Source organism: Myotis lucifugus, unplaced genomic scaffold (genome assembly GCF_000147115.1).
Source record: "Myotis lucifugus unplaced genomic scaffold, Myoluc2.0 scaffold_112, whole genome shotgun sequence".
In the NCBI taxonomy this organism is placed as follows: Eukaryota; Metazoa; Chordata; class Mammalia; order Chiroptera; family Vespertilionidae; genus Myotis; species Myotis lucifugus.
The window spans coordinates 810,873-955,051 of NW_005871160.1; the positions used below are offsets into that span (position 1 = coordinate 810,873).

At 43.3% G+C, this 144,179-nt stretch overlaps 1 pseudogene; it reads right to left on the reverse strand.

Moving 5' to 3' along the window:
* Positions 1-39,633: 39,633 nt before the first annotated feature.
* Positions 39,634-40,142, reverse strand: LOC102441527 (annotated as a pseudogene).
* Positions 40,143-144,179: the final 104,037 nt, after the last annotated feature.

The following is a 144,179-nucleotide window of genomic DNA, read 5'->3' on the forward strand; positions in this document are numbered from 1 at the left end:
TAGTGAGGGACTCCAGAGTCGATGGCAATCATGACCCTTGGAGCCATTACTACATATGTATTAAATATGGGAACAGTACTTATCTTTGGCACCAAATCATGCCCTTGCCTTTCTCTTTCATTCTATTCTCTCTTTTCAAACTGTGGAAGGAACCAGGCTGTAATATGTATTTGCTAAAATGTCAAGACAGAGAGATCTTGGAGCAGATGCTGAAAAATGACTGTGAGGGTTTTACCAGCACTGGCGTAGACACTGCTGTTTCTATACTGGGGATGGGCAGCACGCAGTGGCATAGGGATAATAAATGTTTATAGTTTAAATGGCTAAGTTGGGGGGTAATTTTTTACTAAGCCATAGTAAACTGAAAGAAGGGGGCAGGTGCTATCCATTCCAGCTCACTAGGGCCTGGGTGCCACCGTGGCAGTGGTGGGCGTGTGGAGGTTTAGGACGCTTGTCTGGGGATGGGGCTGCTACACAGAAATGCCTTCCAGAGTCTGGACACTGAGATACACGTTTGAAGGAGCATTTAAGCTTAACTTGTTCTGGGGATAGAGCTTTCCCATCCCAAGCAAAAGAGGGGAAAATAGAGTTGACATGGACCAGATAAGATGCTTTGAGTTACTCTCAACTTGGTAATGTCAGTTTCTAAACAAACAATTGTTAGTTGCAAAGCCAACATGTATTTCCTCTAAGTATGAAGTCCAGGGCTGAAGAATCTTAATTACAGAAGGGGTTAAACTACCTCTAAAAATCCAATAACACACCTGTTAAGGAAAGGCATTATAGCTTGTTCTGATGAATGAGTGTAAGGTCAGTAATCTTGTATTTTGTAGCTTTTTTTTCTTTTCACTCCTTGTTTCTCACTTTTGGATTTAGTAGGTAGCATTACATATAACAATAAAATAAATATGATTTAAAAAAACTTCTGAGTTTGAGAGGTGCTCTCAATAATCATTATCATATTTAATCTTGTAATTTAGATATATTGATTAATTTGAATCTTATGACAAAATGGGGACTGGAGGATTAGGTGACCTGTCCAACATCCTTTACCTCTAACTTAAACTTCTGGGTGCCAAACCAGAAAAATCACTGTGTTGAAAGCTTATTCAAATGTGTTCAGTAGGAAAAAAAAGAAAACCAGTAGCTTATGACCCTTTTTGCTTTAGAAAATTTTATGACATAGCTTTAATTTAAAAATAAGAGTCTAGGTCTCTCCATGTTATCTCAAAGGGTAAGAGTATTATGCTAAGCGGAATAAGCCAGTCAGAGAAAGACAAATATCACATGATCTCACTTATATGTGGAATCTAATGAACAAAAGGAACTGACAAACAAAATAGGTCTAGAGATATGGAAGCATGCAACAGACTGACAATTCTCAGAGGGAAGGGGGCAGGGGCTGGGAAGAGATTAGCCAAATAACTTATATGCATATATGCATAATCCATGGGCACAGACAATAGTGCTCTAAGGCTTGGAGAGGAGGCAGGAGTGGGGAAGAGGAGGTCAATGGGGGGGAAAAAAGGGGACATCTGTAATACTTTCAATAATAAAGATAAACTTTTGAAAAAAGAGCCTACACTTATAAAAAACAAAGGGACAGTATTTTCCTGAACACAACTAAATATGTCCTTCTATTATAATATTTTAAAATTTTGTAATTTATTGATTGATTTCTAGAGGGGTGGAGGGAGAGAGAGAGAGAGAGATTGAATTGTTGTTCCACTTATTTCTGCATTCATTGGTTGATTATTGCATGTGCCTTGACCTGGGACAGAACTTGCATCCCTGGCAGATTGAGATAATGCTCCCACCAACTGAGCCACCTGGCCAGGACTCTATTATAATATTAAACTATTATGAAATAGATCAAGCTCATTTTTTTAGGTCATACTTTAAATTTCTTAAGTGTTTATTTGAATTGAATATGAAATATATCACTAAACTCTCTTGCATCAGTTTATTTTTCCCCCTCAGATGATTTTCTATGTTCTCATATTTAATACTAAACTGGAAATTAACATTCAAGTGCCATCTCATCATAGTGTGAGAATTTTAAATGGTGTTGGCAATTTATCCCAGAAGAAATAAATGCACCAGACATGGTCATGTTCATTTGTTTCTCTTGGTGACCTGATCCTACTGGTCATAGCAAAATTCCCTTTTAGATGATTCATAGGCAAAATTTACATTAGCAAAAAGAAAAGGAGGATTAAGGATGAAGGCAATTATTTACAACTCGAAGAATCCCTTGAGGATTGCATAAAACTATGATGGTCTCCCTAGATAAACTCACATAGAGTTTGCATGAAAATTTGTGGTGGGAGGTCCTTCTTGATCTAGATAATTTGGAAAGGATGAAGCCCTTTCTTTGAAAGGACTGTACAACTCAGATAGAAAGGGGGAATTAAATTAGAACAAAAGAGTTTTAAGAAATAACTTCACAAGACCAAGACAAAGAGCTATTAAATTAGCATAATTCTTCTGCCCAGACATCAAGAAATTAGAACTCTTTGTTTACATGTAGCCAGTTGAAGATAGGGGATAAGCATATTGAATAATTCCATCTTTTTGATTTGCCTATTCTGAAGATAAATACACATTTTCTTATATTTTGTTTTCATTGGCTGCTAAAAGCAACCCACAGAATATAAATCTTTCTCAAACACTAAATATTTTAAAATTATAATAAACAAGTCAGAGAGAATTTTAAGATGATGTAGGAGAGTGGTTTCAAGCTTTTTCCCCTAAGCAATGGGACTCTCAACACTACCGTAAAATACAACAGATTAAAATGGCATCTTTAGCATAAATTGTTTTGTATATGTTAAAATTAAAACAGCTCCTTATTATAATGTCATTCCAAGGGGCTGTTTTTGTTTAATACAAACATTTAGAAATGTGACCTAATGGAAAATACTGATGGCCTCATCATCTAATAGGTTTTGTATTTAGTTTTGGTTACTCGGTAAATATTAAGAAAATATCGATTTGGGTATAAATGTAGTTGCATATGGTAACAATTTTTAAAAAGTCACCCTTCGATCTCAGGATACTGTTTAAATACATAGAAATGGGAGGAAATGTTTTATTCAAAATCTACATATAAACAGGATAGCATGTGGGAAGTGTCTAATTAGTGATGTACTAAAAATTAATATAAAACTCTTTAAGCAGTCTGTACATCTGCTTGAAATTATTTTACTGTGATAAAATATACCTAACATAAAAGTTACCATTTTAATCATTAAGTGTATAATTCAGTGGCATTAAGTACATTCACAAGTTTGTACAACCATTACCAGCATCCACTTCCAGAACTTTTCCATTATCCCAAAGCATTTGCTTTTTTTTTTTTTTAAGAAAGGTTTTCCAGCCCGATTATTAAATTATTTCATTGCCCTCCTTTAGGAAGATTCACAGGAGAAAGGCAGGAGAATCATCAGTGCCTAATCCACAGCATGAATGAGAAATAGCTGTTCGCAGAGTATTGGAAAAGCATCACATGGTTTTTCATCCCGCCCCTGCCAGCCCCTTCCGTGTATGACAGCTCATCCGGAGCAGGACTCCCCAGGAGGACTCTACCCTGAATGGGGGGACCACACTCATTCTGCTCTCTGCTAACTAGAGAGAGAATGAAGCAGTGAGTGGGGCCTCTGAAAAATGCCATGTCTGGCATCAATCAACCCATTTGCTTTTAATAACCAATTTTTAAACAGTAAGAAAATAAAATATGAATCAAATGTTTGCAAAGCTCCTAAAGCACCTCATAGAACAGTTTAAAAAGTATGGTCTGCTCGGTTATCTGAGGCAGAGAGAATGAACTGACCTGGACAAATGCCACTCTCTATGATTAGACTAGGGAAGAAACGGGACTTTCCTGGCCACCAGACAGCTTTCTTCTTTTCGACCCAGACATCTGGGGTACCAACGTCTCTTCATGGTTCTAATCCTTAAAGACAATTTCAACTTCACTCACAAAAACCCTTCCACCTCTCTCTATCTGAAAATGAGACGTTCGAATGCGGCATGCAAAAACCTGCTACCTTCTTGGGAGGTTCTACTGAAATTCATCATCGCTTGTCTAGTCTGGTCTTAGATTCATCCTAAATTAAAAGCAAGTCTAAGCAACTACAGGAATTGGTGTAAACATTTCAATATCATTTGTAGAACAGCTTATCTTCTTCTGTAAGTGGTCCCGCCATGTTTATGCGAAGGCATGACTCACCATCCCCTTTCACCTTAGCCTCACTTCTGTCGAATCGGGTGTAATTTAGTGATAGTTATGAAGAACTGCCAGGTATGACAGACATTTACACAAATAAATAGCTAAGATTCACTGAGTACCTACTATGTGCCAGGCAATTTCACATCTATGTATTAGTAAATTCTTTCAGCATTCCACATTGCCTACATATATATTTGTTCTTCACATTGTCCTTTGAACTGCTTTTAACATCTTTTTGTTTCCCTCATGAATGAATGAGTTAAAGTCTTGAGCATGTGGTTATGTTATATTTGTTCAAGGGTCAAGACTTTACCTTTTTGAAAATTATATTTTAAAACCTTGTCTTTAGATGAAAAATTGAAGATGAACATGAAGTATCTGTGATAAAGTAACTAGAAAGCAAAGGCAGCAGAGAGAGGGGATGGGGGCAGAATTATTGAAGAACTCCTAATTAGGATGTCAATGCCTGGGCATTCCCAATCACAATACCATACACAGTGCTTAGCACATAATAAGATACTCAATAAATATTCATCATAGGAGCTAGTAGCTGGGAAAACAAGAGATAGATAGATAGATAGATAGATAGATAGATAGATAAAATAACCAGCAACTAGGAAAAAGAATATGAAGATACAATGCACAAATAACTTGCAAAGATGCTGAATCCAATTTTTTAAAAGCGTGATGGAAACCTATGGGGAAAAGTAATACATTCAAAAACACTAAGTGTGCCAGCAAAACCCTGCCTCTGGGCTTTTGGGGCTAAAGAAGGTCATGAGGGCATTTCTCTCAGTGAAAAATACGAGCCCCTAAGTACAGACCCTCTCTCCCTTCTGCTAACACTTGCCATCTTTTCCTCCATCCCTGCTGCCGTCCAAGATAGTTTTATCTCTCACCAAAGAGATGGACAGCCCCCCTCCACCCCTGTAGGGCTGTGTGTCTTCCACACCTTCTTCCACACAAATCTGACTTTCCATGGGGCTGCCCCAACTTTCTTGCTCGGCCAGGTTGGCCCCCAGAGGCCATGCATTGGAGAACCCAGACTCCATGGCCCTCAGTCTTACAACCTAGTCCCCAACCCGAGAGGAGAGAAGCTCTTGTTGAGTGGTGCAGGGGGTGGAGCGGAGACTCCTAAACATACACTAAGGAATTCCATTAATGTTGGGTTTTCCATGAGTGTTAGTTTTACAGAGAGGGATCAGAGTCCAAGCTTGGCTTTTTCACTTCTAGAAAACTATGTGGCCTGATGATTCCGTGCCAGCGAAGATAAAAAATACTATCTCACCAAAAGGGGGGAAAATTCACAGCTGACTTTATATGCTAAAGAAGGAGGATGTTATTTCTTTCTGTTGTTGCTGCAAGGAAAACACAGAGAAGGATTTTCTTTTGCTAAAATAACATTTCTCTGAAGATACAGGGACATAAACCTAACTTTAAGTTTGCTTAGTTAAAGATATTTCTTAACACCGTATGTGCATCAAACACTCAAAGCCACTACTGAGGGTCTGATGTCCTGATGAAGCAAAGACTTGCCTTTCTCTCATGAATTTAACTGATTCTAAGTGTTTCACATACAGCATTTAGCCAGCAAACCAATAAACAGACAAGTGACCATCAGAGACAGCATTCCAATGTGTAACAACAGAGCAAGGACAAGCCTAGAGCCCAAGGCGACTGTAGACTTTCTGTAGATTGTACTTTAATAGACTTCTGTGGATTGCGTCATTCCAGGAACCCAATGTCACCAGAACATGCAGCATTAACCCTCACGTCCAGCCAGCCTGGCCCAAGCAGAACCCTTAGCCCCCAGAGCTCATCCAGCATGCCACAAATTCTAAGGCTTTGCATTAGTCACCTTCCAGAACGTGTTTTAAATCAGAGACTTTAAAAATAGACACTTTACATTACTAACAGCTCAAAGTTAGCATGCTATCTTAATATCTCCTCTGAGCCATAAAAACGATGTGGTTTGGAGAAGAGGTGACAATTGTGATATGTTGAAACACCTCCTGCCCGGGTGGTTTTTCTCCGGACCACTGACTTGACATGTTGCTTAACCACACGTGAGTCATGTAGACTTTCTGGGTTTTAATTTCTTCTTCCGGAGTTTTTGATACTTCATTCCTTTCCTACCTCACCCGGCCTTTGGGAGGAGTAAGTAGAAGCATAGATTGCTAGGTCCTACCTTTTCATTTTCTTCAGAGGGAAACAGGTCCCCACAGGGATTCAGAGTCTGGCCTGGAGTCACAGCCAACGAGTGGCAGAGCTGGGATCTGAATCCAGGTCTGTGCATTCTAACTGAACCAGTTTAGGATGCCAGGTTGCCAGGCTTTGTCCCAAACTGAAGTTAGGGAAGCCGCAACAGCACAGTGGAAAGAACACAGCTGAAGAGTCAGACATCCTGAGGCTGTCTGCCACTTTCTCTCTGTGTAACCTTGGGTCTGACCTTGTGTTAGCATGTGAACTTTCCATGACTCTTCTTCTTCATTTAGGAAATATCAACAATGATACTTAACTCACTGGTTTACTGTAAACGTTGAATGACAAAGTGGCCAGCCTCCCATCACTTCAATGTTCTCTTCCTCTATGCATTCTAATCTCCCACCTCCAGCCCTGGCTCTTTAGACAGATTCTCCTTGATCAAAAACTATACCTTCCCATATCTATTTTCTGGTTTCAGAAATTTCTCAAATTCATTCATCATGCAACAAATACTTATTGAGCATCTAGTATGTCCCAGGCACTGTTCCGGATGTTAGGGGTGCAGCCGTGGACAAACCAGCTCAGATTCCTAAGCCTTAAATTTTCTATCCTGTCGGCCGAGGGTGTGCATGGGGTGGGGTTGGTTGCAGAAGATAAAGAAGAAAGCACAGAAGTACTGGTACATTGTAAGGCATGTACAAAGCATGTTGGGAGGTGACAAGGGTTATGGAGGAAAATAAAGCAGAGAAGAGGGTAGGATTGGATTCCTCAGGGCAGGGACATCTGTGGCCTGAAAAGTCCTCTCTGTCCAGAGAAGGTAACATCGGAGCAAAGACCTATAGGCGGCAGGGGTGTGGATCAATATTCTCTTTCTCCACCAACCAGAGGTGATGCAGACATTGCCCTGAGAGCCAGCAAGGACCTGAAGAGACTCCCAGGAAGGTGCCCATGGAGCTGGCCGCGTCTCGGCCGTGTGCAGCTTTCAAGAGGGGAAGGCGGTTGGAGAGGCAAACTCCGGGGGTGTCTGCAAGGGGCCCCGGGAAAGGCTGTGGTCACCCTGATGAAAACTGCTGCCCACTTCCCCACTTCCCCCTGAAAGCGGACGGGGACAGAAGTGGCTGTGTGAACTGCTCCTGAGCCAGTTCCTCTGGGCTCTTCTGAAGGTGGGTGGACATCCCTGGGTAAAAACCACCCGCAGAGAGTTCGTCCCTGGGCTTGTAATATATGCCCTCCTTCTCCGAGATTGCAGAACGGCCTTGGGAATTGACGTTCTCTCTGCGGCTGGCCGTTTTCCAGCGGGTTAGAGCTGGACCAGCCCTCATCCCGCAGCCTGCCAAGGCCAGGCGGCGTGCTGGGCGGCAGCCGGCCCTGGAGGTCAGCAGCCAGCCCGCTTTGGAAAACAGGGAGCTTGGAAAAAAAAGTCACTTGAGTTTTATAAAGTGGTAACTACTGTGGGGCTCTATGTAATTAAACCTAAATGCCATTTTCCTCCTAAAGCTCTCGGGTGAGGTAACAGTTGCTTTAATGTCAACTCAGGAAGTTTTACTCAAGAAAAAGGAGGTTGGGGGTGGGGGGCTGTTTGCCAAATCAGGAAATGTGAATTAACTGACTGGGAGCTGCAAAAAGAGACTGAGGCAACCCAGAAGGGAAGTGGGAGAGAGCAAACGTCGTCCCACAAATGACTAAACTTGGGCAACACACGCCAATTTTCATTGCAAGTCAGTTCTGCTGCCTGAGCCTTCCTTTTCATCGTGGGTTGCCTTGGAAAACTTGGAGGCACAGAAAATCCCAAACTTAAGGCTGTCTTCGTGGAAGGGAACACGAAGGTATCACCAGGGGCTCCGGCCTCTGCAATGTAAACACTTGACCTTGGCCATGGAAACGCTTGCTCTCCGAGTTTACCTGAGTTCCCTGTTCACACCACAAACTTAACCACAGCTTTCTGTGCAACGTATAGTTTCAAACAATGACTACATTATGTAGATCAAATAGGACTCTCCTCCACCCCACCACCCCTGCCCTGGTATTAGGCCTACCTCATGGTTTCTAACACGCTTGGCTCACCCTGAGGACACAGAGAGAAGAAAGCCCTGTTTAAAAGCAGGTGTTCAGCAACCAAGAATGAATCACTTTGGAAAAAATGAAGGCAAAATGCAAGTTCATCTGTCACCGAGTCTGGATATATTTCTTTTTTTTGAAAATAGAAGTAACCTTTCATTTTCTCTTTTCTGCAAATATCTCTTGGTTTGATCTAGGAACAGACGTCAAATGTCTGAAATACAAGGAATTTTGTCCAAAGAGTTTTTGCCCTAAACTGCTCCCCCTCCCCTGCTTTGAATTTCTATATTCAGTCCGGATTAGGGCTGCCCTAGTCAGGAGGCATTTTAAGGGACAAGGCAAGTGATTCAAGGCACTGGCACTGCAGGAATCTGCAATCCACAGCAAGTATGTGTGCACCTGTGTGTACATGTGTGCATGCCTGTACGTGTGTGTATGTAAGTACACACATGTGGATATGGAATGACACTGTGTAGAATGAATGAAAGGAATAGTTTATGTGTTGGAATATCATGGGTCTTTCCAAATCGACAAACCTGGTTTCACATAGAAGGCTTGGTCTTCGAGGTAGAATCTTGCATGCTAACTGCTAACTGGACTTGGGGGGATGAAGGTGGATGAAGTGCACTCAGGAAACACTACATCCCATGCTTGGCAAACTCTAGTCCCTGAGGTGCTTGTTGAAAAATCTCTGAGCGCCCATTTCCAAAGACTCTGAGTCTTAGTCCACCATGCCAGTCATTCCACATGCTGAGGAGCACCAGGTGACTTTCTGAGCCAGAATCTTTCTCTTTCCATGCAATCTTTCCATTCGCTCTTTAGCAAGTTTGTCGCTTCCTTCCGAGAGCCTGGATCTTTCTTACAAATAAATGTTAGTTGCCTGAGAGTAAGTTGGGATGCCCATTGAACGAGGCTCTTCTTTTCTTCCCACAGGGATTCACATCCCCTTTCTCCTCCTTCATTTCCCTCCCTTGAGTTCTCCCTCTGCCTCCTTACCTGTTCCTCCATTTCCTGAGTTTAGTTCAAAAAGCCATTTCATGAATTTCACTCAACTTTACGCTGCTGGGATTATAAAAATGACTTAAGACATAGCCCCTGCCTTTAAGAAGCTGACGTCTGTTTGAGAAGACAGACTGATTAAACATCATTTCGACAGGGAGAGCCACCTGTTAAAATAGCTGGAAGTGTGGGCCTCCCAGCAGCCTCAGTGAGGGGCGCTCAGAGGACAGGGCATTCAAGAAAGGGGGTTGAACAGCCCACCTGCTCTGGTTTTCCAGTTAGCTGAAGTGGGGAGACGGTGGCACATCCTGGCCCCAGCATCCCAGCCACCCCCACCCCCACTACCAAACTCAGGCACGGGTATCTGTCAATTGCCAATTTACCAAGAGAACAAACAGCCCAGGATGCCAAGTATCAGGGAAAGAGAGCAAGGTTGATTCAAAATTATAATGATAAAATGATATGGTGTCCAAATGTCCAGGAATTGAACACACACTTATCAAGGTCATATATGAAATCTGCTCTAAACCGATCTTCTAAATTTAGATTTGTGCTTGCCTCATTTGCATAGAAAGGGCATTGTGGTGGGGAGGGAGCAGAAGAATTGGGAGACAGATATTTACCACCCCTTTCCCCACCAGCATCCCCAGCCCTCCTCTACTGCTGCTCCCTCTCCTTTCAGTCCTTCTTGACCTTGGACAAGACACTTTCTACTTTTGGGTTCCAACTGGTAACGTAGGCATTAAAAATCCCTTTGCTTCTAGCTGCTAGACAATGAAGCCCAGATTTATGCAGGAATTCTGGCAAAATCACCTGAACTGGCTGAAGGAGCAAATGGTGTGTGTGCCTTTAGTGAGGAGAAGGGAGAAGACCCACATGTTAGCTCACTGTACTCCTTGCTGGCTGATTAGAAAACAGATTCATTAAGGCTCAGGCCCAAAGCGTCAAAGAGACCAAAGAGAATTACATCATTTCCTCTGCATCTTCCCTACGGGCAGCCTGGTATTGGAGAGAATGACTCAGGCCACAGAAATGAAGCAAAAACAGCTCAACTTCCAATACTGATTATTTTGGATCAGAACCTTACAGAAGAGGATGCTGCTTTAGAAAAATAAAGGAGTGAGGCAAGCAGAGAGGTTGATTTTCTGACGGGGCTGACAAAAAGATAGAGAGGGAAATTGAAGCTAAATCATGGCAGGTCCTACGCTCCTTCCTCCATATCAGAGTCAAAACAGCATACAAACTTCACTCAACCAAGTTTTAGGAAATTCAGTCAAGTTCTTGGAATAGAAGCATTGGTTTAGAAGCTTACACTTAAAAAAATTCTTTTATTATTCTAAGAATGTTAGTTGTAATTGAGTAGAAAAATTAAGTTGGGAGATCTTTGTATTCTGACTACTGCAAGTAGCTGCTACTCTTATATTGAAATTGTAAAGTTTCCTGACATGAAAATGCCTAATTAAGTTCATTCCTTTGCCTCTAGCAATAACATGCACTTAGAAATCTATTGTTCTTGCTCAGGTGATGATAGAATATGGACATTTACATACGAATACAAGTTGCTTCTCTCTCTCTCTCTCTCTCTCTCTCTCTCTCTCTCTCTCTCTCTCTCTCTTTTCAGTTAGTCCAGTGCACTCAGAGGAGCCCAAGAATGATCCTTGGGCAGCGTCCATGGCAAATTCCTAAGCGGGGAGTCTGTTATTCTGGCTGCTGAATTGCATTTACTCTGGGAGGCTGGACCCAGGACAAGGCTTGTCCCGTCTCCAAGCCCCACCCCCTTTGGACTCCCAGACTCTGGAACACACACAAGCAAATAGGACTTGGGGAAAATCAGGCCCTCTTATATTTTACAGCCCGGATGTAGAGATCTAGTCAAGCTCCATGAGCCCCAGTAAAAACGAGTAAATGGGTTCCTGTGTAACCCCTTCTCCTGCTCTACCTTGAAATCAAGAGAAGAGACAAGTTATTAACTATTTGCTTCATCAGAAAGTGCAAGTTTAAGGATTTCTGGTTTTAAAAATTAATGATATAGAAGAGAAGTAAAGCACCTCTTTGGAACTTTTGCAATGAAGTGATGATTAAGAGGTTCAGATTATGAAAAGAAATTTGGAACATTTTTTGATAATAGGCACTTCTAAGTTTAGCACAATTTTATCTGGGAATTGGGGTGTTTCTGCCACTGAAGCTTTCTCATCTGATGTCACCAAGCTTTCTCAACTGATGTCACCAGTGATACCTGAGCTTTTGGATATTGAATCCTTCCTTCCTTCCTTCCTTCCTTCCTTCCTTCCTTCCTTCCTTCCTTCCTTCCTTCTTTCCTTCCTTCCTTCTTTCCTTCCTATAGGATGTGTACTATATGCTAAGCAATGTGGTAAGTGCTGGGAACACTACAGGGAATGAGCTGTGGCAGGACAGTCTGCTGGGGGAGAAGGACTTGCTAACTTCAGGCAAACCATAAAATACCTGACACAGTAGGTAGAGGGCCACAGGGGCACAGGGGGAAGGCACCAACATCATCTTGGGGGTTAAGGGACATCCTTAATAAAGTGATAAACTGAGTTGAGATTCAAAGGCAATGGACAGTTAACCAGGAGAAGGGCATGGTGCTTTGGGGGGAATGTCTGTTTCAGTGTGGCTAGACAGGAGAGGGAGAAAGTGAGTGTGTATTTGTGCGAGAGAGGGAGCGTGTGTAGTGGGAGGGAATGTGGAAAGAGAATAGTGATGAGAGCAAGGCTGGAAAGATGAACAGGAAGGGAACTGCATGGCAAGATAATGAGTTCTGAGAGCAATGCAGGGCTATTGAAGAATTTTAAAATAGAGGAAATGGCAGGATCAAATGTATCACTAAGGAAGATCACTTTGAAGGAGCTACACTAGGGAGGGACAAAGAGGAGAGGCCAGTTAAGAGGCTGTTGCGGTGCTCCAGGCTAGATATGCTAGAGATTTAAATTAGCAATAATTTATTTATTAACTCAACATATATTTATTGAGGCTCATTGGGACCAGATTGTGAACAAAACACATCTCCATTTACAGAGTTTAAAATCTGGTGGAGGAAACAGACAGTAATAATTCAATTGTACAAATAAATGGAAAATGGCAATTGTGATAACTGTTATTGTGGGAAAGACTGCTTTCTCCCCAAATATGTTTGTGTCTTTGTCCAGGCAGACAGGTGAACTACATTTCCCAGCCTCCCTTGCAGTGAGGTCATGTGACTGAAGTCTAGCCAATGATATCTAAGTAGAAGTGATGGGGCTTGGCAGAGAAATAAACCAAGAGGAGCTTGGGCCCCTAAATGTGTGGAGAAAGTTGCATTGCCAATCTGAATGCCAACCCAGAAATGTGATGTGAGCAGGAGATAGCTGAATAATTACATATTTGGGTCTGTTTGCTACATCAGCTTAGTCTACGATAAACCAATATATTTGCAAATGAGAGGCACAGAGTAAAGAGAAAGAATAACTCTGGGGGAATCTGACATACCTGGGGAAGGAAAGTCAGGGAGATTTCCTTGAGGAGCTCTGAGGATGAATAGAAATTGATTGACATGGATAGATGTGGACAATTCAAGAAATATATAACAGGTAGACTTTGTGGAATCAGATAACTGGGTGTGTAGCTGAAGGAGAAATTAAAGGTAATACCTAGGATTGTGCTTCTGGAAACTTGATGGATGATAATGCTGGCATAAGAGCATCCAGGAAGAAGAACAAGTTTGGGAGAGGGATAGGAGGTGGGTGGGTGGGTAGGGAGATAAGATCAGTTTTGGACATGTGAAGTTTGTGGTGCCTGAGGATCACACTAGAGATGTCCAGACTGTTGGAATTATGGTTCGGAAGCTCTGAAGGGGTTAGAAGGCAGATAGAGTGTGGGAAGTCATTTGCCTATGAATAATAATTGAAATAAGGGAACTAGAGCAGGTGACCAATGAGACAGTGTAATGTCAGAAAAGCAGAGAGTCAAAGATGGACTTCTGAGAAATGCCAACACAGGCAAGAATCTAGGAAGAGTCTTCAAACAAAACACAATAGAAAACCTCTCAAGAATAGCAGTCAGAGTGCTAAGAGGAAATTGAATGAGAAAAGGATCCTAAAGCTAAGGGAAACAATGTCACACGTCTATCTTTTGATTCCAATTTAAATAAGAACTAATTTTTCTCTGATAATTTTGCATTATAGGAATCAATTTAGGATGGTCATAAGACATTGCTAATTAGACAGTCTTGTTTAAATGTTCTTGTTTAAAATGGTTGAAAAGTTCTTACTTGCTGACGGAGGGTTTAAACTGATGGTTTATAAGTTCTGCCTACAATTATCTAAACTGCACAAGATTTCTTTCGAAGGGTCACCGACCTGGTCACATTCCTGGTCCCTACAGAACATCAGATATTTCGGGGTGCTGTTTGGGTCCACATTATCATTAGAACAGAGCAGAAGGTGGAAGTAACTTCAAAGTATAGTCATATATTCCATTGTAATAAGAAAAGTACAATCTGGCCTCTTCAGTTCCTTTCACTGCGGTTTTCTTTTTTTCCTTTGATTTTGCAAAGTTGTCAAAAACTGATTTTGTTTGGAATAACTTTAATAACCAAAAAAGGACCAACCACTTCCCTCTCTTCTTCCCCTTTATCTTCTATTTACTTTTCTCAGTTCTCTTACCTTTGACCAAGGGATTTAGCCTTCCTCATTTCTTTTCTACTTCCCAAAGCCCAGATTAGCTCTTCTGGTTGACATAAAGCATTTTTCTTCAAAAGATTAGAAAAATGCTTTTCTGGTTTTTTCTTTTGCCTTTATTTCCTACCTCCCCCCTCTTGAAAAAACAAACAAAAAAACAATGGACAAACAGACAAACAAAAAATCCCCTCCTCTTTCCTGCTTATCCATCATCTCAGCCCTCAGTCGATGTATCCCTCTCTCCCTTTCCTGTCTCTTCTCATTATTTTCCTGCTCATTTTACTCTTTGCCGATCTCCTCTCCTCCTATTTTTAAATAGTTACTTCCTATTTAAACTAAGTTGATATTCAAGGGCAGTGAACAGTTTAGGGCCATCATGAGTCAATGCAACATTTCCCTCAATTCCCAAATAGTGTGTTTTAATGTCCTCATCTACACAGTGGGCACAAGCATGCCTTTTCGCATGCACCCCCCTACTATATTTTTATACCTTTTATATGCAAGATACTGTTTTAAGTGGATTAAGGAATAAGACATTGGTCATTTTCTCTGTCCATGAGGAATTTGCCACAAATAAGTAAAAATGTATGTTTTCCTAAAAGTAATTATAGCAAGAGGTGTCTTGCATTACAGCATAGGCAATGAGTGGGTGGTGAGTTCAGAGAAAACAGGGATTGAGGTGGAGTCAGGAAACCAAGATAGCAGATGGAAAAGGAGAGGGCCTTGAGGGGGGCCGTGGAGGATTTGCATGTCATGGTTAGGCAGAGTCAGGGCCCCCGGAAGTACAAAGGAGTAAGACATTTCAACAAGGAGCACTTCAAAATTAAAAAATAATTGTGAGGCACTATTATTTCCATCCTCTTGTAAGTCAACACGATTAATAAAACAACTTCACTGTTTGGCCATTTAAAAATGTCAGATTTATCAGAGCTCCTGCGTTGTAAAGGACCCCACAGGTAACAGCTGCTTCTTTCTATCCTGTGTCAACTAAACATTTTGTCTACAGATTCAAGAGGTAAGAGAGTTTAGGGCAAAGAGAATTGCAATGTTTATAATGTCACAGCTAAAATGGAACTCTAGCCAAAGTCTATAATGAGAGAACAGTCAGCAATGACCCTTTATTTTTTTGGTTCTACCCTTAAGTTTAGTTTTCTTTTTATCCAAGCACTTTTGTCCTGATTAGCACCATTAGTACATGAAAGATTTGTATGGTACCAGACTAGTCATACAAAATACCTGCCATGCTCAAAGTTCCTTTCTAAACATACAGGTGCATGTTTTGCTCAACACAACTCTGCCACCTTGTCTGTAGCTAATGGACCCAGACACATTTCCCTTGGGGTTGGGTGAAGCAGCCATTCATAGACTTTAAGATGCCTTATGTGAGTACTCTGCCCAATGGGAGCATAGATCTACCCACACACCCAATCAGATCCTCTCGTTCTCATGGAATTGGATGGGAGCCCTACAGAAATAATAAAAAAAAAACATAGGTGAGGAGGCAGAAGAAGAGAGACCCAAAGCAGAGGCAGAAGAGAGCGAGCGGTAGGAGAGGAGAACAGAGAAATGGCAATTAGTAGTGAGCAGGTTGGGAGAGACAGGAGATCAGAGGAGAAGCTAAGCCATGACTATGGTGCACAACTAGAACTGCTGAATGACTAGAGCTAATATTGCAAGAAAAATGAATGATGCTCCACGAAGCCCGGCTGAGCGGCCATTGAGATCATTTCCTGTGCTTCGTCACTTCTCTGTGTATTCTGAAAACAAATTCCCCAATGACTGACGTAACACGAGCTTGTCTCTGTTCCTTCTTGCAGAAAGAATCTAGCTCACAGTGTAATTTATAGAGTATGTTTTCACCCAGGTCACCATATGCAGAAAACATATTTTCCTAGGCCATAGTCATAACCTGTTGAAGTTTAAGCATTGATGATATGATAAAATCCTGGATTGTCCAAATTACTCAGATGGCAAATGGCCTTCTCTTCTTTTTGGTTCCTCTATCTTTAAATGTCTATAAAATCCTGGATTGTCCAAATTACTCAGATGGCAAATGGCCTTCTCTTCTTTTTGGTTCCTCTATCTTTAAATGTCTCTACCACCAGCTAATATTGAGAAGATAGTATGTGGTATAGCATAGAGAAGCAGCATATAACTTGGTTTATGGGTATGTACTTGAGTTTGGACTTGAGCATGACTCAACCTCTTTATGACTCAGTTTCTTCAACTGTAAAATAGGAGTAATTAATAATACTATTTAATAGGATCATTTTGAGGATTAAATGGCTTATTAGATATAAAAGGCTTACATGTGATGTGTTAGTGATGATGATTATCATTATTACCTACCTTTTAGGGCTAATTAAGGATTAAGTAGGATAATACATGTAGCATACATAGTGGAGTACCTGATACATAAACTAAACAAATACTAGCAAGTACTACAACAACAACACAACAACTAATACTATAATTCCTCGAGTAGTTTCTCAGTTAACAGACTGATCATTTACATTCTAATCTACTGGGTTGGCACGTATGTTTGAAAGTTGCAAGTAACTACAGGGTCTCAGAAAGATAGCTTCATGTGGTGAGAAAGTCACCAACTGGGAGACCAGAAGTTTAGTTCCAGCTTCAGCACTAATGGGCTCTGTGACCTTGGCCTAGTCATTTGATCTGAGTTTCCATGTTCTCATTTGTTAATGAAGGTTATAGTTCCCCCAGCTCATAAATGCTGTGATTCTAAGTCTTCATGTGGTTTTAAAACTTGGATTGTAGATATTCATTTACAAGCAAATCAGAATCTGTCCTTGCAGATTATTTCAGTTACTTTAGACCTGCACGAAATTTCCTGTTTCATTTTCTGAGACCATTTTTCACAGGATCTGAAATAAGGACCAGTGTAAGTTCTAGTATGTAATGTTGCTATCTAATCGTCACTATATTTTTAATGTATATTTCTGGCATATTATAAACTAAATAGCTGAAAGTTAAGCATATACAAGGTATGGACAAGAAAAAATAATTTCTAAAGTGTCTCTGGCAGTATCTAAAATTTCATATCACTGTCTCCTATTAGCTTCATGGACTCATATTAAGAAATTTTATGAAGTTGTTATCAATCCTCTCCGTTACTCCCTGATTTCTTCAGAAACATTATCCTAGTTAAAATTTGTGCATTTTTTTTTTCAGAAACCTTCTGTTCCATTTTTATTTCCAAAGGCAGGGTGGGGTTGTGGCTTGGCAGTGAAGGGTGTGGTTTGGATGGGGTTGGCTGGGCAAGGGAATAAACACTACAACATGTGGTTGGGAGGACAATTCAGTGTCTAGAGATCACACATCCTTGAGAGTCTGTGTTTATGCATAAACTATCTCCAACTGGTTTAGAACTATTCATGGATTTAAGGAAGTGCTGGAGAGAGAGAGAGAGAGAGAGAGAGAGAGAGAGAGAGAGAGGAAGGGAGGAGGAGAAAGGGAGAAGAGGGAGAAGGAGGAAAAGGACAAGGGGACTAAGAGGAGAAGAAGTGGAGGAAAAGAGTGAAATAATACTTGAATATGAAGCATGAAAATATAAGAGGAGAGCTCTTAACAAACATCTAGTCCAGTTACTAATTATTCATAGGGAATCTGAGGCCTAAAGAGGCTCAGTGTTTGCCAGAGATGACTTCAGCACATGGTAGCCAACCAGGAATAGAATTTAGGTGATGGCTGAAGTATATATCCATTCGTCCATGTGTTTAAGTGGCCCTATTGAAAGACTTCTATGTGAAGGTATCATATTGCACAGAATGACAAGACACTCCTGCAGCTTATGTTCAAGGGGGAGAGAGGCTATAGCATAAGCTAGTGACTCAATAAATGGGAAAGATGAAATCAGAGTATTGAGTGATTGAAAGAAAATAAAACTGGATGTTGGACATAGAGGGATGTCACAAGTGGGGAGGGATGGCTTCTCTGAGGAGTTAGAGAAGCCTTGACACGAAGGAAGCAACCAGGCGAAGGCTGTGGAGCAGAGCACCCCAGGCAGAGGGCGTGGCAAGCGCTAAGACCCTGAGATTTGAAAAAGAAAGTCCGGGAAGCTGCAGCGCTGAGAGCAGGGGGGACAGTGGTGTAAGTGGAGGTGGGAGAGGGAGGCATGGGCAGGTTAGGTAGAGTGGTAAGCACCACAATCAAGGACTGGACTTTATGCTCATGCAATAGGAACCCCTGGAGAGTCTTAAGCAGACAGTGGCATGAATTGGTTTACGGGTAAGAAAGCCAGTCTGACATATTGTCTGGAGGATGGATTGGAAGGGGCTAGAGTGGAAGCAAGGATCCAGCTAGGATGCCATTGTACCTACCTGTCTAATTGCAGGATTATGTGGATCAGAATGATACAGTGCAGGTGGGGGAAAGTGGACTGACCGGAGCTCAGAGAAGACACAATCAGGCATGTCCCCCTCCTTGTAACTCAATGTTTTTTATTACTGATAGGGGGAGAGATGGAATTTATAAATAAAGTAAAATTACAAAACCTTTAAACATGATTATCATTATTTTGCACCGAAGTAGTTTTAGGCCATCTAACTATTTAATGACATGATTACTATTTGTGAACTCAGAGGGACAAGAATCTCCACCCTCATTACCCTTGAACTTTAGAATTAAAGAAAAAAAAATCATTCACAAGAAAGAAAGCAGATGCCAGGATTTTCATAAAATACACAAATAAGCTTCCAGTTTATAATCTGAAGTGAATGTAGATTTTACTCAATTTCATATACACTTTGGACATTTCCACTCACAGAGACATTCATGCTTCAATGATTTTAGTCATGACCAGGAATGCTGAGGCAAATCCATAAACTGTTTAAAGGTAGACTGGCGGACTTCAGAAATATTTGTAACATAGAAGGCTGAAATATATGCTTTAAAAAATTTATGCTTTTAAAAATATGTGCTTTAAAAATTTAACTAACCAGGAGTAGCTGACAAATTCAATTATTAGAATCTGATGTAAGAGTTTTGTTTTATTTTGTTTGTATTTTTTGCATTCTCTAATAGCTTTGGCAAATACCACTTTGACTATATGTGTAATATTGGGTTACCCAGTTTAGACTATTTTCTCAAGTGTGGAAAAGGCTCAAACATGACATAAAGCTCGTGGAACATGGCCCAAACCTACAGCTCAAATGTCCCTGTATTATCAGTGGCCATCACCGAATACCCCTAATATTCCCCAGATGTTCTAAATAGGTTCAGTATAATCAATCCTTGTAGCAAACACGTAAGTTTTATTATCAATCCCTAGTTTAGAGAAGAGACAGCCGGGGTTTAGATGTGGCAGAGCCAGGTCAAGAAGCAAAACCAGCCTAGCTCCTAGGCCCCGTCTTCCTGACAGGCCCGTTTTCATGAATTATTCATTCTGACCCTGGACTAGAGAAACATTGATACATAAATTCACATTCATGTTCAAAAACTGACGTCCTCCAGCCAAAGGCCTATTTGGCTGTTTGTGTGGACAGTTTTCCTTTGCAATGGCTCTGATCTAGAAAGTCTGCGTCAAGTGAACCACTAGGTTAGTGTTTCTGACTTGAGCGATGTGTGAAACTCTGGGATAGAAAATAGAACATAAAAATGTGCTATTGATTTGAACTACTTTTCAAAGAATGCATCTGTAAAACCTATGAATAGACAACTTTAGTTATAACCTCTTTATACTTATAGTTTTTACATATGCAATGATAGAACCCAAAGCAAATTTTAAAATTATATTCAAACAGAACTATGAAAACCTATAGATATTCTGTGGTCTACAACATTGCAGCCTTTCCCCTTCATTGTGAAAATAGTGCCGACTACTCCATTGCATTCTTCTATTTTGTTTTTAAATTTAAATTCTGTATTGTTTACAGTATTATATATGTCTCCTTCCCCCACCATTGACCTCTCCCCAGCTGCTCCCACCCCCCAGCACATGCCCTCACCCCCCAACTGTCTGTGTCCATTGGTTATGCCCACTTGCATGCATATAAGTCCTTTGGTTGATCTCTTACCCTGCCCCTCCCCTCCCTCCCACCCACGCCTTCCCTCTGAGGTTTGACAGTCTGTTCAATGCTTCTATGTCTCTGGATCTATTTTTGTTATCAGTTTATATTGTTGCAGATTATTCTCATTTGGCTCCTCAGTACTATGATGTTTCCCTTCCTCCAGCATTTTTCTCTATTCAAACTACTTACAAACCTGCATTCTGCAATTGGAGTGAACTTACTAGGTTTGCCACCATTCTTTTTGTGTTACTCCTTGACTTGGCATCATTGCAATCATAACACAACAGTAGATACGTTGTAGTTGACAATACTTGGTTGGAAGCTGATAATTCCAATGATCTAGGTCAGTGATGGTGAACCTTTTGAGCTCGGCATGTCAGCATTTTGAAAAACCCTAACTTAACTCTGGTGCCGTGTCACATATAGAAATTTTTTGATATTTGCAACCATAGTAAAACAAAGACTTATATTTTTGATATTTATTTTATATATTTAAATGCCATTTAACAAAGAAAAATCAACCCAAAAAAATGAGTTCGCGTGTCACCTCTGACACGCGTGTCATAGGCTCGCCATCACTGGTCTAGGTAATGCTTACAACTATATTTAGATGATCTCAAAAATGAAAGCACACAATTTCATTGTGTAAGGAAATGTGTGACCCTAGAAGAGTAGGTCTGTGAAAACTTAGGTTTCCACAAGCCCCATTTTAAGAAAACTTGTGTTTACATAATACAGTCCCAGGTTCTCTCTTAATTTTCACCACCCAAGGGGGATGGTAATATTTAGTTTCATTTAATGTCATCCACACATCATACCATAGAATACAAAGTAATTGGAGAAAAGAAAGAGGTAAATATCTATCCTGACTTAAAGAGTTGTTCACAATTTATCAAGTGGCAAAAACAATATGTCAGAGTTGAAAAGAGGGACTCAAACAGATGCTTGTATACCAATGTTCATAGCAGTGTTATTCCCAGTAACCAAAAGGTGGAAACAGCCAAGTGGCCATCAACAGATAAATAGGTAAACAAAATGTGGTCTATAAATACAATGTAATATTATTCAGCCAAAAGAAGGCATGAAGTTCTGACATATACTACCCTACTGCATGGATGAACCTTGAAAACATTAGGCTAAGTGAAATAAGCCAGACGGAGAGGATAAGTATTGTATAATTTCACTGCTATGAGGTATCTAGAATAGGCAAATTTATAGGGACAGGAAGTAGAATAGACATTATTAGGGACTGGGAGCAGGGGAGAATGAGGAGTTATTGCTTAATGGACAGAGTTTCTATTTGGAATAATAAAAACGTTTCTAAAATAGATAGTGGCGATGACTGCATAACACTGTGAATGCACTTAACGCCACTGAATTGTACACTTAAAAATAGTTAAAATGATGAATTTGATGTTAAGTATGTTTTACTACAATAACAATTTTTAAAAGAGCAATATGTCCAATAACATGCATTGTATGGTTGTATATTATATATGTTTGTGTGCAAGTCAACACATACATATCACATACATGCATTTGTAAATGCCCAGACATTTTTCTCTACAATACACCCGCAATTGTTAAGAGTGAAGAATGAAGCGGTGTGTTATGGGTTGAGTTATGTCCTCCCAAAAAGATATGTTAAGTTCTAACCCCCGGAACCTCAGAATGTGACCTTATTCGCAAACAGAGCTCATTGACCGGCTGCCTCCTGCACGCTCCCTACTAAGGATCGAACCCGCAACCCTGGCCTGTGCCCTGAACAGGAATCAAACCATGACCTGCTGGTTTATGAGTAGATGCTCAACCACTGAACCACACAGGTGGAGGAATTTCAAAAACACAATGTTGAGCAAAAGAAGTCAGATACGAAAAAAGCTTGTACTGTATGACTTTATACCAAGTTATAAAGTAGCTAAGACGAATCTGTGTCATTTGTTTTTACTTTTATGGGAGTAGTGATTAGGAGGAGGATCAAGGGAAACTTCTAGGGAATTGGTGATGCTCTGATTTTTGTCAGTGGTGGTCAGATGGGGGTGATAATTTATTGGGTGTATGATTTATGTACTTTTCTGCATGCATGCTACAGTTCAGTAAAATCCTTACTTTAAAAAAGACTTTAAAAAGTTTTCTATTTTGGTATTAGATGTTGCCACCTTTCCTTTGGCTTTTGAGATCCCATTGTTTTTTTCCTTGTCTATTAATTCAACAAATTAAAGAAAAAAACGATCAACTGTATGCAAGGCACTATGCTAGGCAAAGAACTCAACCACACCATAGGGAGATCAGACATGTTTGGAAGTTTGACAAACTCTGTTCTGAAAGATGCTTGTCAAGACTTTCTATTAATCTTCAAGATTCTTTACTATCAGAGATTCATATTCCCTCATTGGCTTCTGCATAAAACTATTTTGACATAGTGGTCACCTCCCAGCTGGTGCTTTTGGCTTTCACCCAAGAAAATCCTGCTTTCTGATCTCTGCTCACTTGCTCTCCCCAGCTGTTCCTAATCTTTAAAATTTTAATCTGCTATCTTGAATATATCACATTCTTCCTGGCTCCTCTCTCACACCATTCCTTTAAGAATTTAAAGAATGAAAAATTCCTTCAAGTCACTATTTTTATCCCTAGACTCAAACTTACTCTGCTCTCAGAGCATTGCCCATTATTATATATCTGAAATATAATTGCTGCAATTCCAAAGGGATATAGTTTGCTTTCCCTGTTTTGTATTAAAGTTTGTATTGGCTACAAAATTTTCAAGGGCAAATATTCTTGACTTCAATAACAGGTAAACAGATCTCAACACTACTATATAGCATTATTTGGGAGGTTCTAACTATGTAATAAGACAAGAAAAGCAAATGAGAATTTCAATTTTTTAAAAGGTAAAGTTATTTTTGTTTACATTTAATATACTTTCATGCCTAGAAATCCCAAATGACTCCATAAAAATAATAAACCAATATGAGAATTCATAGAGCAGCTGACTATAAATATTTTAAAAAATCAACAAGTTCTCTTTATATTAGTACTAAGTTATATACAGACATTACAAAATAAATATTTAAAAATGGTGTCATGAACAAATTTAACAAGGGAAGTTAGAGCTTATATGAATAAAGCAGTACGATTTAATTGAAGAAAACAAAGCATGTCTTGAACAAATGGAGACACATACCAAAATCTTGGCTTAGAAAAAATCATGAAAATAAAATCCTTTCCAAATTAATAAAAAAATGTTATTGAACTCAGTCCAAATCCAACTAAACAACCCAGTAATGAAAAGGATCTGAAAAATAAAAATTCAAAAATTGTCAAGAGGATCTTGACTTGATCAAGAGGATTATTAAAGAATAATAAGGGACAACCTGCTCCACCACATATTTTTAAAAAGTTCTAAAAGTGACTGCAATAAAAATAGCATAGTATGTCACAGAGATAATAACACTATCACAGCCCTCGAGAATGGTCTTTTATGAACAGAGTGCTTGCAAATGAGCCACGCCTGACCACAGTAGGTGGCCAGGTCCCTAAGGAAGATAGCATCCCCTTGAGCTCTGCTTCCCTGAGTGGTTCCATTCTTTTCCCTCCTTTCCGTCAGACAGCCAGGCAGCACCCTTATAGCAGGCACCAGCCGGGGTTTTAGAGAGCCATCGGTGCAGAAGACCCTGATACTACTGCTCTCAGAATTTGAAGTCTAGTAAGAGAAACTAGTAGGTACCACACTGAAGGACAGCACATTGGCCTGTGGGGGTCTTGCTTCTCCCCACTTCGATGGGTTACCCAAGCCTACAATCCAACAGGTACGTGCTTATGGTCCCTCAGCCAATGCCAGTGGCATTTTCCCAAAGAGCCAAGCTAATGAAATTCCTAGAAAAGCTCATGTCCTTTAGCAGGCAACTAGAATGCAAATTATATCTCACTTGCAAATGTACACTTTTAAATATTATAGCAATCAGTATACCAAAATCAATTTTAATTCTATATATTAGCAACAAACAACCTGAAAATGAAATTAAGAAAACAATTTTATGTCTGGCCAGTGTGGCTCAGTAGTTGAACATCGACCCATGAACCAGGAGGTCACGGTTCTATTCCTGGTCAGGGCATATGCCTGGGTTGTGGGCTCGATCCCAAATAGGGGGACATGAAGGAGGCAGCTGATCAATGATTCTCTGTCATCATTGATGTTTCTATCCTTCTCTACCTCTCCCTTCTTCTCTCTGAAATCAATACATTTTTTTAAAAAAAGAAAACAATTTTATTTATGATAGCATTAAAAAGAATAAAATACTTAAAAATAAGATTAACAAAAGAAGTGTAAGATTTGTATACTGGAAACTAAAAAGCATCAGTAAAATAAATAAAGACCTAAACAAATGGAAAGATATCCCATGTTCATGAATCGTAAGATTCAAAGCAATTCCTGTCAAAACCACAGCTGGTTTTATTGCAGAAATTGATAACCTAGTCCTAAAATTCATGTGTAAATAGAGAGGGTCCAGAAGAGCCAAATCAATCTTTAAAAAGAAAAACAAAGTTGGAAGACTCAGACTTTCCCATTTCAAAACTTATTACAAAGCCACGGCAATCAAGACTATGTCGTATAGACAGGAAGATAGACATATAGTTTAAGAGAAAAAAATTGAGAGTCTAGAAATAAACCTACACATCTGCAGTCAACTGGAATGTTGTAGTTAAATGAAATATAGGGTATCCAGTTAAATCATATAAACAATAAATAGTATTTTAGTTTATCTTGTACAATGTTCAGAACATACTTATACTAAAAAAATTATTTGTAGTTTACCTGATGTTCAAATGGAACTGGGTGGCCTGTATTTTATTTGCTGAATCTGACAGCCCAAAACAGGGAGACAGGGCAGATAAGCTTTGCCCACATTGTCATCTGCCAGGGCTCCAGGGAAGGTGCTGGGGGTCCCAAGTATTTAGTCATTTCAATTTCTGCTCAAAGGATTCTATTTTCTTTTCTTTTTAAAATCCTCACCCGAGGATATTTTTCCAATAATTTTTAGAGAGAGGGAAAGACAGAGAGAAGCATCGATGGGAGAAAAACATTTTGATTGGTTGCCTCTTGCACTCTCCCTACCCAGGGCCTGCGCTGGGGAGGAGCCTGCAACCAAGGTACATGCCCTGTGGGAATCAAACTAGTGACCCTTCAGTCCGCACGCCAAAGCTCTATCCACTGAGCCTCCCTAAGGTGAAGGAATCTATTTTCTTTATAGTAACACCCTCTACAAGAAAAATACTGCAAAGTGGTAAACTGCATTTAAAAAAAAAATCTCTTGGCTTTGAGCAAAACCATGATGAAAATAGAGAATGAAACAGAATGTAACTAGATTCACCATAATTACTGAAATAATTAAGGAACCATCCCCCATTTCCCCATAAACACAGTTTCTATTAGTCTTGTTTCCCTCTGTCTCTCCGTCTCTCTCCCTGTCCCACCCCACATCCCATGCACTGTGACTGGTCTGGAAAAGTTTCCTGGGATCCTTGGTTGGCACTTGCTTTTAGAACAGCCCGAGGTCACTTTGTGCAAAGCTGACAGTCTTTCCTTGATTACGTTGTGCCGAAAGTGTTAACCCTGCCAGCAGTCACCGCGCAGATTTCCTCAATGAGACGCTTATGCCCCTGCCAATGTTACTATTTATTTGCAAAGTCACTACCATGGACATTTCTGCTGCTCAACTCTAAGCATTGCCAGTGCTTTCTTTATGTCTCTGTTTTTCTTTAGTAACTAAGAAAAGCAAGACAAAGTACAAATAACTGCTTATTCAGAAAGAAATCTCTGATTGTTCCTTAAACCTGCTCCGGGCAGCACATACAGACTTTTGAGTGATCTGGAAAATATGAAAAGCACTTGGCTGGGAGACAAAACCCAAACTGATCTGCAGTGATGGCGAAAGCAGAAATAGGAGCTCAATAATCAAAACAAACTTCTGTGGGACGGATGGCGGCTTCAGGAGGAAGGAGAAGGACTCAGAAGTTAAACTGTTATCTGTGCAGCCACTGCTGAAGGGAGGTGGCAGGGAGGGAGGGAAATTGGGCTTTGCTTCAGGGCCGGCCCCTCAATTGTTGGCTAATTGATTGAAAAAGGCAAATGGGGCCGCTGTCTGCCAGCGAGGGTTTTATTCTGCCTCCGCCCTCCCTGGGTGCCTCTCTGTGGCCCTCACCTGCTGCTTTGTTCCAACAAAGCTGGCGTCCTGCAGCCGCTGCCACTCACTCTTCCAAGCCGTTGTCCGGCTGTCCTGAGCGTGTAAACCCTGCCACCCCCATCTGCCCAGCCACCTGCCTCCTTGTCTTTAAATACCTCCTGCAACCCTACCACTTCTGGGAAGCTCTCCGGAATTGTCACCACCCACTTGTCTCCAACTGCCCAGAGTCACTGGGAAAATGATCACATCTCATTTCTGTTGCTTGAAAGTCACATAGAGGGAAAAGCACTTGTGCTGTGAGGCAGGTGGGCCAGGGTTCAGTCGTTGACTTTGTCACCTACCAGCTTTGGGACCTCTGGCCACCACAGTCCTGATGATCTCTGACAAGTCTAGAGCTCTCGTAGTGGGCCACGCATGCATTTCACATGGCACATGCTTCCTTTGATTTCATCCCCATGCTAAAGCTAGAAGGTAGGTGCAATGATGCTCCTAGTTCTACAGATGAGAAAGCTTAAGGAGAGCTAAGAGGACCTGGCCGTGGTCAAACAGCTCCTTCCTGGTGGAGTGGGGATTGGAACCCAAAGGGTCAAGCTCTTCCTGTCAAGTCCAAGCTCTTACGGTGACCCAAATACCAAGTGAGGTGCCTTTATTATGTAATTCTCTCAACAGCCCGATGAAGTGTGTACTACCCACATTGTACTGATGGGCTGGCTATGGTCCCAAAAGCCTTAGTGGCTTATCCATGATCATGCCTCCAGGACGTAGGCAATGCTTCCAAATTGGAGGCTTAGACGTTCAGATAGGAAAAGGAAAAAAAGCAACAACAACAAAAAAAGCGTGTGTTGTGTGCTCTTACAAGTGTGCAACATGCTGGGTCAAGTCTACCTAAACAAGATTGTTTTCCTTCTGGATTGCTTGCTCTGGGGGAAGCCCGCTGCCTTTTTATGCACACACTCAAACAACACTGTGGAGAGGAACCAACCTGCCCGTCATATGAGGGAGCCTTACTGGAAGTGGAACCTTCAGCCCCAGCCAGACTTTCAGATGACTGCAGACCCCAGTTGACATCAGACTGCAAGCTCATGAGAGACCCTGAGCAACTCCCAAATTCTTAACCTGTAGGGATAACTATTGTTGTTTTAAGCAAGTTAAGTTTGGGAGTGATTTATAGCTCTTTGAAATAATTAATACAGATACTATTACTCTCCCTCGTTGTTGTTGTTGTTGTTGTTTTCAATTGAAGGGATGAAAGCTCTAAGAGAGGTTAAGTTACTCAAGGTCACAGGGCTTACGGCCAAGGTCATGGCCACAGTTTACATGGCTGAGGTAGGATGTTGTAAAGAATTCTTCTCCTTATACCCCAAAATATTGCCCCAGAAGCATGCTGCAGAATCCAGGTTTCTCTTTCTAGGCTCATTTACGTAGTGCAGGGATGTGCTAATGCAGAAAAATTTGGCGTCCATTCCTTCCCTCTCATGAACTTCAGTTCCTCAGGGAGTAGTATCATCTACCTGGTTGCGGATGAAACAATTTAATATATTAAAAGTTCAGGCAGATTCTAGGCACTGGATATTTTAAGTTCCTTTCTCTTCCCTTCCAATTCCTTCTTTAGCATCAGGCCGCACTTTGGTGGTGAGGAAAACAGGTTAGCCCAGCCAAGAATCTGTCATTCCCACCCTAGAGGGAATTAGCTCATCAAGATCCAGTCCTCACTGGCAGGAGACTGAGAAGAGCAAAGACAGGAAGACAGAGTTTGTGAGTAAGGGTTACTCTGGAGCAGGCAGACTTGGATGGGTGCCCTGGAGAGTTTTGGAAGAGCTAGAGGGCACCGTGAAGACCCGGAGAAGGCAGGAGTGGGGCCCCGCCTCATTGAGTGGAAAGAAACTTTTCTTCCCAAATTTACCTCAGGCCCGGCATGCCCCAATCACATCACTGAGATAACTGTTGTGTAAAGTATCAGGTTGGTTATCTGCTGCCTCCATTTCAGTGAAGAACTATAAAAGGAAGGCAGCAATTCTCTACAAAGTTTTATTTATTTGTTGTTTTAAACTCATTTGGAGGCAAAAGTCCGTAGCCCCAGGTATAAATAGCTTCAGAGACCCACAGAAACCCAAGTTAAGTGTCTTGGTTTAGGTCACATGGCTAAATAGAGGTAGAGTTTGGTCTAGGACCCAAAACCTATGCTATAATCACTATGATCCAATCAATTTGTTTGGGGTTGAAAAGCACATGTCATTTCTTCCACAAAGCTTTTCCTCATGATCTTTGGCAAAGATCACTTATTTTAAAAAATTTCAAGACAAATATGTAGTCTGACATACACTATTAAAGACTTTATTAATCAAACTTTTGGGAACACTTACTATGCGTCAAGCTAGGGATTCATCAGTAAACAAAATGCAAAAGTCCCCTGCTTTTTCCAAGGTTACATTTAGAAGTGGAGGAGGGGCGGTGTAAGATCAATGATAAACAAAATGTAATAAGCTAAAAGGTGACGAAGAAAAGCAAAAAAGAACAGTGGTTCCCTAGCCAGCATAGCTCAGTGGTTGAGCGTCAACCTATGAACTGGAAGGTCATAGTTCAATTCCTAGTCAGGGCACATGTCCAGGTTGTAGGCTCCATCCCCAGTGGGGGCTGTGCCAGAGGCAGCCCATCAATGACTCTCTCCCATCATTGATTTTTCTGTCCCTCTCTCTCCCTCTCCCTTACCTCTCTGAAACATATATATATATATATATATATATATATATATATATATATATATATATATATTAAAAGAAGGGCTGGGGCCAGAGATAGCTTTTGTGGGATGGTTGGTGCAATTTATATATAGCATACTCAGGAATGTTCTCACTGAAAAGGTGACATTGGAACAAGACTTGAAGGAATCAAGGGAGCAAGCATGTGGTTATCTCCGGGAAGAGCTCACCACTAATGTATATATTCTTGAGTTCTTTCATGCTTACAATTTTATTTTTCCTCTGTCCCTTAGTAAATGCTCGAGAGTGTATATTTCATCTTCTGCTTTCTTTGGGTCTAATATAAGTGCCTCCTGCAGAATGTTATTTGTACCACAAGCTTCTAATAAATGCTTGTTGAATATTTTGGTTAAAGTCATTTTCTCACTATTGCCCATTTTAGGCAAGAAATGAAGGGGAAAATCTACAGTAGTTCAGTACTCTGTCCAATAGTCTAAATTACCGAGAATGTACAAACCAACACTTAGCTGCCCTATCCAACATTCTGGGTTAGTATTTTTTCCTTCCATAAACATTACGTCTAAAAATATTTGCAAGAGTCTTGGCTTCTCCTGAATTCAAAATAGGAAGCCCCTATTCTCTAAGTTGCCTTTATTCACCTCCAAACCTCAAAGTGGAATCCACCATTAATATCTTGTAATTATAATCTTTTTGTACAATGAGCTCTGACACTTCTTGAAAATGGTTTCCTGCCTGAGCTAAAGACATCCTGTTATTCTTAATATTTTATGCCACCTAAATATTAAGGTGTCGTGAATTCATAAGGACAGAACTATTCACAGCCAATAACTTGTTCCTCTTTGATTTCTGCAAAAAGTTACACTTCACAGAAATGCTGCAATTTCCTTTTGAACAAGATTCTCAGTTCCATACCATTGAGACCCTGACCTTGTTTGATTCAGTGCTTTTCATACAGGTATATAAGCTGTGCTTATTTTACTTGCTCTGATATTTGTTTTGAAAAGACAGACTGAAAATTAAAAAGAATTATAGCAGCGGTGAATGTCACAATGACCCCAACGATAATGATGTTGGGGGAAATGGATTAGAAAATCCAAGTCAGAAGACAGAGTCAGCCGTTGAGTAATGACTTAACAAGACACATGAAACGGAGACAAGGCAATGTCTTAGAGAAACTGAAGGGATTGAGGGGTCAGGGGGTGTAATTCTCTAAAGGGTAACTGAACTCAACCCCAAATGGGGAAGAAAAACTTGTAAGAGAAACAGAAGAGCTTGCTGCTTTGATACCTGTGGGCATGTACATGCCTTTGAGAATGAACATTAGGATACCATGGCTGTCATTGTTCATCGTGTTTTTCCTTCTAGTGTTTCCATTTGTAGCTGCATACATTCTCTCATGGTCGGTTCTCAAATGTATTTATGAATGCTTTATTTACCATATGGGAAATAAAAGTTCAAGCACACATCAACTATCCTGAAGCCTAATCATTTCAGGATGTCAGATAGAGAAAAAAGGGATTGTCTTCATTCTTTCTACAGTGCATACGATACTGCTAGAGCAGCTGCTCACCCTGTATGTGAGACCTTCGGCAAATTCTTTACCATGCTGAACTTCACTTCCGTTAACTGTAATATGGGGATAATAATGCAAAACTTAGATGGCGCTTAGGAACATAAAGAAAATAGCCAAGGTATACTAGCTAGGCTCCAGACTCTCTTTTAAACCCTTTATAGGTATAAATTTATTTAATCCTAGTAACAATACTATAACATAGGCGTCATGGTTTACAGATGAGGGACACGAGCAGAAAGAGATCGAAGCCATGTGCTCATAGCCATGCAATAGTGGAACTGGCCACAAAGACCATGTACTCAATTGCCACTCTGAAATATTTCTCTAATGATGCATGTTAAGCACAAAGTCAGTGCTCAGTTGATGTTTGTTATTGCTGCTGTTGTTACAACAAGGAGATACAATATTTCTTACTTCGGCAGATTCAGAAGATTGCTTCCCAGAACTCTCAAACCCAAAAATTGATAAAACAGAGACTAAAAATAATTGGATCAAGTACAACATTTCCTTTTGGATCACAGGTGCTAGATTTATAATTGGACTGAACCAACTGGTCATCTCAATTTTAAAAACAAGTGCTCTGTTAAATGAAATGAGCAGTTCAAGCTTTTTTTTTTCTAAACCAATTGTTTAGTTCCAATGAAAATAATCAGTCTGCCAATTCCATGAGGCCATCTCCTATGGTTTTGTGGTTCTTTTGGGTATAAGACAGAGTAAAATATTGATCTCATCCCTTCAGTCAATAAATGGACTTTGCAAACAGGTCACATCATAGAAGTGGCTGTTTATTCTACCTATGCATTTTTATGTTCAGAATCCATCACTTTTGCTGATGTGTACAAAACCTACTTATGTTTCCTTGTTGGATATTGTCAGAGAACCAGGGGAGGGCTTGATTCCCGCCACAATGTCAGGGGGAGGAGAAGCAGGTGATAGAAGTGACAGTCAAGTGGGGCACTTTACTGAAGGTGTCAAAATAGATCAGTGGAGATATGTTATCATACTTCATTAACAGATACCGGAATGCAAAAGCTATGCTTGTCATTCTGTGGGCCATTTTGATGCTAGGACAGCGTGTGGCACACTAATGACTATTTGAAGAAGAAAAAAAAAGAGAGAAGAGAAATGAACTTGATTTATTTGCAAGAAAATAAGAATAAAGCATAAGTTGAATCAGAAGTAAAGAGGATTAATGAAACAAGAGAGCTTAGACTAATTGTGCATGGGCAGTAGAGCCTAGTGGTTAGAACAGGGCTCATTTGAATGAGTCTTTCAGATGGAAACCCTGGCTCTGCTACTTACTTGCTATACACTACCTAAGTGTTAAATGTTACTATTGTTATTACTAGAGACCCGGTGCATGAAATTAGTGCACTGGGTGGGGTTGTCCTTCAGCCCGGCCTGCACCATCTCCAATCCAGGACCCTTCAGGGGATGTCTGATTGCTCGTTTAGGTCTGATCCTGCAATCCGGGACCGCTGGCTCCTAACTGCTTGCCTTGCGTTCCTACCTGATCGCCTCTTAAGCACCTCTGCCCGCCGGCCTGCTCCCCCTAACTGCTCACCTGCTGGCCTGATCGCCCCTAACCGCCTCTGTCCGCTGACCTGGTTACCCTATTTAAAACTGTTGAACCAGTCTGATGCCCCTAACTGCTCCCCTGCTGGCCTGATTGCCCCTAACTGCCCTCCCCTGCCAGCCTGATGACTCCTAACTGCCCTTCCCTGCTGGCCTGCTTGCCCTAACTGCCCTCCCCTGCTGGCCTAATTGCCCCCTAACTGCCCTCTCCTGCCAGCCTGATCACCCCCTGACTGCTCCCCTGCTGGCCTGATCACCCCTAACTGTTCCTCCCTGCCAGCCTGATCTCACCCTAACTGCTCCCCCCTGCCAGCCTGATCGCTCCCTAACTGCTCCCCCTTGCCGGCCTGATCGCTCCTAACCACTTCTGCCTTGGCCCCTGCCACTGTGGCTTTGTTCGGAAGGATGTCCAGAAGATGTCCGGTCTAATTAGCATATTACCCTTTTATTAGTATAGATTATTGGTACATTTGTATGCGCTATAATAAAAACAGAAGTTTGCTTGAATTATGGTGCCTATTACCATGGGAATGGGAAAGGCAAACATCAGTGACAGGTTGTTCCCACCTTCAGTTACTGTGAATAGTGCTGCAATGAGCATGCGTCAAGATGACCTTTTAGGATCCATTTTATAGGCAGTGGTACATACAACAGCAAGCACATGGTCTTCTTGATCAGACTACCTGGGTTCTGATCCTGGTGTGGTGCTTTCTATTTGTTATCTCATTTTTTCTTACTACTATCCTACTATTCTTACCTTACTATCATTATTCTATAATAAGGCCCACATAGCACTGGCACTATTATTAATCCATGTTTTTTTTTTAAATATATTTTATTGATTTTTTACAGAGAGGAATGGAGAGAGATAGAGAGTTAGAAACATCGATGAGAGAGAAACATCGATCAGCTGCCTCCTGCACATCTCCTACTGGGGATATGCCGGCAACCAAGGTACATGCCCTTGACCGGAATTGAACCTGGGACCCTTCGGTCCGTAGGCCGACGCTCTAGCCACTGAGCCAAACCGGTTCTGGCTATTAATCCATGTTTTATAGATGAGGGAAACTGGAGCTCAGAGGGGTGAGGTTCCTTGCTCAAGGACAGAGAGCTAATAAGTGGCAGGGATAGGATTTGAACCCAGGTCTAGTTACACCTACGTCTGTGCCCTTTGTTATTACTTTATTCTGCCCCAGAATGAAGAGAGAGTTCTAATGCAGTGAAGTGGGATGGAAAAGTGAAAGGGGCAAGTACTGCTGGATAGAAGTCAACCCTGGGGGTGGGTACAGTTTCTCCAAATCGCCAGGTTAAGAGTAGCAGTGGGCAGTGGGTGCCCAGCAGAAGGGAGAAGACACAAACATGGAGGCCAGCTTTGGAAATCTTCACCCTTTTCTTTTTCTTTTAAAAAAATATATATTTTTATTGATTTCAGAGAGGAAGGGAGAGGGAGAGAGAGGTAGAAACATCAATGATGAGAGAGACATCAATGATGATTGGCTGCCTCCTGCACACCCCCTACTGGGGATCGAGCCCACAACCCAGGCATGTGCCCTTGACCAGAATCGAACTGGGGATCCTTCAGTCCGCAGGCCAACACTCTATCCACTGAGCCAAACCGGCTAGAGCTTCACCCTTTTCTTTCTTTTTGTTTGTTTGTTTGTTTGTTTTTTATTGTTTTATTGCTTAAACTATTACAAAGAGTATTACATATGTCTCCTTTTTTCCCGCCCTTGACAATCCCCTGGCTTCACCCTTTTCTTAATTGCACCAGGCTATATCCCTAGAGAGTAAAGCACAGCGACCACAACAGATGCCTCTCATTTCACTCAGCTGCACTGCACCCCAACGCCACTGAGGCAGCGATTTGGCCAACCACACCTCCCCCCCCCGCCCCCCGCTAGAACTTTCCACCACATTCAGGAAAATCTACCCAAAAGGAAAGAGAAGAGAAACAAGTAGTTTCTTAAATTTCTCTTAAGCTCCCTGCCTGATTCTCTCTTCGCTGCCTAACTTGTTTTAATTTCTCCTGAGGAAGCCCATGGGTATATGCTGATTTGCTTGGCTACAGTCACGGGCACTTTTTAGAAAAACAAAGCCAAGAAGAGCTCTAAGACTCCCCCGTGACTCCACCATCAGCCAATCCTTGTTTTATTAAGTGCTGATTCCTCCTGTGGAGCTGAGTTAATGGAGGTGGGGAAAAAAAGTCAGGGCCCAAACAAGGAGCCATTCAGATGTAGTATTCAAAACATCAAGGAACAGAGAGTTTCTGTACCAAGCCCTGTGGGGCCAAGTTCTATATGAATGAAAAGGGTGCGGTGGTTCCACAACCACCCGGTCAAGCTATTCGTGGAGACCCAGCTCGAGGAAAGACCTATTACTCATGGCCCCCACGCCCAGCCGGCTCAAAATCATTCCCTACGGGAGAAGAGTTCCTTGCACTTTGCCCAATTTCCTTTTAAAATCCGAGTCTTACCTAGAATTTTGCTGATTAGTAACACGTTGTGTTCTTGGGTGTTGGTTTTCTTCCCTTGCTTTTCAAAAAAAAGGAGGATTGTAGAAACTTGAAAACAAGATACCAATCAAAAAAAGAGGCTGGGATGAAGAACCTTGCGAAATGTGGAACAAAATACAAGTTGGAAGGGGGAACCGAAAGCGTTGTAAATCATGGCTATCAGAACAAACCATCACTGCTAATGACATACTTGCGGCAAGGAAATTTAGATCTGCGACTCACTAGATTTCTCACCCTGGAGAGACTCCTCATGTGCCTATGGTAGTGAGTGTGTGTGTGTGTGTGTGTGTGTGTGAGTGTGTGTGTGTGTGTGTGTGTGATTGTGTGTTTGAGTGTATGTTTTAAAAGGACTAACCCAAACAGAAAGAGGCAGTCTTCGAAGCACTGGGGGAAATGGCACAATGAGGAGTGATGGATAAAGTAGCCAAACCAAGAGTCTGCTGCTGAAATTACAACCAGATTGCCTCTGAAAAGCAAATAAACTTGAACAAATAAACCCCTGTGGCAGATTAGCTTTCACAAGCCTACCTGCGAGACAATGTCCAGACCCCTTCTTCCAGATGAAAGGCCCAGGCTAAGAGGAGGGAGGGGTGATGCCCAGGCCACGTGCTCAGTAAACTGCAGGGACAGGGAAGCCCTGCGCTGTCCTCCGGAGACCTGCTCATCACCGAGGGGAGGACACGGGTGAGGATTGTCGGCGGGGCCTGGAAACAAGTAGCAGTTCAGGAAACAGAGAAACCGGAGATGTTAAGGCGCATTCTCTGGGGAACCTGGGGAATGAGAATGGAAAAGCCAGCCGGAGCAGGGATAGGCCAGCAGGGAGACGGGGAGCAAATGTGCTGACATCTGACATGTATTAGCGGCACCCAGATGCTCCGTGACTAAAGCGAAGGCTGCTCCGCGTTTATGGATTTCCACATCACAAGCGGCAGATTCCGGGAGAGTGTTCTCGGAATCAGGTGGACATATGGTCGTGAACCCTGGTGCTGCCTCAGAGAGTCTGAGACGGCAGCAACTGCAAATGAAAAAGAATAAATGGATACAAGACCGTACAAGATTCCTCTTCACTCTGGGTGGGGATGGTATTAATTCAACCCTGTAGTTCTTTGGTCCTTTTCATGGATAACATATATCTTAATCAAGATCATCATAATTGCTAATAGTTATTATCGCTGCCTCATGATCTGCCTTTTTCTTTTTCTAATATATTTTTATTGATTTCAGAGAGGAAGAGAGAGATAGAAACATCAATGATGAGGGAGAATCATTGGTCGGCTGCCCCCTGCACGCCCCACACTGGGGATCGAGCCTGCAATCCTGCGCCCTGATTGGGAATCAAACCTTGACCTCCTGGTCCATAGGTTGAGGCTCAACCACTGAGCCACACAGGCCAGGTGCATTTTCTTACAACACCTCACAGCTACCCTATAAGGGAGCCATTGTTACCATCTATCTCCATTGCACACAGATGCTGGGTAACCAGCCAAATTGCCATGACCAGGACCAGGCAGAGTTTGGCTCTAAACAGCAGGCCCTGCTCACTGACAGCAGGTCCTAGTCAGCTAACCACTCTGCTCACAGCACTGAGGTCCTGAACTCAGTTAGTTAAGAGATTACCCAGGTCTTTGTAGTGGCAAAGGATATAGGAACGGATTCAAATCTAATTACGTGGCTGCCAATCATGCAGGATCCAACCATTGGATGACTCAGATGAAAAGGCTTTTTATTTTTCTAACATTGCTGCATAAACACACTCTACTCTGCTTTTTTTTTGAGACAGAGGCACAGGTGAATATCTGGGAGTTATGCAAAGGAGCCACTTCCAGGGCTCTTCCTTGTGGTCAGTGAGAATTCATCCACCTCTCTCACCCCCAGCGTCTCTGCAGTTTGGTTCTGAACAAGGAGAAGTGACATCTGCAATGTCACACGGAGTCCTGGAGTGCCTTCCTCATCACTAAGGACTCACCATTGAATACATTTGAATGATGTTTGGCCTAGTTTTCTCTTTAACCAGTTTTATCGCATGCTTCTGAAAGCTGAGAAAACTGGATGATTATGTATGGTATCCATGGCAACCTTCACTTAAATAGAATATGAAATTAACCAGGCTACTCTGTGCCTCTGACATCCTAGGTAGATGGAGTTAACTGCAGACAGAATCATGTTGGCACTCTTTTCAAGGCAATTTTGGGAATTCTATGCCTCTGGGATCCAAGCAAGGGTCAGTTTAGTGCTGGGGTAACCCTACTTGAGTAGACAACCTCCACAGAGCCATTCTGAGCCCCTGTTGCTCCACTTCAGAATTGCAGAGATTGGTTGGTTAGCTCTTCTCATTGTTCCCCTGCTCCTGATTTTCCTTGAATTGATCCAGATTTTTTATCCCCCTTCCTCCCAGTTAACAGCGTGACCAATTAGGTGAGAATTAGTTGAAAATATCCTATTTCTATTTTACTAGGGTTTGTCCTAGATTTAAATATATATATATATATATACATTTCAGTTTTAGGTTTATAGAAAAATTTAGCAGAAACTCCAGAGTTTCAATTGTGCAATTGTGAGGTACATTTGTTTTAATTGATGAACCTACATTGATACATTATTATTAACTAAAGTCCATAGTTTATGTTAGTGTTAACTATTGGCGCTGTATGTTCCATGAGTTTTGACAAATGCATAAAGATATGTATCCACCATTGCAGTGTCATACAGAATAGTTTCACTGTCATAAAAATCCTCTGTGCTCCACCTAATCACCCCCCTACCCACCCCAAACCCTTGGCAACCACTGATCTTTTTACAGTCTATAGTTTTGTCTTTTCCAGAATGTCATGTAGCTATAATCAGACAGTATGCAGTCTTTTCAGACTGGCTTCCTTCACTTAATTATATGCAATTAAGTTTTCTCCTTGTCTCTTCGTTGCCTTTGATTTTTTTTTAACAAACATGTAGACCTATGTTTCTACCAAAATAAAAACTTAATGTCTATCACCCACCCTGCTTTCCTACCACAAAGCAACACATAGGCTTACTTCTGTTTTCCTTCATATCAGCTACCTCCAACCTAGGTTTTGTTAACATTTGGGTTCCATATAGGTATTACAATTTTGTATATTATATTATGGTTTTCTATTGGAAAACTCTTTTCTTAATATAGGAAGCCTCACCATTCCATTGTCATCAAGGGTTAGTTTTAACTCTATGTGTTACTATTATTTGCCTCCTCACTGTTTCTTAAATGCCACGTCTTCCCTTTAGTAGATTCTTTGACCCAGTTCTAATTTCTAGGGTTCTCTTTGGGGCTGGGTAAGCAGAGGTTGATCAGATGGGACAGGCATTCCCTTGACTGTTGGAGTTCCATTAGAGACGTAGCCAGACCTTTCATTACAGCACTCTGAGGACGGCCCCTGGAAAGTTGGGCTGCCTTGCTTGGCATATTTAGCAAGCATGCATTATGCAACTGCTACATGCGAACTCTGTGCTTCAAGAGAAGCCTCTTTCTGTTCTCACTGGTGTGGATGGAAGTCCAGGGCAGAAGGGGCAGGATGGTGGTAATTGATTTCTGAGACTACTCTCTGAGCCAGAAAACAATAGAGAGCAATTCAAGGTAATTAACCAATACTGTATTAATCATTCACATCTATTGAGAACGGCAGAGACTCTTCAAAACTCTCCATATTGTCTCATTTAATTCTCATAACAACTCTATGAAGTGGGTACTATTATTCTCGTTAGGAAACTAAGGTACAGAAAAGTCAAGTACCTGCCCAAAGGTCAGAGTTAGTATGTTGTAGAGTATGGATTCCAACTTGAACATTAGTCCCAAGAAACAGGCTAAGGTGGGGGCTTAAAGACAGCTTCTCAGTGGTGAATCTCTCCTGGCCCTAGTCTGCCCTCTGATGCCACTCTTGCTATATCCCTGGGAAAAATACTGCTCCTGTCTCTTCTCTTCTGCTGGCAAAAAGTGAAGATTAGGGCAAATCTATTCAGCATTCCAAATGAACAATGCAATCAATAGATGCTCTAGGATTAAGGGCCAAAATATGTGTTTGGGTCCCACATGAATTTCCTTGCAGTGAAGTGCAGTGCAGTCAACACAGGCCTCCAGGCCAGGGGAGTTCAGCTCCTGGCTCTACCCCTTGGTGCTGGGAGGGAGGGCCACCTGGACCAAGAGCCTTAACTCTTTGCACCTCTACTTCCAGATCTCCAGCAATACCTCTCTCAGAGGCTCTCCAGGCTCCAATGACTTCACGGAGGCCTGTCCTTCAGAGCTCAGGGAATGGTTGTTCGATCTGAATCCTTTGCTTCTAAATTCTTTTTTTTTCCTTCCACACATTTGGTCAGATTTATTTATTCTTTAGCAATTGAATCATTAAACAATGAGTTTTTATTCCCAATCTTTAATAACATTGTATTTGTTATATTTGAGATTGTTTAGCTCTCTCATGGGGAAAAAAAAACACCCAAACATAAATCTTTATTCTATCCACCTAGTAGTCCTGCAGCACAATCATATATAAGAAAAGGCTAATATGCAAATTGTCCCCTGGACCTGGAGTTTGACTGGGAGTTCAACCAGCAGGTGGGGCTGGCTGGCCAACCACCCTCGGCCCCTCCTCCCGGCCAGCCCCTGCTCCAGATCGGCCACCCCCACCCCTATCGGTGGTGGGGCCAGCTGGACCCCACCAGGGCACAAATTTGTGCACTGGGCCTCTAGTTTTAATATAAAAGATTTACTGACAATTGGATGATTTATATGATGTGGGCAGAGAAATATTAACAGTGATTACAAAGTGGCCAGTCTTATAAGTCAAAAGTGATGATATTTTTTTACTTTATTTATCTTTATTGTTGAAAGTATTGCAGTTGGCCCCTAAGAGCTCTGATCTTTGATCCATCCCTCAATCCACTTCAATGCCTGGTTGCTATCATCCTCCAGATCTTCTGGTTTATTGCTGGGAAGCTGATACACTATTTCTTCATTGTAGGATGCTAATGCTTCTTCATGAAGAATTTTAAAAACTTCACATTGAACAATATCTCTTAGTTTTTTCTCATTATAACTCCTTGTTTCAAGTCTTTTGTATAATACACTACTATCGATTTTCAGCACAAAAACCAGCGTTCAGGGAAGAAATCACAACTGTGGTAATCAACAATAACTCCATCATCATTCGTTTGGTTTTCTAACTCATCAACTACTCTATCTTCATCTAAAATGGGACACTCATCCTCGTCATCATAGCTGTCACATAACTGCCCTTCTCCAGCTAAATCACTCACATTAATGTATTTCAGTCCTGATCTTGATGCAGGTTCTTTGGCCAGCATGGTTTTTGCAACCTCTTGTGCACCCGTGAGCAGGATGTTCAGAAGCAACATGGTCCTCAATGCGATGGCTCTAGAAAACCTGCTTCTGGATTCTTTAATGTGTGAGATCCAGTGTGAGGCAAGGAATACAGGAACCAGAGCCCAAGCATATAATCTAAACCTACCAGCATATAAACCGCCCGGGCAGAGGTTTGTATCTCTTTTGTTCACTGACGGCCATTTGTGAACCGGGGTCTGCCAGGCCCCAGAGTGCTGGCCCTGCTTCAACCCACAAACACATCCTGGTAGGAGTGCTTATATCATCTGGATTTTCGAATAAAGTGTCCTTGGGGGGGAAAGAGGAGAGGACGTGAGCAAAGCCACGTTTCTATCCTCAGAACCAAATAGGGCCCCTCAAGGGGAATATCCCCAGGCAACACAGTTCTGGGATAGACTTTCACTTCTGTTGCTGGAGTTGCTGCTCGGGCCTCTCTTGGTTACGTCACTGAAAATCTGTAGTTATTTCCTCATCAGAGATTGAGAGCCTGGGTAGGCACAGCCACAGGCCACAGTGGGCAGATGCCCTGGGCCTGGACGGCCATCGTGGGGTCCCCTGACCCGACTCCTCACTTGGTCAAAGATGAAACTGAGGCCCAGACAGGGCCTGGGGCTTGATCAAGGTCATACAACTAGAAAGTCTCTGAGGTGAGCCTTGAGTTTGCTAATTCCCTGGGCAGGGCTTGTGGTAACTCAACATTGCTTCCATCCAGATGATCCCACTGTGTTTGAATAAGGCAGAAGGGCCCTGCTCTGTTTTGTTCTATTCTTCCCTCTCTTCAAAACCTTTCTGCTCATCCACAAGTATTTACTGAGCACATCTATGCGCCCAGCACTAGTGAGGCCTGCAAGAGCTACAGAGATTCAGAGACTCAGGCTCTGTCTCCACCGAAAACTGTGAGGACAGATGAGACCAACTCATGAAACCAGGACAGTCCAACCCCAGGTCTGCCCCAGCCACAGAGTAGGCTGGATCGGGGGCAGGGAGGGGTGCTGGGAGGGGGGGGGGATTAAGAAGTTCTGTGTCATAGTGGAAGGAATTAGGTGAAAATACCAAGTACTTTGGTTCACATTTTTTGTTGTTTTTTTCCAACTGGGCAAATTTTCCATGCACTTCTCGTTTTACATTAAATGAAAGTGACATTGCCAAGAAAGGGAGGATGTGCTTGCTACCTTCACATCAGGAGGCCACTCCACGGTTCTGAGTGGAAGGAGGGTGCACAGCCCTGAATCCTGGGACAGCTGCTTCCCACAACCTTCCAAGTTACTGGGCATTGAGATTCCTCCAGACGATGATAATTAGGCTTCTGGGGTCTACTTGGGTCCTCTTGGCACCGGGATGCTGGCTAAAATAGCTCAGGCCATAAAAATACCAGAATGAAAATACTTGTAACAACCACACATCCACAGATGCCATGCAAAGGCTATTAAAACCTCCAAAGTACACCAGTGTTGCTCTTCAAGGCCACACCACTGCACAGTTGAATGGAAAAGGACGGGATATTTTCAGGGTGAATTCAGCACCAGTCATTCTAGGCATTCATTTCTCATCCTAAAAATGTCTTCTTCAAGCCCTTCAAAATAATTTATAAAGGTTAACTCCCTTTTTAAATGGTTTTACCAGGCCACAGTAAGGCATGGTTTTTACATATTGCCTTTCTCAATGTGACTAATCATATTAGGAGAGACGAGGTCCAGTACAATTTGGTGGTTGTGACCTATCCATTCTACTCTAGAATTTCGCCACCATCCCTCTGGTCCAAACCACCGCCATGCTTTGCCTAGACTTCCAATGAGCATGTTAACTGAATTGTCTACCCTCAGTTTTTTTTCTCACACGCATTTTCCACAAGACACAAGTCTTATTTTTCTCAAATGCACACCTGGCCATGACCTTCCCCCTGCTTAATATACTCGGTGGCTCCCCACGGCCTTCAAGTTTAAACATTTTCCCAACGTTTACCAATCCCACAGTGATTGGACCCTGCCTAATCTCTCTGGCCTCATCTCACACCATTTCCAACTTGGTTCATGTCCTCAGATGCTCTATGCTCCCTCTGCCTGGATGCTTTCCCTCTTTCCTTCACTCTGCTAGTTCACACTCACCTTCAGCGACTATCCTGAGCAAGTCTCTCACTCATTGATTGCAGTCAGTTGAATAGTGTCTCCCATCCCCCAAAGGTACGTCCACCTAATACCTATGGATGTGATCTCATTTGGAAAGAGGGTTTTTGCAGATGTAATTAAGTTAAGGATCTGAAGATGAGATCATCTTGGATTATCTGGGTAGGACTTAAACCCAACAATCTCCCTTCTAAAGAGAAAAGCAGAGGGAGATTGGAGAAATCACCACTCTCACAGAAAAGATCTGCTCCAGTGGAAGGTAAGTTCCTGTGGGGCACAGGTGTCATTCATCTGTTCCCACTGCACTAAGAACAGTGTTGACACAAAGACCCTCAGTAACTCATCCTTATTGGATAGTAGTGATGGTCACACAACTTTGTGAATATACTTTACAACTTATGTACGGAATTTATGGTATGTGAAATAGATTTAAAAAATAAACAGTCCCTTCATGAATGCATATACTAGTATTAACACGTATTTATTAGATAAAAATCTATTTTTTTTTCTGGGACTCAGTTCTTCTCTTGAACTCCCCAGAGGTTTGATGGCATAATATTTTTTTTAGAATCTGAACATTTCTCTCCAGTAAAATGTCAATAGGCACACGCCCCGGTGCCCACGCGGGTACCACAGGACTTTCTAGATCACTTCAGAGAGTTCTTGACACCCTGAGCAAGGCTGTTTCCAGGGACCAAAGTAACCATGTCTAGGTTGGAAGATCTTCCCAAACACTCTTCTAGGTCTGAAAATGACGGGATTCCACACCCCCATGCTCTGCAAAGCACAGGGGATCTAGAGGGGAAGGGAAATACTTTGCTTTTGCTTCCAAGGAGTTACAGTCTACTCAGAGAGAAGGAAATCATCCACTACAAAACCAAGTGGAGAAGTCCAAGCACTTCAGAGAAAGGTTTCAGGCAGGCTCTTAGGTTGAAAGTGCCCATGACTAGGCTTTTCACCGGCATACGGACAAAAGGAAATGGGCAGGGGGAAAAAAAAGGAGAGAAAGAGCACGCAAGCTTGCTTAAGGGTTTGAGAACTAGTATAATCAATAAAAAATGGATTTTGCCGCAATAAATTTAATAAAAAGTGTCATCCATATTTGAAGTAAAAATGTTTATTACTTTATGACTTTCATCACTTTCCTTTCAAATCCTGTTAATGTCATATAGCTTCTTTAAGAAAGGAATACTGCCGAAACCGGTTTGGCTCAGTGGATAGAGGTTTGAAGCAATGCAATTGCTTTCTGCTGCTCTCCCCACCCAGGCAGATCCCATTAGCAAGTTGTGAAGGAGCCACTTTCTACAGGAGCCTTAACCCTCCCTCCCTCAACACCACACTTAGTTAACAAGAGGTTTAATAAAGAGGAGAGGATGATGGTCTCACAGGGGAGGGAGGGAACTGGCAGTTAGAATCTTGATAAATTCAGAGAAGACAATTCCCAGCTGGGGAACCTGTGGAACTGTGGGAACTGTGCTGAGGGTGCTCTTTCCTAATAAAATGATTCTGCTCAGTACGTAGCCCATGAGGAACACTTTAGGAACCCTGAGTACAAAGCTGGAATAGAAGGACTTTCTGGGAAGAGCTGTTTTAAGTTCTCCAGTGGGTTCTCCCATGGGCTCAGGTGGGCAAGATCACTGGCCTCGAAAGTATTTTCTTATCCCACCAACATCACCTTAATTTAAGAGCAAAGTCTACCACTAAACAAAAAAGGTATGAAAGTAAAGGAGGTGAGGCGATGGGAGAAGGAAGGAAGGGAAAAAGGAAGAGAAGGAGCAGAAATGAAGGCAGGAGGTAGAATGTAGCTTGGTTGTCTAATTTTTACGTCCATTAATTTAAGCATAAAACCTCGACCACAACTTGACCGTGGAATGACTAGGTGAGCAATTGGTACATTGCTAAGGTTTGTATTTCAAATGATCATATATAGAAGCTCCAAATCATATATTTCAGCCAACCCTGGATACAATCTCTTGCTAAGAAAGTTTTTGTGAGCCGAAAGTCACCACGTCCAGCAACAATCACATTTTAGGGGCAGAAACTGTAGTGTTTTGTAGCCACTGTACCAGCTTCAAAGAATTGATTGTTAAATTTTCAGGAATTTTGCAAGTCAGTTGACATCATGCTGGTAGCTTGAAATAGTCCATGGTGAGAGGATTTATACCACAGGAAATGCTACAGAACAAGGCTCCCCCCATCTCCAGCCCCTGAAAGAGCTGGTTGTTAGACATTTATCAGCACTCTGTCTTTATATATGAAATTTGCAGTTCTAACTGGAATGATACAAAACAAAACACAACCAAATACCCCCCTAGCCAACCAATATTGAACAAGCACAAAAGCTTCTGAAGAAGCAACTTAAAAAGTCATCTTAAAGACCATTATTCAGGAGAGGGGCTGCAGTCTGAGACCCCCTCTCCCTTGCCTAGAGAAAGGAGAGGCCTCCAGAAACTGCTCAGTCAGGAGCTACCATCCTGATGGGCTTCCTACCTGGTCCTTCCCCAGGACAAAGGCCTGGTGGGGCTGAGCACGGGGCTAGCTTTGGGAATGTGAAGGTGACTTGGGAGCAGAGATCATGAATAGCTCAGGCCAGTGAATGGAGCAGCAGGAGCGGGGCTATGGGTCTGACTTCCGCCAGGATTGCCTTGGCCCCTCCCCCTGGGGGTGGAGCGTGGGGGTCTCAGTTCTATTGTCTTTCACACCAGCGCCAGCCTAGCTTCCCAGGCTGTTCTCCGAGGAGAGCAGGCTTCCTGCATCCTTCCTCCAAGATAGCAAGTCTGGGACAACCTAGGGAGAATAGGGTCACCCCCACTCCCAACCCCTGACAGACTGAGACTAAAGCATCACTTAATAAAAGCCTCACTGAAGCCGCCTCCCCCACCCAAAAAAGACCATTTATTCAAGCTGTCAACAGACATTGATGGAGTACGTAGGTTAGGGCTGAAAGGCCAATGAAGGCATCTGATAGAGATTCCAGTCATTGAGGATCTTATAATTCGCTTGGGGAGACAGGCTGGGCCAACATAGAATAATTATGGGAGAGTACAAAGCAAAGCATAATTACACGTAAGATTGTCTTGTAAAGACTGGGTACAGCAGAGTTCAGAGAACTCGGGGTGGTTAAAGAAAATTGTGCAAATCTTAGTTCTTTGTTAATTCAAAAGAGTCACAGATAAACCAGCTTCATCCTAATGGGTTGTTAGGTTTGCAGCAAAGGGATCTTCAGACAATTTTAAAAATCCTTTGAGTCTCTTTCCCGCTTCCTTAATCTTACTATCACTCATGAAATATATTATTAGCACAGAGATACCATTGTTCCTTGCAATAGATGGTGACATCTCTAGTGTGTGGCTATTCATTTGTTTTCTGGCCACTTGATCAGTGGACTGGCCTTTCCCCCACTGCACTTAAGAGAGTGCACTGCCCTTGGGGCTATAGCTGAAGCTACCATTAGAGGAGGCTGCTTATGTTGGAATGGCCTGAGTTTGAATCCAAGCGCTGAAACTTCTTAGCTATGTGACCTTAGGCAAGTGATTCAATGTCTCTGTGCCTCAACTCTCCCCTCTGTAAGATGAGGAAAATAGTCATATCTATCTCATTGGAAGGCTTTGAGGATTAAAGTGGGTTAATTTATACAAAGCACTTAGAACAGTCCTGAGCAGGTAGCAAGCACCATGTTTATTATTATTGCTGCTATTCTGCTGAGCTTGTGCCCAGACCTGCCATGTGAGTTTTGGGATGGTGTGCAAGTCACTCTTGGTCTCGAAACCCTGGTTTCCTCATCTCTAGGACTGGAATGATCACCCTGCTTACCCTGCGGCACTACCGTGAGGGCTGGAGGAAAGAGTGAAAGCTCTTGGCCAACTGGAAAGTTCTGTACAAACGTGAGCTGTCAGTTCTGGCACAAAATTCCTGTCCTCAAAATTAGCCCCTGGGTTCTTGGTCTCATAGTGTCTCAATGGGTTTGGTGTGTTGCCGCGGTTTCCAGGATTCCATCGCTGTGTCCCAGGGCACAAGGGATGACTTGCTGTGCCTTTCCATTGAGTGCATCCTATAAATGTACTCAAAGCTTCTGCTCAGAGAGTCTAGTTCATTGTTTGTAATCTACCGCTCCCCTCCCATTAGAGGGCAGGCTCCCCAGGGCAGAGAGTGCTTATCTGTTTTATTCATGGCTGGACCCCAAGTGTCTAGACAAGAACCTGGTATGTGATAGGTGCTCAATACACACTGTGGCAGGAAGGACTGCTCGCCATTCTCAGTTCACATTTCCTCCAAATTGGAAAAGTGAACTGAGAGACATCTCCATAGAGATGAATCAGTATACCAATGGCATCCTCAAATGAACCAACACTCAGCACCATGTGTATACAGGCCTCCCTGCCAGTCCTCTGGGGCGGGGGTGGGTGTGTGTGTGTGGGGGGGGAGGCAGGTGTAGACAAGAAGGTATGGCCTCTGTTAACATTATTATTTTTTAATTTAAATTCTTTATTGTTGAAAGTATTACATATGTCTCCTTTTTTCCCCGTTGACTTCTCCACCAGCTGCTCCCACCCCCCAGCATGGCCCTCCCATCCCCACTTCATATGTCCATTGGTTATGCTTATAGCATGCATACAAATCCTTTGGTTGTTCTTTAGCGGCTTGCACCGCAGCTACATTAAGTTTTTTAAAGAAGCTGCCCAACTTGAGATTTCATAAATCATCTCATCCACATCCTAATCCTGACCTGCTTGTCCCTGACACTGGCTCCCAGAAGTGGATGCTCATGTGGACCTCGAAGAACCACAAGGAACCGGCTTCCAAAGAACCATCAGCTCACCATTTATTTGCTAAGGTTTTCCATTTCGGAATCAGGTATGAGCCAAGAAATAACTTTTTGCTGTACTCCAAGGGGCTTAGAAAAGACTCGGTCATTTCCCCACTAAATAAGGGAGAGGCAGGCTTGACTCTAAACCTGGAAAAAGCTGAGTGATTTATGGAATCCTGCAGGTAGGTAGCCCTGAAGTAGAAAAGCAAACCTGAGCCACCTGTGCATCTGACACGCCCTGCTTTGCAAGAGAAGTACAAAGATTTAAGGGGCTTTTACACAGATAATCCTCCTTTAACAAATTATCAGAGTTCAGAGGAAAAAAAGACCCCAAAAAATGTTTTCTTGGCTCTGTTTCTCATAGGGACTGTGAAAACCCATGAAGGAGGAAATGGGCCAGGAATTTTTTTTTTTTTTGAGGTTATGAAAGCCTCTCATTTTTATAGTTTTGGAAATCCTTGGAGTTTAACTTTGAACTTTAACCAAGAAAAATTATATCTTATAAACAATGGCATTTGTTGATTGGATGAAGGACTAGATCAATATTGGTCTTGGCAACCCGTTTTGGCTGCAATTGCCTGCAGAAATATGCTAGTTGTGGTGTGAAAAAATTATGTCAGTTCCTCACCATGTGCCTCTTTTTCTTGGAGTTTTGCCTGAGAATTAGTTTCCAAAGATACTTCCAGAAGTTAACCTAGCGCCTGGCCTCAGCAGCAGAGGAAGTTACACATAAACTCTCGCGTAGCGGCGGCCGCCACGGTGAGCTCCTGGGAGGGAGGAGGAAGCAACCTCGACCTGTGGAGAAAGGGGATAAGGAACAACTTCTAATTCCACAGGGGTGGTCGCATTCCCCCGCACGGCTAAGTTCTTCACTTAGACTCATCCCACTGAGGGAGAAAAAACACACCAAGCCAAACAACACTAAATCAGTGTTGGTAAGTGAAAACCATTGCTTTGAAAGAAAATAATCATGTTGCAGCCGCGATGGAGCTGTCTACAATAAAACGTCTTAAATCCTTCCAGTTGGGCGGGGGAGCCGCGGCGGCTGGAGGGGAGTAGGAAAGCTTGCAGTGTTTTAGAGTATCGTATTATCCATTTATTTTGGGCATAAGACTCCATGCCACATGTTTACTTATGCATATATTTATAAAGAAAATATGCATATATCCTATCGACTTTGCTCAGCTCAGCAGATTGAGTCGGGTTATTTATCCTTCTTTGTAGGTTTGGTCTGGATTTTCACTTGGAGTGTAATAACTTGAGCAATGCCCACTGTGAAAGGCGGGCAAGAAGAGAAGCTAAAAAGGAGTCCCACGGCATCCGTCCTGAGTCTGACTCCAGGACTGAAGCCTTGTTTGCGCTCCGTGGTCTGCACTGGGTTCTTCCACAGTGAGAAGAGCATGGCGCCATGTCCTCCACATGCACAGTTGGCAGTGATAGAAGGCACAGGGCTGGAGCTGCCACCGCGTCCCTTCTCCTTGAGAGAGATGAGTGCACACCTGCCACAGTCCAAGAAAGACTGAGCCACGAGCTATCCTGAGGACCTGTTGGCTGACCTCTCCCTGTGCTCCTGGTGGCCAAGGGCACCCTCACTCCCCTAAGTCCCTCCCCCATGCAACTGCTACTAGAAACATCTCCTTCCAGACACGTGGCCCCTGGTGCCAAGGCCAGGACCTTGGCATGTCCCTTTGGAAAGGTGGCCAATGCTGCACTTGCCAGATTCTCATGGAGTTTTCTGACCTGTGTCTTGAGTGAAATAAGTGCAGGAGGTGAAATAATTCTCTGCCCAACTCAGGGAGGATGTGCCAGGGCGCATACTAACAGTAGTAAAACAAGGCTACGGACAGCACTGAGCATGTACTGCCTACCATGCTTTGTGCTAAGCACTTTGCACGCTTTATTTTACTGAATCCTAGCAACCATTTTTAGGAGAGCAGCACTGTTCTCAAGATGAGAAACTTGAGGCTGGGCATCTCACAGTGAGTGACAGTGCAGGGATTTTTTTTCCCCTGGAAGGTCTCCCTGCAGAGCCATGTCACTTCTCACTTGGACTAACATGCAGGTCACCTCACTGCACTGTGCACCCTTTGCAAGGCCACATCTCTCAGTGTCTCCACCAGTAGTCCCATCCCCGGCGAATTGCCCACGCCCATTAACACAATGGGTGACTACACCGATGGTGGAACTGTACCTACCTGCCCTCAAGGACCAGGCGGGCCACCTTCCTCTGTGAATTGTTTGCAGAACTCATACAGCCTTAGCTGAGCAGTGCACTCAGGACCCTTCCTTAGGTCCTGTCTTCAGAGCGTATCAGCTCTTTCATGGGCATAAGGACAATATCCTCCGCTGGATTCAGTGTTCCTTGAGTACAAGAAATGTGTCCTCTATTTATTTAAAATCACTGGCTCTTAGGCTTGGAAGGAGTCCTTAAACATCACCTTCCCAATTTAGTCATTTTAAAGAGATGGAATGGAGGCCCAATGAGGTCACACAACATGGCTGAGGTCCCATAGCAAGAGAGAGGCAGCTTCAGGCCCAGAATCTCCCTCTCCTGACTGTCAGGAGCCATGAGCTGCACAACTGTTAAATGACCAGGATTTGGACCCCAGAAGTTGACCTCCAGCATCTATTAAGCATTATGCTATGTTGCCTCTCAGGGTTCTCCTTCCCTCCAGGGGAGGAGTAAGCTGTTTCTGTGTGTTTTTGAAAGGTGGTAGTGAAGTTAGTCTGTAAGACAGGAGGCAGAATGGAGGGGCAGAATATGTGAGTGGCAGAGAACTATGCCTTGTGCCAGTGGTGAACCCTTAAGCACAATGTTACGTGAGGATGGCTGTATGGGAAGCTTTGAGGTCTGAGAATGAAGGGCAGTGAGTGTGGGAACCTTGGCAACGGTCAGAGAGGGAGAGGCTGCTGGCAGCCATCACCTTCATGTGGGTTCCTCAGGCAGCACAGTGGCCAATCATTCATTCCCTTAACAGACTGAGCATTTAGTCTACACCAGATCCTGTTTCTGAGTGGAGGATAGGGCAGTGAACCAAACAGACAAGAATCTCTTCTCTCAGTGAGCTTACAGAGGAGGGGACAGACAATACAGAGATAAATTCATTCAGGACAAATCATGCTAAGGGTCATGAAGAAGAATAAAGCCGGTAAGGGGACAGAGGGAGACAGGGGTAGGGGCCACTATCCTATATAATAAAAGCCCAGCGACCATAACAGGGTAATAACCAGAATGACCTCTTGACTAGTCGCTATGAGGTGCATTGACCACCTCTCGGTCCCTCTCCCTCCGTCCCCCCCCCCCCACACTGGCCCGCATGCTCTGATCGCAGGATGGTGAATGGGGAACCATGGGGAACCGGGATGGGTGGTGGCAGGGCGGGACTGGGGACTCGCAAGCAGGTGGAAGATGGCCCTGATCGCAGGCTAGGCCTAGGGATCCTACCTGTGCACGATTTCGTGCTCTAGGCTTCTAGTTATATATAAGGTGGTCAGGGAAGGATCCACTGAGAAGGTTGCATTTGAATACAGACATAAATGTGGTGAGGGAATGAACCATGCAAGTATTTGGGAAAGGGTATTTCAGGCAGACAGAACCATATCATGTGAGTACTTGCAGATCATTATAAAGGTTAAGGATTTTACTGACTGGTGAGAAACTGTTGGGAAGTTTAAGGGTGGAAGTGATACAATCTGACATTTGATTTAAAAAAATTACTTGGCTGATGTGATAATGACAGAAGTGAAGCAGGTAGACTCTTTACTGCAATAATCCAGAAAAGAAGATGTGCTGGTGACTTGGAGTAGGGTAGTAGCAGTGGAGGAGGTGAGACATTTTATTTCTAAGAAGGAGACAATCACATTTGCTGGTAGATTGAATGTGGGATTGAGCGTAAGAGAGAGAGAGCTAGATAGATATGGAGGAGTCAAGAATGGCTCCAATGTGTTTAGCCTGAGCAAACAGTGCAGTGACATTATCTTTACTGAGATAGGAAATAATGAGATTAGAGCTGAATTGGGGAGGAGGGAGGAGCGATCAGGTTTTGGATATGTTAAGTTTGAGATGTCTATTGGCCATCTAAGTGAAGATGTCAAGTAGACAGTCAGGGGTCTAGACTTGAAGGGAGAGTTTGGAGCTGGAGATTACCAATGCAGCAATGAAGCCAGATGAACTCATCTAGACAAAGAGTGAAGGTAGAGATGAGGTCTAAAGATGTAGGCTGAGAGTGCTTCAATTTTTAGGGTTAGAGAAGATGAGAAGGAACCAGCAAAGTCAGAGAGAAGTGTGGTGAAAACAGGGAAAAGAAAGTTTTTTGGAAGAGGAAGAAATCAACCAGGTCAAATGCTGCTGATAGTTTGAGTAAGATTAAGACTGAGAAAATTACCATGGGTAATTAACCAGCAGCTCATGGGTATCAATGAAACAATGGATAAGGGATCGGGGACCATCCCCAAATTTCTGATCTATGTAAGCCCTGAGTTTCTTGTGTAATGCAGGGAGCAACAATAAACTGTGGGAAATTTCTGGGATTTGACAACTCTTTTGTGTGTGTGTGTGTGTGTGTGTGTGTGTGTGTAGATGCAAATAGTATTTTTTTTAAAAAATCCTTATTGTTGAGATTATTAACTATTAATGATGTCCCTCCTTTTTACTCCCATTGCCCCCCTCCACCTGGTTCCTGCCCCACCCCAGGCCTTCATCTGTGTATGCTTAATTTCTGACTGGTCCTTTTCCATTTTTTTTTGGAGGTTTTTAGAAGATTCTTGAGTAAACTTATCACCATGGTTTTGAACTCTATATCCAGTAATTTGCTTTCTTTCATATCTTTCAGTGAACACCAAAGCACAAAGCTGACCTTTGTGGGCTGTGAGCACTGTCTTTGTAGTTGAGACTTGATTGCTGTTGGTGTCACTGGGAGGAATTGACCTCCATGCCAATTGGCTGTGAGGACCAGCTGCGACTGCAGTGGGAGAGCTGCTGTGCAGGAGGTATCCTATGAAGCAGGACTTGCTTCAGTGGGGCTTTGGTGCTCACTGAGTCTTCCCCTTGAGTGTGTGCTTATGGATGTGTAGAGTTGTAATATGGTATGGTCTGATGCTGACCATTGGGTACACTGGCTCTTGGGTCTCCAGGGAGGTGCCACCCAGCAGGAGCTACAGAGAGATCTTCAGATTCCTTCTCTTTGTATCAGATTTGGAAGTGCCCAGACGAGGCCCAGCTGTGAAGCAAGGCAGGCTGGTGTGGTGCCGGGTCTTGGGCCTTTTACTGATAGGTTTGGGACTCCCTGACCCAGCTGCAACCTGTTTGAGAGATTTAGCCTGAGCAAGGACAAGCCATTCATATGAAAAAGCTGCTGCACACAGCTTGGGTAGGGTTGTAAATTGGATGAGGCGGGGTCTTAGAGAATCACCAGGGTGGAGCAAACAGAAATGGCTGCCAGTCAGCCCTGCGACCGGGGAGGTTCCAGCATAGGAACAATGATCTCTGTGAGCACCTCTGTCTGGAGAAAATCTCTCCCGAGTTCCTGCCCTGATGCCAGACAATCCATCATCGTGTCTGCATTCCCCACGGCCTCACCCTGGTGCTGCAGTTCAGAGGAAGCAGGACCTTGTAAGTTCAGTTCATAATGCTGGCCTTTTAAGAGGAATAGCTGGGTCTCCTGCAGCCTCTGTGTCACTGAGCCCCAATCCTTGCTGGTTTTTACAGCCCATAGTTCTTACTGCCTGTAGGGACTTCTTTTCCCAGCTCTGGGACCCTGGGCTGGTGGTCTGGTGTGAGGCTGGGACGCCTTGCTCCTTCAGGCAGCATCTGCAGAGATGATCTCCCTCCTGATTAAAAAAGCAGCACACATGGGTGCTGGACCAGCCTGATCCACGCCTCTGCACCTCCTACCAGTCTCAGTGTGCTTTCTCTACTTCTCTAGTTGTAGGACTTCCATTCAGCCAGCTTTTCAGCAGTTCTGGATGATGGTTGTTCTGTATTTTAGTTGTAATTTTGATGTGATTGTGGGAGGTGGTGAGTACAGGCATTTGCCTACACTGCCATCTTCCATGAATCCCTGGATTTATAAATTCTTGATCATTCTGAGTGCAAGGCATGGTATAGGTTTAATTTCGTTTAGACCATGAAATAAATGTGCCTATTTTTTTTTTTTGTACTCCAGGGTGTCACAGAACAGTCTACACCTATTGCATTGAGATTTACTTCAATGCGCCTTTGTTTCCAGAGAATGTGAATTGTGGGTGATGCATGTTGGGGGTGGAAGTGGGAGGCAGAGGTAAAGGCAAGGGAAGGGTGGAGGCTTTTGCAGTGAAGCCATGAGAATAATCATGGAAAATGAGGGCGAAGCCCACCTGGTTCTTGGAGTCATACTGATGCCCTCTTGGGGAGGGGGCAGCGGCATCTGCGAAGGGAGCTCCATGACATGTTTTTGGCACAAAGCTAGAGCTTTTTAACCTTGATTACCAGAGAGAATTAGGAAATATCTATTCAGCTATGTCATTGTTAAGTAAAAGTTACACCATCCTTTTTCCATTGCCAACATTTCAATTATACCACAAGTTTAGGACCACAATTAAAACCAGGAGGACAGAGCCCAGAGGCAAAAGCCAGTCAACAAGTCTGAGTCACAACATTAGAAAAGCATCAAACATTTGGAAAGAGAACCCGTGGGGGGGGGGGGGGAGGGGAGCTTTATAGTATGCACATTATCTATGACAAAGCTAAATGAATTTCCAAACCTGTTTTTGGAAATTACAGAACAGAAAGATCCTGAAAAATCTCTTGAGAGTAGGGGATAAATAATGGAAATTCACTCATTCGTTCAGTTTTTGTTTGGGGAAACAAACTATATGCCAAGCCCTGAGGACAGATTAGAAAATAAGGTGGATGTGATCCTTGCCCTCACACTGCTTACAATCGGTACAGGTGAGTAAATAGGCAATTATGACCTACTGTGTTCAATAACGCGAGGGGAGGGATATAGCCTTAGAGGTCATAGAGGAGGAGCAGCTAATCAAACTTAAGGGGTCAAGGAGGCTCCTGAGATGAAACAATGCCTAAGCTAAGACCTGACGCTGAGAATAAAGTGATTTCTGGCCCCTACTGCATGTGAGGAGAGAGAGTACAGAGGGCACTGGGTTCCATTGCCTGGTTCAGGTCTGGGCTCTGCCACCAGCTGTGGACGCTGGTGATGTTAATCATCTTTCTAGGCCACAATTTCCTCATAGGATAGTAATGCTACCTGTTTCAAGGTGTTAATACGATGATTAAATCAAGCCAATAAGCATTTCATACAGCATCTAAACCTAGCTAAGTAAAATGTCAGTAATACCTTTTCAAAATTTTGTTTCACAACTTTGAAGATAAAAATAATATTTCTAAGGGCTTTTTACCAACGTCATCCAAAACCCTATTTTTCTTACATCATTTAATTTCCTTGATAGCAAATGTACCTACTGCCAGGTCTACAGGCTCTGCCCTTGAGGTGGGGAAGGGAAAATGAGAACCATCAGAAGAACTTACTGGAGGATGGATGGCACCACCCTCGGTCACTGAAAGTAGGATAAATCACAGGGTACTGACCCAGCCAAAAACATTTACAAAAGAGAAGAGCCAGCAGAGTCACTGGGACTGAATGTACTGGTCAGGATTTGTGTGTGTGTGTTTTAATTAAGAATTCTTTTTATTGAGATATAATTTACATACCATGAAAGCCACCCTTTAAAAGTGTACCATTCAGTGGTTTCTTGTGTATTCACAAGGTTGTGTGATCGTCACCAGTATCTGACCCCAGAACATTTTCATCACCCCAGAAAGAAACTACTTGCCAGGTTTTTTAAAGCTGCAAGTCTGTGCCAGGGTGGCTGATGTAGAAATAAAGGATCTGTGATCAAGAAATTTATAAACATCATCAGATAAGAACCATAAAGCTCATTTCCAGGGATTTTCTGCTTCCCACCTTCTCATCCCCTGTGCGTTCACGCTAGACCTTCAAACTCTACTGACCTAGAAGGAATATGGACTTTATCCTGACAGCAACTGGGAGCCATATAAGGCTATTAAGCTGGAAGGTAGCATAACTGGATTTGTATATCAGAAAATGTGTAGGAAGAAAAGGAAGGAGGGACAGAACTGGAAACAGGGGGCCGGATAGAAATTGATGTTTATCAGGCCAAGGATGAGGGTTCTCTGAACCAGGCATGGCCACTGCAGAGATGCAGATGGCAGACAGGTTCAAGAGCGAATGTGGAGCAGAACGGACAGGGCTGTGTGATTGCAGGGAGATGGGGAGGACAGGAGGCACAAATGATTTCCAGTTTGGATAACTGAAGGGGTAATCCCATTCATTGAGATAGAAGGACCCTGGGAGAAAAGCTGGTTTGGGTGGGAAGTTAACCAGTTCCATTGTGGACAAGTTCAACTGAGGGTCCTGTGAAACATCTACGGGAAGATGTCAATGAGTATGTGGAGAAAGAACTAAAAAGTACTGCTGGTTGATTCTCTCCTCTTCTGTACGTGGGGGTTAGACAGGGTGAGGAAAGGTTGATAAGAGGACAAGTTAACTGCTATATAACAGGCACCCACAATCATAATTATAGCTATATACCTATATATCTATATCTATATCTATATCTATATCTATATCTATATCTATCTATATCTATATATAAAATACACACACATCAGAAAGGAACACAGACCGCGTTCTTTTCCTTCCATATATAAAATACACACACATCAGAAAGGAACACAGACCGCGTTCTTTTCCTTCCATAGCATGGAAGCCCACACTGTTTACTCTTCCATGGTCCCCACATGCTCATCAGCATATCTCTATGGCCTCAGCCGTGCCTGAACATGACGGCTGCTCCTCAGTATTTGATGAGTGAATGAAAGAAGGCAGTTCCCAGGCCCAGACGATCTAGGAAGGAAGCGAGTTCCTTAGTACTAGCCTTCCAGGCTTCCCTTTGAGCTCTCCTTGGATCTCTCCACATACTTTTGTTGACAGCAGCTTGATGTCCTCACCCTCTCTTTGGACTCATGAAAACCTCAAGATCTTTAAAAACCACAAGAATGACTCCCTGATGGCAGAATGTTTGAATTCATGACTGCTAACAGGGGAGCACATGTCAAGGGCAGAAATCCTTCATTGCTCTTCCCAAATCATTCCACACAGCTGACTTCTCACTCCAGGGGCTAACTCTGGCCACATTTCTCCTTGCTAGGAATTTTATAGGAATGAGGAATTCGTGTTTAATGGATACAGAGTTTTAGTTGGGGATATGGAAACGTTTTGGAGATAGATGGTGGTGGTGGTTGCACAACAATGTGAATATACTAATGCTACAGAGCTGTACACTTAAAAATGGATGCAATAGTAAATTTTATGTTATGACTCTTTCACCATAATTTACAAAACTGGTGGTCTGGATTTGAACCCTGGCTCCACAGCTCTCTAGCTAGAGGGAAACTGGGCAAGCCAGTTTTTTTTTTCTCTCTATGCCTCCATTTCATCATCTGGAAAGTGGAGATAGTAGTTTTTACATTATAGAGTTGTTGCTAAAAATAATTGAGTTAATGCATGAAAATATAACAGTGTGTGACACAAGGTTACTGCTATGTATTATGATGATTACTAGAGGCCCAGCGGGCGAAATTGCACGTGGTAGCCCACCGCTGCTTGCAGCCTTGCCCACTGCCCCGCCAGCTTGCAGCCCCACCCACCTGCCCACCCGCCCTCATGGTGACCAGTGGTTTGGTCATCACAGACACTAGCTTTTTATATAGATAGATTATACTCCAGGTGCTTCTTGAGTTACAGTGAGGTTACATCCCAATAAGCCCATCATAAATTGAAAATATCATAAGTCAAAAATTGATTTAATATACTTAACCTACCAAACATCATAGCTTAGCCTAGCCTGCCTTAAACATGCTCAGAACACCTTATTGACTCTGCCCATCAATATAAGAGTGTAGTACTGCATATTACTAACCTGGGAAAAGATCAAAATTCAAAGTACAGTTTCTATTGAATGCATATTGCTTTTGTGCCATCTTAAAGTTAAAAACTTGTAAGTTAAACAATCATTGTAAGCCAGGGACTGTCTGTATCATTATTTATTATTATTATTTGATTGAGTTAATGTATGACAGTACTTAGAACAGCATCTGGTAGAAGATAATTGTTACCTATAATTATCATATATTTTTATGTCCCAGTTGTAGAAACTGGAGATATATTAATAAATAAAATAAAATCTTTGCCCCTCTGGAACTTATTTAGTGAGGAAAAAAGTAAATGTATGTTATGGCAGATAGCATCTAATATCTGCCTTACAGTGTTAGAGTGAAATTGCCCGAGATAATAAATGTAAAGTGGCTGATGGAGTCAGAACCTGGCTCATAATGGGCACTTAATAAATGTTAATTCAACTCTCCTCCCCTCTCCTCCCCTCTCCTCCCCTCTCCTCCCCCCTTTTCTCCTCCCCTCCCCTCTCGATTTCTCTCTCATTCCTCTCTCTCAGAGAGAAACCAGTTAGAGAGCAGGCTGTCACTGGGCCCAGGGGGACCCATGCCCAAACTGATGTGGAGGGAGCAGCTTAGGCCAGGGCCCTGAAAGATTGGCGCAATTTCAGAGGCAGGTAGTTTCTCTCTTGCTGCTTTAGAGGAAATGTGAATCATCTGCTGTTTGGCTTCCATTTCCTGGGAGGCCGCAGGCCCAGGAAATCTGTGGTTTGCGCATCGGTGCGGAGATCAAATGAAATGGCTATTGGCAGTGGGGTGTGTTGCTAGGACCACTGACAATCATCTCTTGAGCCAAATGACTCATCTTGAGCTGGCTCCCCAGCCCCCGATTGCATTCAGTTCCTGAAATGAGTCGAATTTCCGGGCAAAGGGTGATTCTTCCTTAGCTGTGCTGGGCGTAGAGCACATCCGGACCAGGTCGGTGGAGGGCTGACAGGCGTCCGGCCTGCGTCCTGATCTCCATGTTGCAAATGATGGAGAGGAGGCCCTGGCTGCTGACCACTTGTGTGTGTGACAGCCAGTGAGTGGTAGAGGTGAGAAGGCTTCTCCTGATGCTCCCACCCCATGTCATGATGTTTCCCCAAGTGCTGAGGAGACTCCAGCACAACCAAGCCGTACCCTTACTTGACCCAGCTATACTCCAGGTCACTCCAGAATGGATGTCCTGGGCCCACATCTATGTGTCTGTGAAATGTGTTACCTGTTAAATGCTGTTACCTGTGTCTTTGCAGGTGATGCGGGGACAATATCACTGAGCCAGGGAGGAGTGGGCAGAATTAGTCTGATGGCAAAGGGAGTGGATGTCGCCCTGGGTGAAGGAAGCAGATGTGCAGGGTACATTAATGAACAGCTGGGTAGGACTGGAGCAGGGGAGAGTGTGAGAGAGAGAGAGAGAGCAGGTGAGGTTGGGAGGCAATGGTGGGGGGGGGGGGAGGGGGGCAGGCAGAACACACGGCGGCCTGAACATCAGGCGTAGGGGTCTGTGGTTCATTCTGATGTAATTGGGACCAGGGGAGGTATTTGAGGACAGGATGACACTGTCAGATTTCTGGACCAAAAAGCTGCCTCTGGCTGCTGTGTGGAGCGTGAGCTGCAGGTTGACCATCTGACAGCAGAAATAGCGGTTGTGTGAGAGCAGAGAAGCTGCCTACCTCGAACTCAGGGTAGTCGTTACCTGATTTATTATTATACACAAATGCCAATGCTCTGGAGCAAGTTAAATGGCAGAGTCAGGGCTCAAACCCAGTGGAAAATGTTCAGGAAGGGAAAGTTTTGAAGAGTCTGCAAGTAAAAAAATTGACACCGAGACCAAAAAGGGGAAATTTTATAAGCAAAACCACCAATGTTATATAAGTAAAAATGAGAAAGAATCTCCATGGCTAATCTTTCTTTATTCCAAAACTGAGATAAGAGATACCTTCATTTTCAGTACGGAAGCAAGAATCTATTTATTGCCTCTTGGCTGCTCAAATGTATTTCCTTTATTTGGGCAGCAAGCATGTTGCTATGATTAGCTTCTATGACATGGTGTGTGAATGCTCACACTCTCCTCTGCTCGATGCCTTTTATTAGTGTGTTGATGATTGTATTAGTTTCCTGTTGTTGCTGTCATAACTTGCCACAAACTTAGTGGCTTAAAAACAACACAGATTTATTATTTTACAGTTTGGGAGGTCAGAAGTCTGACATGGGTCTAATGCAACTAAAATAAAAATGTTGTCAGGATTGCTCTAGGGGAGAATCTCTTTTCTTGCTGTTTCTAGTTAGAGGCTGCCTGCATTCCTTGGCTCGTTGCCCCTTCCTCCATTTTCAAAGCCAGCCATCACATCACTCTGACTTCTGATTCTGTCGTCACATCTCCTTCTCTGAATCCCCCTCTGCTGTCCCCCATTCCCTTATAAGGTCCTTTGTGATGACGTTGCAGCCACCTGTATTCTCTTCATCTCAAGATGTGTAGCTTAATCACATCTGCAAAGTCCCTCTGCCATGTATTCACATGGAATAATAGTGTATATTATCAGATTAAGTCGTAAAAAATGGACTCATCTGCCAGTGAGATAATGTGTGATAGTTAAACCTGAGCTCTGGGGCCAGGTACCCTGGTTTGCACACTGCCTCCCCCAACTGCCAGTCCTGTGGCCTCTGAGTATACATTTCCTCATCTGGTCATGGGCATGTTAATCAGACCCACCTTGCAAAATTGCTGTAAGGACCAAATAAGTGCTAGTGTATGTCAATAACTTTGAGCAGCGACTGGCACATAGTAAGTGCTCATTAAATATTGACTCTAATTATCTGATAGATGGGCATCTATAATCCTTTTTTCTGTGATTGAATTTGATTCTTATTGGCAACACCTGTGGGGTGTGTGTGTGTGTGTGTGTTGGGGGGTTTGTGTGTTTAATAAAAGTCTGATTCCTCATTCCTAGGATTTGTCATCCTATATAATAAAACCCTAATATTCAAATCGACCAGACAGAGGAATGACTGGTTGCTATGACGTGTACTGACCAACAGGGGGCAGATGCTCAATGCAGGAGCTGCCCCCTGGTGGTCAGTGCGCTTCCACAGGGGGAGCACCGCTCAGCCAGAAGCCAGGCTCACAGCAGGCGAGTGCAGCAGCGGTGGCAGGAGCCCACAGGGAGTAGGCCTAAGCCAGCAGTTGGACATCCCTTAGGAGTCCCAGACTGCAAGAGACCACAGGCCAGGCTGAGGGTCCCCCCTGCTGCCCAGTGCATGAATGTTGTGCACTGGGCCTCTAGACATCTATAAAAGAAAATGCCTGACAACAGTTGAATCGTCCAGGCTAATTAATAATGTTAATTTTAATAGATGTAACTGGAATATTTTCTAGGACTACCAAGGTTTTTGTGATACATTGGATAAAAGCTTCAAAGAGAAATTTTAGGTTGTGTTTTTCAAATATTGCGTGTGCTATTCCATGAGATACTTAGCACTGATTTTATAAAATCATACATTCCCTACCTCTTATGAATAAATACTTAGCTATTTGATACATGCTGGCCTGATTAATTTTAGTAGCATACAGATACATATTGTTTTCCTATTAAATAGAAAAGTTTGAGCAGGAGGGCTAATAAAATTATTTTTTGATTTTTAAAAGTGTCCCCAAAGCCACACATTAGAGTGACATACATTCATACAACTTAAGGAAAGAATATCATACCTTCTATCATATTTCTGGCTCCATCAATAACTAATTTTAGCAAAATAGTATGCCATTTTTATTGCAAATCAAGTAATGAGAAACAGCATTATTATTTTATTTTACACTGACTGTAAAATTAATTATACAAGATCCACATCATTGTAAATTTGGCTGCTATTTAGTAATCTACTTTATGTGATGCATTTCATAATTTATTTCTCAGTGGTTTTCATAATACTCTCCAAAATGAATATCAAGACACTAACTTGAGTTGAAAAATAAAGCCGCACTTTTAATAACAAGAAATGCATTTAACTTAGCTGATTGGTTTGACAGTTAGATCATATTATGAAACAATTTTCATCAGTTGAATAAGTCATATCTGAAACTCCAAGATTTTGAAAAAAAATTATTTAAGGCATGCAACAAGATAAAGCTTTAAAGGAGTTCTGTTCTAAAAGATGGACGAAAATATTCTTATTTGCTCAACTCCTACTGAGACAAATTTAACAAAGTGCTTCTGAGAGAAATGATAACAGGTAAAATAATAGTAACTTACAAGTCTTGGCCCTTTTGGTTTACTTCACACAGTGAGCCATTAATGACTGAATCATCAATCCTTTCTCAAGTTAGATGGTTTCCAATTATTTACTATAAAAAAATTGGAGCACCTAATCAAAGTGATAGATGTTTAAGAATTATATTGTGTTTTGGATATGCAACTCAGAAGGAGTTCAAAGAACTGAATGTCAGGGTTGTAGGAAAACTTCCCTTCCCATTACCATGTTTATGTGAATAAAAGTTCTTAGTGGTCAGATCTATGAAGAAAAAACAAAACAAAAACAGGAATAAAAATGATTCTAAGCCCTGTCACTTTCTAATAATAAGTAATAGCCCTTCTTGAACATAAGAACTAGCTGCAGAAAAATATCCTCACACTTCTCACTGAGATGCATTAAAAATTACTTTAAATATAATTATATATCAAATGTTAAAATATATTAATGATATTTTGGTCAATTTTGTATTAATAATAACTTATGATACTTTAATGTGGAAGATTTTTTTTTAACACTTAGAGCCTAATGGCCAGAGGAAACAATATTTCCGAGTGTGAAAGAAATGCTTGTTTGCGTGTTTTTAAATGGGTGATAGTGGGTGGCAAATTGTTAGGGTATTGCTGGAGTAATTAGGCCTTGCCATTTGTTTAAAGTAGCAATCCTACTGTTTTTCTTTTCCAAAAAACAGCTGGATTGCTACTCTAAACAATTTCTATAATAGATAGGAAATCCTTTGCAACCATTTCATATGAATTTGAAGTGGTAAATTAAAGTTTAGGTAAATTAAATATGTGGGCAGAGGAATGGTTTTCAAATTTCTTTCTTAGGGAGCATGAGAATGACAGATTTTGAAGTCGGCCAACTTAGTGCCCATTAGCAGGTCCGTGAAAGCAAGGGGCCTGGACCAGAGCATCCCTGCCTCCCTCTTGGTCTGCTTTTGAAGGGCGGCTCGGCCGTGACCTCAGTGAGTCCCACTCAGGCTCCCTCTCAGGAAGGAAAGCATCAGATCCACAGGGCATAGTTGTCAGCCACCTTCCCTCTTCAGATTACTCTACTTGATTTGATTAAACATGGCTATTTTCTCCACGTGTATTTGCATTCACCATGTACCAGCACTGTTCTTTTTTTAAAAAAATATACATATTTTATTGATTTCAGAGAGGAAGGGAGAGGGAAAGAGAGAGAAACATCAATGATGAGAGAGAATCATTGATTGGCTGCCTCCTGCACGCCCCCCACTGGGGATCGAGCCCGCAACCCAGGCATGTGCTCTTGGCCAGAATCGAACCTGGGACCCTTCAGTCTCCAGGCCGACGTTATATCAACTGAGTCAAACCAGCCAGGGCACCAGCACTGTTCTAATAATCATTTTACACAAATTAACTCATTGCAGCCTCTTAAAACCCCTGTGAGGCAGGCACTGTTATTATCCCCATTTTACAGGTGAGAAACCTGAGGCACAGAAAGATTAAGTAACTTGCTAACGGTCACACAGCCAAGAAACGGTGGAAGCAGGGCTGGTTATATATTGATATTCCTTTTTTTTTAAAGGAGCAGAAAAAAAAAGATTCTATTTTCTGTGCCTAGGTGGACAACTCCCCGACCCCTTTCCTCCCCAGATGCCTCCTAGGCCATGCTCCTTTTTCTACACCCAACACTTGCTTGGATTACAAGTAGGTTGGATTTGCCTAGGAGGATCCAAAGAATCCAGTTTTGAGATGCAACAGAATTGAATTTGAACAGCCTGTTTATTGACACTGGCGTTCACAGCCATGAATCACGACACAAATGTCTTATTCAGATAGGATGGCTGGGTAATTAGTATTGCAGGTTACTAGTAAAAGGCCTCAAAAGCATCAAGCACTCCAAGAAATATTTTTCCTGGCCTCCTCCACACAACCTCATAATTCCAGTTTCAGAGGTCTGGAGTAGGCACACTGCTCTTACGGTTTCCTTTATAGCAATGAGGAAAATGAATTACCCAGACAGCGGAGTTGAGGGGAGAAGCCATTTCCCTGCCATCCCCTGCCTCTGCTTTCCAGAAGACTTCCACTGGGTTTGCCATTTGACACAGGCAGCGGGTGTCGAAACGACTGCAAGAACTTTTGAGGGTGAAAAATATCTTAGGAAGCCCGTCACCTTGCAAAAGGAGACTGCTTTAAAAATACAAACCCCTCCTGAAAAAAAAAAAATGGCACCCTCCCCCAAACAACATAACTATCTTAAAAAGAGCCCAGCATAGATAGGAAGATTAGTATCTATTACTCCATTTGCTAGCAAGCTGAAATTACATTGGGACAACTCTGGCACATTTCAATGACCTTAATATTCTCCAGGACACTTCAGAGCTCTGAGCCAATCCCCACCCCAACCTGTAACAGGGAGCAAAGCATCCTAGGCTGTGAGACCTGGTCAGATGGATCCGGGGATCAGCCACTTCCTGTCCTGCCCCTAACTAGCCTTAAATCTGTTAGAAAAACTGCCCCAAACCTCATTTTCCCCCCCTCCAAAGATTAAACAAAAGAAAAAATAATTTATAATCCTGCCATCTGCGATATTTACTGTTAACGTTTTGATGTATTATCTTCCGTCTTTTTTCTCTGTGTAAATGCATGGCTTTGAAACAAAAATGCGATCATAGGAAACATATCGCTTGTGTAAAGTGCTTTTTTCCCCCTAAGGGTAGGTATCATCCATATTCAGTTTTAGCTTGCATCCGAGATTCACATTGGTGGCGTGTCCTGATCCAGCCTATATGCATGTTTAGTTGAGTTTACATAGTGTTAAAAAAATTCAGCCAACTTTCAAAAACGATCAGGATGTTTTACAGAAAAACCCCATTCCCCTTTCTTTGGAAAATCTGACACTCTAGCCACACGGGGCCTGTGTTCCAGGAAGCCAGTGATTGGCCAGAACTGAGTGCCTTTACGTTGCATTCCTGGCCCATGCGGATCCCTGGTCTGCCTCGCCATTCATAATGGTCATGTAGCAGTTTCTGCCTCTTAGTGAAGACATCTATTGTCCTCAGCTAGGAGAAGCAATTTGGAGACAGGGCCTGTTGTACTTTATCTTTTAAACCTTAGGCTCTCAGCACCTTCCACCTACTAAACTCTTAATTATGTTACATAAATACTTGAATGAATGGGCTCATTTGTGACCTTTCACACAACCATGTTGCTCTAGGGATGCATGAAGGATCCTGGACTCTTCCGGGGCATCGGGCTTCTTCTGTTCCTTGCAGTGGCTCCCACAGCGGGAGTCAAAGTAGGGCTCCATCCACACTGGCAACTGGCGAACCTGACAGCTCTCTTCCCGGGGGAGCCCTAAGAGCTTCGGAAGGGCAGTGCATACTAACCACCTTACTTCCCACCCGAGTGCAGCCAGCTCTCCCGCGGGAGAAGGCAGCTCTCAGATAACACCATGAAGTCTTTCTCTAATGTTGGAAAAGAGTAAAGAAAAAGAAGTCTGTCATTATCCACCGGCAGTTGTGCGTAATGTTTGCTTCTCTTCATTGTCTTCTAAGCACTTTGCGTGTGTTCTGGGCGCCATGGGGTGCGTGCGTTCTGGGTGGGTGTTGGCGCGCAGATGAGAAGCCCGGCTTTAGGGGCGGCTGGAAGGCCTCTCGCTCCCTGCGGCTGGCTGCACGTGAGGCCCCGCCACAAGATGGGAGGCGGGCCCTGTAATCCTACATCAGAGCCTTGGCTTCCAAAACCTGATCCGCCAAAATTTGGACTTATATAACTTATTTATTTTTAAGCCAGCCCCGTCCAAGTTGAGGACACTTAAGACTCCCTTTTAGAGGAAATTTGGAACCCAACATTATCATTAACTAAATCAGCAAGCAATGGTTCTGCAAAAATACCAAGCGGCATAGTTCTGAGGACTTTTATCGTCATGTTCCCAGCGGAATGATATTGTGTGGTGGTTTCTCTGAAAATTGTTTCTGGGGGTTTATTCATATTCTCTCTCTCTCTCTCTCCTTTCCCCGCCCCTCTCTTTGTAAACCATGGCCTGAGTCTAAGGGGGGCTGGACTTCCTGCTGAGTAGGACCGCCCTTCATTTGACCATGTCCTATAAGCCACCCCAGTGATTCTCCAGCTCATTTACCTGGTGGGGCCCCTGGAAGACACACTGCTCTCTGTAGAGCAGGTGATGCAGGAAGCATGATAGGACACATATCTTGGGTCACATCAGATGCCATTTTATATTAGACTAGAGGCCCAGTGCGCAAAATCGCGCGAGGCCCAGACCCGCTGCGCCATGGGACCCATCAATGCACCTCCTGGTGACTGGTCATTTGGTCATTACGGTGTTACGGTCACTGTTTTTTTATAATATAGATTCTAGACACAAGGTAACAGGGGCCAAGGACCTGATACAAATGTATGTGAAAAAGATACTGCTATGCCATCCTATCAGGGAAAACCTTGGAAACTCTAAATTTTAAGGAAGAGGAGAATAATTAAATAAATGGTGGCCATTTTCAATGCATCCCTTACAGATTCATCCAAGTCAGAGAGATTCTTTGGAGAGTTTTTAATGATGCGAGGCAAGTGTTTAAGATTCATTAAGTTAAAAAAAAAGGTGGAATACGAAGTCACATATGAAGTATGAGGGCAATTATCTTTACAGATCCTGGCTAGATATCATAGCAAGAAAACATGGCAAGAGAACCTGACTAGAACCTGGCAACAGAACTTGACTGGAGATCTGGGCTAGAACCTGGCTGAAGAACCTAGGGACAGAACCTAGAGACAGGACTTGGCTGGAGATCCTACACAGAACCCAGAGACACAGAACCTAGACAGAACATGGAGAACCTGGCAACAGAATCTGGCGGAAGAACCTTGCTATGCTGATCAACTGAACGCTGTCTCCATGTCATTCCTTCTTCACCGACTCCGTCCACACCTTTGGGGACCCCTGGACCTGCTGGGGTTGGACCCCAGCATAGCTTGAACACTCGCCCCTTCTGAGGAAGGTCTCCTTCCCCCATGGCTGCTTCTCGCTTCCCATGTCCAGCCCAGATAGGGACCCAGATAACGAATAGAGACTTGGCCCAGCTCAGATCGGGAACAGAAAGAGACTTGGTCCAGCTGAGATCAGTACCTAGATAAGAGACCTGGCTGACAGCAGCTTCCCTTTCACTGCAACAGGACTTGTTTCCCATTTCTACCTTGGACCACAGGGAAAGGGGCAGCTGAAAGAAAGGGCTGGAGCAGGATGCTGCCTTCTTCCCTTTCTTCTTCCTCTTTTTTCTGAACGCTTCCATGCCTTGTAGTTCTTTTGCTTTCTTTTCTTTTTCTCTCTACTACCCTCCATCCTCCATAACAGCTGACCCAGAGAACACAGCTTGCTCCTCCTTGGACGCCGACGCCACCATCAAGCACGGCCCTGATGGACCCTTTGATGCAGCCCTTCAACTCGCTGACACGTCAGGAAGCCCGTCGCCAGTGATGCCACCCGCTAGCCAGACCAACAAAGACAATCAAACCAACAACTTGAGGACAGCTGAAATCTCTTGACTGAAGAGGCCGGCAACCTCCTAAGGAACGGGGCTCCTTGTGCGCTTCATCCACTATGTTTGTAGCTATGCTTATTGTCATTGCTTGCCAGTCTTCTTCCAAGCCTTAAACAGCCCAATCTGAGAGGTGGCCACTCATTTGCATGCGCTATCATTTAAAAAATAAAAAAGGGGGAATTTGCCGGGAGCCGGTCCATCCTTGCTGCTTGACACAGTCGCTGCAGGAAAGAAACATCTGCACAGCATATGTTTCAAGGGACCTGGCGTATATAGCATATTGTTCTTAATATGTTTGCTCTCTTTAGCGCCATGTGTTTTAACCAAGGTCACCTCTCCGAGAAAGGTTTTTTCCCCAGGTGGGGATTTTTCCCTGAGGTTAGGGAGGGGATACAACCCCTTAATTAAGTGCCAGGCGGGTAGTTAAGCTACATAATCTTTACTCCCTGGAATGGAGATAAGAAACGCCCTAACCTTTGTAATAGAAATTGACAGGATTAAAATCGGCTGGTATAAATACGGATGTAACAAGACAATAAACATCAGATCCTGATCAGTTCCTAACCAGAACTCCGACCAGAACTTTGGCTGGAGATCCTGGCTAGAGGTCCTGACTAGGCTGCTGATCAACTGAAGGCTGTCTTCGTGTCATTCCTTCTTCGCCGACTCCGTCCACACCTTTGGGGACCCCTGGACCCGCTGGGATTGGACCCCAGCAATGGACAGAGATCCTTAGGAAACACATCACAATTTTAGGAGAAGGTCTATCTCTGTGGGATGGGATTATGGGTAGTTTTTATTGTTTCTTTGTACTTTCCAGCATTTTCAAGCTTCTCCACCATGAGCATTTATTGCTTTGATCGTCAGAAAATAGAGTGATGGTAAGGCAGCCAACTTTGCTGGTGCTGGCAGATTCAGGCCCACACTTTCTTTTGACACCATTCTCCTCAGCCCCCAATACTCTCTGTCCTCCTTGGCTTCTGCAGGGAGGATCTGAGGGAAAAGGCTGGGATGTACGATGCTGCCAATGCCCAGAGCTATGGCAATTTCCCTGGGGACCTGGAAGTTTGTGGGCATGTAGGAGCTGCATGTGCTCCATCCAGGTTCCTGGGGGCAGATTCCTAGAGCTCCACACACGGAAGAAGAAAGCCCCACTGAAGGGCAACTTTGCCTCTACTGAGTGATCCCATCTTCGGGCGAGAAACAGAGGCAGCAGGTCACCCCTTCCCTCGTCCTATCCCCGCCTCCCCTGCTCCCCCAAGACAATGTTGACTGAAGAGCAGATAGACATTTTCAAGTTCTGGTGAGGCAGCCTGGTTCAAGCAAGGTGACTAGGCTGCACACGCTGAGCTTTGAAGGTTGTCCAGCCCCGAGGAGACTGGCTTATTCCTCGGGCCAGCTGACTGCTCCAGGCCTGTGGGTTTCCTCCGTGTGTTAAATGGATGTAACATGACTCAAAGCTTCTCTTGGAGCTGTGTGCCGTGACTTCATCCTCCACCGCCCATACACGTGGTTGTGAAGGGCTCTCTCCAGGCGCTGAAGGATAGTGTCGAAGGGGCACTGGAGCTGGGAGGGAGGAACAAGTCTTTTCTAAAAGAATGTTTATAGGAAAGGAGCAGTCTTGTAGCTACCAAGCCGGGCAGGATTCAATTACATCCACCAACTACTTATGGAGTGCTTGTCTACATTTTGAACAAGGCATCCAAGAATCCCCCCCAAACTCCTTAGAGAACACCCCACTTCCTCCAGTAGCATCCTTTTCCTTTAAGGCTTAGATCCCTGTGTGGTGTTGTGGAACCAGTGTTGGTCTTGATATCAGTGGCTCTGGGTTGAAAAATCTTACCTCTACTCTGTCACTCACAAGCATTGTGGCTTCAGGCAAGTTGCTTAATCTCTCTAAGCCTCATGGCCCCACCTTCAAAACAGGAATAATGGAGTTGTTCTTGAGTTGTGTTGTTGGATTCAGCAAGTAAAAATATAGAAGCCCTTCCCCCAGTTAAATTGGAATGTCAGACAAACAAAAATAAGCTTTTAGTATAAGTATGTCCTAAATATTGTAATGGGACATACACTAAAATTTTTATCCTTGTTTAGCTGACATTCCAATTGAACGAGGTGTCCAGCATTGTACCTGCCAATCCTATTCTTTAGGCTGAACTACAGGGATTTACCTGAAAGTCCCTGCCCCTGGCTCAGTGAGTGCTCTTTCCCCTGTACTTCCTCTCCCAGGGTGGGTTCCACCAGGTGGTTAGTTGCTTCCCTCTTCTATGGCAGAGGAGTGAAGACTGTGACTAGACTGGTGGTGTGTGTGTGTATGGAGGGGGCGGGTAGGGGGCTAAGGAGGAGGCTGCGCAGGGCTGGACAGCCCCTAGGACAGTGATGGCAAACTTTTTGAGCTCAGCGTGTCAGCATTTTGAAAAACCCTAACTTAACTCTGGTGCCATGTCTCATATAGAAATTTTTCAATATTTGCAACCATAGTAAAACAAAAATTTATATTTTTGATATTTATTTTATATATTTCAATGCCATTTAACAAAGAAAAATCAACCAAAAAAATGAGTTCGCGTGTCATAGGTTCGCCATCACTGCCCTAGGAGGAGTAGAGAGCCCAAGACACACAGGCTGGTAGGAGCTAAACCTCTGCCTAAGGGGCACTTCAAGAACCCTGGCAAATAGTGTCACTGGTCCTGTGTGCCTTGAACACACTGCTCTAGGGAGCCCGTCAGTGGGGGTGACACCACAGGCCCAGGAGGAACCCAGATGGGGTACCGACCGCAGACAATTCCCATGTAGGTGTCACCATTCCATGGGCTTCCAAGGCCGACTGCTGTGATAGACAGAGGGGCTTTCCTGCTGGTAATGTTTTACAAAGAAGGGATGAAGGTGACTGGTGCCCCAGAGACGGTACTGCAACTTAGGGGAACCCCAGGGTATGTGCTGACACAGGCCTGTCCTGCTCCTCCTGTGTCTGCTCCCCTCTACTCCCCTCTCACGAGTCCCCCGGCGCATGGGGGTGGAGGCGGACAGGTGGCAGGTCCACTCTCTGGCCTTGGTGTGCATCGCAAGCTGCTCGGGTGCCCCAGAACCTCAGCTCAGGGTGTAATTTTCCTTCTCTGATCATCTGAATTCCAGGCGAGGAGCTCAGCTGTCGTTGGCTTCAGGGAGTTTTTTCCACCAGGATTGACACCGGGGCCAAGACAGCGCGGGCATGCAGAAGGCATTCTTTCCTGCCATTCAGCTGTGCTCTGCCTTTAGCTGGGGCTTTAGAAAATGGTGCCTTCATCCAGAGGCATCGATGAAAGTTTTGAACTGCATGACAGTGAGAACGCACATGAAGGGAAACCATCACTTGCTGTGTTTCCTAATTTGTCATGTTTTTCCCCATATCCCCTTCTCCCCCTCTTTAAAATTAATATCTATTGTCATATAGATTTAAAGTTAAGAAAAATAAGACTATTTTAAGCCAGGCCCAGTGGGAAAAAAAAAAAAGAAAGAAAGGAAAAGAAAAATTTAAAGTGACACCTCTGCTATTCTAGTCTCCACTTAAGTCTCACAGTCAACTTGTTACTTTTATTTTGGAAGAGAAGATGTAAACATCTGATTATTATTTACTAAATAATCTTCTCCAAGTAAACTCACTTCTGAAATTTTTTAATTCATCCTAAGGAATAATGTCTTTACAATGTAGGGGTTGACATGCTATATATATTGTCCCCCCTTCCATATGGAAATACATATACGCTATTAGAATTTTAGAATGCTCATCTGTGCGCCACTTACAACTGTCTTTCAGAGATGCAGCTCTGCCTCATGGAGTTCTACCTCAGGGATTCCTAGCTACAGCCAGGTTTGAGTGAGGCGTTTTCTCCATTTGGGGCACTGGACTTTGCACGCATTAGCTCATGAGTCCTCCCAGGAACTCTATGAAGAAGGTATTTTCACTGGCCCCATTTTACAGATAAAGAAACCGAGACTCAGAGAGATCAAGAAAAGGTCATCTTGCTGGTAAATGAAAGTCTGATTCAGATCAGAGCAGTCTTGAGTTCAGAGCCCATGCAATCACCTCTCTCTTTCACCACTTAGAGAAAAGCATAGGCATCGACACCAACCCTTGCCAGGAAAAAAGCAGGCGGCGGTGCTGTGGAAGAATGAGTTCATTCAGTGCTAAGTGCTAAGTGCGGTCTTCCCGTAGCTGCTAATGCAGTGCGAGCCGTTCCCAACTTGCACAGGGGTTGGATTCCAAAAGTTGTTTGAAAGCAGTCTCCCTGTGCTCCAATGCGCTTCGCACACACCTCTCCTCTTACACTCAGCACACTGTCTCTCGCACATCTCCCCCCACGGGGTTCCGGCTGCTCAAGGGCAGGGACTTTGCCATATATTTACTTTGGTATCCCCAGCACCTAGCACAGGGCCCAGTCCATGGAGGCACAAAGTCTGCATTCACGGTATTAAATTACAAGTCATTTGTTTGGAACTCAGCACACATTTCCCCAAAGAAATGCATTACAAATGCAAGTGGAAGGGGAATGTTGCCAACCAGCCCAGAGAAGTTTATTTAAGCTATCTCGTAGTCTACCAATAAGTTATCTGGAGCCGTGGGTGTAGGGTCAGACCTAGATAAACTTTCACATGGGTCAGAGTTCATCTTTGACTCCCTCCAAACTGCCTTTTTTTCTGCATCTTCCACCCATGGGTATCATTGTCTCCAAGCTTCCTACTCAATAGGAAGCCTATCGGAGCTGGGGCTAGGCCTTCCCTGCTCTTATTCCCAAATAACCTATTGGCCCTCCTCATTAGTCAAAATTCTCATTTTCTGAATGCAGCGGAACACAGGTGATCCTCAGCAGGAAAAGAATATGATTGAATTAATTCTTGCTAATGTGTGAATGATTGCCCTAATATCCCTCCACTTTCATCCCCTTTCCACCCCAATGCCAAGCATATGACTGTTTACAGCACAGTAGTCGAGATGCTAGGATTTGGACACAGATCTCAGTTCGAATCCTGGTTCTAACTCTGAGTTATGTGGCTTAGGTGGAGTAACTTCTGTGCCCTGAGTTCTCTCATCTGCGAAATAGGAATAATTGTGGTTATAAAGAGAGCTAATAGTATTATACCACATATTGGGCCCAGTGCTAAGGACTTTTTATTCATTGATTTGCTTTATCTTCACAACAACCCCACGAGACAGGTACTCTTATTATTAATTATTAATTATTATTAAATAATTTTTTATTTATTCCCTGCCTTTCTTAAAAAAAAAAAAAGGCTTTGAGGCAAAGTGCTAGAATGATAACATTTCTGGCAGCGAGGATGGGAGGGGACAGTCACTGTCCGGGGAGGTTTTTCGGACAAAGAGAGCAGAGGCTGCTCCAGATCACCTGGGGCCGAAACGTATCCGCAGAGTCCATTCCCTTACGCCGCTCCTGTCTCCACAGCTTCTTCCTTTCCTCTGCCTCTGAAAGTGCCGAATCTGCCAGCGGTCCAAGTTTTTTTCTATCCCCTTTCTTTCTCTTTTAATTTTTTCACACAGCCCATGGCAGCTGCAAGGTGGTGGGGGCCGGGCGGACGCAGCAGCTGCTTGTATGTATGTATGGTCCTCTGTAGTCTTCCTTTGTGAGTCAGGGGCTGTCTGTATATATCACAGGCTACCACCTGGCAAGACATTTAGTTCCATCTATGTTGTTTAAATGTTTCCGAGATGATATCATATAAATGCATAAGGACGGGAGGACCGTCAAGAAGTCAGCCTCCCGCCCCTCCCGCCCTCCGGCCTTCTGCTGGAACCTTAGCGGGACGTTATCCCCTAGCTTAGCAGTCCTTCCCACTTGCCAGATGCAGGGATTTCAAGGCCAGTGGGGTGTGCATTTCAGCAGAAGTAACAGTGCAGTCATGGAAAACACTGAGCAGAAGCGAGGCCTGGGCAGGTGGCAGGCTGGCCACTCAGGCCCCCAAGTAACTTCACTTCTCTGGGCCTCAGTTTCCCTTTGTATCAAACAAGGGGTTGGGCTAAACTATCTCTGGTCTCCACCCCACCCCTTCCCCGCTCCCCTTCTGAGTGTTAAGGCTCTAATTCTGTGATAAACTACTCAGGACAGATGGCCATTCGTCCTTGCTGATGTCACCCCGGGGAAGGACAGTTCACCATGACCTGACTGAGCCTTTTCAAATGTTTTCTCATCATTAAAATTGCGAAATTGCCCCTTTTGTAACTAAAAATTTCTCGTAATTTGAGGGTTTTTTGTTGTTGTTGTCATTGTTATTAGGACTCTTGAAAAATGTGAGCAGAACTTTACCCTGTCTTCCTATGACAGCGACACTTTTATACACATACAGAGACCCGTCTGTTTTAACCTAGATGATTAGTGTTCAAAGACTTAGTAGCAATGATATTCTATTTGAAATTTATATTTCAGAGCTATTTAACACACCACCATTTCATTTGAGCTTCAAACTAAAAATTAGAAGGGGAATTATACTCAGTTTTACATGTGAAGAGATTCAGGATGAATAAACCTAAATACCTTCAACAAGTATCTTATCCTAGGGTTACAAGGAGAAGAGTCAGGACCCAAACCCAGGTCTTTTGACTCAAAGCCTAGTGCTCAGGCCACAAGAACACATATTAATTTAACACCCCCCCGACCCCACCTCCAACACACCAGCTCCCCCCGCTTGAGTTTCTGCTGTGTCCTGGGCACCTTAGCGGGTACTTTGCATACAACATCTCGAATCCTTGAAACAACGGTGCAAAGAAAATACTATCATTCTTAGTTTCGAGATGGAATAAATCAAAGTTCAGAGGAATTAAGTATTAAGTAGTTGTCTGATGGCTAATGAACGCTGAAGGCAAAATTAAACCCACGACTGTTCTTTGGATAGTATTGCCTTTCACTGAAATATGCATCACCTGAAATGAGATCCAATATAATTTAAGCTTCAGGATTTTTTAGGCCACATGAATTACTCTTCCATGAAAGTACAGTTAACAGAAATTACTGTTTGGGGGAATCCCATTTAGCCAACTCAAACCTCACTCAGTGGCCCTTAAGGTGTCCTGTGTGCTTCATTCTATTTCTTGGACTTTCTTTCCTAAAATTTTACTTTCCAGTCGTTCATAAATATTTTCTGTTGCTTTTTTCCTGGGTCCTGCTAACATATCTATACTTTGATTTTAAAAGATTAGCATTTCAAGTGAGCACGGTATTCTTAGTTAGAATTCAAATGATGGCCAATAGAAGAATGGCATTCTAGCTGACTTCCTCTTTCCCAAATTCCAGATTATGTATCCCAGGATCATTTTATAGTTATTCATAATCCATTTTTCTGACCATTTTTCCCAGTTAACCCTTGTCCATTTAGTATCTGTATAATTCATTGCCTATCCTTTTTTTTAAAAAAAAATATTTTTATTGATTTCAGAGAGGAAGGAAGAGGGAGAGAGAGAAACATCAATGAGAGAGAATGATTGATTGGCTGTCTCCTGCATGCCCTCCCACTGGGGATCAAGCCTGCAACCTGGGAATGTGCCCTGACCGGGAATTGAACTGTGACCTCCTGGTTTATAGGTCGACGCTCAACCACTGAGCCATGCCAGTTGGGCCATTGCCTATTCTCAAGCACACCAACTTTATCTGTGAAATGGGGATAATGATTCCTGTCCTGTCCACACTCATAGTTCTGGGATATATGATATATAGAGAAAGCACTCAGAAAAGAGGAAGAACCATGAACACAGAAGATTACAGTATATTTTGCTTTTGCAAAACCTACACTATAGAAATGAAGCCGAATAATCAGGATTGTTCGGTAAGGCTAAGATTTGGATGTTCTGGGTCTATTTATTGTTTATCATATATGATATATAATAATTCTATAAAATAATCTCATTTGTCATGAAATTATTTTATGACAAATAATTGATGTGTTTTATTTAGAGCAATAGCCTTTTCACACCGTAGCTAAGGCTGGTTAACTACAGTATTGGTGCTTTTCCTCCGGTGTTTTTTCACCTGTGGGCTTCTTGGCTGCTCTCCTACAAAACCCCACCCCTTCTGGTGCTGTCATGGACCCTGCATCAGCCTTTTCTTATAGACATTTTTCAGTATGAGAGTGAATTTTTTTTCTTTTTCTTTTTAAAAAGTATTTAAATTGATTTTGAGAGAGAGAGAAAGAGAGGGAGAGAAACATCAATGTGAGAGGGAAACATCGATGGGCTGCCTGCTGCACACCACCCACTGAAAATGGAGCCACAGCCTGGGCATGTGCCTTGACCAGGAATCGAACCGACAACCCCGCGGTGCACGGAACGACGCCCAACCTACTGAGCCACATCAGCCAGGACAAGAGCACATTTTTTAAATGTTAAATCTTTTGGGGCAGTTCCAAGATGATAATGAACTTCTGCATCCACTGACTGAGAAAATGCTCAATGACAAAAGGACATTACGAACAGTAAAACTTTTAAATATCCTCATATTTAATCAATCACGGCTGCATCCAAATGCTTTGGGAAAATACAGACATGACTGAGACATTATCCCACCAGGCATGTTTATAAACACTCAGTAAATATTTGTCAAATGAAAGCACAAATAAGAAGAGCATGAAAAGTTGCAGGCAATGCTTGTGGTATTTATGGATTTGTGACCCTTTGCCATAACTCCATTCCTCAATCCCTGCCCGGGGCCCAGAGCTCAGAGCTTGGAAACCACTTGTATGGTTTCTCAAATACCCAGTATACAGTAGCCACTCAATAATTGTGCACTGAATGTATGTATGAATGAATGAATGCTACTCTTGTCTCCTAATTAGATTATAGTTTTGAGGATAGCAAATATAATGTAGGCCCTTCTGCATCACCTTCAGAACCCAGCATCGTGCTGAGAAAAAGCAGGCTTCTTTCAGATAAACACCTAATTTAATCAGTATCACCTATGAGCAGATGTATTTCCAGAGGAGCTCATTAAAAAGGAAACATCTAAAATTTAAAATACCTACAGGGCATATAGATGCCGTTTATTCTAGAAAATTCCTGGTGTTTCTCTGTGAGTGAACGAAAGTATGGAGTTAGGAACATGGGGAGATGTGTGAGTTCCTACGGAAAGACAGTGTTGTTGGCCCTCAGGAAGGGAGAGCATCTTCTTCGTGGGACAGGAGCCTCCTCCTTGGAAGTCTGCCTGTCTTCTGCTGGGTAACCTGTGGCCTCAGCAGAGAGGGGCCGTCTGACCAGAAAACCTCAGGCAGAGACTGAAGTGGCAGAGGAGATGGTTAGCTCATTACCCCGTGAAGTGGCAGTGGCCGAAAGCAATTTACTTCTTTATAAATCAGGAACTAAAGCATAGTCCGTATGTCTATGAGCAACGTGACACAGAGAATTTGTTGGAGGGCTCACTCACCTCAACAGCGCTGGGGAGAGCAGGCCGATCATCTTGAAGACAAGCACCTAAGGAGGGCCCTTGGAGGCTCGAGTGTCAGGAAACGCCGTGGGGAGAGTCTCCTGCACGAGCCTGGTGGCCACTTCACCTTGTAGCAAAGGAAGTGAAAGTGTCAAGATGAAGAGGACTTGCAAGCTAACATTCCCTCTAAGGGGGGAAATGCAGACACAGCCCTTTTTTAAAAAAAAAATTGTTGGATGGGGAGGGTTCAGGAGTACTTTGATTGTAGGGGACATCTGTAAAGACTAACAAGAAATATCCTTTCTCATTTCTTGTTTTTTTCTCAGCTTATTCTAAAATCTTAGGCCTGATTTTCATATACGAGCAGCCTGGAAAACAAATTACCAAAGGAAAAAAGGAGAGAAAGGATACTGCAGCTGCTTTTGGTTAATTTGATTTTCTTTCATGTTTCATGGCTGCCTTGATATTCCTGATCTCAGTTATTTCTGTTGAATTGAGATTGCTGAGTGCCTGGATTCCCCTAGTCCTAGACAGGACCTTAACCATAGTGTGGTCTAGATTCCCAGTTCAGTAGCTGTGAAAGCTGAGGTACAGTGACGTCATGCACCCAGTCACAGGCCTTTGTAACCTATGACATCACACTCACCAGGGAACCACCAAATGAATCCCTTAAACAGAAGTTTAACCCAGGTACTACATAGCTGTACCATCTCCCTGTCTGTCCCTCTTCAATGAGCCATCTGTCAGCGAAATGTGATATTTCACCTAGAGTGAGGGGCCTGGTGGGATCTGCTGGCTTTGCAGCGGATGGATTGCAGCCAGGCCAGGCACTATGGGGTGGGTACTACACAGTACAGTGTATGACATGCACTGGAGCCTGACTGCCCAAGACATCCTGGTCCTGCCACTTAACTGTGTAACTTTGGCAAGTTACTTAACTTCCTGTGGCTCATCTGTAAAGTGGGAGTGAATGATAGTGGTATCTTCCCTATGACTGTAGAAAAGATTAACTAGATTAATACATACAAAGTGCTGGATAGATGACAGACACTTGGTAAAGGCTGTTATTGTTATTACTGTATTATTAACGTATATTATGATTACATCTTCACCCATAGAACAATAGCCATGTCACAGGATTGTAAAACTTAAGTGACATGGAATGTGTGACTAACTGAAGTAAAGGAGTGAATGAATTAGCAGTGTGATCCTGGGCCACACTTGATCTCTCTGACCCTTTCTAGCTCCTCTTAAGTAACATGGTGCAGATCAGGGACTAACTCGCCTTGCCATAAGGTTTTGAACTTGTCCTGTGTGTCCCTGGCTTTGTCAGTTTTTTTAATGAAAAGTTCCATATCCTGGAAAACACCTGATGCAGGTAACTGGGACAGTAGTGACCTTGGCCCTCTGTGACCCTTGCTAGGTATTTGAATAATTAGTCACTTGGACCTTGAGGTGCCCTGTCCCCCACCCCACCTTAGCATTGAGGCATGGATTGAGGGGTGTGTATCACAGACACTGTTGATTATTTATGCTAATTCACCTTCCCTCATCACCTTCTTCTTTACTTACTGGCAGATCCTGATTTTATTCTTTTGTTCATTCACTGAGTGGCCATGTGCCCAGAAAAAGTGACGATAACCCCAGTTTACCAAGGTGGGGTGGCTCTTGATTCATCTAAGCCAAGCATACAACGCTAGTCTCCTTACTAGTGACTAAATTCGTCGGGGAAAGTTGTATGCACTGGTATTATATTACTAGTTGTTAAAACATGGACATGCTCTGTAATGGTTAGTCAAGATATGTGGCCCAAGTGCTCTGCCTCCTGCCCCAGGATTCCTGTGCTAAACCTCCCCCATTCAGCTACTAAAGGGTTGATATCAAGCAACACTGGGGGCTTCCTGGGCCCTGGTTCCAGGCCTCCTGCTTTGTTGGCTCAGTGCCCTTGCCTTTGTGTCTGTTATTTATTTTGTAGAATATCTTGCCTGTATGTGACCTAATTCTGAGGACAGGTGGCAGCAATAATAGCTCTATCCAGTTTCCTGAGGACAGTGGTCCCAGTGGCAGCTACCAGGGTCCGGGGTCATGGTGCTGGTATCCATAGCAGCAGGTACAGTGGTTTTGGCCAGGCCGGTTCTGTGATGTGATTCTGGGTAGAGCCTCTAAGCCTCACAGTGCCCTGGCATTTTAGGGGACACACCTTTTAATAAATTTCTTTTCTGCTCAAAATAACCATGCCACTTAGCTTTTGCATGTACCATGCCACCCAAAACTTAGTGGTATAAAACAATAACCATTTATTAAGTAAGTCTTCTTAAAGGTCACAAGGAAAAGCATTAGATCCCTTTTGGACTTTGGCCTACTCAGAGGGAGAAGTGGCTTTTAGTTCATCTTTCAAGGATCTGAATGGCCTTAGGCAAATAGTAAAGAATCAGATTGGCTTGTGGGTTTTCCAGGCAGAGGAAAGGATGATACATGGTCTTAAAATTCAACTTAATGAGAAATAATTCAAAGTCTTCCTGACTTGGTACGACTCTCTTTAGTTGCCAGGTCTGCAAATCAAGGTAAAGAGCAGGCAGATAACTGAGCCAGGAGGACTCTTAAATTGGAGACTCCTTGAGGGTACGGGTGGTGCTTTCTCTCCACTTTTTCTTCTGCCATAGAGGTCAGCATGGTGTTCTATACATAAGGAGCATTTGAACAACTACCCTTTCCTCATATGGAAGGTCAAACTCTTTGAAGGGGACTTTTATTTATTAAGAATTTGGGGGGTACAAACAACAGAAACCAACTCCAGCTATCTTGAGAAATGGAATTGATTTGAAAGATATCAGGAAAGTTCATCAGATCTGAGGAACTGTAGAACAACCAGGCCTTGAGAAGAGCAGAACCTGGGCAACCCTGCAATGACAGGTATTGGCCCAGCCGTCTAGAACACTGCCATGATGTGTGAGGGAATATGATTGTTCAAGCCTCAGACAGGCTTCTTCTTGACCAAGCAACTGTGGCCAAGGGAGCAGTGCTCCTGGGAGCCCACATCTGTGATTCATGGGATAATGCCTAGAGAATGGGGTTTTACCGTGAACTCAGCAGCCATCCAGAGAACTGCCTGTTAAAGACTTTGTGCATCAGTTATCTTTTGTGCATAACAAACTATCCCCAAACTGGTTTAAAACAACAACCATTTTACTTGTTCATGATTCTGTGGGTAGCAAATTGGGCTGGGCTCAGCTGGGTGGTTCATCTGTTGGTTTCACTTGGGGTCATTCTTATGGCTTCAACTATCTGGTAGCTCAATTGAGGCCACCCAATCTCCATTTCCAAACCACATTCTTAGGGCAAAGATGTGTGTTCAGGGGCAAATCAGATCAAGAAGCACATTTATCCTGGACCCAGTGGCTTCTTTTGATTCAGCATGGGAGAAATGGGGAGATTAGGAGCAAAGGACAAGAGCGGGCAGGAAACCAGAAGGCTCTACACAATGTGTGATGGATAAATTCCCAAGGGAACTAACATTTATCAAGTATTTATTATATGCCACACCCTGCCCAAAGCTTTTGTCAAAAAGATCCTATTTTCTCCCCCAAGTTGTCTAGAGAGGTAGGCATCAATATCTTATTGATTCCATTTTACAGATGCAGAAGGGAAGCAACTTGCCCAAGGTCTCAAAATCAGTTAAGTGGCAAAGTCAGAACTTGAACTCAGATCTGTTTGCTTTCAAAGTCTTTGTTTTTTCTCTTCCCCATGCTGCTGTTGACGCCATCCTTGGAGTGGAAGGTAGCTAGAATATCTCTGCCTACTAATAAAAGAGAGGGCAGGAACTCTGGTCAGTAGCTAAGCAGTTCTGAACTGAGAAAGGAGTTTAGCAGGAATGGAGGAGTGTCGAGGAAGCCCCAAATATGTCCACCTCCTTTGTCCACACAGGATGTTCATTAGGTAATTGTTCATAAATTGGGTCAGTTCACATTATGCTTTTGACTGTATAAGTGCATGAGTACGATCTGACAGTCTGACAGTGGTTGGCAAATTCATCCTACTCTTCAACTTCTCAAGCTCTGTGATCTCAGGAAGTAAATAAGGATACAGCATGAATTAGTGATTATGATGCGATTAGAATATGAATTAAGGGCAATCTCAGTTCAAGTCCTGGATCTGCTACTTATGAGCTGTGTGAGCTGAAATGTTCTTGATTGCACATTGGGATAAGCACTGTTTACAAGTGATGGGGTCATTGTGAGGACTAAGGTAGTAATGCACTTAGGAGGCATTCTATTCAATGCTGGGGAAGAACTATTCTGACTCAACCACTTATTGGCTATGGGATCTCATGCAAGTTTACCAGTCAGAAGAGGCTACCCGTGGTCAGCAAACTGAGGCTCGCAAGCCACATGTGGCTCTTTGGCCCCTTGAGTGTGGCTCTTCCACAAAATATCACGTGCGGGCGTGCACATACAGTGCGATTGAAACTTCATGGCCCATGCGCAGAAGTCGGTATTTTGTGGAAGAGCCACACTCAAGGGGCCAAAGAGCTGCATGTGGCTCGTAAGCCACAGTTTGCCGACCACTGGGCTAGACTATGCTGCTGTAACAACAGTCAGAAAATATCAAAGGCTTCCCGAACAGCAGAGAACAAGTGCTTGCTCATACACATGGCCATTGTGGATTCGCTGAAGCTTGGCTTCTCTACCCTACTCTTGGGCCCAGGGCAGCCCCCATCTGGAAAACTGCCAGTCTGTGTGGCAGATGGAAAAGAGAGATGGCCAACCAGGAGCTGGAAGACATGTGTCACCTCTGTCTACTTTTCATTGGTCAGCACAAATCATACAGCCACTCCTGAGTTCAACAGTACAGGGGTGGAAAATCCTGCTACCTGGAGGGGAATTTAAGGGAAGAAAACTGTAAGATGTTATCATATAATCATATAATTTACCACCGATTTATCCCGAGTCCCAACTCTCTCTAAAGTGTCCGATGCATAGTAGGCATTCTTGAGAAGAATATTGTCATTACTTTCTCAAGTGCTCTTGGGGCCCCTTCTCCTCCCAGTTCGTTCTAAAGATGTGTCAGACGCAAAAAGTCCAGTTGTGCCTTATTTAGCTCAACATCTGGAGAGACTCAGCTGTACCACATATTTGTTCCTAAATCACTGAATTGCTTACTGAATTGGCTGCAGAGCCACCTTTTCCAGACAGGAGAAGAGGAAAAACTTACTTGCGAAGAAGAAGAGAAGGCTCCTCTTGGCCAGGCTGAGGCCTCTTTTGGAGATGGGCCATAGTAAACAGAGCAGATTTATAACAAGGAGGATACCCTGAACAGAGAGTGAAATGGAATCCCAGGGGCTCAGCAGGGTGGAGCAAGGAGTGGCTTGTCAGAAGGCTGTCATCTGCCAGCGCTGTGATCTCAGACAAGCTCCTCCACTTCTCTGTGCCTCAGTGTCTTCATCTGTAAAACAGGGTGGTGGTGGGGATTCTGCTGTCTCTCATTGAGTGGGGATGAGAGAAAAGGAAAACAAAATATATGACAAGTTTTACAACCTATACAAACCTTTTCACAATGGTTTGACAAAATGCTTAAATTTAATAAAACAATTACATTTAGCAAAGATAGAACAGTGTATAAAATATATCTGATGATAGCAATAATTTGGTTATAAATATGGACATGGTTGTTGAGTCCCAAAAGCATGGAACATACTCCCAGTTCTTAAGGATCTTCCATGGGTGGCAAAGAAGAGAAAGTTATAGTAGTTAGGTATTCAAGTTGCTGGCAACCATCTTATGCTATAATCCGGCATTAGTCATGGTTGACTACATTTTTTTTTCGCTCTAGAAAATTAGATGGAGCGTGCAAACACAAAGACGCAGCGTGACCTCCTGGAACAAAACATCGTGCATGTAGTCTCGAGTCAACATTGGGAGACCGGAGGCCAGGTGGGCTGCTTGCTTTGTTGCCTGGGTGCCATTTGGTATCATTTCCGTATTTCACTCAGTCAGCGTTGCTCAACTTCCACTTTCTCCATCATCAAAAAGTATTTTTAGTCCCTTTCATTACAGGAAACCTTTGGCATTGTTCTCAGGGCTGGTCAGATGGGGGAACATGAGTTTTCCATTGTTGGTACATCTGTAAATAAGGCCGGGCAAATGCATCTTTACATCTTGGAGGTGGAGGGTTGGTTACTCTCCCTTGAGGCCACATTTCATATTTGACCCTTTGACCAAAGCAAAGGTGTGAGAAGCTCACTCACTCATGTGAACCTAGCTCAGCTCTTGGCGGAGTAGATGGCTTCCTAGGAACTTTGCCTCACCCCACAAGACTGGGGTATGGGCCCCTCCTCTGTGTTCCTGTATCCGTCGTTGTCCTTGTCCCCATTATTTACATCACAAGTATTTAATCATGTGGTGCTCACACTGTGCCACATACTGTTCTAAGTACTTTAAGTGTGATAACTCATGAGACTGTCACAACAACCCTATGAGGTAGGTACTTTGGGGGCCTCTGTTTTCAGAAGGGGAAATTGAGACATGGAAAGGTTAGGCCCTTCCCAAAGGTGGCACTGTATGAGAATGAAAGGAGTCCGTGTCTGTAAAGTGCTGCACACAGTGCCTGGCACCTTGTAAGTGCCCTAGGAGCGCTTGTTAAGTGAATATGCAGAGTCTAAGCCAAGCTGGACTTCAAGGGGCTAAATGTGTTTGCAGCGTCTCGGGGCCAGAGGCCTTGGATTTTCTCTCTCTTGCAGTGGGAACTTGGCCAGGTTGCTCATTCCTTTCTAGGACTCATGGTTCTCCCTTGTAGGATACGTCTGATGATGGAGTTAAACTGTTCCCAGGCCAAAATGTTGCTGGTTGTGTAACTCATGACAGGAACTTCAGTTGTGGGGAAGGTGGCTACAGAATTTACCATCAACACCCAGTGTTAGGAAGAGTCCCTGTGTGGAGGCCTATTTGTGCCACGGAAGATTTTCCCCCACTGAATTCAGAAATCTACCTGATAGAAAGAGGTTCATTTCCAAGACTTGATTCCCTAGACCAGGGGTGGGGAACACCTGGCCTGTGCGTCATATAAGGCCTACGAAATCATTTGGTCTGGCCCTGTCAAGGCATTACGGGTGAGTTAATTAAATGTCTGACCAAACATAGCAGGATAATTTTTAAGTTGATAATTTTGTATGGCCTGAGGATGATGTTATAAATATCCAAATGTCCCTCGGCAGGAAAAAGGTTCCCCACCCCTGCCCTAGAACCTCATAACCAGAGGTGGTGATAACATCAGAGGCATAGTTCAAGGGCATCGAGAGCAGAGTGAATGTAGAGAAGTTCTTCAATGTTAACTGCAATAGCATTTGAGGGGCCAGGAAACAAACTCTACCTCTTGGGGTCCTGGGACAGAGCAGGTGCTGGGAGAGGCTGTTGAGGTGGGCAGACTGTTGGGAACGTGGGGAGGGATGTGGATGAGGGAGAGCCAGCTACCAGAGTGGCAGAGGCGCAGATTCCCCAGCTAGCCATCTCTTGGGGAATGACACCAGGTACTACTATGACCCATGACAATAGATGATGGTGAGTCCAGACCTTCTACCATCATCTCATTGGCCAGGGGCACAAGAGGTTAATTGCCCCCACCCTTTGATGGATGGCTGAAGGTAGGCTCAGAGAGGTTAACTGACTCACCACCTTGTCACAGCCTTGAAGTTGGGGAGTATTTGAACTTCGGCATCTGAGTCTCTCATACAGGATCCTTCTCAGCCTTCCACAGATTCACGTGACATGAACTTTTCCATTTCCCTTCTGACTTTGGAAAAGCTGATTTTCACTTCCTTCTTCAACCTGACTCTACAAATATCAGTCCTTCTTAAAGTACTTCCGTGATGGGGGACAGTGAAGGGAATGTGTCCCCCACTCCCCATGTTTCCATGGGAGGGGCCCTCCATTCTACCCCCAGAGAGAAATATATGGGAGAAACATGTCTGCCACTCCACTCTTCTTTCTCTCCTCCTAGAAAGAGAAGTAACTTTCTCTGGCGGGTGAGGTTGGGGAAGGGTCTTCTCACAGGGGTGCAGCCTTTTCATCACTGTCCTTCAGAGCAGCCTGGCCGCAGGGAGCAGCCATCCTCAGCTTCCCAGGAAGCAAGACTCCAGCCCCTCTTCTGGGAGGTGGTTTATCCTAAGGTTTTCAATCAGAAGATATTTGGAATCCCAAAGGGTCTTGGATAGAAGCCGCCACTTTCTCCAGCCTAACAACCAGAAACAATGCTGCTTTTTCACTACTTCTGACAGTGTCCTCTGTCTCTCTCTCATCCACTTGGATCTGAATCCAGACCAGCTTGTGGCAAATTGTTACCATTATTGCCTGCATCAACAGGTGCCTCAGTTTCCACAGGGGTGGCATGCTTCTTCTCTTTGGACACCTCTCTGTGTGCGTGCAGCATGCATGCACCCTTGATGGCCATATTCTTACTAATTTTTAATAGTAGTCCTTACGGAATATGCAATTTTATTGAATCACTTGGTCCTGCTTGTAATAATTCACTAGTTTACTTAGTCAACAGACACCTATTGGGCACTTGCCTTGCACCTGGTTCTGTTCAAGGAGTGAAGGATGCAAAGGTGAAAAGACCCATTCCCTTCTGTGGAGGACTTATCGATCTGGTGGGGAGAAAACATGGAAATAAGAAATATAACACTAGCATGCTTGTTGTAGTGGAGACAGAGAGTGCAGCAGAGGTATAAAAAGTGTTACAAAGAATGAGGGCCAGGAGGCCCTCATGGAACAACTTTGAATTGGGGGGTGGAAATGAGGAGGACTTGGGCAGGTGGCCAAGTGAAGAGAGGGCACCTTTCCAGACAGAGATGCTTTCCAGTCATGAGACATGGGGAGAAATGGGAGACTCAGAGTGCAAGTAATTTCCCATGGTTGGGGCTGGAGTGCTGGGTGGGGAGTGCCAGGCAGGGGGTTCCAGGAAGCTGGAGAGAAAGAAAGGGGTCAATGTATTAAGCCCTATTGTGCCCTGCTAAGGATTTTGAACTTTATCATGTGGAGATGGGCCTTTGGGAGATAAGTAGGTTTACAAGGATGGTGACCTCGCTATGGGATTAGTGCCCTTTTAAGAAGAGACACCAGAAACATCTAGTACCCATCTCACACCATACATACTTATTACAATATTTTTATTGTACTTTACATCTCCATGACTAATCAGTAACTACCAATTTGTACTGCTTAATCCCTTCACCTTTTTTACCCATAATTCCAGCCCCCCTGACATCTGGCAACCATCCAAATGTTTTGCATATCTGTTTCTATTCTGCTTGTTTATTTTTCTTTTTAGATTCCACGTGTAAGTGAAATTACATGGCATTTGTCTTCATTTCTCTGGCTTATTTCACTCAGTACAATACCCTACTCCTTTAGCTTTTTCTTGTCTGGGAAACTCTTTATCTCTCCTTCACTTCTAAATGATAGCTTTGTTGGGTACAGTAATCTTGGCTGTAGGTCTTTGCTTTTTATCACTTTGAAAAACCAGGAATATAATAAATCTAATTGGCACCTCTTTAAAAAAAAGAAGAAGAAGAAGAGACACCAGCAAGCTTGCTCTCACTTTCTCTCTCTCGCCATGTGAGGACAGAGCAAGAAGGTGGCTAAACTTTTGCAAGCCAGGAAGAGAGCTCTCATCAGAATTCAACCATGCTGGCACCCTGATATTCAAATTCCAGTCCCCAGAACTGTGAGAATATATTTAGAAAAAGTCTAGTAATTTTCCTATGATTCCCCAAAACTCCATGTTGCCAAATCCAGGGGTCACTGTCCTCTTATCTTTCTTGACCTTACAGCAGCAGCCAGTGGAGTAGACCACAATGTTTTCCTGAAAGCACATTTTCTTTGCTCTCTCTGACACACATTCTATAAGAGTTGTCTACTGTACTCACTCTTGCCCACCATGGACCCTCCATCTAGGTCTCTTTGGCTGACTCCTCCTCCCACACTCGATCTTGACTTTTAAAGTCTGTCTTAGATCCCATTGTTATTTGCATCCTTTCGTAGTTACCTCACTAGTATTTGCTTTAATTCTATATAAATGTAGGTCTTTTCATATCCAGTTCTCCACCACTGACATCTCTCAAATACTTCAGAATCATAGCCAACAGCCTACTTGGCATTGCCTTCTGCATGTCTAGCAAACTGTGTGACCACAGAGAATTCCCCAGTCTTCGTTCCCTCAGCCAGTTGTCTCACAGTCTCTCCATCTTGGTAACAAGTGTTACCATCTTCCCAGTGACTCAAGTCAAATCTATGGGTTTCCCTTGATTCCACTCTCCCCTTTAAATTTCATATCAAATTCATCAGGAAATATTGCAGATTACTGCTGAAAATTTCTCTTCTGTCCATGCCCTATACCAGTGGTTCTCCAACTTTAACGTGTATCAGAATCACCTGGTGGCTTGTTAAAACCAAATTGCTGGGCTTCACTCACCCTCAGAGTTTCAGATCCAATAAGTTCAGAGTGACGCCTGAAGTTTGCATTTCTAACAAATTTCTCAGAAAATGCTGCTGCCATACTTTGAGAACCACCAACCTATATTAGCAGCTTATCAAGTCCCCATTATTTTTCACCTGAACTACTGAAATAGTCTCCTAATTTGGATTCATATTTTTACTCTCATTCCATTTCATGGACATTTTTGGTATCTTCTGACCTCCTAGTACTTTAAAGAAATAAATCCTTCTTATATTTGGGAAAATTCCAGCCTTGAAAAACTAGAATCTAGAAAACTCAAATTCCTGGCTTCTTCTGCAACTGGGATGTAAACTGGTGCCTCAGGCTCTGCCAGTCAGTATGCTTAAGAGACTTGTGATTCAGTGGTGAGCAGCTTGAAAAAAGAAGCCCTGTGCAACCTTTTTTTTTCTTATTTAAGAAACAGCAATGTCAACTGGCTTTGGGGGTGGCAAGGATGCCGGAGTTGAGTTCCTCACAGAAGGATCACCATTGGGGCATCCGTAGTAGGGCTTCCCTCCTTGTGGTTTTAGAAATTATCCTTGGACCTTTGACCCTGAATCTTGTTTTTCAGATCCTCCAAAATATCTATGAGCTGCTCAATATTCTTTAAAAAGACAAAATTTGAAAAATAAATACATAACATTTAAATAAATTTCTGCTAAACCAGCCGGAGTCAGCTTTATTATTTGCAATGAAGAACTCTGGGTGATACACCCTTTTGTAATCCAGTCTCTGCTCAGTAGAGATCACACATTGATCTGATTCAATCACGTTTGAGGACAGATCAACTCCTCAGCTTAGCTTACAAAGCCTCTGGGACCAGGCAGCCTCCTACGGGCCTCCACTCATCTGGTATGACTCCCCTCCTTGCCCACTTTGATGGGACCCCATCGACCATTGTTTATTTCCTCAAATGTGCCAAACTTGCGCCCACCGTAGAGCCCTTGCACAGGCTGTTGCTTCTGGCTGGCGGTGCTCCCTTTGGATCTTCACATGACTGACTTTTTGTTTGTTATTCAGAGCTCAAATTGCTCGATATAAATGACATCTCAGCAGAGAACTCTTTCCTGACTACACAGCCTAACATGGCCAGTGTCCAACAAAAATCTCAGTGGTTTTCTCTTCTGCAGAGCGCTAATCACTGTTTGATATTTTTCTTATTTGTTAATTTATTTATTGTGTGCCCCCTATACCCTGTAAAGATCAACTCTGTGAGAGCAGAAGTTGCATTTGCAAATAGATTTACCCAGTCTGTTGCTTGTCTTTTCATGTTCTTAATGGTGTCTTGTGAAGCACAAAAGTTTTTAAGTTTGATGAAGTCCAACTTACCAATTTGTTCTTTTATGGGTCATATTTGTGGCATCATATCTATAAAATCTTTGCCTAACCCAAGATCGTTAAGATTTTCTCCTATGTTATCTTCTAAATGTTTTATTATTTTAGCTCTTATTTTTAAGCCTATGATCAAATTTGAGTTAAATTTTATGTATGCTGTGAGGTAAGGGTCTAAGCTGTGATCTTTTTGCCTTTGGCCATGCAATTGTCCCAACACCATTTGTTACAAAGACTATCCTTTCCCCCAATGCATTGCATTGACACCTTTGTTGAAAGTCAATTGACCATAAATGTCAAAATAAATATAAGGATTTATTTCTGAACCCTCAATTCTGTTCCGTTGATCTATGTGTCTATTTGATCATTTCCTTTTTTTCAATGAATTTATTGGAGTGACATTGGCTAATAAAATGATATAGGCTTTAAGGGTATAATTCTGTGACACATTATTGCATTGTGTGCCCACACCCAAAGTGAAATCTTCTTCTGTCACCATATATTTGATCCCCTCTACCCTTTACTCTATCCCCAAACCCCTTCCCTCTGGCAACCACCATACTGTTGTCTGTTTCTATGAGTTTTTGTTTTTCTTGTTTTTTCATTCATTGCTTTCAGTTTTATAGCCCACCTATGTGTGAAATCATATGGTTCTTTCCTTTTTCTGTCTGACTTATTTCGCTTGGCATGATATTCTCAAGATAAGGATTTTGATTTATGGTATGAATTTATGAAATGGCGTTTTTCTCCCTCAGAATGTTTAATAAATATCCAGGCATTGTTTATTGAATAACCCTTTTCTTCTCCATTGATTTTTTTATGGTTGTTAAATGGTTAAAAGACATTTTTATAGGAACCTCCTCCATGTTACTCTGACTCATCCCATTTCCCCCCCATCCAGCACCTTAGAAGCCCCTAATTCTGTATTCTGTTTAACCAAATGAGAAAGATTGTCCAGCCTCGAAAGAGCTTAGGTTGGCAAATAGGAAGAGGACATTGACATGTTAGAATAATAAACACAGAACAGATATTTGCGTTGGACCTCACAAAAGTGCATTTGTGGGACAGTAACTGCAATGAAGGGCTTCTGAGGGGAGTTTCATGTTTGCTTTGGGTGGGGTTGTGGACACTTAATCTGAAAGTCACCCAACCCCTGCTCAGGTTGTTTCTACCTATTTGTCTGACACTATTTTAATCTTCTGGCGCTGGCTGTGGGATTTTTAAACATCAAATGGCTATGAAGTTCTGAGAGAAGACTCCACCTACTCCAACAGAGTTTAAAAGTTCATCATTTTTCTGAATGAAGACATACTTGTAAAATTTCCAGAAGACCTAAGGCTGAAAGGTACAGTTTTATGACAAGTGATCCAATTAAGGTTCACTTAATCTTGACAGGCTGTGAAACACCATTGAAACCAAGAGATGAAATGAAACTCAGAAAAATGTAAACTGCTGCATTTTCTTTCAAACAAACAAAAATCACCAATGCCAGTGTTAAGGAGGCTTAATAAAAAAATTTAAAAAAATTAAATATGTTTTATTGATTTGAGAGAGAGAGGAAGGGAGAGAGAGATAGAAAAAAACACACACAACATCAATGTGACAAAGAAACATCCATCAGTTGCCTCCCATATGCACCCCTACAAGGGACCAAACCCATAACTTGGGCATGTGCCCTGACCGGAATCGAACCCGGGACCTTTTCGTGCACAGGACGATGTTCATCCAACTGAGCCACGCTGGCCTGGGCAAGAATGAAATTTTAGTTGCCTGAAAATTCGATGTGGTTGTATTGACTTAAGCCTGTTCTGTTTGCAAGGAACAATGACATACATTAGAGAAGGACACGTTGAGAAGAGTTAAGGAATCACAGGGAACCCATTTCAACTACTCCCTAACCAGGCCTCTTTAGTGTGGTCACTCTGGCTACACGACGGAAATGCATCTTACTTGGGGCTAGGTGAAAGGCACTGCCACCTTCACCACCACCACCACCACCTCCGACAAAGCAAAACATTGCATATTTGAAAACACTCCAAACTTATCCCAATTTCCTAAGTCATCAGGAACTGGGCTTTTGGGAGCTCAGCCTAAAAATTAATTTATTCACTTTTTTTTTTTTAATGTTAGCTCCTGCTATCCTTTTCCTGACGGATACTTTAAAGGTAGGGTAGTTGAAATAAATAAATGAGATATTTTTTTCCCCCACCTCTCACTCTCTTTCCCTCAATAAAGAAATTAGAGCAAATAAGTCATTGGCAATTTTAACAAAATTGCCAAAACAATTTTGCAACTTGTTTATACCTACTATGGAAGGGAAAGTGTTAAAAATTCAGACTGCACAAGAACTTTATAGATACCTTCTATACTAAAAATGGTTTTTAAAAACTTTATACATGTTGTTTTGTAATCTTTTGAAATTTAATGCAAAATAAAAAGTTTATTCTTTCATTAACTATTTTTCTATAATAGTGGCTTTGGAATCTTTTTTAGAGTGAACTATTTCTTAATGTGAAATCTTAATGGTTATCTGTTGCTGTGTAACAAATCATGTTAAACTTTCACTCACATGGAGCACAAGTCACATAGGGCCCAGAAGGTCATTTACTAGAAGGACTTTGGCTTTTGCCCTTTGTGGGAGGGAAGCCACTGGAGGGCTTTGAGCAAACACGTAACTTACGTGTTCACAAGATTACCCTCGTGAATGGTTGCGGTGCTGAGGATAAACTAAAAGAGTGTCACCCGGCTGGTGTGGCTCAGTGGTTGAGAGTAGACCCATGAGCCTGGAGGCCATGGTTCAATTCCCAGTCAGAGCACATGTCCAGGTTGCAGGCTTGGTCCTCAGTGTGGGGCGTGCAGGGTGTGTAGGATGCAGCCAATCAATGATTCTCATCATTGATGCTTCTATCTCTCTTTCCCTCTCCCTTCCTCTCTGAAATCAATTAAAATATATATATATAAAAAGTGATGGGCTGTCCATGGTGGGAGCAGGGCACCAGTTAGAAGCAATTGCCATAACGCAGGTGAGAGATACAATAGCTTGGAAAAATGAGGTAGCCAGGGGAGATGATAAGATGGATTAACATTCATTTATGTTGTGTTTTTTTTTTTTGTTTTTTTTTTTACTTATTTTATGGCATTGTTATCACATAGGAAGTGAATTTTGGTGAAAGGTTTGAAGTAGTCATCAACTAGACCAGCGGTTCTCAACCTGTGGGTCACGACCCCTTTGGCGATCGAACGACCCTTTCACAGGGGTCGCCTAAGACCATCCTGCATATCAGATATTTACATTATGATTCATAACAGTAGCAACATTACAGTTATGAAGTAGCAACGAAAATAATTTTATGGTTTGGGTCACAACATGAGGAACTGTATTTAAAGGGCCAGAAGGTTGAGAACCACTGAACTAGACAAATCTTTCTTTTTATTTAAACTATGTATATATTAATATCTATTTTTTATGGTTGATAGTATTACAGATGCCTCCCATTTCCCCCCCCTTTCCTCTCCTCCCAGCCCCTACTCATCTCCCTGCCGCCCCTCCCCCCGCAGGTCTTCACCACCCTATTGTCTCTGTCCATGGGCTTAGACCAGTGGTTGGCAAACTGCGGCTCATGAGCCACATGCAGCTCTTTGGCCCCTTGAGTGTGGCCACGAAGTTTCAATCGCATTGTACATGCGCGCCCGCACGTGGTATTTTGTGGAAGAGCCACACTCAAGGGGCCGCAGTTTGCCAACCACTGGCTTAGACAAATATTTCTTGAACACCTATTCTCCATCCTGTGCTTTCTTTCACAGTGTAGGAAAGCCATTGGAGGCTCAAGCAATATCTGTAGCTTTGACTTGAACCGTTGACAGGTAATATCTGAGCATCTACTAGTGAAGATCCTGGTCCTCTTTTCTGATAAGGACGCTTTGTAATTTAGATCCCTCCATAGTAACGCCAGCTCTTCCCCAGCCAGGAGCCTCCCAACCCCACCTGCCAGGGGCAGAGACAACTTCTATCTTAATGATCCTTTGGAACCACCACCTTCCCCTCCAGTGAACTGCACCCTATCAGCCTCCACACTGGTGGGACTGATGTGGAGTGAGATTCCTAAGAATAGATCCAACTCTGGGCGGCCTCTGAGCTCTGCCATATCCTCCTGGGCTACATTTGGCGTTTTTCTCTTCTCTCCCTCCCCCTTCGGGGAGCCCCAGTGTTCTCAGCTGTTACATCAGCCTGCTGCCCGGGCTGCCAGAGGAGCAGAACAAAAGATGCGAGTTGGTGACTATTCACATCTGTACTTCTCAAAAGCAAACAGAACAGATGCCCTTAGCAACGGGGCTCTCCGCGCAGGCAGGGGAAATGTACCCCGAAGGGGGAAGTTTCCCTCCTAAGAGCTGACAGAGCCACTTAGCGATGGCAAGGAACAACATGAAACAGAACATTAAACTTTGATGAACTGCAAAGCCTGGGAGGGTTAAGCTGCGAGTCAACAGAGATGTTCTGATCTGTATAAACACGCGGCCTGCAAACTCCGGCACCGCTTTGGGCCTTATTTGGATGGTGTTTTCCACTGCCTTCCTCAGGAGAGAGGGTATGTGGACAAAAAGACACGCTGTGGTTTTCTTATGAACTAGGTGGTAGAGAGCACTTCTTAGGAACTTGGCGTTGGCCAGTTCCTGTCCGCAGGCCTGTGCACCAGCCTGGCCTTCCCCCACCTGTCAATCAGCCACTGAGTGCCCCCCTTGCCTTCTCTCTCCTGAAGGCTCTTACTCAGAGCCCTGCACCGAGTGACATAGACCAGAGTTGGAGTAAGAACAGTCACTCGCTCATAACAATTGCAAGTGCAAATGGATTATCTCCTCTGGGCCAGACTCGTGCTCCTTGGGCCTGATCCTTTCACTTAATTCCCCCAACAACCCCGTGAGGCAGGTAGGATTTGGGGTCTCATTTTACAGACAAGGTGACCGAGGCCCCAGGTGATAAAGTGAATCGTCCTGGGTCACAAGGCAATCCGTGGCAAAGCTGGGAGCTGCCCAGGCAGTTTTATTCTCAAACTCAAATTCTCAACCACCGGGTTACAACTGCCCTGACTCTCATGTTTGGAATGGACAGAGGAGATACACTGCTTAGAGACGTTAGGGGGAAAGAAGGCAGGGCTTTTTCTTCCTCCGTTTTCGTGCTCCTCTGCCATCCTCAAATATTGCAAACATTTCTGTGTGGAGGGAGTAGTGCCTCAGTTTATGTTTAAACCTCCCTTTGTCAATGGGGCTCTGTTTCTGGCTCCAGGGTGACACTTGGCCCAGACCTTGCTAATCGAAACGTTGGTGACTATTCCCTGACCAAGGCAGGCCAATCGGAGGCCCTGAGATGTGAACGAGGCCTTTTTTTCTGAGCCTGACGGGAAGAAGTCTCCCTCTTTTCTCACGAAATCGTCAGCCAGGGAGGATGCAGCCCCCCTCGCTGTGGAGCCATTTTGTGGCCATGAGTAGGAAACCCCGTCTGAGAAGGAAGCAGAGCTGAGCTGAGAGGACACAGCGGAGCCTGACCTCATCCTTGGAGCATCCGAACCAAGCCATGTGCTCTTCAGCTATGTACCCTCGTAAAATCTCATTTCTGTGACGTCAGCTTGCGGCAGGTTTACTGTTGCTTGTAACCAAAAGAATCCTAACAGCTCCGCTAAGCCTTCACTAAATGTGTGCTTTGTGCCACAGTCTGGCCTGTAACTGAGCAATTAAGGCCCTTGTGTCTACATGGGGAGAGTTACAGCTGTCTGGGGCTGCGGACCAGGGCAGTATTAGCAAACGCTTGTGTGACCTCCACCAAGGACTGTTTTAAGTGCTTTTCTTCATATTAGCTCATCGAAGTGACCATTGTCTCCACTTTTTTAGGAAAGATGGGAACCGAAGGCACAGAGAGGTTGGCGAACGTGCCCAAGCTCACACACCTCCAAACTTGGGAGTGCCGTGGGCTGGGCTCCAAGTGCAGCCGCCTGGCTCCGGGCACTCTGCCCCCTGCACTTGGGACCTGCAGCCCCGGGCAGAGGCTCCAGTGGATCCTAGGATATGGGGACATCCATGCAGAACAGTTTTTTAAAAAATTTATTTTAATTTAACTTTTAAAACCAAAATACAGAAGTATGAGTGAAAATTCAAGGGCATTTGGTTAAGAAAATTCCGACCCACACAAGTAGAGACAAAGATGGTCATCCCTATGGTTTTCCCACAGACTCACTGATGGACCCATGACACTGAGAGAAGCAGAAAATAGGGGCCGTGGACGGGCACCCACTGGGCCAACCCTGTGCAGTGCCCTTGCCCTCTAGGCTCCCTGGACCTCTGTCCGCCCCTGCCTCATGTCTGCTCCGTGGAGGCAGCCCGCTGAGCGCTACCCAGTAAGACACGCCTACCCCAATTTCAGAGGGAGCCTCCCCTACAGGGGGAGGGAAGGCCTCGGCTGGCCCCTGTGGGGACCTGCCTCACTGAGGCTTTCTCCCATCTGCGTCTCCAGTTAGGAGATGCTAAGTGGGCAATGATTACAGAGGGCTGAGCACTGGGCTCCTGCTTTGCCCTCAGCCCCTTCCAACCTCCCCACCGTATCCCAGCTCCCCTTCTCACTAGGAGCCCCAAAGTGCCTTGTGTGGAGTTCAGCCACGTGCCAGGCACTGTCCTATGCGCTTAGCATGCACTTATTCATCAAAACAAACTTAGAAGGGAGGAATTCTTATTCCCGTTTCCAGATGAGAAACCGAATCTCCAAGAGCGGCTATGAAGGCACACAGCTGGTGCGTGTTGGAGCTGGAGACAGGGGGCTGGCGCTCTACCCCTGGTGGATATGAGCCTCGGGTAGTGACCGCCTCCCCGACCCCTGCTGCTGTGATGTCTTCCCTCCCCCTGGAACCTCGGATGCTGACAGTTGCCTGAGTTGCCCCTGAGCTGGCCTAGTGCTTTGGACATCCTGGCTTATTAACTAATTACCCTGTCATCCCTCAGGCCCGCCTCCCTCCCACATCTTGGGCTCAGAGCAATCTCAGGGGGTCCCAGTCATCTCCAGCATCTTGCCTGGCACTTCAAGGAACCACTAGGACTCACTCTTTATCTTAAATCCTGCTACCAGCAGAGGCTGTGCCATGTGCTTGATTTCTTGGACTGGCTCTCCTGGGCCGCATCTCATCTTGTCCTTTGGGGTAAAATTGGGACATAGGGGGACTGGAGCAAGCAGGACTGCTTATAGGCTGCTCGCCTAGAGTCTACGAAATGGCTCGAGGTGCTCCAGATGGCTCACTAACAGAGGTGGCCTTTGCCCCAGGCCCTGGAACGCACCCTGAACATGATGGTTTGAACCTCTGGAAAGACTCAGGATTCCAGAGCAGTGATATTTCCTTGGCTGGGTTTGGTGGGGATTAGCACTCCCAGCCAACTCTTGATTATCTGTGGGAGAAGGGAGAGAATGGAGCACTGACATTTCCAAATAACTCTGGAACTTATTCTGGCCAATGGCTCCAAGTGTCTCCTGTTGGACCTCTTTCCAGGGCAGCTACCAAGAAGTCCAATCTCTGAACTTGGCTTTCAAATCCTCTCCCCTTTGCTTCCCTCCTCTGCTTTCCTTCTCTGTGAGAGAGTTCCTCCAGCACTGAACAAGGAAAGAGAGGAGCAGCAAGAAGACTGGATAGCATAGTGCTCTCTTGTAATAACAGAAAATCCAACTCAAACTTAAACAGTGCGAGATGTTTAGTTACTTATACAAATAACTAAAAAGTCTGGTGGTTGGAATGGCATCAGTTAAGTTGCTCCAGCAACTAATTGAGGTCATCAGGAGAAAAATCCAGGGTTTTGTGAAAAGAGGGAGACTACCCAACTGACATGGCTCAGTGGCTGAGCATCTATCTATGAATGAGGAGGTCAAGGTTCGATTCCTGGTCAGGGCACATGCCTGGGTTTCAAACTCAATCCCTATGGGGGGCATGCAGGAGGCAGCCAATCAATGATTCTCTCTCATCATTGATGTTTCTATGTTTATATATATACTAGGGGCCCAGTGCATGCATTTGTGCACCTTGAAAGGAACTGTGGGCCGTAAGGCTGCGGTGGGCACAGGGGTGGGTCTCAGTCCATCCTCCACACCCCCGCCTGGCCCCTCCCGCTGCAGCCCCCGGTCCCCTCTCTGCCGGCAGCCCTGCTTCCTCTGCCTCCGCTCCCATGTGTTGACGGCACTGGCCCTGCTTGCACCCACTGATGGCATGGAGTGATTGGGGCCGGCTTTAGCAGTGGGTGTGAGCGGGGCCAGTGCCGCCAGTGGGTGCGAGAGGAGTCTGTTGGCCTCGATCGCCCCTCAGGAGCAGGGGGCAGTGGAGAAGCCTGGAGGGGTGAGCGGTGCCGGCAGCTGCCACTCACACCCGCTGATGGCACTGAGAGATTGGGGCCGGCAGCGGGTGGGAGCGGGGCCAGCGCCAGTGGCAGGTGTGAGTGCCGGGCAGAACCTCGGTGCCTGAGAACAAAGAATCTTCAGTAACCACCAGAGGCTTGCCCCAATGACAGCGGCCAGTGCCCCACCTTGGTCTGGCACCCCCGCTCACCTGCTCTACCATCCCGATGCGGCCAATACCTGCCATCTTCTGTGCACACCCCCTGGTGGCCAGTGCACATCATAGCAACTGGTTGTTCAATTGTTCAGTTGTTCCGCCGTTCGGTCTATTTGCATATTAGGGATATATATATATATATATATATATATATATATATATATATATATAATTTTCTTTTTAAAGAGAGAGACTGTAGGGAGAATTCCAAAGCCTGTGCCTTCTCTGGCCACTGGCCCAGCCCCACAGACACTCTCTTCTCTCCTACCTACTTCTCCAACTGCTTTTGTGGAGAAACACCATCTTGGTAACCTAATGGCAAGGCCTTTGAAGGTAGGGGATTTGTCTTCCCCTTCTCAGCCTTCTGCTGACAGAAAGGCATGGTTGTTTTTTTGTGTGTGTTTTTTTTCAGAAGCTTATCTAGTTGTAGAAGTGACTCTTAAAGATGTTTACATGGTACAGAGATTTAATTTTGCCATCTACCACCGATTGACTGTGAGCTTGAGCAAATGACTTTAGATTTCTGAGCTTGAGCTTTCTCATCTATACAACGAGAGCATAAGGGCCACAGCCCCTTTGAGTCACTGGGGTAAGGCAAATAAAGAAGTTAGACATCCTCAGTGCTCAATGAACAAATTCACATGTGAAAAGTGCTTAGAGTGGAGCCTGGCAAAAGATGGCATGGTAAAAAAAAGTTACCAAGGATGATGATGAAGATGATGACTATGATGTATCTAAGGGCCTGTTGTGACTGATTTTCCCCACCTAAATAATCTAAATTGTAGACGGGCCTGACCACCACCAGGGTGCTGCCAGTAGCAATGCAGAGTGGAGGGAGCAGCCTGTTTTCATCCAATGTCTACTGCCATCTCGGTCCATTGCTTCCCCCATAGTTCCTTGCTTCTGGGTTACTCAGAGGACCCACCCTCCAATTTCCTCACCATGGAGATAGGTGTGGAGGCTAGAAGTGTGGAAGTCAACTAGAAAGGAAGGACTTGTGGGGTAGGTCTGGGTGCAGTGTTGGGGGCGAGGTGGGGTGTGATTGGTCAGAGTACAGAGGTGAGAGGAGGAGCAGGAGGCCAGGTTATGGCCTTGGGAAAAGGGGATTTTTTAGCTTCCTAGATTGTGAAGCTGGATCCATATCTGACTGTCCTCCCTAAGCAGAGCTGGCAGGTATGGCCCTGAAGTGGAGACACCCACCACAAGTGGGCCGGCCTGCTCAGGTCCCATTGCTTGGCCAAGGTACTTTTCCACCAGATGCAGATGCAACCTTCGTGTGTGAGCTGCAAAGGTCAGGAAGCCATTCTCCTTGACTCTGCTGAGGTTCCCTCCTGGCAACTGAATTCAGTTCCTCGTTCTTAAGTACCCAGCAGGGCCTCTTAGTTTTCTGCCAAAGAAGATGCTATAGATATAGACTGAATGTTTGCATCCTCCCCCCAAAAATTCATATGTTGCAACCTAATCCCAGGATGATGGAATTTGGAGGTGAGGCTTTTGGGAGGTGAGTAGGGCATGAAGGTGCGGCCCTCATGAATGAATTAGTGCTCTTATGGAGACCCCAGAGAATGCCCTCACCCTTTCTCCACACAGCGGTTGTGGAAATGAGTTGGAATTCTGATGTGTCAGATTCCAAAGCAGCTCTGCTACCCCATGACTTTGAGATTCAAAGGAAATAGACTCTACCAGTGGAGTTTGGATTTCAGCCAGTTTGTCAGGTTTTAGGGTGAGGGAAGGGTCTTCCCTAGGCGCCTTCAAACTATACCAGCTAGGTTTTCATCTATGCTATATTACTCTTAATAATAAGGCTAATGTATAAACTCATTCAACTTCAGGGTAGGGAAGGTTCTGTCCAGGCTGACAGCCCCTGTTGGAAGAAGAGGGTAGAGGATTCCTTTCTCCCTTCCCCTCATTTTAGCTGTTCTATACAAAGAGAATAAGGCAAAGAGGTGGAGTGGAAATTGGACCAGAACAAGAGCTAGAAGATGGGCATCTTAAGCCAGCAATGCCACTTACTAGATGATGGGTAATGGGTCTCTTGAATTCTGAGCCCGTTTTTTCATTTGCAAAATGAGGTGATGCAAACACAGCCAATGGCCACGGATGTGGTGAGGATCAGATGGTCAGAGGTCCATGAATACAGAATGGCAGGAGCTTTACAGTTCTGGTGATGTTCGTGATCTGTAGTGTTGGTTGGTGCATGTGTAAGGAAATGGTTTGGCCAGAGAGAAGAACACCTGGGTTATGCAGAGAAAGTTTCAGGCCAGGTAGGCACCTCTGGTGTCCCTAAGGTGGGACTGAGCTGGGCAGTAATAACCTGAGGTGGGAAACAGGTGGGAGGTTCCGCATGCCACAGGGATTGGAACCCCATGTCCTGGTTGCTCAAAGCTTTTCTGCCACAAAGGAAGGCAGACCCATCAATAACAACAGTAAAATCCACCTGGAAGGGGACAGGACAGAGAGCACTCAGGGGTGCAGAAATAGGCTTTTTGGTTGAGATCGGGGTGTTGGAGGGCAACTACCCCTTCTTGTGCCAGAGCTGGGGGAGGGGGATAACAGTTTGAGAATCAAGAAGCAGAAATCAGGCCCAAAAGAAAGGAGAAGCAGAAATCAGTCCCAAAAGACAGCGTTTTTGTTTTGTTTCAGGTGTAAAGCAGCATTTTGCTCAAAATTGTTGCTTCTAAGACCACGGGGCTAAGATACTTCAGTCCTCTGAAACTCCAGACTGGCAAAGCCCAGGGCTCCCTGTAATAAAAAGACTGTGAGGCCCTGAGGCCGAGAGAGGTGGAGGACAGGGTGAAGACAGGTGGTCGGAGCAGCTCCAGCCTGCACAACCGGGGGCGGGTCCACCAGAGGCCTCGGACCTGCCCAACAGGCAGTGGCCTGTGTGCAAGTGCCTGGATGAGGAGCAGGGGCCAAGAGCTGCCGACGAAGGGAGCACAGCTGCGCACAGTCCGTGGGTGGATGAGCCCACACAAATCAGGCTCAAGGTAAAAGAGATGTGAAAGGATTAACCTGTGCCCGGTGCTGGAGGGAAATGGGTCTACTGAGTTTCTCAAACTCTGGCCCAAAAGTCCGCGAGCACTTGCAGATGAATCTTGGGCACCCACAGATCCTCCATGAGGGTATTTAATTTTGTCTTTTCGTATTGAAGCAAACTTGGAAAAAAATAGAAGTTAGTCAGTCCAAGCCTATTCTGGGTCATCTGGGTTAGTGGCCTCCCATCTTTTTTTTGGCATCTACCCACAGAAGGCATCCATTCTGCATGGTGACCTGGTTTCCATACACTGATATTTACGCTCACACAAATGGTGCTGACGGGAAGCCCATCTGGGCCAACGCAGCTGCACCAGTTGTGAGAACAGGGACATACTCCAAGCCAATTGGTAACTAACTCTGAGCCTCCTAAGTGTCACCACCCCACACCTCCCTGTCTTGAGGCCTCCCTGTCTTGAGCCCCCCACTACCACCCCAGGAAGCAACAGCCATCGGAGGTGAGAGGCGAGGGAGTGTAGTCATTTCCTGTGACTGCTATAACAGATGACCACAAATGGGTGGTTTGAAATATCAGAAATTTATTCTCTCACAGCTCTGGGTGCCAGGCGTCTGAAATCAGTTTCACTGGGTCAAAGCCAAGGTGTTCACACAGCTGGGCTTCTATCTGTGGCAAACCTCCCCCAGCCTTTCTTTTATAAGAAGACTTGTGACAGCACTGGTGTGGCCCACACAGATAATCCAGGGCTATCCATCCTTCTCAAGGCCCTTCATTGAGTCACATCTGCGAAGATCCTTTCCCTTTATAAAGTAACATCACAGGTTCCAAGGATTAGGACCTGACATTGTTGGGAGCTGTTATTCAAGCTACTACAGTGAGCTTGCAGGGCCCTGCTCCAGAACCTATGCCAACATCTCTTTGATTGATTGCAGGGGTGAGTGTGTGTGTGTGTGTGTGTGTGTGTGTGTGAGAGAGAGAGAGAGAGAGAGAGAGAGAGAGAGAGAGAGAGAGAATGTTCTGTATACAATACTGATTTTTGACATCACGTGGTATTCTGATTTTTTTCTCTTTTCTATATCATTTTCTTAAAATGTGCTTGCTGCAACTCACTGCATTTATTTCAGGACCCACTACTGGGTTGTTAATCCACTTTGAAAAACACTACAATTACCTTATAGCTTAGTGCCACAAGCTTTCACTGTTTGTATTTGTGTTTTTAATCACAATGACACTAAACATAAATTACCACAGATGAATGAGGAAAGCATAGAAAGCTTTAATATGTAAATAATGTAGTCTGGTGCTGGCATCAAAACAGTCCTGTAGACCAATGAACAGAACAGAGAGCCAAAAATAAATCCAAGCCTATGCGGTCAACTAATTTTGAGAAGGGCGCCAAGAATACACGGTGCTGGGGAAACTGGACATCTAAATGCAGAAGAAAGAAACTACATCCTTATCTTCCACCATGCACAAAATCAACTCAAAATGGGTTAAAACTTCTAGAAGAAAACAGAGAAAAAGCTCCTAACATTGTCCTTCACAAAGATATTTTTGGATGTGACACCAAAAGCCCAGACAACAAAAGCAAAAAATAAGTGGAACTACATCAAACTAAAAAGTTTCTGCACAGCAAAGGAAACCATCAACAAAATGATTAGGCAAGCTACAAATGGAAAGAAAATATTTGCAAACCATGTCTAATAAGGGCTTAATACCTAAAATATAAGAAGCTCATACAACTCATTAGCAGCACCCCCCCACCCCAAACCAACGTGATTAAAAAGTGGACAAAGGACCTGAATAGACTTTTTTTTTTCAAAAAAGATGTATAAATGACCAATAGGTATATGAAAAGTTGCTCAATATCATTCGGGAAATGCAAACCAAACCCACAAGATATCGCCTCACACCTGTTAGGATGGTTATTATAAAAAACATAAAAGATACCAAGTGTTCTCGAGGATGTGGAGAAAAGGGAGCTCTTGTATGCTGATGGTGGGAATATAAATTGGTACATCATATTTTTAATCTAATTGGGGATATGACATGTAAAGTTTTATATTCTTCTTTATTGCTTAACATTGTATTGTAAACTTTTCTCAGGCCATTAAAGCTTCTTCCAAAACTAGAAAAAAAAACACAGAAATATGTAATGAATATACGTACCCTAAAAGTACCACACAATGGTTTTGTGCTTGTATTTAATACTAGAGGCCAGATGCACGAATTTGTGCATGGGTGGGGTCTGGTTGGCCTGCCCCGATGGGGGGGAGGGTAATCAGGGGTGGGGCCAGCTCGGGGGAGAGGCTGTGGGCAGTTGGTGGGCCTACCCTGCCCCCAACTGGGGTGAGGTGGGCAATCAGGGGCAGGGCCAGCAGGAGGGGAGGGGCCTGGGGTGGTTGGCCAGCTGGCCCCATTCCCTGGTTGAACTCCTGGTCAAACTCCTGGTCAAGAGGACAATTTGCATATTAGCCTTTTATTATATAGGATAGTGGGTATTTCCTAAAGTACAAACAGTAAATACAATGAGAGTAAAGCTGACATGGAGAGAGGTCTGAGCTGGAAAGCAGGACTCCTGGGTTAGTCTCTGCCCCAACCTGGATGCCATTGACCTTGACTAAGTAACTTAAATTTGGGACCTCAATTTTCTCCTCTGAAAATACAAGAGGTTAGATTTTAATGAACTTCCTGTCCCTTCCAATTCTTTTTTTTTAAATATGCTTTTATTGATTTTTAGAGAGAGAGGGTAATGGTGATGTCAAAGATTTTATTTAAGGACAGTGGAGAAATATATAGGGTGGGGCAAAAGGAGGTTTACAGTTGTGAATAATGAAATAGAGTTTATTCCTTTTTCTAGTACATGTTTTTGAATACTAATATTCTTAGGCCCTTTGAAATGACACACAACAGTGTAGACTGTGAAGCAGAGCACTTATTTGAGGTCCCAATTCAGCCACTTGCTGGTTATTAATTCTTTATTTTCTCTGAGCCTTCATTTCCTCATCTATAAAATGGGATAGCAATACTCGTCTTGACTCTCTCATTGGACTAATGTGAAGGTGAATGGAAAGAATGTTGTGTTAATAAATCATAGCGCATTTTCAGACACCACCTCATAAGATGCCAGTTAAATCATCAGAATACAGGTTAATGTGGTGATTGAGATGGAGGGAATGCCTGGGCTCAAATCAACTTAAAGATGTGAGATTTTAGGCAGAGCTACCTAACCTCTTCTGTGTTTCCTCAGTGAGAAATAGGATAATAATAATAAATAGTGTCTATCACATAGGGTTTTTTATGAGGACTATATGAACTAATTTTTACAAACTACTGTTTGGCACATAGTAAGTGGTGAATAACTGTTAACTAATGTCTTGCAAACTTGCTGGATAGTGATGTTGTCTTCACTGTTGTAGTTGTGTGATGCTTTAAAAGTCAGCAAACGTTAGCGCCTCTGGAAACCTTAGATGGGACTGCCACACCTCTCCTGGGAATCCTTCCATTCCTGGTGCTGAAATAGGAACAGCAGAGCTGCCTTGCACAGCCAAATTGGCAGCTAAACCCACCTGCTGCCTCTCCCTCGCCCCCAAGGCCCAGCTGACAGCAGTGGGAGCCTCACACTGTCAGAAGGGACCAGCATTTGCACTGACCTGGCTGCTGCTGTTGACTGAAGACCAGCAGGGGCCCCAGGCCATGCCACCCCTTGCAGGGATCCTGGCAGAGCACACAAGTCAAACAGGATCAGGGTGGGGCATGACTTGGCTCAGAGAACTCACTGGCACCAGCTCACAAAAGGTGGGAACAGGGAGTGCCCCAGATGATTCAATGGGTGGCATGTTTCCCTCAGAGCAGCTGCCAGAAATGCCTCCCAGGCACCTGGTTGAGAGGCAGTGAGTGAGCACAGGGGTGGCTGGAAGGCCAAGCCCTTCAGGGCCACTCCAGTTCCCTTTACACCTCTGCTTGGAGTGCCTTTCTCTACCCACCTGCTGGGCAAAACCCTTCTCCTAGCTCAGCCTTCAAGTCCTAATTCATGTCTGTGGGGAACCTTTCTGGGTTCTACTGGGTAGACCCAAGTGCTTTTCATAGTGCATAAACTGTATAAATATATATATTTTATCCACTAGGTACTTACATAGTCCATCTTCTCTTCAGTTGACCTTGAACAACATAGGTTTGAACTGTGGGTCCACTTATTCATGGATTTTAAAAAAATAAATACTACAAATGTATTTTATCTCCCTTATGATTTTCTTAATAACATTGTCTTTGCTCTAGCTTACTTTATTGTAAGAATACAGTATATGATACATATAACATATAAAAAATACATGTTAATAAGCTGTTTATGGTAGCAGTAAGACTTCTGGTTAAGTTGTTGGGGAGTCAGAAGTTATTTGCAGATTTTCAACTGCATGGAGGTTGATTCATATAACCCTGATGGTGTGCAAGGGTCAACTGTATTTACACCTTCTATGCTCCATCTGGTAAGGCTCATTATCACTGATTATTGGTATATGGTCATGCCATTTAGGATGTTAGAAAGATGTCTCTTTTTTATTTTGAAAAAAAAATTTGTTCGTTTTATCTTGTTGCTTAATCCCTTCACCTTTTCACCCAGTGCTGCAACCCTCCTCCCCTCTTATAGCTGTCAGATCGTTCTCTATCTATGAGTCTGTTTTTACTTTTTTAGTTTATTTTGTTCATTAGATTCCACATATAAGTGAAATCATATGGTATTTGTCTTTCTCTGACTGACTATTTCACCTAGCATAACACTCTCCAGGTCCATCCATGCTGTCCCAAAAGGTAAGATTTTCTTCTTTTTTTTTACGGTGGGGTAGTATTCCATTGTGTAAATGTACCACAGCTTTTTTATCCACTCATCTACTGATGGGTGCTTGGGCTGCTGTTTCCAGATCTTAGCTGTCCTATATAATAAAAGCATAGTATGCAAATTGTCCCCTCGACCAGGAGTTCGACCAGGGGGCGGGGCTGGCCGGGGGAAAGGGAGGGAGGCCCCCGGCCAGCAGCTGGCAGCTGCTAGGGACCCTACCAGTGCACGGATTTCATGCAATGGGCCTCTAGTTGTAAATAACACTGCAATGAATATAGGCATGAATAATTCTTTCAAATTAATGTTTTGGGTTTCTTTGGATTTATTCCCAGAAGTGGAATTTCTGGATCATAAGGCAGTTCCATTTTTAAATTTTTGAAGTAACTCCATACTGTTTTCCACAGTGGCTGCACCAGTCTGCATTCCCACCAACAGTCTATGAGGGTTCTCTTTTTTCCACGTCCTTGCCAGTGCTTTTTGTTTGTTTATTTATTGATGATAACTATTGTGACAGGTGCTAGGTGACATTTCATTATGGTGTTAATTTGTATTTCTCTGATGATTAGTGACACTGAGCATCTTTTCATATGTCTGTTGGCCATCTGTATGTCCTCTTTGGAGAAGTGTCTATTTAGGTATTTTTTCCATCAGGGATGAGTCTTGAAAAGAGTGTTTCTACTGTATAATTCTGCTTCCAAATGTAGCTACGTAGACAAGGGGAGCCAATCTCCAGGTGGTTAGTGACATGTGATGTGGGCCAGGTCAGGTCAGAGTCTCACTGTGAAGGATCTGAATTGGGAAAGACTTCAGCAACGAACAGTAGGATCTGAAGCTGAAAGTATGACCTACATATGACCCTGATGTAGTGGATGCTGTGATGGCTGCCCAGGTTCCATTCAGGAATGAAGGATTTATCCCCCTGTTGCTGGGAGTGCGCCAGCAGACAGCCCTCAGTTGCCAGCTTCTGTTGGGAATGTCTCTATTGAAGAGTCCCTTCTCCCCCTACCCAAGATCATGCACCTTTCCCAGGAAAGCCCATATCCAATGGCTGGTTGACCCCAAAGCAGGGCCAACCTCTTGGGAAAATTTTGAAATACCCTGGCAGCGTCAGAGGGACCTGTGTAGTTGGCCAAGGCCTTTGTCAATAGTAGGTCACCAGCCGTCCCGGTTTGCCTGGAATAGAGTGCATTCCAGGGCTAAAACCTGAAAGTCCCAGGAAAACTAGGACAAGTTGGTCATGCAAATCAAGACTGCACTGTGGCTCAACTTCTCTCTCCACCTAGTTCTATCAACTTCTTTTCCCTTTCACCAGTGGGAATCCCAAGAGCACACCCTAATAAGCCTCTGGCCCTCTGACCTCCATCTCAGGATCTGCTTCTCATTGGACCCAACCTGAGATATTACAGAAGCTCTGATGTAGAAGCTTACGTTGTGAGGCATCAGAAACTCTGAATAAGCAGAAGCTATGAGATAGAAAAGATATGTTATAGGGAGTCCAGAATTCACTTAGTGGTGGAACTAAAAGAAGTGGACATCTTGGGGACAGTACTCATGTCAATAGCAGCTCCTGAGCTGAGGGTCCTAGAATCATCTTGGGTCTCTAGTAAATACACTTTCTTCATTCTTTCAAAATGTTTATCATGAACTGCAATATGTTGCTTACAGTTTATTATTGAATATTTATCAGAGTCTACATTATTTACTGTATATTTGATGATTGATTAGACCCAGAACTACTCATTAAGCTCACGCTTCATTAAGACTCTCTAATAATGGCATCTGGCCTTAAATTTAGGCATCTCCACTTCCCATAGTGCTCACTGCGTTCCTACAATAAACTCTCTGTTTATCTGATATGGTTGGGGTAGGTTTCTCATCTTTGTATTCAAAAGAAGAGCATTTCTGCATCAGCAAGGGATTTGGTTGTTGGCTACAACCAAATGCTGGACATCTTAAGGGAAAGAAATAAACTTACTGGAATGATATTAGGGGTTTTCAAAATCAAAGAAAGACTGTGAAGACCAGGGTTGAAAAGTGGGCAAGAACCAGAGGATCTGTCACCAACATCATGATGGCTATAAGCTCCAGTCATACCCAAGGTTCTTACACACCATTGAGATTGCATGTCCCAGAAGAGCATCTGCATGACTAGGCCTGCCCTGCACCAGCCTGTGGCTGAACCAGGAATGGAAAAGGGAGAAGGAGAGGAGCATCTAGCAACTTTGGCTTCTGTGCTGTGAGACAGCACTGCCCATCCCAAACACACAGTATGGGGAGTTATCAAAAGGGGGAGTGATTAACTAAAAGGAAGTTGGGGTTGAGGGCTAGAAGCCAGAAAACAGCAGATGTCCACTTCAGTGTCTATTTTCCTACTAAGCTAAAAGCTTTTAAGTCAGGGACTATGAATTTCCGTCTTTGACCCAGATGACTGGTGCCTGGCACTCAATAGGTGCTTCATAGATGTTTTTAAGAAATTGCAGATTCAGCCCGGCCGGCATGGCTCAGTGGTTGAGCATCGACCTATGAACTAGGAGGTCATGGTTCTGATTCCCGGGTTGCATGCTTGATCCCCAGTGTACAGCATACAGGAGGCAACCGATCAATGATTCTCTCCCATTACTGATGTCTCTATTACTCTCTCCCTCTCCCTTCCTCTCTCTGAAATCAATAAAAATATATTTAAAAACACACAGAAATTACAGATTCAATTATCTCTTTCATTCAAGGAATCAATACAAATAGAAAGACTTGTGCTTGCTCCTTCAGGAATGCAAAGATGGATACATAAAATGCCAATTCTTAAGGGCTTTAAAATCTGGAAGTGTGATTGGGGCATAGAGGCAGTGTATGTATACCGCATGTGACACACCTTAGAGGGCAGGTTTGTCTCCATCCATGTACTGTGTGGGCACATGGACTTATGTCATTCTGTCCCTCTAGTTGTATTGTTGTCATGAGTAGAATCCTCAGTCGCCCTACAACCCACCAAGAGAGTGCCTTCTGGTAACTAACAACAGGGGGGTGTTTTTTCCTCGTTCCAGATACCACTTTGGCTGCCCTTCTAACAATCACATGAAAACCTGTCTTCCAGGGGAAGTTTAAGCAGCCTTTTACTCAGAGGTTGCAAGGATATATTAAAACTTTCCTGAGTCAAGGGTGTAGAAAATCAACTGCACATCTAGGCTGGCTCCTTCCCCTTCCCACCAATGTGGGCGGGGGATGTGCACAGCCCAGACCTCAGGATGTGCCACATGGGGCTCCAGTTCGTGCTCCTCCCACCCCAAAACTCTCTCTTGTCCTATGCCCCCTCTTCTTTCTTTTTATTTATTATCTTTTTCCTTAACTCTTTCCTCCCAAACTAAGTCCTGGCATACTCACCCTACCCTATTTTCTGGGACACATAGTGCTTTTCTCCAAATTCAAGTCTCATATCCCCTTTTATGTCTTATAATTGTCCTGCTCCTGGAACCTGCTGGTGAGTCAAAGGCATAGTCTAGGCTACCATTTCTCCCGCTGGTAGAGAAACTCGAATGTAGAGCCTCAAGATAGAAAGGTTGGGAGTGTTTCCCACTCCTAATGACACTTGATTTTGTTCCAAACATCTAAACCAAAAACATACATATCTTTCACTGCTAAAAACTCCTGCTAAAAAACCTCAAGTTTAGACAACATAGTCATGTTACTATTCTTAAAGGACATTTATCCACCTTCCAACTCTGAGCTAGATTACAAAACCTATTCCATTAATTTGACAATGAAGGCATCTGTCCCAGTCACTTCTTTCCTGGGTTTCTTTCTAGTCTGGGGGCTGGAGAATGACAAGATTGTCCTTACATACATATATGTATTAAAGTGAAAGACAGGAGGAAATTTGTGGCCAAGACAGCTAGTTGTTTCCTAATACCTGTTTCCCCCTTTGCTATAGTAAAACAACATGCCCTAATTTTTAGCTAGCCACATGCTGCCCAGAATATAGCCTGCATTTCCCAGTTTCCTTTGCAGCTAGATATGGTCATATGACTAAATTCTCTCCAATGAGATGTAAGTGAAAGTATGTGCAATTCCTGGTTGGCATCCTTAAAGGGACGGGCTTTTCCTTTCCCCCAGTTCCTTCCCTCACTCTCCCTTCCTGCTGGCTGGAAAATGGACATGGTAGCAAGTTGAAAGGGAGCAGAGTTTGCCACCCAAAATATGCCTCTTTGAGGTATTGATTATTTTAAGGTGATTATTTTAAAGAAATAACCAAAAGACAGGGAAAAACCCTCAACTTCCCCCTAAGTGCCTAAAAGGAACTTAAGGTAGAGGACCTGCTTCAGGAAGGGCGGTATCACCGTAGATAACTATAGTTTAATCTAAACCAGTGTGTGAAACAGGGAGGACACTAACAAGGCCCATTTGATCAAAGACCTCTCCGTTTCAAAATAGCCCAACAAACATCTATTTATCAAATGTTAACTCTTTTTTTAAAATATATATTTTTATTGATTTTTTACAGAGAGGAGGGGAGAGGGATAAAGAGTTAGAAACATCAATGAGAGAGAAACATTGATCAGCTGCCTCCTCCACACCCCCTACTGGGGATGTGCAGGCAACCAAGGTACATGCCCTTGACCGGAATTGAACCTGGGACCCTTCAGTCCATAGGCCGACGCTCTATTCACTGAGCCAAACCGGTTAGGGCATGTTAACTCTTTTTATCTCCTTTTAAATTGCCTCATGCCCCTTGAAGTTCTAGACCCTACTTTCCCTTCCTTCATCCAGAATGACACATATACCTCATTTTGCCTTAATATCTTTGGAATGTTCATGTTTATGTAAATTTCCCATGCTCGCATATTAGAACTTGATTCTCTCCTGTTGATCTGTCTTATGTCATTTTAATTATTTGACCAGTCAGAAGAACTAATAGGGAAAGGGGAAAGTTTCTCCATCCCACAAAATCATCTCAGATCATGTGCACCAGTGCAACATCCTAGGAGTGGCAGAGCAACAAGACAGAAGGAGTCTGGGTCTCTGACACTTTGTAGTTGCCATAGCAGCCCTTTACTATGCCCAAACTGTTCCTGAGAAAGAAATGCATTTCTAGTTTATTTATGTCATTATAATTTGGAGTTTCTGTTAGAGCAGCTGATTCTATATCCTAAGGGTCAGTAAACTGTGGCTTGCTGGCCAAATCTGGCCCATGACCTGTCTTTTGCAAATACAGTTTAATTGGAACACAGCTATACCCACTCATTTTTGTATTGTCTATGGATACAATGGCAGGTTGTAATAGAGATCATATGGCATACAAAGCCAAAAATATTTACTATCTAAGTCTTTATAGCAAAAGTTTGCCAACTCCTGCTGTATTCAATGAATTTATGTTTATATAAAAATGTTAATGATGGTTACCTCAAGATATTTTACTGTCTCCTTATGTTTCATTTGATCACTCAATCTTTCTAAAAAAAAAAATCTCTGCACAAAATGGGTGAATTTACTCTAGACTCCACCCTATATGAACCTACAAAACCCATATTTTTATTGTCACTCTCTTCCCTGCCAGAAACATTTGAGCTACTCGCCAGCTCTTACAAAATGCTGGGTCTGGTATTGTATGTGGTTGGATAATTTTGATTGCTTGTAGCCAAAATTTAACTTAATGAGGATAATTTATTGGCTCTTTTTCTCCATCTCTTGGCTCCGCTTATCTCTAATAATCTGTTTCTTAAATGGGCTCTTTGTGCCCTGAAAATATGGTTGCTGGAAGGCTTGAGCCTGCTTCCTCCTGGCTACTAATCCATAAATGTGTACACATATCAAATTTTAGAGACAGTTTTGATTGGCCTGCTTGAGTCAAAGTTTATGCTTGAACCAATCATTGTGTTTAGGACAAGGGAGTGATTTGATCAGCCAAGTGATGAAGCTCAAGGTCAACATGGAATGAATTTCTTTTAGGAAGGATTGGTTTTATTACCTAAAAAGGAAAAAAAGGGGGAGGGGGGTCAGAGGAGATTAAAACATAATAACAAAAAATGCACACAATAGGTGCTCATTTCAGACAACTCTGGGTTCTTGTGTGTAGTGTTGGTTGCTTCTGGATGCTACATTTATTTGAAAGCTAATGTGCATCTCTAGTGTCTGATTTGGATGCCAATTAATTATTGTTTGAATTATCATACCAGGCTCAGCATATCACAAAGCCTGTGCAAACTGTGAATAATTGCCTCCTTCCCTCCCTTTTTTTTTCATTTTGGCCAAGACTATAGTTTATAGAGTTTAAATGTCTGAAATCTGAAATGTAGGCAGCAACCAATAACAGGATGAAAAAAGACAGAATCACGCAGTGGTAGACAAAGGGTGGTATAAGGAGTTAGCAATGTGGGTTTGAGGCTCTGCTCTTCTGCTTCTTTGGTGGTCATGACAACTTATTTAGCTTTTTTTCCGTGTGGGACTCAATTTACTCTTCTCTAAAATGGGGATGATGAACTTGCTCACTCCTAATTGTTTTGAGAATTAAATCTTTCCTGCCAGTTGGTTTCATTTGGGCTTTCAATGATTTGGGTGCAAACTTGTCTCTGCAATTTGGCTTTCAAGTTACTGACAACCCACAGAGGAGCATTTGGCAAGAGAAAAATTGTTGATGAAGTAAAATTCAGAGGTGAAAAAGCAGGGCAGCCAACTGGCTTCAGATCCATGACATGCCTAGATTAAATCTTTGCTTGTGCCCACGGAGCTTGATGCTTCAGGTAAGTGCTTAGAATCTATCATTTTCTGTAGGTTTTGAAAGGGCTCCCAGGAGGAAGTCAATCATTACGTTAAATTACTACTTCAATTACTACTCACTTCTGAAGATGGTAGATGGTTTCTTTTCTTCTTCTTCTTCTTTTTTAATTCATGTTCATTCATCTCAGTCTAATCACATAGGGCTCCGGGGAGAATAATAGCTGGGACATCTCAGGACTTCTAAATTACATTCTTGCTTCCAAACCATGGTGCCCTTGCCATCTGTCTATGCCTCAACTGTCTCATCTATAAAGTTGAGATGATGCTCTTGAGTAACCTATGGGTTGGCATATGCCAATCAGGACACAAAGAGATGTGCCAGAATTTTCGAGCAAGATGGTATCAAGCAATAAGGTGCCAAGGTCAGGATGAAGGCAAAAGGTCTCAGAAACCTAAGCTATCTGCTGTTTGGACAGTATGAAAGGCCATAAGCATTTACGCATTTCACTAATGCACTAGGGGGCAAGACAGAGAGAACTAAATCTGTAGCTGAGAAGAAAATGGGCACAGAGCGAGCTATTTCAGGTCTGGGTGTACTATGGGAGGCTCTTGTAGACTGTTAAGAACAAATATTTACTCAGTTGTCCCAGGGGGGTTGCTTAGCTAATAAGAAAGCACAGAAAGTCAACAATCAGCTGAAGAGGCTGCCCAGTGAAGCTCTGGAAGGTTGCTCAGGACATCACACCATTCCAGGTCCCAGCAGCAATTCAAGTGGTTCATCTCTCAGGTGACTCAGCTTTCCCTTGTTGCTTCTCCTTAACTGACTCTGAGCTGGTGCTTCTCTTGCTGACTTCTTGTTCCCTCTTCTTTCTGCTCGAGCTCATACTTTTTGCTCACTCATGGCTTTGCCCCAGGATGTCTGCTTACTGGTATCTCTATTGGCTTCTTAGGTTCTCTCAAAGGCTGGTTCTTCCAACTACTCTCTTTCTATGTGGCTCAAATTTAAACTCTCCCAGAAGGAGTACCTGCCTGTAAAACGGATGCCTTATGGCTCAGGCACAAAGCCCTATTCAATGATTTGTAGCCAGGGTGGTTGGGTCTTGTAATCCAAAACATCGTATCTTATATATAAGCTATGCAGAAAAGGGTCTATATCACTCTCAGGCATTTTAAGGCTTCACACCATGTTCAGTACTTGAATATATTAATTCCATCTCTGCTTTGTACCACAAAAGAGTTAAGGCGGTTACACTGATAATGCCACTGTAATGTAAAAGGTAATCTATACCATATGCAAGGTGCTAAAATGTTCTGTGGCGATTCAGAGAGATAGTTGATTTAAAACTGGAGAGTCAGAAAGGCTTCGTGGGTGAGGTGAAAATAAAATGAAGCATTAGAGAACGGATAGAATTTTGATAGGAGAGAATGAGGGGGATAGTGCATTCTATTCTAGGCAGGGAGGAGGGGGTAAAGAAAAGCAGCAACATGGAAAGTTTGGGGGTAATTGGTAACTCATGCAGTTTGAGTAGGTCGGAGGCTTTCATAGGGAGGAAGGGAAGGGAGCTAAATCTGAACATTTGAATGCCAAGCTAAAGAGTCTGAACTTTATTTATTGGGTTGACATTGGAGGAGTGAGTAAAGATTTCCAGTCTGGGCAGTGAAGGGGTTGGAACTGTTTTCAGGAGAAGTCTTACAACAGCTTGGGTACATAATAGGTTGGAGGGAGAAACAATGGGAGACAAGGAGGTTATTATTGTCACTCTAGGGTGTGTCGGAGAAAATGAGATGAGATAATGCATGTGAAATGCCTCTCAGAGGTAGCAAATAAGAGCTTGTGGTTATTGGGAGTTCACTATGTGCAGCCTGTGCTAGGGCATTTCTTACAATATTTTATTTAACCCAACAATGACATTCTAAGGTAGGTGTTATTAGTCTTATTTTACATATCCTGAAACCGAGACTCAGGTCAATGCAGTAACCTGTGAAAGACCACATGTTAATGAGTTCTAGAGCTAGACTTTGTACTCAGGTCTGGAAGACTCCAAAAGTCGTGCTTTCTGACTGCTCTGCACTGCTTTCCAAAGCCATTGGCAACTTACTTAACGATGGGACAAGAAAAAGAGCAGTCAAACAGAGTGTCAAGTTTTCAGGAGTGGGTGATGGGAACTATGGCAGTGCTGTGGATGGAAGTCAGATAACGTGAAAGGAAATTTGGGGAGATGAGTAAGGTTATGAGCTTATTTTGACCTTCCCTTAAGGCAAACTACATGAATCAACCTAAGGAGCGGTAGAAATTAAAGGACATAAAGAGATCAGGAGACTCAGCATTAAGAAGTGGACCAATCAATTACTTTTTCCTTGAGTTTGGACCGGCATGAATGTTCATTCCTTGTACCTTGGCTACATTGCCCTACAACCTTGACTGATCTCCCACACCTGCCTGCTGGTGTTAACAATGCCGACCTGTGGGCCCAGTCCACCCACTCTCCTAGAGGACAGCCCTGCCTACAGCCCTAGGGAGGAGGAGGCAGCCATGTCTCCACACGGTTCCCACGCATGTGGCCACAGCTGGCGGGGAGTAACCAAATCATGGATTGACCAATAATCTGTGTCCTACCTGGTGGGTGATGAATGCAGAAGGATGGACTTCTTTCAAAAGAGGTTCTTCACACAAATAGATACCTGGTGGACACCGTGTCTCTAATTCTGTCTAACTATTGACTAAACAGTCAATGTTTATTTAATGTATTTTAATTCTCACCTGAGGATATGTTCTTATTGATTTCAGTGAGAGAGGAAGGGAAAGGGGAAGAGAGAGAGTGTGTGAGAGAGAAACATTGATGTGAGAGAGAAACATCAACTGGCTGCTCTCTGTACACACCTTGAGTAGGGATTAAAACCACAATCCAGGTATATGCCCTGACTGGGAATCAAACCCATGACCTTTCAGTGTACAGGACGATACTCCAACCAACTGAGCTACACTGGCCAGGGCTAAGTGTTTTAAGGGCAGGGCTGAGCCCTCTTTAGTCCTGCTGATCACTCTGTCCTCCAGGTCCAGGACAGTGCCTAGCACAATGTAGGCAATTAGTACACATATATGGATGAATGTATATTGAAATCTTAGCTGTGGACATAGCTTTGGCTTAAATAAGGATATAGAATTGTGTATAGTTGTTGTTTATACTTTTACTATGCTGCTAAATAATTTAGCTTATTATATTATCAGCAGTTATGTCTATCTTCCCTAATAATTATTATAAATGCTAATAATTCTAGGCACTTGTCCGAGTGTTTCATGTGTATTGAATTGCTATGTCTTCACAGCAATATCAAGCATACTCTTCTTATAACTGTGAGGTAGGTCTGAATCATCTCTGTTATTTAACACTCATCACCTAGTGGGTAATCAGTACATGTATGCAACATTGAGTTGAATTGTCTATTCCCAACTTGGCCGACATGTGATATAATATTTCATATTATATTTTACATAATATGCAATGTAGAGGGATCTAATCTTGTTAGGTATAGTGAGATAATACTGGGGAAGATTGTCAGAATTTGGGGTCTCAGGGGGAGGTATAGTAAGATATCTGGGACCAGAAACAACAGAGCAAGATTGCTGGGCTACAGGAAACTGCATACAGTGTTTTGTGATCATGGGAGATGTTTGAGAGGCTGGGGAGTGGGGTAGTCACATGGGCAGGAGTGCTGAGGGGGAATGTCATGGATGGTTCTCTCCACCTTGTATAGCAGGAGAGGGGAACGTCTGGCCCACAAGCTACATAAGGCCTGTGAAATTATTTCGTCTGGCACTGTCAAGGCATTAGGGGTGGGTTAATTAAATGTTTGACCAAAGATAGCAGGCTAATTTTTAAGTTGATAAATTTGTATGGCCGTGAATGATGTTATAAATATCCAAATGGCCTTTGGAAGTAAAAAAGGCCCCCCACCCCTGTTGCAGAGAATGTTAATCGTCCTCCTCTTTAAGAAATCAACTTTTCTGTATCCATTGGCATTTAGTGGTTGTTGCAAATTCAATAGTTAATCTTGACTGTTTAACTTTTTCTCTGAAAAATGGTTGCGGCTTTCAATATGTGGGAAGTCGGCATTCTCAAAATCAAAGGTATGATCATCACAGGGTATATATGCCTGGGTCTGGGCTTAGACACAGGCACTTTGTAGTGCGTTCCCCTGGCCCCTCCTGGGACAGAACTCAGGTTCAGAGACGAGAACCCAAGGCCACACGTGGTCCACAGCAGGTGTCTTGGAGTCTGAATCTAGCAGCCTCCCTCCCAGGGTCTGTCTCCCAGATTTTCTTCTGGTTCAGCCACGGGGACACCTGCACGTCTTACTCAAGAGCAGTTTATCCAGAATTTGTGTGAGACCTGGAAGCCCAAGTCACATCAGCATCGGGACCCCCGTTGCAGACAGAGGGCTCTCCTAAGCGACAAAGAAAGTGGAGCCCTTTTGTGCCACTTTGGGGCAGCTTTGGCAGCATGTGACTTCAGAGGCAGCAGCCACAGGGGTGCCGGCATCGATAAAAGCAGGAGGTCGGGAATACAGTGGCCCCGAGGAGCCCTGTGTGGCCTGATCCTCTCTTTGCCATCTGTTTGGTGTACCTTCAGGTGCATGAGAAGCTTCTGCCGTAGTTCCTTCTAGGAACCCAGGCCCATGGAGGGGAAAATGGGGTGCAGCCAGGGTAGCTGAGAGGACAGTCATACCAGATACTCCAAAGGACTCCCAGAAACTATTGGGGGTGGGGGCTTTGAAGATACAGAACGCTAAGGGTCCTGCAATAACAGGCTGGAAATAAGAGTGCAGAAACATGTGACCAATTTCCCTCAGCCAGTGCTCTCTGTGAGACTTGGCTCACACACAGAGTAAGGTCAGGTGAGGTCTTCTTTTCCCAGCGTTCCCAGCACACCTGGCATTCCATACGGTGAGGTCAAGCTGCAGGCAGCAGTGATGGACCTGTCTCCTGAGGTCATCCCTGCCCATTTATTGGTTGGACAACCCGTTGGCTCAGTGCAGCCTGTGGATGTGGCCACAGGAGTCGGTCTGTTTTAGCCCATTCAACATGAGTGGCTGTGTGTTTCCAGTGCACAGACCAGAAATGTTGGATTGTGGTATTATTGCATGAGACCTTGATGAAAATTTGGAATTTTGAGCGCAATGCTCATTTCTGTATGGTTTTATTTTGAAAACTTCCATTCGTCATGCCTGTTTCGTTTTAACAGGGTGTTAAAAAGGGACTCTCTCTGTCCTCGAGGTTTTCGGAAGCCTAAAAAACTGAGGACAGTATAACCGTTACCCAGTAAAGCCTCATCGGGAGCAAGGGTCAGACCCCTGTGCAAAACATGCTAAGAAATTAAGTTTGTTCTGCCAGCTTTTGCCCAAGAGCCATGCCTGGGCTGCAGAAGAGAAGAAAGAGGCGAGGAGGTCGGTGGAGGAAAGAATCCCATGGGATGCCTCGTGGGGGTTCTGAGCATTTCTCTGCCCACTACATGGGGCTGGGGAGAGTAGGGTGTTCCTTTCACCTTACGCCGGGTGAGGAGGGCTTTTGGAGCGCTGCCTGTAGTTCCAGGTGGAGGAAGAAAGAGAAATTGATCACATCCCCTTAGCTACTGCAAGCCTGTGTTGAGGAATGGGCAAAGTGTTAGCCAGGTGAAAGCTTGTGGTTCCTCCCCCACCCCCAGCTTAATTGAGATATAATTGACATATAACATTATGTAAGTTTAAGGTGTACAATGTTTTGCTTGGATGCACTTAGAAATTGCAAAATGATTGTCTCCATATGGTAAGCTCCTACTTCCATTCTGTCACGTAGTTACCATTTCTCTTTTGTGGGGAGAATATTTAAGATCGATTCTCCTAGCAACATTCACGTATGTGGCACATACAGTACTATTAGCTATAATCACCATGCGGTACATTAGATCCCCAAACTTGTTCATCTTTAATTGGTAGTTTATACACTTTGACCAATATCTCTCCATTTCCCTACCCACAATCCCTGCTTGCTGCTACTCTACTCTCTATATCTCTGAGTTTGGCTTTTTTAGGTTCCACAGATGAGTGAGACCATGCATTATTTACCTTTCTCTACCTGACTTATTTCACTTAGCATCATTTCCCCAAGGCCCACCCAAGTTGTAAAAGCCTGTCATTTTGATTATTTAATTATTCCATTAGATTGCTCTCTTTAATGGTTGAAAATAACTTGATGGCTTTTTAGTGTCTAAGAGTGATGGGGAAAGTATCTGCAATTTCACCTCAGAGTAGGGGAGAGGGCCAACGAGGATGTTGAATGGGCAAGGAGAGAAAGAATGACATGGATCCTGTCTGCCCTCTGGCCAGCCTGGTTTATTCAGGCAGCTGGTTCAAAATATGATTATTATGAAAGTACTAGAGGCCTGGTGCATGGATTTGTGCACTGGTGAGGTCCCTCTGCCTGCCTGTGTCCTCTTGCAATCCAGGACCCCTCGGGGGATGTAGTAGTGGCAGGTGGCTGTGAAGGAGCCTGAGCCCACGCCACTTCCAATCATCCTGGCCCACTGCGCCTGCCGCTGCAGCTGCTCGGTAGTGCTGCTGCGGAGGCGGGAGAGGCTTGTGCCACTGCAGCTGCACTTGCCAGCTATGAGCCCGGAGTCAGCTGAGCAGCGCTTCGGCTATGGGAGCACACTGATCACCAGAGGGCAGCTCCTGCATTGAGCGTCTTCCCCCTGGTGGTCAGTGCGTGTCATAACGACCAGTCGTTCAGTCACTTAGGCTTTTATATATGTAGATATTTATTGTTGCTTCAGTTTTATTCTTATTCAATTTTATTTTTTCATAAAATCAATGGAGAGTTCAGGAGGATCGATAGAAAAAAGATGAAGGCAAGAGAGACATCCACAGCTTATTATTGCTGGTGTTTTTAACCCCTAAAGGCTGGTTGCTGAAGATCAAGAATGAGAGAGATCAGCCTGGCAGTGGAGGCAACTTCCTGGACAAGGAGAGATGTCATAGTGCCCCTGTGCTCCCCTCTCTATAGTAAATGCCATTGTCTCTTAAGCTCAGAAGAGCTCCCTAAGGGGGGTATAATCCCTCTACTTCATGGATCAGGAAATTAAGCCTTGGACAAGTTAAGCAGCTTGGGCAGTGCCATAAGCTCTTAAACAGCTGAGTGGGAACTCTGCCCCTCCATCTTATTCTCCTGCCCAGCTGATTCATGCTGGGTCTTAGATGTGTCCTTCTGCTCTGGTTACTTTAAGAGGGCACTTCTCTTACCATGACACTTGCTGGCTTTTATTGAGCCCTGAAGATATTTCAGTCACTGTTCTATGCACTTCGTTTAATACTCCTATCAGCTCTACAAGATAAATGCTACTGTGATCCTCATTTTACAAATGCAGAGAGCCAGGCAAACTTGCCTGAAAGCCACAGAGCTGGTAAGTAGTGGAGCGAGGACTTCTATTCAGGCAGCCTAGTGCTGCAAGCAGGCCCTTAGCCAGCATGCTCTACCGCCGTGGAAGGCACCAGGGCTGAAAGGAAAAGGACGTGCCCACTGGCCTTCCAGCCTTACAGGAATGAGAGCAGGAACAGTCTTTCATCTGCTGCCTCCTCCATGGCCTGCTCCCTGCTGCTTTCCTCTCTTCTCAACGGGAGGGGCTCCAGGTGAATCACCCCTTCCATCTGAGCCTGGATGTTATCACTCATCTCTCCTCTGGGACTTTGCTCCATATAAACCTCTCTCCTGTGCCTTCTGCCATGATTTAAGAGACAAGCTGTCTCAATAGGTCATTTTGGCTGGAGAAAGGGCCATTTGGGGAGGCCAGACTGGATGAGGAGGCAGACAAAAATGTAAAGTGCTCCACAGAAGAAATAAATAAGCATTTGCTGGAGGGAAGAGGAGGGTCTTGACTACATGATTATGAAGCAGGACTCCAAGTGGAAGGAAGAGCCAAAGAGAATTGTTTGAAGGTCAAATTGGTCAAGGAACTTTTAAGAAAGGGACTCTCTTTCAACAGTTGTGGTTTTCTGTAATAAGCTGTGATGTAATGTCCCAACCCTCCAGTAAAGTCAGCTATATACCGTCTTGAACTGGTAGCACTTTGGGAAGGGAAGGGTTTGAAGTGGTGGCCTGAGGGCAATACCTCAGGGAATAAATACCTGCAGCTCTTCTTGAGGCTGGACCACAAAGCAGCGGTGAAGACAGGGGAAGCTAGGGTCTGTGATGATTAGAAGCATGAGTCAACACTCCTTTCCAAGGCACTTTGGTGTGTTGGGAGGAAAACTGGATTTACTAGGATGTGTAGGATGGGTGTTTGAGCCAATTTCTACCTGATTCTTAAGGACCAATTGACCACAACAATCTAAAGAACTTGGGCTTACCTAGAGTTGCATCTCTCGCCTTGTTCCACAATCTCAACTTCTCTCGCTACAGGCCCTTTAACTCCTCCTCGGTCTTTATCTTCATCTCAGCCACTCCCATTTAAATGCAGGATTTATTTTCTTTTCTGTTCTGACTTTGGCTCCATTTCCTGGCTTCTGATTTTCTCTCTTCTTCACAACTCATCAATTCAGAAATGGCTTCCTGGGTAAAAACCTCCCTCGGCCAAGAAACTCCTGGAAACACCCCTTCTGTTTTCTACTCCACCCTCACCCCTCATTCAGCTTATCCTAAGGGGTCCATGTGCAAAAACTGGGAGGAGGTTTGGATTTCTGAAGATATATCTTCTGGAGGTGATGTATCAGTTAGGGTTCAGCTGGTCATTTTAAAACAGAAAGGCATTGCCCTAGCCCAGTTGTCGGCAAACTGCCCTAGCCGGTTTGGCTCAATGGATAGAGCACTGGCCTGTGGACCAAAGGGTCCTGGGTTTGATTCAGGTCAAGGGCACATACCTTGGTTGCAGGCTTCTCCCCGGCCTGGGCCTGTGCCCTGGACAGGGCTCATACAGGAGATAACCAATCAATGTGTTTCTCTCACATCGATGTTTCTCTGTCTTTCCCTTTCTCTTCCATGCTCCCCAAAAATCAATGGAAAAAATATCCTCTGGAGAGGCTTAAAAAAATAAAAAACCAGAAAGGCATTTATTAAGGAGTATTCAGTGGCTTACAGAATTATTAGGAAGGTTGAGTTTATAGGAACAACTTTCAAAGCCATGCTCCAGAACAGGGACACCAAAGTAGCTACTCAGTCTTCTGTAATCAGGAAGCTGCTTACCAGATGTGGGAACTGCTGCTACAGCTACTGGCTCCAGAACCACCCACCGCTGCCACAGTCGGAAAGCCAGTACAATCAGGGTGCACGGTCAGTCAGAACACCAACATCATCAAGAATATGCCATAATCGGTGAGCCCCTGATGCTTGCCAGCTCTGGAACCCATACTTGCCGCATGGATGGCTTGCACCTTGCCACTAGCAGCTGGTTACTGGGACCGTACTGTATCCACCATGGTGGAGTTTGCCTGCAGAAATAGCAGAAGCCTCCATCCCACTCTCTACCTTAAATCTTGCACTAGTGATTCCAACCAGTGGAATCCAAGTGATATCCAGAACTCTAGCTGTAGGAAGGCTGGGAAGTACTGTTTAGTTTTCTGACCTCCTCTGCAGGCAGGCACACCAGCAGGGAGTTGGAAGAGATTGTGTGCTTTGATCAATTGTGTTTACCACAGAGGGTTACCCCGGCTCTTTGGAACATCTTTCTCCAAATAGATTTATTACCCACTTCTTTGGAATGAGTGAGCATAGCCTTATTTGGCTCGGGGAAGGATGACTCATTATCAGACTATTATTTATCATAGGTTGCATATTCGCCTCTTCCAACTTATTGATTCACAGTAACTTAGTAATGGCTATGAGTAGATAAACAACCCCCTTCCCTCCAGGGCTCTAAGCCTTGGATAGGCTTGTTTGGCGTGAGGCCTACCTGGTAGATCTCTTTTCTGGGGCAGTACCGAAAGCAGAAGGAATAAAACACTTCAGATTTCCCCCTCCTAGGGAAATAAAAGAAGCAGCAAGTCCAGTAGTACTTTATTTTCAGTGCCGTATTTTAATTATTTCCATCTCTCGTGCAGCTTGAAGCAGCATGCCCTATCTTTTCTCTAGTTTTTTTCTTTCTCCATCTTTGAGTGTTCTCCAGTTATGTCCAGCTGGTTCCAGTTGTTAGTATACTCTTCCCAAGATAGTCCAGTTCTACTGGAAACAGGAAATACTGGAAACCTCACTAGAAAATCAGGTCCATTTCTGGCCTAGTTTTGCCAGAGTTTTGATAAGCATCCAAACTTTTGCTTGTTTATTCAAATTGAGCTTCTGAATCTCTTGAGATTTGTTCTTTGCAATTGGTAAGCCAACAGCCTGCAGGAGAAAAAAATCACACATTTTCTGGCCAATCCTTGCAAAAATGCCTATCTTTTCTCTCTGCCAGGCTCACTAAGTTGGACATGTTCCGAAGCTAAGGCTGACTGGTTGAAACTGGGAAGACAATTTTTAACAACTAAACAATCCAACAGTGAAAATTATGTGAGTCATTTCAATAGCAAATTAAATATTATATTTTCTTATTTAAGGTGATGGAGAAATACGTGCATTATTTAAAATTATATGGATTGAGTCTCAAACATATACTTTGACTTATATTAATAGGTGGGGATCGATTATGGAATCATAGAACTTATATTTAGAAGGGAACATCCAGTTACCCTCATTCCTGATAGGTAATCTTCAGTTATAGTGGGTCAGTGGGTATTACTATAAATATGTTTTAGTTTTTCACCCAATATTAGAATCTCCTTGGTTAAAATAAGTGCAATTTGTTTAGAGGAAGGCAATAACTAATATTAAGAAAGGAAACAATGTTAAAATGTCCCTTCATAAGGACTTGGTGTTGATTCAAATTGTGGAGTTAGTGACATAAACTTGGGCAATTTATTTAACGTTTTTGAACTTGTTCACTGACATATTTGTAGTTCAACCTTTTCTGTTTTCACCAACCTGTTGGTTAAAAGAGGTCACTTTTAGGTAACGAAGCATATTCTACTCATTCTTATTTCATCTAGGCAATGAGATACTCAAATTTTCTAAGAGTCTTGGGGAGTCTCGCATTAACTCTACGATGAATCCACTGAGCTATCATGTTAACTACCACGTGGAGTAGTAGTCAAATTTTCAGTTTTTCCCCTCCTGATGGACATCATTATATCTTCTGGCTACCATTGGGCAGTAATGAGTCCTGTGGGGACCCCCTTTCTAATGCCATATTTATCCTGGTGTAGTCATCAATATGCTGCATGCCCTGAGCCACCAATGCTTTAAGGTAGTTTGTAGCCAAGTGGGGATGAGGCTGCCTCACTCCATCCATGTATTATGTAGGTTGTTTTTGTTTGCAGGTTAATGGAAAACTCAACCCCATCTGGATCAAACAAGTGGAATGTAGTAGAAGTCCAAAGGTAAGAAGACTTACGTTCCAGTGAGGATTAGGTTAAGCTAAGAGGAACAGAGATCCAAGCTAAAAGTGGCTTAAATGAGCTTTGTTCCTCTCACATACATACAAGGCCAGAGATAGGAAGACCAGAGCTTCTATCACAACTGTGCTCAACAAAAATGTGGACAAGCTTCCAGCTCCTTCCAGGCTCTTCCTGCTCACTGCTCTGTTGTTTCCGAAAAGGGTAGGGACTATTGTCATAGTCCAAGATGGTGGCCAGAGCTCCAGTCATTGTATACATGCTCCCACAGGAGGAAGGAGGAAAGGATGAAGAAAATGTCAAGAACCAGCAGTCTTCTAGGAAGGTTCCTAGAAGCTGCCACATGGCATTTCTGCTGATATTCCATCAGCCAGAGCTTAGTCACATGGACATGCCAAATTGCAAAAAGAAGTCTTTATTCTGGATGGCCCCGTGCCCAGCTATAAGAAGGGCTCTAATACATGGACGATGGGGAGAATAAAATCAGGAGGGATAGTTGCTGCCAGAGCACGTCTCAGGGTGATGAACTCCAGAGGCTTCAACTCTGTTTTCTTATGATTCTCTTGGCTTTGTTCTACTCTGTGTTTTGGCTTCATTTGAATTTGGTCAACAAAACAACTGAAGCCTGTCGAGAACATGCCCACCACGGCATGTCCAGAGAGAGGAGGTTGCTTCTGGAAATTCTCCTAAAGGAATGTGAGAGAATTTTCCCACAAGATCCTAGCAAAGCTTGATTGCACCTGCCCCCTCTTTCCCCCCCAACACACACACAATTGAGATAATCAATGGCAAGGGGAGAGGGATGACATCAACACCACTCAAGCCTACCATCAGAGTGGGTGTGGCGCCAGTTTCCCCAGAATAAGTTTTCTCTTTTATGAGGAAGAGTGAAGAACTGAACAAAGTTGGGATTATGTTAGGAAAGAAGAAAGGAGGAGAATAGATGTGAATAGATGGGCAGAAGACTTTCTAGTCTTGGCCAATGATGGGGGCACTAAAGCTTGCTGTTTATGGTCTATGGACATACACAGTTTTTAGAGAAATGGCTCTTATTTTATTTTATTTTTGCTTATTTGTTTGTTTTTATCTTCTTAGGACCCAGACACAAATTCTTATGAGTGGCTTCAAGGATGTCATATTTTATTGACCCTCTCAATAGGATCAAAATCATTGTGCTCAACTTCCCTTAGTGGGTTCTCCCTCAAAAAGCTCTTCACCCTTTCATACAAATGGACATCTACTGGGCACAGCATGATAGACATAGATTAATTCCACATTGAAACCTACACAGTATATAAAGTGGGAATAGTAGTCACTCACCTCAAAATGTTATTATGAAAATTAAATATATGGCCTTTGAGTGTAGGTTCTCCTTTCTTCACATCAGCAAATCCCCAGAGCACAGTGTGAGATGCCTGGTAGTAAATAATACATAGCTGTTCGGTGTTTTTGGCACTAGATTAAGAAGACAGCACATGTAGAGTTACTGAGTGTACAGTGGGAATCTTATAAATGCGAGTTCTCTTGCTGGAGAGGCTCTAAATCTCATCAGTCACTTTTACTCCAGAGGAATTCCAACAACTGAGAACTATTAATTGAGCCCCTGGTTTATATCAAACATCAAGACTGAATTCATTTTTTAATGACCCCCAAATTCTCATCCCACGAGTTGTCTTCCTTTCATTGCCATTCAGTGCAGAGAAGTTTTGTTGAGGTTGCAAACAAAAATAATTAAGGCCAGTATAGCAGTATGGAAATCGAGGCAAACCTGTGTAAATTGACACTTGCAATAGTTATTGAATGAAACGTTATTTTAATGAAGAAGGAGGTGATTGTTGGTAAATACAATTTAACTATAATGAAATTGTAAAAAATTGTGTTTTATTATTGATCTTACAAGGACTGTAAGTAAGAAAAGAAATGTGGGAATTATAGGCCATTTTCTTTTTATTAGACACTTAATTATAGTCTTTTCAGACAAGGCATGGATATTTCTTGGGTTGTTTAAACTTTGTCTAATCAGATTACCTTAGAATGTTTGCAGTATTGTGTGTGTGTTTTTCTAGTTTTTTGTTTTGTTTTGTTAATCCTCACATGAGGATATTTTTTTCAGAAACATCAATGTAAGAGAGACACATCGATTGGTTGCCTCCCACATGCAGCCCTACAATAGCCGGGGATCAAGCCTGTAACCGAGGTACATGCCCTTGACCAGAATTCAACCCAAGACCCTTCAGTCCGAGGGCCGATGCTCTAGCCACTGAGCCAAATTGGCTAGGGCTTTTTTTTTTTCTATTTTGAATGGCAGTTAACCTATTGGTACTTTATACATTAGTCTTCAGGAGTATTCTAAAGGTCAAAGGCTCTCTGCTATAAGTTTATATATTTGCTCAATATGGCATTGACATGTGTGAAATTAAATCATGCTAAATAACTCACTAAGAACAATGTGAAAAAGCTCTTTCATCAGACAGAATTGATTTTCTTTTTTGTTCTCCAAGAAGATACCATAAATTAGTCATTCTATACCTAGGGTGAGAATTAGGGGTTGTTTCTCCAGGGGCTGGTTGGGAGATGAGCTCCTCTCTCTCCTCCAGCCTTATTCAATGACATCTTCTCTCCAAGCTCAGTCCCCAGGCTCAGTCCTAGGGGAGAACACCCCCCTTAGATTTCACCAGAAATGATATGAAACTCACAGGCCAGAATTTTCCTGTTGGGAAAATTGTTAGTGTTTACACCTAGAAATGATCTCTGCATTCTTTTAACTCCTAATTTTGAATCTCCCATTTGCTCATCCACAGGTATTCTTGGAGCATTGTTTTATAGTGATGAATAGGACAGAGGAGGCCTCTGTTCTCAAAAGGTTCACATGTTCAGGAAAGAGACTGACCAAAACCTGGTAAGTAAGAAATTAAATAACCATGAGACAGTTATGTAACAAGATTGCTGTAAGAAACTGAAACAAGGTGCAAAGGCAGAGAGTGAATGAGCCCCACATTCAATGGCCCGCAGGAAGGCCTCTTAGGGAGGTGTTGGCTCTGGGATCTGGTTGAAGGTGTTTTACCACTTTCTACCTTGAATCATAGTTACTGATTTTAATCTCCCATTTTATATTCTAAACTTCTTAAGGGCATTATCCTTATCTAATTCATCTTTGTATCCTGCAGAGCTTACCCCTTGGGCCTTCTACTCAAGAGCTATTCAAGCAACAGTTGCTAAATCAGTGATGATTATCTCACATACACCTACAAAGCTCTCAGAGCTAAGGATTATTAACATACACAGAGAGCTCAAGTCACATGATTTAGGTAGAACGTGGGGTATTAGGATTCAAACCAACTCCAGCATACTGGTCGTTCTGGCACTCCAGAGGTAGTTTTTGTTGTTGTTGTTGTTGTTTGTGTGTGTGCGCGTGCGCTTAGCAGTGTGAGAATTAAATTTTAGGTATGGGAATTCAAACTTTTTGAAATCATGGAAATACCAGCTTCACAAATATGGAAGACCAGGATCAGGAAGTTGACAATTCTGCAGTCTGACTGTCAGGAAATGATGGTTTAGGTGGGATACAGAGCAGGAGTGTAGATTTTTTTTATCTGGGTAATAAGGATCAGTTTTTTGTGAGTTTTTAAGACATATATTTTAAGTGATTTCAGAGAGGAAGGAAGAGTGAGAAAGAGATAGAAATATCAATGATGAGAGAGAATTATCGATCGGCTGCTTCCTGCACACCCTACACTGGGGATTAACCCTGCAACCTGGGCATGTGCCCTGACCGGGAATTGAACAATGACCCAATGACCTCCTGATTCATAGGTTGACGCTCAACCATGATGCCACGCCAGCTGGGCTAATGATCCCTTTTTAGATCCTCAGAGTGGAAAAGGGTTTGGCTGTTTGAAATTTAATTCTAATTATCTATGTTCTAGAAAAGCCCAACACTTTCAATGAAGTAGGGGAATGGTATCATGGAAATGCAGAACATAAATGAAATAAATTCTTTGGTTATTACTTGATTGCTCTTTTGTGACTTTTATTGGACTTTTTGACATTTTCATCTAAGTTGGAAATCTGTGTTTGTTTTTGAAGGTATCCATCCCAGGGAAGAAGATGGCAACAGGCAGTATTTGGGGAACTATTAATCAGAAAAGCAGTGTTTCATTAGAGAAGGAAAATACACAATGTTTAATTATGGATACAGAATGTGTTAAGTTCATGAATTCATGGGAACTTGCACCAAACAGCAAGTCACTGTGGGAGAGCAGAGTAGAGAAGAATGGGGAGGCTGTTAAATGTTTATATTCTTTTGCTTGCAAGAGTGTGACGAGCCAACAACACAGTTGGAGTTCAACCAAAGGGAGCATTCCTGGTGCTTCCTCCTCTGTGTGAATGATATTGTCATGAGAAAAGTCACATGCAAATGAAGGAGGCTATAATTGGGGGGAGTAACATCCCTTTGGGAAAGGTTAGCTGAGGAGTTTGGGAAGATTTGTGCACTGAACAAAGGATGAGATTACAAGGATCTTATAGCCCAAATGCAAACAATTGTACTTGAGACTCTGGACTTGGAAACTTCTTGAGTAATGCAGACATGGTACATTTCTTTCTGACTTAATCACATGTAGTGTAAATTTGACAAATGTGTGTGAATGCACACTGCCTTACTTTTTCCAGTGGTGGTCCTCCTGTATGGAGGACACAGTGACTAGTCCTCTGCTGGCTTTATTGCATTGACTTGAACTATCAGCAATCGTGAAGACTTGCTACTGTTATTACTTTTCCTGCTTCTATTTGCTACCAAGAACAGTCTAGCCCACCAAAAGTGTTTGGGATTGGGTAGAAGGTGACCTCCTAGTATCTATGCAGGTGTGTAGTCCCTTTCCTTGAGTGTGGGATGGACTTAATAACTTCTAACAAATAGAATATGGCAGAAAATAATTGGATGTTATGAAAATAGTAGGTTATAAAAAAAGACTGTATCTTCTTGAGCACACACTCCCTCTCTCTCATTTAGATCTCTCAATCTAGGGGGAGTAAGCTTCCAGGTAGTGAGCAGCCCTGTGGAGAGGCCCAAGTGGCAAGGAGCTGATATCTCTAGCCAACAGCCAGCAAGGACCTGTGGCCTACCAACTGTCATGTTGATGGTGGTAGAAATTAGGCTCTTCCATGGGATCATTAGGAAGGAAATCCAGGGACCCACGCACGGGAGTTTATGTGTGGCAAGATGATTTATTGGTGTGGAAATAGACTCCTGGGTTTCCAATGTCCCATCTCTATCTGTCCTGCCATAGAAAAAGACTCAACTGAGTCTTCAGCAAGGCCAAAACAAAGACCAGTATCCAGAGTTTCTATTTTATATTAGAACTTAATTCTTTGGAGCCCTTATGGTCTGGAGCCCCAGTTGCTGCTAGACCTACATGGTCACTTGCTCCTGAGCAAGAGAGTGTGTGACGAACAGGTGAGTGCATTACAGGGTGGGCATGAGAGAGAGAGCTTCTTTGTTAAACTGGGTCTTTAACCAGGAGCTTACTCAAAATAACCAATCAACTTCCCAAGCTTTCATGGGCTTCTGGTGGGTCCAATCCCTAGCCAATGATCCCTTTCCCAGGTTAGACTAACAGGCCTCTATGGTCAAGTCCCTCCCCTGTGTCATCGTCACTTATGTTGCTCATGTGTTTACCTCTCCCTGCTGCTCTTCACCCCCTGACCATCCTATAATGGAGGGCAGACTGCTTTCTACATGGGGAAAGGGAGGGTTGTTAAGCTGCAGCATCCTGAAGCAAACAGGCTCATGCTCCTCACCTGACCATGTTTAACAATGTCAAACAGGCTCATGCTCCCCTTTGCTTCCTTTCCTTTATTAATAACTAGAGGCCCGGTGCACAAATTCATTCACCAGTGGGGTCCCTTTCCTGGCCTATGGGATCAGGCCGAAACTGGCTCTCCGACATCCCCCAAGGGGTCCCAGATTGTGAGAGGGCGCAGGCCAGGCCAAGGGACCCCACTGGTGCACTCTCGGGGCTGGGGAGGGATGCAGGAGGTTGGCCAGCCAAGGAGGGACTACGGGAGGGCTCCAGGGCATGTCCAGCCCTTCTCACTCAGTCCTGATCAGCAAGCTAACCTACCAGTCAGAGCGTCTGCCCCCTGGTGGTCAGTGCACGTCATAAGGAGTGGTTGAGTGGCCTTAGCATATCATTAGCATATTATGCTTTGATTGGTTGAACAGCCGACCAGTCAACCGGACACTTAGCATATTAGGCTTTTATTACATAGGACTAGCTAACTACAGTAACAGTGTGAATGAGCTTGGAAGTGGCCCCTTTTCTGGTCAAGTCTTCCGATGACTGCAGCCACAGCTGATACCTGGATTGCAGTTCTGTGGGAGACCCTCAGTTAGAAGCTCCCAGTTAAGCCTTGCCTGGGTTCCTGATCCTCACAAACTGTGAAGTAATATAAATATTTGTTGTTTTTAGCATAAGGTGTGGGATAATTTGTTATGCAACAAGAGATAACTAAGAGAGGAAAAAGGGAGGATCACCAGTGATATGTGAAAGAGAGAGAAACAACTTGAATGAAGCATTCCAACTCATATTAAATTTTAAAACAATTCATCATTAAATTTGCTTGGTTGTGATTCTGAAAGACACACTAATATTTGTTTAAAATTTTTTTTTATAAAATATGAAGGACTTAGAGTATATTTTTACATCTATCGCTTTACTAATATTATCTATTTGAAGAGTCATTCTTCTCATACATTTCTCTAGTTCTTTAGAAATGATTTCCTTTGGTTCTTTAAACATATTTAAAATAGTTGATTTCAGGTAGGTGGAGATGGAAAAGGGTATATTGGAGATAAATGGTGATGGAAAAAACAGTAACATAAAATAAAGGGGAAAAACTTAAAAAGTAAAAGAGTTGATTTCAAGTCTTGGTCTAGTAAGTATAATATCTGTGCTTCTGAGAACACAATTTCTACTGACTACTTTTTTGCTGTGTAAAGGTCATACTTTCTTGTTTCTTTGCATTTCTTATAATTTTTTGTTGAAACTGGACATTTCAAATGAGATAATGTAGCAATTTTGGAAATCATATTCTCCCCTATTCCCAATGTTTGTTGTTGTTGCTGTTTGTCATATTGTTTGTTCATTTTGTGACTTCTCTGAATGAATTAATTCTAGAAAGTCTGTAGTCTTTGTCATCATTAAGTTTTCTGTTCCCTCTACCAATATCCATTAGCAGGTCATTAGAAGGCTCTATATCCAAAATGTAGTCAAAATCTCTACCCCCTTCTCCAGCTACCACCCGCCCAAGCGCCTGCTTCTCTCTTCTAGAATTCTCCTAAGTGGACTTCCTGCTTCCTCTTTTGCCCCTCCACAATCTATTTTCCACATAGCAGCCAGGAGGGTCTGGCTTTTTTTCAATTCATCTTGATACCCTCCTTTAAGTCTCCATACTGTGTATTGCACACAGTAAGGATTAAATCAATATCTCCTTGCATGTGGTAAATTAGATTCCGTTACTCCTCTGCCTGAAACTCCCCAGTGGCTTCCCATTTGCACTTAGAATAAAACATACACTTCTCTTCCAAGACATCTGGAGGCCTGGCAGAGATAGCTCCTCTCCACCTCTCTGACCTCATGTCCTCCCACTCTTGCCCTCACTCAGGGGGCTCTAGCTCTCTGGGTTTCCTCCAATTGCTTATACACACCAGGACTTCTTCATCTTGACGTCTCTGGACTTTTTCCTTTCTTGCTTGGACTATTCAGCCTAATAACTTCATGTGACTGCCTCCTCTGTATTATTCACTTCTCAGCTCCCGTGGTATATCCTCAGAAGGTCTTCCTTGACCACCCTGTCCAAGTCAATTTCAAGTCCTCAAGTCAATCCCACAATCCTCTTTCATTGTCCTCACAGTATTAGAAGTTATCTCATTAGTTTCATTGTTTTCAAGTGGTATTCTGAACATAAACACGGTGGGAGCAGGGATCTTGGCTGTATTATTTTCCAGGACCTAGAACAATGCTTGACATGTAGAAAGTAGTAAGTGCTCAATCAATATTTGTCAAATAAATGAAGGAATAATAATTCCTTAAATAAAGGAAAGTGAATGGATATATATACAAAGGTAATAAAGAAAAATGTGTGGGCATGATGCATATTAAGAGGGAGGGCTAGCCCTAGCTGGTAAAATAATTACAATAGTAGTAATAACTATTATAAAAGCATCAGATGTAACTGGTCCCTAGGAGCAGTCTTTGTTCTCATCTTGTTACCATAAAATAGAACTTGGATCTTTGTCACACCCTCCCCAAAACAAAACAAAAATAAATTTTAAAAAATGAATTTCAGAAAGCATTGGTAAGCAGTAATCAAGTATGTGTGAGGCCTATTGTAAACCCTTTACATGTATTAACACATTAAATTCTGTTAAGAACTTTATGAGGTACGTGCTATTATTGTCTTTGTTTTACAGATAAGAAAACCAAAGCATGCAGATGCTAGATTAAATCACTCAAAGTTGCACAGCCAGTTTAGGAGTTGAAACAAAGCATCTGGCTCTAGAGTCTAAATTCCCAACCAGCACACAAAGGGAAAAGCTGGAGAAGGCACGGGAGAGAAATGGTGGAGGGTGTTACATCACACAGCATCTCGGGTCTTCCTGCAACGTTTCTTCTCAGCTAATAGCTCTGTTGCCCCCACCGTCCCCGTGAAATAGACAGGCACCAGCAATTCTAGCCTCTACTGAATTCTCTTCTCCTCCCTCTCCCACTCTTTCTCTTCCTTCTTCCTTTTCTTTAAGCTACACAAGCTAGCTCTCTAAAACCTCCCAACTTGTACACTCACTTGTCAATGTAAGAAGTGTCTGAACCTGTAAGAATTTTTATGAGTTTATTTGAGCCAAACTGATAACAATTGCCGGGAAGCAAAATCTTAACGAGTTGAGAAAATGCTCCAGATAATGGCAGTTTTGCACCTTATTTTATACATTACAATGAAAGGAGGAGGAGTAAGGGGATTACATGAAATCCATTGGTGATAGATTAAAGGAAGAGAAGTAAGGGAGTTACATGAAATCTATTGGTGATAGATTAGGATGTGAGAGAAGGCAAAGGGGGGCGGAATCTCTGGGATTAGATAAAAAGTAAAACAAATAGACACATACTTATTATACATTGGTGTGTACAGGATGGTTAACAGTTAACAACACAATAACAATAACAATGAGGGAATTTGAGGTCTCTGTTCCGGTACAGGGGTTGTGCTTTGAGGGGTCCGGGGGAAAGAAATTATTTTGATAATTCCAAAGGTATGTTATCAGATATGCTATCACAAAAGCAAAAAAAAAAAAAAAAAATAGGCTCAGTTAAGATAAGGCTTGACCTTTGTAGGGAAAAATACTGGCCTAGCTACCTAGTTACCACCAATAAAACAACAAACAACAAGTGCTGGTGAGGATGTGGAGAAAAGGGAACTCTAGTACACTACTGGGGGCGGGGGGGAATGCAGACTGGTACAACCACTATGAAAAACAGTGTGGAGTTTCCTCAAAAAATTAAAAATGGAACTGCCATTTGACCCAGTGATCCCACTTTTAGGAATATAACCTAAGAAACCCAAAACACCATTAAAAAAATAACCTAAGAAACCCAAAACACCATTTAAAAAATATATATATATATATATATATATATATATATATATATATCCCCCTATGTTCATAGCACATTATTTACAATAGCTAAGATCTAGAAGCAGCCCAAGTGCCCATCAGTAGATGAATGGACCAAAAAGATACAGTACATTTACATCATGGAATACTATGCAGCTATAAAAAAGAAGGATCTCTTACCCTTTGAGATAGCATGGAGGGATCTGGAGAGTATTATGCTAAGCAAAACAAGCCAGTCAGAGAGAGACAAGTATCACATGATCTCACTTATATGTGGAATCTAATGAATAAAATAGATCCAGAGACACGGAAGCATGCAACAGACTGACATATTTTGGCGGTGGGGGGGCGGGGGGGGGGGAGAAGAGATTAACCAATGAACTTGTATGCATATATGCATAGCCCATGGATAGACAATAATGCAGGGAATGCCTAGGGGGGCAGGGTAGAGGGGGTACTGGGGGAGAAAAAGGAGGACAACTGTAATGCTTTCAACAATAAAGAAATTAAATTATATATATATATATATATATATATATATATATATATATATATATATGAAAAATACTGGCCTGACATGACTACCTACCATGATTCACTTTTAATTAGAGAGTTTTCATTTCAGACCACCCTATGTTGTTACTTTCAGACTCCAAGTTCATAGGCTGCCATGTAGGCCTCCCCTGAGCTGGTCAGGTTTAGTGTGTGGCCCCTTTTTTCTTCCACACACTCACCATCCCACTTAGCACAAATGCTCAGAGGGCCCTCCTCTTTAGAACCTGGTGGGGAATAAGAAATTATTTTTTTCTGCCACAAATATATTTTTCCTCCTGCCACACTAATTATATATCCTATACTAATAAAAGACAAACATGCAAATTGACCGTACTTTTGCTATGCCTTAAGCCACGCCCACCAGTCAATCAGAGCAACTATATGCAAATTAACCCAACCAAGATGGCGGCCGGCAGCCACGGAGCTTGAGTGAGCAGGCGGCTTGCTTGCTCCAGTGATGGAGGAAGCCAAGGTTCCCCGCCTGCCGTGGCCCGGCTCTGAGCTCCACTGAAAGCAACAAAGTTTCAATTATAGAAGGTAAATAAATCCCAGATACCTGCTTTCAGCCAGTCGTGGCCACGGAGCTGGAGTGAGCAGGAGTGGGTTGCCCCTGGCGATGGAGGAAGCCAAGCTTTCCACAGGCCTCCGCTAAAGGCAACAAAGTTTCAATTATAGAAGGTAAATAAATCCCAGAATAAAAAAAAAGAAAAGAAAAAAAGGAGAGGCTGGGAGCTTATGTCACCAGGTTGGTTGGCCAGCTTGAAAATGGCCCTCAGCCCCTCACCCAGACTGGTCAGGCACCCCAGTGGGGACCCCCCACCCTAAAGGGGGTGTGGCCAGCCTGAAAACAGCCATCAGCCCCTCACCCAGGCTGGCCAAACCTCCATGGGGTGAGGGTCCCCACCAGGGTGGACATCCTCCGAGGGGTCCCACACTACAAGAAGGCATAGGCTGGGCTGAGGGACCCCCGAGCTTCTTTACCCACTGGCTTTATTTCTAAGTGTACCTGAGAACAAAGGCACCCCATAGAGCAAAAATGAAAGTATAAATTAGAAATAGAAATTTTTGTGCACCAGGCCTCTAATATATATATTAAGGAGCAGAGTGGAAAGGACAAAAAGCAGAGACATTTGTCTGTAGAATTTTCTGTACCAAAATAGAGGTAGAATTAGAGAAGTAAATTGGACGTAGGTTTTTAAGTCTTTTTCTTTTTAAATATGTATTTTTAATTATTTCAGAGAGGAAGGGAGAGGGAGATAGAAACATCAATGATGAGAGAGAATCCTTGATCAGCTGTCTCCTGCTTGCCCCCCACACTGGGGATCGAGCCTGCAACCCTGGGCATGTGCCCTTTACCGGAATCAAACCTGAGACCCTTCAGTCCACAGGCCGACGCTCTATCCACTGAGCCAAACCAGTCAGGGCCACACTAATAATATTGATGTTAAAATATTAGGGTTTGGGGTGGCAGTTGTGAGAGATGCAATAAGATTTTTCTTTCTAGCCTATTTTCTTCTCTAAAAAGAGAAAGCATGGTAATACCCATTAAATACATTTCCTAACTGTACCAAAACCACTTACCCACTGGCTTTATTTCTAAGTGTACCTGAGAACAAAGGCACCGCATAGAGCAAAAATGAAAGTATAAATTAGAAATAGAAAAGAAAGAAGCTGATGCAGAAATAGTATATCCCAATAGATTTTAAATGTTAAAAAAAAAAATGCTGAACAATGGTGACCCTCAAGAGGGAGAGATACTGAAAGGCTTGTGTGTATTCCTGTCTCTGCAACACCTTAAGTGACAGAGGTCTGTCTCCCCAACCCATGTAAACTGAAGAATACCTGTCCTTTTAGGGAGCAAACTACTTGGTAAACCCCTGATTCTTCCCTATGTGCTTGGCAGCCTGTTGTATCCCTGGGTTTGCCCACAGACCTCTCTGCCCCAGGTATAACCAAGGCAAAGATCTTAGTTCATCAACCCTGGGGCCCAGAATCACCTGCTTTGGGTGATCCTGGCTCTGAGGGCTTGGGAAGGACCTGACCCTTGGTTGAATATCTTATACCCAAGCTCCAACTCAATAGGATATGGGCTAGAAATTAGATACTGTGTGTGCTTTAGGGAAAGGCATTACGCTGCATGTATTTTGCTTAAGTTTGATGATTTAGCCATCTTCACACTTCAGACTTTCAGGAAACAACAAGAACAATACATTATAATGACATGTAAAAATTTTTGAGAATGAACTCCCTTTATAGAATGTTACCCCTTATTGAATGTGGAAGGAGCTGAGGTCTGGAAGGGAATTGACTTGCTGTAGCTAGCTGCTGGCATCCGGCTAGAACTCCCAATTCAGTGCTCTCTACACCACATAGTGCCACCCTTCATACCAGTTCAGTTCCGCTCGGCTTTGGAGCAGAGCCATGTGGACACACATAGCAGCAGAGGTCACACACCAGTCAGAAGATGTCCTCTAAAAAAAAAATCGAGGCAACCTAGAGCTTGATTGGAAAGCATAAATGTGTTCATATAACACCTCTCTGACCCGTGACCTCATTTACCAAATGTCCCATTACTCTGACTTCCTTTCGAGACACTTGGTTGCCAGAGATGTCTGTACCTGTTGTTCCCCTCCTTGTGACTGTCTATGACTAAGTAAAATTTCCAGACTAGAAATCTTTCACCCCCTGAAATCGGGCTTCTGTTTCCACCACTTTGCTGAAGCTGCTTTAGCAAAGGTCATCAGTGACTTCACATTACAAAGCTAATGGCAGATTTCCACATCCTTGCTTTTCTTTCTAGAACTCTCTGCTGCTTTTGGCACAGTTGGCCCTTTTCCTCCACCTTTGAGGAGTCCTCCGTTGTTTTCTGCGGTGTTGCTTCTTCTTGATCTCCTTCTATCTCTTTGAACCTGTCTTCTCAGTCTCCTTGGGGGGCCCTTCTAACCACCTCACTTTCTTGTTTTCCCCAGAGTTGTTCTTGTTTTCTTATTTTATGTGCTTTTTTGGAGATATCTCATCCAATCTCAATGTGTTGATCTTTATCTGTTTTGGTTACAGGTTGCTACAACAAGCCACCTGAAACTCAGTGGTTTAAAACAACAGTAAATTATGATCTCCACAATTCTGTGGGTTAAGTGGATGATTCTTCTGCTTTTTGCAGAATTGACTGGGGTGCTGACAGGGACCGTAGCTTCACAATGGCCTCGCATGGCTGGCAATTGGTGTTGGCCACCGACTGGGAGCTCAAGGGCTGACAGTTCAGGGCCTTGTTATTCTTTTGCATATTCCTTGCCTCATGGATATGGAGCTTCCTCACAGATGGGGACTGAAAAAAGACCGTACCCTTTTATGTAATGATGTTTACTTTGAATTTATATTAGTTCACACAAACACTCCATCCATGCTTTTGTTCCGGCCCTCCGGTCCAGTTTAAGAACCCATTGTGGCCCTCGAGTCAAAAAGTTTGCCCACCCCTGGTTTAGGGCCTTGTTATTCTTTTGCATATTCCTTGCCTCATGGATGTGGAGCTTCCTCACAGATGGGGACTGTGTTCCACAAGAAGGAGGTGGAGATTCAAAAGTCCCAGCTGTTCTACTGCATCATATTGGCCAAAGCAGTCACAAGGCCAGTCCAAGGGAAATAGACTCTACCTCTTGATAGGAAAGTATGACAGATTCTCTCGTTGACCAAACTCTATTCAAGCTGTTAGCCTTGTAAGTAGCTAGTTAATATTAACAAAAGAAAGAAAGCAAAGGGAAGTCAGATTTATAAACAGGGTCACCTGAGAAGCTTCACCAGGAAGCTCCAGCTTCACACAGCATTGTTCCTCCAAGGAGATTAATACCCTTTCCCTCCCCCATCGGGTACTGGATTGTTGTGGGGAGAGGGAGATAGGTACATGCGCAATAGAAGTCGGGGTGACACAGGGGAGGTGCTTGCCTGTCAGTCTAGCCTAGGACACAATGGGTTGTCTAGCTGCACATGAAATCTTAACATTTCAGACGGATCACAAGAATTCTCATGTTTTCATATTACACAGTGTTTTACGAAGTATCATACTTCAAAAAGATATTAGCTTGTAAGAATATGTAATAAATAACTTCAAAATGCCATGAGTATTTAATTTTAAGGCGTGCCTTTAACATTTATGTAAAATGTTTTTTGTACTCGTTCAATAGAAACTTATCTGGCCACTGGGTAAAGCTAGCAATAAAACTACTGGTCTGCAGTGTGTTAAAAGGTTAACTGATTAGTTTGAAAAAGCTCCTGGTTAAAATCCCCAGCGTTCCCTCTCTCTTGCTTGCTCTTACCTCTTGTTCTTATTTGCTCTGTAGTCCACACTCACCCATGTGCTCTCCTGTTCTCTCTCCACAGCCATGTGGCCTTAGCAGCCTCATGTCCACGGCCACATGAACTCCACACACAAGACACTGGACTGGACTGCACTTTAATATGGTACAGTAATTCTGAGCAGTGGTCTTAATTCTGGCCCTGCTGGAGACAAGTTTGGACTACTTCCATGGTGAGATAAACAGAGATGGGAAGGTGGAGGGGAACTCCCTTAATTTTATATCATCAATAAAGCTTTCCATGAAACCCCATCCTCCTGTGGGGGGCTCAGGAAATTCTTTTCCTCAAGAACTCCACTTCCACTGATAACAGAGCTTCTCTGATCTCTTTTTCATCTAGGCCCAACTTTGGGACCTCCGTGTACTTCTGCATTGTCCAATTTTAGCAAGAATCCTGCTAAGTTGGTTTAGCCAGAATCCCAGATCCTCCGAGTCTGATCACTCTTGATATCTAATCAGATTCCTCATCTTTCATCATCCCTCAGGTGATGTCTGATCACCCTGGCTTGTCTTCAGCAAGGATCCTGCTAGGTAAGTTTAGTCAGTATCCTCCCTAACTCCTGATGTTTCTTTTGATTAATTTTTCATCCACCACCCCCCACACACTGCTTCTTGGTTATAAATTCCTACTCTTTCTTTCTTTTGATAATTACTCTCCCAATCCATAACTCATGGCCCTTATTCTCAAATCTTTAGTAGCAATTTCCTCACTGCTTCTAGTCTTTGTATCTTTTCAAAGCTCTCCCTGCTTCTGCCTACTGCCAGATTCCAAAGGCAATGTCATATGTATTTGGTTTTTGTTCTAGAAGTGCTCCACGTTCCGGTACTGATTTCTGTTTCCCTTGCTATGTATTAAACCATTTTAAACTAGTGATTAAAACACAACACCAACTCTTCATGATCATGAGTCTGGGGTTTCATAGCTTGGGTTTCCTCATAGCATGGCAGCTGCATACCATCCGATGTTCCAAGAGGAATCTTCCAAGAGGAATTAACTAAAAAATGCCTGTCCTCTCAAGGCTTAAACTCAGAAGTCCCAGAATGTCTCAGAAGTCTCTTCCATAGATTTCATGGATCCCAGCACTTACAAGTCTAATCAGAATCAAGAGGAGGGGAAACAAACTCCTTCTGTGGATGGGGGACTGGCATGTGTATTCAGGGAGGGAAGAAATGAATGATTGTTGTCTTTGAAATGAGCTACCACAGCCTCTAACCAACAAGCACTGAATTTACAATGTCCAATGTTGTCATAGCTGCCTTGGTTTCAGACCCATCTACTGCCCGTTGGATGTTTCCACATGGACTTCAAATCCCTATGCCATAAACTAAACCTATCACCTTCCTTCCTAGTTATGTTTCACACCCTATGCTCTATGTTTAATTACATGATAACCATTCAGGCAAGAAACCTGAATTCTTCCTGGCTCCTCTAATTCTGTTGCCACCCCTGCTCACCATGTACACATAGCTGAGCAATTTTAACTCTTAGCTAGTTCTCAAACATGCCCCTTCTTCTCCATATCTGATATGTTTCCAGTTCAGGCTCTCAGCATAATCTCTTGCCTGGCTCCTTGCAGTGGTCTCCTACATGGTCTTTGTGTCTCCATTTTAACTCCAATGGTGAAGTTGAGGTATGATTTGAGACCAATTTAGCCACTTGTTGAATAAGTAAGACAAGAGAAAAAAGGAGAGGAGGAGGAGGAGAAGGAGGAGGAGGAGGAGGAGGAGGAGGAGGAAAGGAACTAAGAAATTTTTTAAAATAAAAGAAAGATAAAGAAGAAAGAAAAGAAATCTAGTCAGACATATATTAAAACTCCTTAGGATGATGGTGTCATGGTTTAATTTGTGTATTTAATTAAGTACATACTATAGTTTGATTACTAGACTAACTTTTAGTAAAAAGAACATTGTAACTTCTAGGCACTTTTCAAACAGTTCCCGATATAAATTTTCCCTATAAAGTTCTAGAAAAGACAGATAAAGTTACCTTCCTCCCAGCCTAAAAAACAAAACAAAAACAACAACAAAAAAATTATCTTCAACCGTGTTGCTAAAGTGATCTTTCTAATATCATAGTACTCCTTTGCTTAAATCTCCCCCCTCCCCTATCCCCTGGAGGCCACCAAACTCCTTAATTTGGTCCACAAAGCCATACCTGGTTGGACTCTCTCATGTTCATTCAACAAATGCATATGGCAGGGCTTTAACATGTTAGGTTCCCAGCTGTATCTCACCCCACCCTCTTCCTCATGCTTCATACTATCCTACCTCCAAACTATGTGTTCCTCCTTGTACACACACTTTTTTATTCCTGCTGCCTTGGTCATTTCCTTCTTTTTTTTTTTTTTAACTTTATGGCAACTTTTCATTCTTTTGTCAATTTCCACAATTCTCTGCTTAAGTCACAAGTTGTCCTTAACCTTTGAAAGGTGGGATTTCCCACCCCCACTCCCTCTGGCCTGAGGACAGGTGCAGAAGTAGATGAGATCCCAAGATATGCTTCTATTTGCCCTCTTGCAGTGCTGGCGAATGTCTCTGGCTAATTGCAAAGGTTCTTTCCCAACACCAGCCAAACAGATGCAATATCTATTAGTTGTTACTAATTCTTCACATACCCAGAGGCTTCCCAAAGGTAAATAGTCGAATTTGAATGCCTGATTGCCAACCATGACTCAAAGAAAAAATGTAGCAATAAAAAAAGCACATGAGTTCCTTGCCATAAGAACAGCTCTCTGTCTGAGGAAGAGAATTTCCCCTAAAAGCTAGAATCAGCCAACAACCAGAAGTAGTGAGCTTATTTCCTAGCTATCCCTCTGGTTTTCCGTGTAAAAATAAAATGAGGTTAATCATATTTGCATATTAACTTCCTCCAATATGGCTGCCCCAGTTGTCAGTGGACATTTTCAATTTACAGCCTTATTCTGAGAATTTATTCATTTTTAAAAATTCCTTGCATTTCCCTGGAGCTTACCCCACAGGCAGTCCTGACTTCTGACTTCACCCTTATTTTTGAAAGGGTCAAATGATTTGTTTGTTACAAAGGGTTACACTGCTCATCTCCAGAGAGGAAAGGGCTCTCCAATGGTCTTTTGTCCCAAATTCCTCCTTATGCTTAAGCATGGGGTCCTAAAACAGTGTGGCCTTTGCCCTATGGGCTTAACTGATCACTGAGACCCTCTTTATAATATTTCCTGTAGGGGCCCAAATGGAGACCATCTCCTGGAGCTCCTGATGTGAGGACAGCATTTTTAGTCTAAAAAATGTCCTTCACTCCTTTCTTGGCTATTTAAAAAATAAATATTAGAATAAGTTCCTAAAGATAGAAATCATAGTTAAAAGGATTTATTTGGTCTCTAGAAAGTATGACCAATTTATATGCCCACTGCTAGTAATTGAGTGCCTATTTCTCCAACATCTTGTCAGGCTATTGTCTCTCTCTCTCTCTCTCTCTCTCTCTCTCTCTCTCCCTCTCCCTCTCCCTCTCCCTCTCTCTCCTCTTTGTTTATGTGTGTGTGCATATATGTTTTATTTGTCTTTTAAATCTATGTTTGCCATAGAAATATGTTTATGTGGTCATATATATATCATGGACTTGGCCATTAGGAGTGCTTTGGCAGACCCTCTCTGCTCCCAAAAGTAATTGCACACAAATAATCTCTTCCAGAACTTTCATAAATTTTTATTATATATGTAAATCTTTAGACTGTTTGAAAATTATGTTGGCATATTGTGCAAAATAAGATTATTTTTCAATTTTTAAAAAATCATGTGTTGAATAATAAAATGTTTTCTATTGATTTGAAAAATATATGTCTATTTATACAATGCCAACAAAAGTAATTTTGTTATGTAAAAAAATACAATACAATAAAATAAAAACATCCCCAAATGATAACCTACCATAAAATAAAAGTAAATACAAACAGTAACACCCCTTTCCTTGTCACATAGAAGGAGTTAGTATCATAAACATTCAGTCAGGAACCACCTGAATTACTTTAATACAGTGCCACTCAATGGAGGCATTGCAGAAAGAAGTTGAGTTTTCTGGGTCCCTGCCTTCTAAGGGACAGTAGTACCCCTCCTCCCAAGCATAGAGACAGTCCATTAGAATTCCACAAATTTCCAAATGCCATCCCCCATCCCAGGGGACAGTAGCACATCCCCCACCACACCCAGATAAAAATTCTGCGCTAAGAAAAGCAAACAAAAGAAAGGCCTTATGTTAAATTTCCATATGTCCTAAAATCTTCCCTACATGTTCTCCAGGTAGGCATTTATGGTAGGCACCAATTACAGTGGTCACTGGCTTACAGAAATCATCTGCCTAAGGACCACTTAATCTTGCCCTTAGCTGAGTAATCCATTCCATTCCAATGCAATACAATGCAATGCAATTCAATCTAATGCAATGCAATGCAGTGCAATCCAATCCAATCCAATCCAATCCAATCCAATCCAATCCAATTCAATCCAATCTAATCCATTCCATTCCAATTCTAATTCCAGTCCGATCTATTCTAACCCAATCCATTCCAATCCAGTCCATTCCATCTAATTCCAAACTGGGTCAATCAGCTTCTCTCCTCTCAGAATTGGTCACTCATAACTTAAAGTTGTCCCATGGATGGCAGTTCCCACTACTGAGGACACTGGATTATCCCAATCTTTGTCTTTCCCATGGTGTAGTAACTTTCCATTTTATTGGGTTAATCTCTCTAATACCCTTTCCTACAATTAGATTATTTCTTATGCTAACCACAATTGGTTTTTGCTAGCAGCCAAAAATTCTTAGCTAATATATTATATTAATCCCCATTTTCCCCATTTTGATGGGTGGTCAAGTGATAGTCGAGGGAGGCTCAAACTATCAACTTACAGGGAAACCACCAATGGGTTGACATATTGCCAACTTAGAGGGCCAAGACTTGACTCCTCCCTCAGTAGCCACCTATGTTTCCCAGGGATGAGAATGGCCGGACTGTGGTCCTTCTTCATCTCTGGAAAAGTCCATCCTGACTTTCAGCCAGAAAAAAAAAAAGCCTCTGCTCATAAATTGGCAAAATACACCTCTTGTTACAAAAGGCAAGATTGCTTCTCGGGGGGCCTTTTGGATAACTTTCCCTAAAGCTCCCTGCAACTTTTTGTCTTTTTGTCATCCCTGAAACTCCTAGACATTGTCCAGACCTCAAACATACAACGATTAGCTTTTTCTTTTCCTTTTTTGGGTTTTGTTTTTAATTCATTAGCCCTTCTGATATATTAGTAGATTATCAAAAGCAGTTTCAGTATGTCATAAAATCTGTTTGGTATTAAGTTGATACATGATGTGTTTTTCTCCATCCAGCTCAATAGTTTCCTTCAAATCTGGACCAGATGAGCACCTTGGGACTTGCATGAGCTCATGTGTGCGTCTGCATGGAATGCAGTCCACTGGGTCCTGCTGATGTGTGGAGCACGTGCTTGGCTCCAGTGGAAACATCCTTAGGCACTGATGCCTCAATTAGGGAAAAGATAAAGAAACCAGGTCAGATATGGCATTTGCAAAACGTTAATGTTCTCCTGATGCTCTCTAAGTCAATTTTTTGGTTCTGTTTGATGGCTAGTTTAAGCAAAATGGTGGTGTGCATGAAACTGTGTCTACTCAGGACCTATTTGGGAATAGCACCCCATCCCTGCCCTTGCTGACCATACCTTCTCATTGTTCAGGCTCACTAAAGTCCCATTGTGTGCTCCTGCTCATTCATTAAATGGGTCTGGAGCACCTACTATGTGCTAGGTATAGGCGAAAGGAGAGAATAAGAAAGTCCTCACTTTCAAGATACAGAGAAGGGGACAGAAATGTGAATAGAGTCCAGCGGTTCTCAACCTATGGGTTGCGACCCCTTTGGGGGTCGAACGACCCTTTCACAGGGGTCGCCTAAGACCATCGGAAAACACATATATAATTACATATTGTTTTTGTGATTAATCACTATGCTTTAATTATATTCAATTTGTAACAATGAAATTGGGGGTCACCACAACATGAGGAACTGTATTAAAGGGTCGCGGCATTAGGAAGGTTAAGAACCACTGGAATAGACAATTGCCCTATAGCAGGATAAATGTGTGAACAAGTGTTATTAGAGCAGGTAAAGGGTCCAAGTTAAGATGAGGTCATACTGAATTAATGTGGGCCCCAAGCCAATGGCAGGTGTCCATCAGAGGGACATTTGGTCACAGAGGTACACATGGAGAGCACCATGTTATGATAGAGGCAGAGATTGGAGCCATGTGTCTACACGCCAAACAAGACTGAGGGAGAGTATGTGGGTCAGGGAAGGCTTCCTAGAGGAACAACCCAAGAGCAGTACCTTGAACTAGGGCTGCTGCTGTCCCATCAGGTGCCTTTGTGTGAAGAAGAGAAAGGCACTCTGCTGACAACAGGCAGTTTTGTGCAGAGCACACAGCTTGGCAGGCCCCATGTGAGCTGGATTCAGTCCTTACTCACCCTATTAGCGTGGTACCCTTGTGACATCAGCAACCCCCAGCCTTCCATGAGAACCTGGGGACAACTCATGTGTATTACTTTACTGGGGCTGCTGTAAAAAATTACCACAAACTTCACACAATAGAAACTTATTCTCTCCACGTTCTGGAAGCCAGAAATCCAAAATATAGGTGTTGACAGAGCTGTACTCCTTCTGGAAGCTCTCGGGGACAATCCTTCCTTGCCTCTTGCAGCTTCTGGTGGCTCCAGGTGTTCCTTGGCTTGAGGCTGCATCAATCCAATCTCTGCCTTTGTCTTCACATGGCTTCCCTTCAGCCTGTCTCTGTGTCAAATTCCTTTTGCTTTCCTCTATAAGGACACCTGTCATGGGACGTAGGCCCTCCCAGGTCATCCAGGATGATGTCATCTTGAGATTCTTGTTAATGATAGCTGCAAGGACACCATCTCCAAATAAGGTCACATCCTCAGGTTCTGGGAATTAGGACATGTAC